The following is a 128212-nucleotide window of genomic DNA, read 5'->3' as shown; positions in this document are numbered from 1 at the left end:
AACGGTCACTCTCTAATTACACCAACAGTAACGTGTTTTCATGGCTGAAAAGGACAAGATCCAAGGGCAGCGCCGTTCCCCTGCAGCTGGTTACTGGGGGACGTGCTATCTCCAGCGAGCAGCTAGAAACTCGGGTTTTAAATGCGGGCCAGCACTCCCACGGCTGGGCTGTGCTGGGGAGAGGAGGATAGGCTTGTCCGGGGGAAAATATATGCATTAGTCTGGGCTGGCTGATAAAGCCTTACCCGGCTGATGCTCTTCCTGCTCCGTTTTGCTGGCTTTGGCACAGCCCCATGGACCTCATCCCCTCTGGGGTTTGGAGCTCCCCTGGCCGGAGGAGCAGCCCATCGGGACACGGTTCAGTGGTGGTTTTGGCAGTGTTAGGTTAATGGTTGGACTCGGTGATCTTAAAGGTCCCTTCCAACCTAGGCAATTCTATGATCGGCCGCGGCTTGTTGCCCGCTCAGAGCCCTCTCCTGCCTGGACTCCTCCTGGTGTCCCCAGAGCTCACTGAGGAAAAAAGAAAATAAAAATCCAAACAAGTAGGATTGAATAATGAGTTAAGTTTCTTTACCCAGCCACAAAACTGGTTGTATTTAGCCAGAGCAAAATTAAACAGGGGCCCTCCTGGTGCGTCAGAATAGTCTGTCCTACAAAGGAAACCACCAGCTCCGTTGTGGGAGGGATGTGAAGCTCTTGATGGAAAGAAGCACACCACGATCCCATGGCCTTCCACTCCACTGTGATTTCGGTTACTCCAGACTGAGATCAGCACAGCTGGACCAGTCCAGCTGGCCAGTGGCACCAGTACTGGCTGGTGAGCGCGGCTGGCCGATGTGCCTGGTGGCAGGCTTCATGGGGGGTCGGTGCCACCCCAGAAACGTCTTTTCACTCTTTTGTGATATCCATCCAGCTCGGTTGCATCCTGCAGGGTTATTGGTTATGAAATGGCTGGTTTTACTGTGACGTTTTTAAAATTCAGCTCTTCTTAATATGGAATTGGGTTTTACTAGTATGAATTTTGCAGCACTGTGCTCTGCACTGCTGCTCTAACACGCCAAAGCTCAGGACGTTTTGTTCCATTTTTCTCGTCTAAACCTGACCAATCCCATGACATCAAAATCTAACCTGAAATACTCAAATTTCTCAAACTGTGCCGCATATATGGGCAGTGAACCCATTTAGACGTGTTGCCAGGGCAGTTGCACTATGCGAGAAGGTTACGCGCTATGAGAGGGCGTGCAAGCCCAGCACGACTCCACCGGTGGGTGGTTTGGGCCTCGGCCAAGTCAAGGAGGTTGGAAGGAAGCGTGTGGCTTCGCTGGGGTGCTTTGTGGCTTGACCATCTGCAAGGAGAATGAATAGGCACCATCTCTCGCCTCCACCCCCTCCGCTTCAGCGGCGTGCCCGGAGCAAGGCAGTGGTAGGGGCTGTCTATGTTATAAATGGCATCTGCATGACAAACGGTGCATCTCCAGGGCTTTCCTTTGCAGAAAGTTGTGGCAGGAGTGATGGGAACAACAGAAGAGGTGACTGCCAGACCAGCGGGTTCAAAGAGCTTAGCTCGGCTGCCTGTTCCGGGGATGAGTTAATCAGCTATAATATGTGAGATCTGCATGCAAGGCACGGTGATGAACGGGAGCATACGGAGGGGGAAGGCCATATAGTGGAAAAAAAGCATTGGTGATAGCATGAAAGTCCTTCTGGCAATGTGATTTATTAGGCTGCGGTGGTGTCTTTCACATGAAGTGGCAGACGCCTCATCATCCGCAACATTTAATGTGGGACGAGAGCGGTTTCGCTGTAGGAAATCATCCTCTCTGCGTAAGGGAGGCACTGGGCAGGCTGGACCGAGCTGGTTCTGTGACCGCCGCGGCTCGCTTCACGCTCGCAGGCAGAAAGGGAATTTTTAAAATCAGGTTTTTATTAGGTGCCTAATTGACTCATCATCCCTGCCCCCCCCCTCCCCATGCACACACATTTGCTCTGCCCTGAAATGTGAGCTAAGCGGGGCTGGCGAGAAATGTTTTCTGAATATAGCTGGGGAGAGAGAGAGAGGACGGAGGAGCGTGAAGGAGGAGAGAATTCATGCCATTTTTTTAAAGCAGAAAATCATAAAAGACTGAAAAAAAACCAACCCCATACAAAAAATAACAACAACAAAAAGAAGTTGTGGTTACTTAAGCCAGTTTGCATTCCTGGAAGTTGATGACGCCCTGGATTACTGTTGTTTTTTTAGACCTCTTTCAATTTTTTTTAGGATAGTTTGTCTGTGGTGTGGGTATGTGTGGGCAGAGAACTGGGAAATATGGAGAGGGGAAAAAAAAAGCTAAATATGTGCAGGAACAGGCTGACTGCATATGCTTTTTTTTTCTTTTTTTCTTTAAATTAAAAAAAAATGCTCAAAGATGTTCAGGATTTGGGGAGTGGGGGTGGAGCACAGGCATGGCAAAGGAGGTTGATCCTGAAGACATCTAACACGGGATCTTTTGTGCTTCATTAAACATCGTGCCTTCATGGCTACGGGAGAGCTGTGTCTCAGTTCGCAAAATAATCACTTCAAACTTGTGATTTATGTCACTTGGAAGCTGCCTTCCTCTGCAGAGAGGAGAAGGGATGCAGCCAAGCCGTCCCGGGCTGATGTGCTGGGAGCGGGATGGTACCGTGGTCTTGCAGGTCTTGTGTCGGTGCCACCAGGAAATTTGTTTCCTGTTGCCGTCCAGTTTCGGTGTCACATCTCGTTTGGGCATTTTTTTTTTTTTTCGCTTAGAAAACAGTCGTCTTCTTCGGGAAGTATTTCTCTTTTCTCCGTGTTACTCATGCTTTACGCTGAGCTAAGCCCCACCGGGCTCCATGGGATGCTGCTGCTTTGAGGGTAGTCCAAAACCCGGAGAATTAGTTCAGCCGGTCCCCGAGGGGGACTGAGGGAAGGTGGGGGAGTCAGGGGGCCAAGGTCCCCTCCCATTTATGTGAGTGTGTAATAGCCAGAGCGTGTTCTCTCTATTCTGCTGCTTTCCTGATGGGTTGCTCTGGATATTTATTACTTGCACTAAAAGAAATGTCCGGTCTGTAGTTTCAACATCTAGAGGGAACTTGGGGGGGGGGGGGGGAAACCGCGGTTGCTGCATGAGGTGTGTGAAGGAGAAATACCTTTGCCCTCTCCGCCAGGACGTGCGGTGGTTTCCTGGGGAGAAGAGCCCTGCGCTGGCGGGGCTGTGGCTCCAGAGCCCTGCCCGGGGGAGGCAGCGACAAGAGGTGTGGGTGCTGTCGCTGCCAGGTGAAAAACACCCCTGCAATTTTCACTCCAAGCTCTTCTCCACCCAGAAGCTCTACAGACACGCCAAGTTCACAGTGCCTTTTTTTTTTTTTTTCTTTTTCCTGTTACCAAAGCAGAGACTGACGTTCCCAGTAATTTTATCCGAGTCTTTGCTCGTTGCTCCTTTCCAATACAATAAGGCCTTATTGGAAATTTTCAGACTGCCTTTTTTTCTCGGCTGGAAGCTTCCTTTTTAAACATTAATAACTGTATTATTTTTTTTTCCCCCAGCAGGTTAATTAATACTTGATTCATCACCTCGAAAGCTAATGGATATTTATCCAGATCATGAAGGAAATGAATGCCTTCTATAAATAACTGCGCAACTCTCACTGGTGCTCGCTGACAACCCATCTTTATTTATGCTCCTTCTTTTTCAGGAAACAGACTCTGCTCGGCTCTGGAGGAGTTAATCCTAACCTTTTCCCAGGGCTGGTTTTGCGCTGGCCCGGCTCGATGTTTTCCTGCTTGAGTTTTACTTTGTAAACATGGTGCCTTTTTCTGAGGGAAAAGGGCTGCGTTTGTGGAGAGAGACCCAGACAGCGCGGCGTAATCGCTCCAGCCTGGGCCAGCAAAGGCCATTTGAGACCTTGGGTGTTTTCATGGGCTGGGAGGTCTCTGGCACTCTCTGAAATGTTGTTTAGGTTTTGGTATTGAAAAAAATATTGGAGCGCCCTTTCCAAGTTCTCATCTGCTTCAAATAAATGGTGTTTATTGTCTTTGACTCCAGCTCTCCAGCTATTGTCATCGGCGACCTTAATTAGGAGCATATTAAAAATCATGTCTAGCTTGTCGCTCACGCATACAGAATTAAAAAGTGATTATTTACTTTTACTGTTAACTTGCATGTTCCTCCTGTGTTCTGCTCTGCATCCATGAGAGCGTCTGGCTGCTCTCTGGGGAGGAAAGTCCGTGTTGTCCATGTAGACTTGAAGGGCAGAAACAACTGGATGGGTGCTGGGAACCTGGACAAGGGGACCGAGGGGCACAGGGGTGGCGTGAGGGTTGCAGCGGATGCTGGAGGCCAACCAACGCATCACCTGTTGTACGTGGTGCCTTGGCTTTTCCCACAGCCCAGCCCATTGCTGCTGCCCGTGGCTGGGTCCACACCAGGTCCTGCATCTCCATTTTGGGTCTAATGCTGCTCTCGTGGCTCCAGAGGGGCTGGGGGCTGCCAAGAGCTTCACATGCTTCTCCAGACCAAGGCTGGAAAAATAGTGCTAACGTCATTTCCAGGCTCCTGACTGCAGTAAAACCCGGTGCAGAGCTTGCCCTGAGGTCTGCAGGGTGGGCTTTTGTCACTCCAGCAATGACACCTGTTTTGAGACAGGATAAGGGGAACCAAATGAGCTTGCTCCTCCTGTGTTACTCAGTCTCTTGGTTTTCATCAAAAGCGATGCAATTTGTGAGGCTGCCTCCAGGAAGCACCAGCCTCTGGAGTCGCACGATTGTGTAAAAATCTCAGCTTTTGTTCATTTTCCTATCCCTCATGAAAATGCGAGCTGAAAGCTTCAAGCACAAAGGAGCAGCTAGACATTATTTTATGACTGTTTTAAAAATCTGTGCTGCTAAAGTTGAACTTACCTTTGGGTTTGTTTTTTTTTTTTTTTTCCCCGGGGACATTGGCTCATGAATTTTTAATTCTTGAGCTTGGCAGCACTGGTTGAATTAGAAAGAGAACAACCGATTTTAATGAGCGTAAGATTAATGCGGATGAGCTTGGCTGAAACCGCGATCCGACTGAGGAGAGAGGGTTGTCTCACTTCACCTACCAGCTCCCTCCTCGGTAGGCTCTTATGTTGCAAGCGTTAGCGTAGCAGAGCATATTCTCATCACTGGTCATTACCTGGGGGAGAGCTGCTCGTTAAACAGCCTCCTTCATGCAGGATACTTTGCGCATCAACCCTTGGCAGCCGCCCTGGACCCTCAATGGTCCTGCAAGGTGGATTGTGGCTTTTCAGCACGCAAGTGGGGAAGAGGGAGGGTGGGGAGGGATGTGCACTGGTGGAGGAGAAACCTGCCTTGACTCTGGGTCGGTGTCTGCTGGATGGGAAGGAGAAGAAGCTGGGAGGGCTGGAGCCCCTCTGCTGTGGGGACAGGCTGAGAGAGCTGGGGGGGTTCAGCCTGGAGAAGAGAAGGCTCCGGGGAGACCTTCCAGCCCCTTCCAGTCCCTAAAGGGGCTCCAGGAAAGCTGGGGAGGGACTCTGGAGCAGGGAGGGGAGTGATAGGACAAAAAAAACCCCTGTATATTATAAAGCAAAACGCCTCACATTGTTAGCATCGCTTTCAACCAGCAGCCATCACTAGATCCTGAGTCCATTGCCAGCGGCAGTGCCAATAATTTACCTCATGCGCCGTAAGGCTGGAGGATGAACCAGTTTCCCCCTTCACTGACCTTCCCACATTGGCTCTTTGCTCACAAGGAAGCAAAATCCCTACAAAAAAATCAGGCTGCCACCACACCCGGAGACTGCCAACAGCCGCCTCCAGGTGCGGCTGTCTTGGAATGCCTTTAAAAACCTACCCTGAACCCATTTCTCCTCCTCTCTATTTTTCCCAGTATCTTTTTCCCCCCCAGCCTGAGCTCCTGGTGCCGGTTTGCAGGGACGACCACCCTTTGCTACTGTCAGACCATTCCCAGAGCACCCCCCGCCTCATCCCACCGACGGGCTTCGTTCGCCGAGCTCAGTTTTTCTCCCCTGCTGACCCCATCGTGCTGCTCCTATATTTAACACCAAGGGCTAAACCCTCCCCTCTGCTGCGTCTCGCACACGTTGGGAGCGGCGCGAGGTATTAAGTCGAGCACGTCTGTGTTTAGCACCTGCCAGGTGGGTCCCAGCCAGGAATTCATCGGCTCTTCCGTTGCCAGCCCCCACTTACAGCCTTCCTCCATGGGAGATGCCTTCCTCGGCTGAGATGACAGTGCCAAATTCTCCCTGCATGGCAGAAGGTTGGGTGGTTTGTGTTTTTTTCTGGCTTGTACTGAAAAGCAGCTCCTGAAGAGGAGTTAATTCATCCTGGTGCCAGAAAAGGGGAGAAGGAGCTGCAAATGCCCCGGTTGGGTGCAGGCAGCAGTGAGCCATGGCTCCGGGGGGGACCAACCACCCAAGGGTGCTCCCGGGAGAAGCGAGTGCCACTCGAATCTGCAGCACATTTTTCCCCTTTTTAGCACATCAATTCCCTTTATTTTTTTCCTGGGCTTAACTTAAAGTTTGTGCTCTGTGGGGTTTTTTTGTTTTTGTTTTTTTTTTAATTTTTGGAGGGCTTTTATTGCCGTGACAGGGATACCAGGGTGGAACATCTGATCAGTGGGATAAACATGTCCCAAAATAAAGTGTTTGCACATCCTCTTTTTAAAGCTGGTCTTGCAAAGTGTTCAAAAGCTTTTCTATTTAGCTAGCTTTCCAGCATCCGTAAATTGCTTAAACTTTTCCCAGCTACTGTTAGTGGTGGTATCTATAACTCAGTGGCTGCGATATTGTACATTCAAAATAAGGAAGAATAAATAAATAAATACATGAAATAAACACAATGGGTCAGGTACGTTCCTGGGAACAGCTACTGACCACAAGGCCCAGGAGCTCCTGTAGTTATTTCAGGGAGAACAGGTTACAAATAAGCCAGGAGAGCTTGTACGCTAGGACTTTATCCTCCTGGGATGTATCCTGAGACAGATGGGGCACTGGGATGTGAGACTGGGTGAGTTTTGTGCCTTCACAGCTTCAGCGACGTGCTCCGAAGGCCTGGGTCAGGACTCTGGTCCCCACTGAAGTCACTGGAAGAAGCCTGAGTGCTGCATTGGGTCCAGAGTCCCTGTGGGTCACCAGGTCAGGATGTTCACGGCCTGCTGCTGACAGCGGGATCGGAGCGGCTGTAACGGCGCCACCAGAATTGTTCCGTCTTTTGAGGTGCTCCACCTGGAGCCGTGCTGGAGAAGAGCAATTTATCCATGCTTCCTCCTGAGGTTTCTTAAACAACTAACACACGTGCATTTTAGAATGGTTTAATTAGACTCTTTGAGTCGATTTCCAGAGACCCAGCCTCAGGCATCTTGGGGCCAAGACCCAGTTTGTCCCCGGAGGGAGGCATCCTTGTGGCAACCAGCCTTGAGCCGGCGTGGGGTAAACTCTTAGCTCGGGGTCAGCGCACAAACCTCGATGGTCTCAATCCTGCGGCAATCAGCCTGTGCCGGGAGCTGTCAAGGACCGTGTGTGTTATCCCTCCCGCGTGCATGGCCGGTGGAGAGGAGGTTGGCTTCCAACTCAGTGTCCCGCACAGTGATGCTGGAGGCATCAGATTCTGTCCCCACCTGCCAGGAAAGGAGAACTTGCTGCGAAACGTTCTGCTTTGCAGTGTTTGCCTTTGGTTAATGACGAGTGGCTGGAGATGGGAGCAGACGTGACAGGAGCCAAACCATGACGTGAACTCAGGGACCTGCAAAGGTCGGGAGTTAAAAGGCACTTGGGACTTGTTTTCCGGGCGGGTTTATGGGACATTCCTTTAGCCTGTTTACTGCAGGGCACAAGCGGCCTCAAAATTGATCCGTTTGTTTCTTGTGGCTTCTGACATCAGTCTGGCCACAGAAAGGCTGGAACATTGGACCCATGGCTGTGTTTTTCCCAATGTTTGTAAGCGAGTGACTAATGTCATGGTAAACACGTGGGGTTGGGTGTGTCACACTGCTCAGCATCCCGCGGCTTGCAGCATCCGTGGTGGGACGGGCTGGTGGCGGCTGGTGGCCTGTTCTTGGTTTGGGAGCAGATTAAAATAATGACGTGAGGAGCAAGCAAGGCACCATTGGTGGGTCTCACTGCATTGCCATCTCCTTGTGCTGCAAAAATAATGGAATAGGGATGTGTCCCCAGCTCCTTCCTTAGCACCTCCTGAGGCCTGGGCCAGCCCCAGGACTGTCCCCTTCCCAGATCCCAGAGGATGCTGCAACCCCTGCGCTGCAAGGACTTGTTCTTTGCAAGGTGCCCCACAAAGAAGTTAAAATGTCTCATTACAGGGGAAAAGAGATGGTTCTGCTTTAGTCTGGCTGCATGTGGAAGAGCCCTCCCTGGCTCCTGCAGAAGGGCTCCTCTCTCCTGGAGTTAGTCATACAAAAGAGATTTCAGGAGGGTCTGCTGGAGTCTCTCCCACTGTGTGCAGTTGTACCGCAGCAATAGTCATTACTGGCTGCAACTGCAGATTTTTCCATTATTAGGGTGATACGTGCGCACGTTCAGCCCCCTCCTCCCGTGCGCAGACGCCAGCTGGCCCTGCCCTGGGGTGGGCGGACGGAGCAGTCTGTGCGCTGGGGCAGCCCAGGAGCAAGGGGAGTCCGTAAAAATCTGTCCCAGCTACATTGCCAGCTTTCTCTTGGGAGAAAACATATCTCTGGGGCCTGAAAAAGCCACCTTGGGACCTACAACTTCATCAGATTTCATCCAGGGGAAGTCTTCATGAAGGAAGAAATAAAGAAGGGCAGTGCAGTTCTACATGTAATTTTTTAGACCTGGTTTCTAAAAAATGCAATTTTTTAGACTTGATTTCTAAAAAAGCAGCGGGGTCTGAGGCAGACACTGTGCAGCATCAGAGGGAGCAGCCGGGATGTGGGTTTTGCTCATTCTTCACTAACGGGGGACAAAAAGCTTTAATGTCCTGGTGTATGCTGATGATGAGACTGAGAGGAGGCAGGGAGGCTGTTGCACGAGCACAAGGGGAAGACCCCCCTTCTCCGATGTTTGTCCTGGCTGCAGACATGGGAATTTCAGAGCAAGAACCTACAGGCAGGTCTCTAAGAAAGCATCCCAGACCTGCAGCCCCTGAGGAGGTGAGAAAGAGAAGCTGTGATTTGTTCCTGCCGCTCGTAGCTGGAGGCGGCTGCAGGGGTCAACCCCGTAGCTGTGGGAAAATTCGGGCTTGAGCTTTGTGGCTTCGTCAGACCTGGACTTTGAACGTTGACTCTAATATCTACGTGATGAGAGCAGCAAGAAGCTATCACGATAGCTTCAGGAAGGTAGCTGGACTCCCAGCACGAGCAGTCTAAATACGGCCCAATTTTCCCCCTGCAGTAGACAACCCGAGCTGGTTGTTACTGTTGTCCTACCCGAGGGCATGAGCCTAGGCAGGCAGACAGCCCCAACCGGCCAAGCCTCTGCCTGCAACTGCTTGCTTTGAGTCATTGCTTCTTTCTTTTTACACCCATCTTCCAGCGGAATTAAGGGCAGTAATGGGAAGAGCCCTGTAATGCTGCTTGCACAGCCTTAAAATGCTTTATGCTCATTGCAGTTCTCATCCTTACAACGCCTTTGGGAAGAGAGACAACATTCAAACTTCATTCCGCAGCACTGCAGAAAAAGAAATCCTTAGTACTACTGGCTCTGGAGAAAAAATACGAGTGTATGTGAGTTACACGTATCCAATCTCATTACAGTGCGCTCAAGAAGGTGCAATTATTCTTTGATTTATGCTCATATGTGATTTAGAGTGACTAATTGCTGAGAATTCCTCCCTCCTCCTAATAGTCTGCAAAAGGAGTGATTTTAAAGCAAAATAATTATGTCCACTGCCAAAAGGAATAGGAGATAAAAGCAACTCCCATTACCTGCAAATGGCCCCACATGTATTCCTTGTCCATAGCAACAGACACGCTTCGTGCTGGAATAATGCATCGAATGTATATTTAATCCTTCACCCAAGGATCTAAAATAGCTTTGCAAGGAACCGTTAGCTGAAGGATCCCCACGCAGCCATAGGCGAGAAGACATGGAAGTTGTGAAACAGCCCAGCTTTGTAGCACAGGGAGGGAAGAGAGCCCTGTGACTGCTCCGCAGGGAAACTACAGCTGGAGGAGCTGAGAAGGGACAAGTAGGTCAAGACGTCTGGTTTTAGGATGCTTTGGACGCGTTACAGTGATGCTACGGCCTCCTGCTCTGAGCTCGATGCTGTCAGTAGCCAAATGAGGTAGTTTAAAGGCTGCTGGGTGGCTTTTTGTGTGGCTCCGCAGAGAAAGGGTCTCCAAAGGGAGGGTTGCAATGCCACCCAGGGACCCAGCAGTTGTGCTGGCACTATCAGCCTAACAGGTAATCAATGGGTAACAAGACTTCTGCTAAGATCTGGGGTGGCCCAGGAAACGGGGCTGCAAGAGGAAACGTTGGGAAGCCGCCACTTTCAAGTCTGCAGGGACCACAGGCGTCCTATGCCCCTTACGCCTAAGTCATCCTACGTCTGCGCGAGGGCCACCTCCAGCTCTGCGGGAGCAGTGGCGTCATGATGGGGGGCACCCGTGGCAGAGTCCAGCCGTACCACCTGGGGCTTTTGGACACCTAATTCCCGATGCCTTGGGCTTCACCCATGTCTCCACCAAAAGCGCTCGGCGAGGGACGGCAGCGCTCGGCCAGGCTGTCACAGGGCACGATGCCCCTCCAGCGACTGGGAGATTCGGGGGTCTGCAGTCACCAAAGCACCTCACAGCCCAAAAACCACAGGCAAAACCTCGTCACACACATTGTCCACTGGTGTCCTCGGCTTCTCCTCAGCCTGGCCGGGGCGGGTGCCGCACTGCTGACCTGGCTGGGCAGAGATGTCAAGGGAAGTCAGGTTATTTTTTTGGCTTTTTCTCATTCTCAGCTTGTGACTCAGTTGTTATCAACCGTTGTTACCTTCACATCTCCGGCAGGTCAAGAGAGGACCACTGCATTAGTTCTGTGTCACCAAGGAGAGCTTAAATGTTGTGATTAAAAAATTCCAGTCTCGCATAGTCTACTCAGACATGCGGGAAGAAACCTTTGCAATTAGATTCCCTGTGCGCCAACAGGAGGGCAGAAGTTCCTCCTTTTTTTTTTCCTTTTTTTTCCCATGACTGTATTCTTCTGTGATTTTAGAGCAGCAGGGGAAAGAAAAAAAAAAAAAAGCCTGTTTGATTTTCTTCATTATGCTGAGCCTGGTTTTACTTTCTGATTGCCAAAGCATGATAAATGGAACAGAGATTACCTAGAGATTTTCAAAGATTTGCTTTCAAATTTTATTTTTCCTGACCCGCATTAAGCTTGCAGGTTTTATCTACGCTTTGTTCTCACAGCAGAGCAGCATTGCCGTATATTAATAGCTGTATTTTTTCATTTGAAATTAAAACCAGATAGCTGCTTCTCATGCTTTGCTTTCAAATCCTATTTTAAAAAATATTGACCGTGCGTGTGCTGTTTTTCTTTTCCTCTGACCCTGCTGGGTCTGTAAAGGACAGTCACTAACGAAATGCTTTCGGTCCTGGATCTCTCTGAATTACTGAGAGCAGTTTTGTAGATTTAGGGACAGATTTTAGAAGGCATAATGTATAGATAAAAGAAAAATGTGGTTTCCAACAGAGAGACAGGCAAGAAAAATAAGATTTAAAAGCAGGCCCTCTACAATTAGGAGCTACAGACAGCTTAGACATGATAAGACAGCCCACGATGTGCCTGGGTGCATCTTTCAGGAGCTAAATGCTATTGGAAGATCTTGTCCTCCACAGTTTAAGGAGAAATGGACAAAAATCATCTCATGGCTGAGAGCCCCCCAGCCCAGCCTGTCTGTGCTCTTGAGGAGAGGTTTGGAGGAGGGTGGCAGGGGCCGGGCATGAGGAAAACATGGGGGACACACACAAAAGCCACCCCAACATACCTGATGGTGTTTCTTCTGCCGGAGCCAAGAGAACTGACCCGCCTTCTGGGTTTTCCAGGTGTGCATCTTCCTCTTTCTGTGCTCATCCATGAGTCTAAGGAGGTCTCGGGGCAGCTTGGAGACGCGATGAAAAGGTCTCCTTGTGCCACCTGCCCGGCGTGGGGAACGGCTTCCGTATGTGCACCAGGACGGTGTGACAGTGCGGGAGCTGGCTGTGTCCTCCAAGTTCCTGGGGAAAGTGCTGGAGACAAAAGGCCCAAGGCAAGTTTCTCTGCTGATGCCCTGCTTTGTTATCACAGGGATGGGAAACACGGGTGCACACAGCGGAGTGAGGACAGAGCATCCCTCGGGTGCCAGGGCACCAACCCCAGCCACGCCGGGACCACCATCACCCAGCGCCAAGGTGAAGCCCTTCGTGCTCAGACCAGCCCAGACCTGTCTCCAAGGCTCAGGGTTGTCCTAGTGACATTCTCCTCCAGACCTGACCCCAGGAGCTTTGCTTGAACTGGAAAGCGGCTCATTTGGAAGGGTTTTCTACAGTTCCTCCAGACCCACTCAACGAGCCCTAATAATAACTCACCGCCTTTCTATTTATACATGGGAACAGCAGTGAGGAACGTGGCTCAGGCGGCTGCAGCCACACCACACCATGGCTCTCCCCCTCTGCCACCGAGCTGTTGGTCCCTGCTGTCCCCCCGGGCCCCGGCAGCCCTGCCATCGTGCATGGGAAAGGCCGTTTCCCAGGGCTCTCTCCTTTGGATACGCACACATTTATTTGGTTTTGCTCGTCGGCAAGGGGATATTCTCTTTTTAAAAACAGGGAATGTTTTTGTAGCAGCTCCTACCCCACTTTGTAAAACAAACATTTCCCAAGCGCTTGGTGTTTCAGATGATGTGACTGTTACTGGAACGTCAGCGCGAACATCAGAAAATGTATTTCTTGTGGAGCCTGGGGAGTTTGTGCTGCCCGGCTCCCAGCGGTCAGATGGGATGCTGAGGACCGACGGATGCTTTCGGCCGAGCCAGCTGGATGCGGCCCACATTAGGGCTGAGTTGGAAACGCGTTTGGGTTTAGATTTAGATGCTGGAGCCCATGGCAAGCTCTCGCCAGCCTGCGTGCGGGAGGGGAGCATCGCCTCCGCTTCGGCTGGGCCGGCTCGAGCTGAGGCGCGACTCAGGCTGAAGCTGCCTTTGCTGGTTCCAGTCTCACAGGGACTGGGCATTTGCAGCCAGTTCTGCTTCTGCCCACGGCGTTGCCTCTGCTCCCCATCCCGACAGCATCAAACCCTGTAACTGCACTTCTGGGAGAGGCTGGAGAGAGTTTTTCCTCTGATACATCCTCTCACTGTCTTCGCTGCACGCAGGATGCCAGATTTGTTGAAAATGCTCTGATCTGTTCTGACAAATCCTCTGCTCCTAAGTAGATAATAAGCAGAAAATCTTCCTAAATCAGTCCTGGTTTCGGATCTGTGCCCACAACTTGTTATTCCTTTCACACCAGTTAACTGCTTCTCCTTGCCCCGGATCAGGGACATCTTCAGCCCCTCGAAGGAGAAAGGGGGCACAGATTTATGGCTGCTGAAGTCAGCGTGGGACCGGGTGGAGTTTTATGACTGTAAAAAATGACAGTCTGATTTGTCAGCATTAATGCCCAAGTGACCAGAAACACTCTTCTCGGCTGAGCAGGGATTAAAGGTTGCAGATAGCTGTAATCCCAAACTGCAGCGGAAAGTGCTAGGATCCCTTTTCATCACATCACCAGTGCAACGAAGCTGGTACTTGGATCTGACCTGGAGGAGAGAAGAGGAATATGTCCGAATAATACCTGTTTACTTTTCCTTTTTCAGTACCAAGCTGATATACTCGATACCGAGACCCCTTTGGCAGAGGCGGGGTCTTGGGCTCCATCTCCCCCCAGACTCGGGCCGGCTCTGGTGCTGCCCGTGAGGTCTGTGCACGTATCGAACAAACCAAACTTCCTCAGGGAGGTTCACCGGGGACACGCTGAAGGAGCGCACATCCCCGCTGGTGGTGGCTGCTGCATTCCTGTGGCCACCAGCCACGTCCGCAGCATCTGTGGTCCAGCTTTTTGACCTCCTCCTTCCATCTGCAAATCCTCGGGCGGGCATCCAAAGCCCTTGGACGGCAGTGCAGGGCTGCAGAACAAGGCTCTCGCTCATAAGAGAGGCGGCGGTGCCACCTTCAGCATGGAGCAGAGGGGCCTGAGTGGGCTGAGCCCCTCTCCCAATGGTCGGGGGCTCTCCTGGCTGGGCAGGGTTCACTTGGGAACCGGAGCTTCCCTTCGGATGGATGCCTTGCACAGAAAATTGGGAAATTCTGATGAAAGATTCTGCTGCTGTTCTAAGTTTTCCCTAAGAAAAGAGAAACTCTTTTCTGAACAGCGTGTTCTTTTTTTTTTTTGAAGGGTTACAGCATTACCTGGTGAGTTGTCCTCAGGTTCGGCCCCAAATCCTCTTCTCTTCCCATGTTTCTGCCTCTGGAGTCTGTGCTCCCATGTGGTGAGCGCTCCTCCCTCGTTGATACTCACAACCCAGGGCCCCAGGATGAGGGTGTCACCACCTCCTGGCTGGGAAATGAGGGTATGAATCGGTCTTGCACCCGAGTCCTAAAGCTCTTCCAGGCTGTGCGTGATTCAGTCCTTTGTCGCCCTCATTTCTCGTTAACGCTGTCTCTCTAACACAGCAATACACGGTGGGAGCCACACTCCTTTGGGGTTGGGGAAGCGTTTGAGTGAAAAAGCGACCCTGGAACAGGCGGGCTGGGATGCTGTGGCTGCCCGACTGCCTGGAGCAACACGCGGCGCAGGAGCATCCCCTGACAGGTCACTGCAACAGTCTTGAACGTTATTATTTTTCACGCAACCCTTTCTCAGGCCCAGGTCCCAATGGTCCCAGCAGGTACTTTTGCTCATACCAGGACTATTTTGCACCAGGACTTCAGCTTACCCCTGCCCCATCCACCCCTGTACACCCCTCCCTTAGTGCACAGCAGCATGGGGGGGGGCTCAGTCCCAACGACCCCCTCCCGTCCGACCTACCTCAGCCTGCAAAGTGTCAACAAGGAGTGATCTCCATGCCAGAACTGGACGCGGACACGGAGGGCGAGGGATGCCATGGGGCAGCACGCACCCTGACGCAGAGGGACCGGGGGGGCACAGCTGGCACTAGCCGCCCTTGGCTGGTCCAGCACCTTAAGAGGCGGCAGCAGGATGACGGGGTGGCAAAAAAACAAACAGACAAAACCCCACCAACCAAAAAAAACCCCGCTGCTGGGGAAGGCGGGGGTGTCCCGGCGGCGTGCCGGGGTGTGCGGCGACAGTCCCAGCCGTGCACCGCCGCGGTGTCACCAGGAGGTGGCACAGCACGAATGGAGATGCTGCGGGGAGCGCCGCCGGGCTGGGACCCGAGAGGGGAGCGAAGGGATTCATTAGGGCAGTTCCAGGAAAAAAAGAAGAGGAGACTCGCATCTCCTTTCTCGGAAATCCATTGTGCAAAATCCTTTCACCAAAGAAAGAAAAAAAAAAAAAAAGCACAAAACCCACATTTTATTTGGAGAGAAGGAAAAAATGAGCACATTTCCCCCCCGCTTTGAAAACACGCAGCTGTCCGGACATCCACTGTCTTGTGTCCCCATGGCCTTTCCGCATGAGCAGAGCCTCTGCTGACTCCTGTTCCTCTGACGGGAGCCCTTGTTTGCTGCTCCGATATCCCATCTGCCAGTACATTCCTTAAGGAAACTTAATTCACAGCTTTTATCATGTTAACAGCAGCTTGCAGAGTTTTCTCCCGCAAAAGCAGACCCAGCAGCAGCACAAGGTCTGCAGGTCTCGGTGGCTGAGCGAGGACGGCTCGTGGCCCCTCAGCCTCCCACTTCCAGGTCTTGATCTGCTGATTGCCACACGGGATTAAGTGCATTTTCCCCATTTAGCCCGTCTTCCCTTGTGGGAGCACTCTTTAGGCACCTGCGTCTGAGGTGATACAGCTGAAAATGGCAAACTAGTGTTTTTCTCTAAGCTTTGGCAATTTTCCCTTTCTAGCAAAGGCAAAAGAGAGGCTGTAGAATCAAGAGATCAGGCGTTACAGACCAGAAGAAAGATTTGCTTTCGGTGAAACACTGACTCACAGCACTTCTGCAAGAAACATTGCACTTCAAGAAAATTATTCTGAATATTTCACTTGAACAGGTGATTTTGAAATATGTTGCTATTGTTCGTAAACCAGGTACCACGCCACTTAGCCCATGCCCAGTTTGTAACCAAAAAAAAAGCTGATTTCTTCCCAGAAAAGAGTTCCTTCTCTCCCAATTTTCTCTTCCTTGGCATGTCAAAAGTTAAACAAAACAGTGACTTAACGGGGTCCCAAGAGAACAGGGACCAAGCATCTTTTTGGCCCCTTGTTGGGACCCTTTGAGCAGAGGGGGACAAGGACAGGGCAAGGGGCTCCTGCCGCTTCCCCCCCTGCTCCCTGGCTCTGGGGTCCCCGAGCCTGAGGGGCTGTAGCAACTCTCTATGGGAGGCTTTTTTTTCTTGCAGGAATTTGTCCAGGTGCTTTTGAAACCCACCTCAACTTTCACAGCATCCTCAGGGATGCTGCCAACTTCACGTCTTGCCCTCCCATCTCAGGCTGGAAGAGTCACAGTGCAAGACACCCCCGTGGAGGGCACGGGGGGGACACACGGAGCTGCTGCTCTGTCCCTCCCGCTCAGAGGGTCCCCGTCTGTTTGCCCCTGTAACTGCTACAGCCAAGTCTTCCAGGAAAGTCTCAGGACAGTAGAAGGATGTTCTGCAAACGCAAGAAATGAGATGTAGAAGATGTTGTGCAATCATCTGCTCACCGGAGCCCAGTTCTCGCTTTTCAGTCCCCTGTGAGAGGCAATTGCAATTACAAATCCCCACGTGAAATGCGGTGTAGCCCTGCTACGTATTGTTGGCAGGAGTCTTCTCTCCTATCCTGAGAGGGGAAAAAACAGTGGTTTCAAGGCCAGCTATTTTTCAAATTAAAGCAAGGAAAAAAAAAAAAAAGAAAAATCATGCTTCTTTTTGTTGTTCTTTCTGAGTTCCTACTTAGCATCCTGAAAACCCTTTAGAGGATTTGCATTTAGCACATGAAATGAATTTCTGACGGTGAGGCCAAAGAAAACCGAGGTGCGTGGGTGGAGGAAGCCGTGGCCTGTGCCAGCAGCCAGCGCCAGCCAGTCGGTGTCCTCAGCTGCCAAAGGTGAGGCCGAGCACTGCCCCAAACCCTCCTTGCATCCTACGGCGCTCGCTTTAAAGTCCGGTAATAAAAGCTTGCTGGGACTGGGGACATAGGGAATATTTCCACTGCAGCCCAGTACAGACCTTGCCTCTCGGTCCATCTACAGACGCAGTACTTACACAGCTGGAGAAACTTAAAAAGACCATTTACAAGTCAATGCTGACAGCGTTACCTACCTTCACGGCAGGGAATTGCTGCTATCCGTTACCTCCTCGGAGAGCTGCGGAGCCTGATGTGTGGTTATTGGAGGCTGGAATCCCACCAGGGTCCAAGGAAGGTGATGGTGGGCAAAAATAGCTTCCTTCGATGGGAAGGAAGATGTCTTAGGACATCTTGGCAGGTTTTGCGGTTGGAGGAGCCGATGGCTGGGCTGGGTCTTGGCTCTCAAGGCAAGAAGACTTCTGCAAAGAAGGGAGACGCTCAAAGCAAGGCTCAGGCTGGTGTGGCCACCTGCAAGAGAGCTGATTATTTATAGGCGTTATGGGTTCCTACAGCTGCATCCATTTACCTGGGAGAGACAAAGTGGGTGACGGTAGTGACAATTCTTCCTGCAAACCTGTGGCATTTTAATGCCACAATGACACAGAAGAACCCGTTCCAGCATGGCCCAAATCCAGGGGAAGGATTTGCCTTTGGCATCTGGGCTCCCACTGGCATCCATCACCCATCTGCGACCCAACTCAAGACCTCTCCAGGGACATTAATTACTGGACTAGATGACTTCTGATATTTTCAAATAGGCAACATTCATTCTGAAAAGCATAAGACCCTGCAGGAGGGATGTGTTCAGTCCTCATGCCGGTGGCATCCACCGGGACCACGGACACACAGGTGCGTTTCCAGCTCAGCTGCTGCACAGCCCATGTCCCTCCTCACCTGTCCATAAAACACCATCCGATGCCTGTGCCAGGACGAAGATACACAGGGACAAACGGGATACCTCCATTTTGCCTAGAACACAAGTTCATGAACTTCTGTTATCATTCAGGCACAATCTAATTGAAACATCATGACTTACACAATCACCTCCCTCTCTGTCCCTCTTCCACTCTTTTAAAAAACTTTTCCTGCTTTATCCAGCTGGACAAGCTATCCTTCTGCCTGCTTTGAAGTAAATATTTTGTTGGGTTTGGCTGCTGCCACAGCCACACATTGTCTTCTGCCTGATATTTTATCCATCTGCTGCTAAAGGACTAGAGAATATTTTGAGCTGAGAGTCTACAAAGGGATTTGAGGTGCTGAGTAGAGTTAAGGACCACCAATGCAAGAGAAAAATCTTCTTCTCAGCTTTCACGTGAGTAGTAATTCAAGCTGAAATGCCTTAAAAATGACAAACTCTGAGAGATGCTTGTTACGACATCCCGGTACTCACGTGCTGCAAACTGGAGAGCGTACGCTGGTTCGCATTAGCTGAGGAACGGATACACCCTGTTCACCCCCTCCGCGGTTCACATGCCGAGATGTAATCCAGCACCGATTTCCTCTTCTGTCTCAAGCGAACGGAAAAAGAGAATTGGACTCCCTGCGCCATCGAGGTTGCCAACATCTGCCTTGCCTCATTTCTTCTGCTTGAAGAACATCTGGCTCTGCTCTGGGACAACCACGTGCAGCCAGTGGTGTTGCACAGGAATGGGTTGTGCTGCCTGCGATAAAGCCCCTGGTGGGTTTGCCATCCGGAGCCCGGCGTCTGCCCAGCTGGGGATGCTCGCTGCCCTCACAGCATGGGGGACCGCGTGTTCATGGTGCCTGCCCTTCCAGAGCAGACACAAACAACTTTCTGTTTGATGCTGGTCCTGTCTCCTGGGTTTTTCCTTTTTTTCCCCTGGGTTGCTCTGAAGAAAGGAGGCTGTTTGTTCAGTTGAGCTGTGAGACCTCGAGGTGCCTGCCCAGGAGGAAGCACACGTGGCCCTGTTGTGAAGGGGGGGTACAGGAGGGGCTGCACAGGGCTGGGTATGGTGCCTTTAACCCCCAGGACACAATCTTGTAGGCCGCCGCAGGCAGCCCTGCTATGGGCTTCCTGCAGGACACCAGTCCTTTGCTTAACATCACTCAGCTTTACCCTCCTCCTCCAACTCCACTGAAGTTTGTCTCATAGATATTTTGAAGCTTGCATCATTGCTTTTTGTGATGTTCCTTGAGATTCTGAGAAATACCACTTCTTTTTTTTGTGGTTGTTTCTTACTTGCACTTACGGGGAGTTGCTTAACTAGCATTTGAACTAGACAACGTTCGTATCTCTGTCATGGCTGCGAGAGGACGAGGAGACCTGGAAAGCTCCGTCATTCCCGTCCAGACATTTTTCAAATACCTCTTTGCTCCCCAAAACCTTGCAGGGTGAAACTGTGTCCCCAAGCTCCCAATCCTTGAGCACACGTGTGCCTTGCTCCCCCGGTCCCCAGCACTCAAAAACTACCGGGGGTCACCATTTTTCTCACCTAACCATGGGCCGCTCTTGGCTGTCGCTCCGGGATGCCCGTTTGGGCGCTGGGGGCAGCTGGTGGTGAATGGCCCTTTGTGCGCTTTGTCGCTTTGCTGCATAAAGAGGGCATTGTTAAATCTAATAAATAAGAACCTCCCTGTTAATAAGACTAAGTTATTGCATGAGTTACTGCGGGGAACGTGCAGCACCCGCAGCAGGGAGCTGGCACAATGGATGCACCCCGCAGCGCAGACAACACGCTCTGCTTCGGGTTTATCAGCAAAGACACTGGACGTGGAGGGCTTGTGCTGTGCTGGAAAACAAGGAGAATAACCAAAATGCTAGGCCGGTTCTGGAGTTGGTTTGTGTGCAGGGCGTTTCCCCCTGGGCTGGCGGGGCTCGAAGAGCAGGTAGAGCCAGTGCCGGGGGACGGATTCTGCCCGCAGCCCTTCAGCTCAGGGCAGAGGGAAGGAGAGAGGCGGAGGCGACCTCTGAAGGGAATATTTAAGAAGCTGGTTCATTTCCAGGAAATCTCTCTCTTGTTCTTTTGCTTTTCAATGGAAAAAGCTAAGTCCTCGTGAACTTTTCGAGAACTTTTGTTCGTTCCCTCTTGCCAGCTGAGCTCCGCTTTGTGCTGGGGACAGAATCCCTTTCTCCAAGTGCTGGCCACGGGCCAGGACCTGGAAATCTTGACTGTGTGCTGGCAATGCCACGAGCCCTGTCCCCCCTTCCCTCTGGGCAGATGCAAAGCCCCAGCTCCAACCATCTTGCCTTTGGGGGACTCCCCGTGGACCTTTTTCTTTCTCCTCCGTGTGCTGGAGACGATGGTGCCAGCTCTGCTTGCTTCGTCTCCCCCTGCAACGGAAAGCCCCAAATATCATGGAGAATAACAGCCAAGGCAGGACGTACTCTTCACCATGCAATTTCCACAAAAAAATTTTCACCCCCCGGCCCTGCTCTCTGCTTTCTTGTCTTCCCTGCAGCCCAGCACGCTCCTCTTCCCTGCTCCAGCTCCCTGAGATGCTCTCTCCGGGACAGGATTTGTTTGCCGGGGCTTTTATTACTGTTTGCATCTTTCCGTCATTCAAAGACCTTCAAACGGACCCGGTCCCCTGGTCCTGTGTCGTAGAAAAGAGATTTCCCAGTCAAAGCGAGGGTCTGTGTCAGAGCAGAGATGCGGAGGGCAGAGGGGAGGGAAGCCAGTGTATTTACGAGTCCACTCAAACCAGCAGATGCCACAGCAGAGGGGTCCCTCTCACCAGCAGCAAGTCCAGAGGCGCAAACCAGGAAATGCTGATGAAGAAAAGCCCAGCAGGAATGGGTTAATGATGTATAAACTGTCATTACATCAGGAGGCTCACGGCTTGAGTTCTCCACCGCCGCTGATATCCCCAGGGCACTAAATCAAACTCTTCCCTTTCCCCGAGTTCCCATTTCCCAGAGCGGAGCGTCTGAGCAGGTGCCCGAAATGTTGGGTGATTTCACTTACCCGTCTGCCAGGGGTGGGGAGTAGAAACGGAGCTGTTGTGCAACCAGGAGGGAAATAATCACAATCTCTCTAAATATGTGTCCTCCAACTGCCAAAATATGTTTTGAAGCTGGGTGATTGCAACACGGCCACTGCTGCAGATTATATAAAGAGAATGGGACTTAATATTTTCTGTGAGAGTTTTAAGCTTTACAAATGAGCTGGGCACAGACATAACGTGTGCCTGAGTTGTCAGGAGGAAAAACATAGACTGGTTTGGGTTGGAAGGGACCTTTAAAGGCCATCCAGCCCAGCCCCCTGCCATGAGCAGGGACATCTTCAACTCCATCAGGTTGCTCAGAGCTCCGTTCAGCCTGGCCTGGGATGTTTTCAGGGATGGGGCATCCACCACCTCCCTGGGCAACCTGGGCCAGTGTCTCACCACCCTCAGTGAAAAACATTTCTTCCTTAGATCTAGTCTGAATCTTCCCTCTTTTAGTTTAAAGCCATCACCCCTTGTCCTAATGCAACAGGCCCTGCTACAAAGTCCGTCCCCACCTTTCTTATAAGCCCCCTTTAGGTACTGAAAGGCCACGATAAGGTGTCCCTGGAGCCTTCCCTTCTCCAGGCTGGACACCCCAGGCTGGTTTCCAGAGGGAGGAGTGACAACTGCTCACCCCAGCGTGGAGGGAGGGCGGGGTGAGCACGCTCCCCGAGCCAGGCTGACGGAGATAGTAACCACGAGTGACTACAACCGCCTGGCCAGCAGCCCTGGGCCCTCCACAGCCACCTCCATCCCCAGGGGAAGGAGTTTGAGCTGCTCAGCTGTTCTGACGGCCCACAGCAATGATGACATATGAGGGTGTAACTGTGGTTTCTATAGAGACATTTATTAGAAGGGTATAAAAATAGAATGCAAATTTCAGTAAGATCTATTTAAACAAATCGTCGGCAAATAGTCCCACGCATTGGTGGCAGAGGAGCCCAGAAGGTTGGCAGTGTGTCCAGATTCCCTGATGCACCCAGATCCACCGAGCAAAGCAGAGCCTTGATCCCCAGAGACGGGTTACGACCCTTCTTTCTGCAAACCTCTCTGTCCCTCTGCTGCACGCTGCTCTGCTTGACACTGCAGGCACTATGTCATCAACCAGCCATTGGAAATGCAACCTGGGGTGCAGGACTTAGAGTAGACACCTGCAGGGTCCAGGTGAAATGTCTTCTGCACTGGAGAGAAGCCCTCAGCTGATGCTCACTGGAAAGGCAGAGCCTGTTCCTCCTCTTCGTGGTACACTGATAACGGTAGTAAATACGTGCAGTATCACATCAGTTAGCTTAATACTGAGTAATGAGTAAATGAGCATCTTTGGATTTTTAACAGTCCTCCAGCTGAAGCTGTTTCCATTCAAAAGTCCCATCCAAAGTCAGATCAAAATTGTCCTTTTCCTGTTCTCGGGAGAGTTCCAAAAACACCTGAAATGGGGAAGATAAAACTCTTATCAAAGATTATTTCTCTGACTTTCACTAGACACTGGGATGCTCCTTTACAGGAGGTACAGCTCTGCAACCCCTATGAGAGGTATGTATGTGAAGTAGCTTTATGTGGGGAGCACATACACAGGTGCTGGTACGACCTGAGAGGCACCGGCTGCCCATAGGTATATCATAGAGTAGGTTTTACCCACCAATGGATGGACATAGACATTCCTCGTCTTTGCCACCAGCCTTGTACAAGCAGCAATAATCTGCTGCTTCAGGAACAACCATGGAGGCTGGGCATGGGCATCTCCCAAGGGCATCCATCCCTTGGACTTTCTGTGTCCTGGGGCGGATGAGTGGAGTCAGGCAGCGACACTTTGCTTAGGCTTGTTCCCACCTTGCTAAATCCCAGCAGTGAAAAAAGAAACCCACCATATTCCACCACTTTCCCAGTAGAGGACCCCTTGCCCACCACCCCCAGCCAGTTTTTTGGTGGAGCAGCCTTCTGCCACCACACTGGTCCAAGTCTTGCTGCAGCTTTCGTTCCTTCTCATGCCTTTACAGCATGTCTAGCCTTGAAATCACCTGCCTGAGCCAAAGTATTCAGAGAGAAGCTGTACTCCTCAAAGCTGAAGTTTCGTTTGGCTGTGGAGAAATGGAAAGAGAGTAAAAAATTAGCAGTCTGTGTTCCACCTTTTCAAAAAGTCATCTTGTTTCACTCTTACCTTCCTCTAGCTTGGAGAAAGACTGAGACAGGGGCAGTGCATCTTCCATTGGGACCTTGTAGACTAGCAAAGAGGGGAACCTTGTAGAAAAAGAAGAAAAGGTGATTCTTGGTCTGTATTGATGTTCTGGGATCAAAACTTCATGTTATACTATGAGCTGGATGTATGGATATTCTGCTGCTGGGATCCCAGCAGGGCTGGATGTGGTGACATTATCAAAGCAGATCCTCGTACAGGAACTCTGAGCTGTTCATCCCTCTCCAGCTGAGATCCCGTGTCTGGTACATCACACTGGGCACATTTTTAGGGATGAGGTGGTGTTGAAAGCGCCGTTCATCCCATATTTTATAGTTACCTCTCCTGACGGGCTGCACTAGGGAAAATCCTCAAAATCTCAGCATGGAGATCATCAGTGCGCTCTGGATCCTTGACCTTAATTTCCAGTAGATAGCCTTTGCCAAACTTGTTCTTCAGGTACTGAATGGAGCCAAGGCACCTGCAGGGGAGGGAGGAAAGAAAAAGAGACGTCAGTGTGAAACCGTTGGTGCCCCACCATCTTCTCCTTCCCAAATTGTAGTGGTGGTGAAATCACGGGGAGCATTTCATAAAGCCCACAGAATCACAGACTGGCAGGGGTTGGAAGGGACCTCTGGAGATCATCTCATCCAACCCCCTGCCAGAGCAGGGTCACCCAGAGCAGGTGGCACAGGAACGCCTCCAGGCGGGTTTGGAATGTCTCCAGAGACGGAGACTCCACCACCACTCTGGGCAGCCTGTGCCAGAGCTCTGCCACCCTGATGGTAAAGAAGTTCCTTCTCATGTTTAAGTGGAACTTCCTATGCTCAAGTTTGTGCCCGTTACCTCTTGTCCTGTTGCCGAGCACCACTGAGGAGAGCCTGGCCCCATCCTCCTGACACCTACCCTTTCAGTATTTATAAGTGTTGATAAGGTCCCCCCTCAGTTGTCTTTTTTTGAGACTGAAGAGACCCAAACCCCTCCTACAGTTGAGGCTGTAGGAGAAGCCCCTGTCACTGCATGGACCGTTTTCCCAGCTCAGCCACATGCTGCTGCCCACCGTAGCTGCCCAGACACCATGATGGCCACACGGTCGCACACCGCCTCCGCCTCCTCCATGTAGTGCGTCGTCAGGATGGCTCCCGTCTCCTCTGTTTTCAGGGAGGCACGAATCATTTTCCTGATGATCAGAAGGAGGAAAAAGAAAGCTAACACTCCCTAGGAATATTAGACATTTTCTTATCTTTGTCCCTCTAAATGCCTCTCTTCTAAAACAAGAATAAAAACTTTACATACAGCAACTTTGGAGTGACGTGCGCATAGTAATACTTTGAAATAATGACAAAGAAATATTTTTGACTCAGGTCCCTTTATGAATTCTTCCAAATCCCATATAGACTGTCCTAAAGTTTGCAACAAGGATGAAGGCAGAATGGTTTTTCTCCCTTTGCTCATACTTTAGCTAGAGAGAACCAGGAAAACGGAGTTTCCAATAAAACCATTGGCACGTGATGAGCAGCACTAACCGCAGGTGGGGTAAAACATTCTTTACCTCACCTTAGGCATCTACTCTTGGCTTCCAACCCCTTTACCACGGTGGTGGCACAGTGCCTGAGGTCCTACTCACCACATCTGGCGCTGCCCGTTGGGGTCCATGCCAGTTGACGGCTCATCTAGGAGCAGGATGGCGGGGTTGCCCAGCATGCACACTGCGAAACACAGCTACCAGAGGGAAAGGGCTTTGAGTCACATCTTTTACAGTCTCTGGGCTTCGTTTATAGGAATCAGGGTTCTGATTTATGGGAAATGTAGTTTTGGAAAAGGCTAATATCCATCACCCCACCGTGGGAGACAACACGATGCCCTCCTGGGTAGCTCAGAGCACATGTAGGTCCCTCTGGTCATGGAGGGGATTTTTGATTTGTGCTATGAACGTTGCATTGCTCATTATCGGTAAAACAAAACACACCTTTCTGGTTATCCCCGCAGATAATTTTCTCGTCTTTTTTTTTAAATAGTCTTGAAGCTGCAGAGCATTCACTACTCTGTCGGGAAAGGAAACAAATGAAAAAAAAGAACATTTTTGTTATTCCAAACTCAATATTCTCCTTAAGAATACCCAAAACAATAAGAAAAAGGAACTTTCTTCCCCTTGCTCTTGACTCCTGCTTGTTTTCATTAAACATTCATTGTGTTATTAAAAAGTAAGTGAATATTTGAAGCAAAGTGTACTGAATAAGCCACAAGCTCTTTTCTAACCCCATCATTAGTGTCAAGAGCATTATAAATCCATTCCACCTTGCCAGTGTCAGCTGAGCAGGCAGTACTTAAGCACCCTTTCTTGTAGTGCCAAACTATAACATCAGAGATTTTAGAAATGCTTCCTAAAGATAACATACTTAAAAGGACATTAGTGGTAAATTCATCCCCACTAAATGCACTCAGGCAAATTGGAGATTGTCTTAACCCACTCACTTAATCATGGCATTTAGCACAAAATCACTTTTGCAGCTCCATTTCCTGAGTTTCTTTCAAGGTTGCCTCTGGCTCACAGTGAATTTTGACTTTCTGGTCCCCTCACCATACCCTAGGAATTGGTGGATAAAACGTTGACCAGCCCCTGGAAACACCCTCCATCCATCCGTACCGGTTGACAGCAGCAGCCGTATCCTCCTTGCACACCCCTTTCACGGCCGCGTAGACCCGCAGATGCTCCTGCACGGTGAGGTCCGGCCAGAGCGGGTTCTCCTGCGGGCAGTACCCCAGGAAGGCGGGCGCGTGGTCCTCGAGGTGGGAGGTTGCTCCGTCTCCCCTCTTCATCAGCACCTGCACAACCAGGCTGATGGTCTTGCTCTCACACAGCCTTGCCCGGAGACAAGGGTATGGTGCAGAGGAAGACTATGGGCTTCATTGGGATTTAGGGGAGGAAACCCAAAGAGCAAGGGATTGACTTTGCAACCCTCATTTACATGGTTTCTAAATATAAACATGGCCGATTAGGGTAGATACAGCTGCTTGTCAAAGTTAGAAGGAGCTCAAAATGTTTTTTATTAATACAGTATTTATTAGCATAATGCATTCAATTATAACCTTGATCCCTAACAACGCTTCGAAAAAAAAATTATAGCTCAGCCTAGGTGCAAGGTTTGCACTTGTGCTTTTATCACGGATCTATCCCTTTTCTCCAGATGCCTCCTACCTGCCCAGCAGTCAGTGTCGTCTCTCCAGTAATCATTTTGATAGCTGTGCTTTTACCAGCTCCGTTGGGCCCCAGAAGCCCTAATACTTCTCCTGGAATCAATACATACAATTTCTTAGTAATACTCCCCATTCAACAAATAGATCAGGCACAGTCCCATAAAAGAAAAAAAATATAAAAGAGAGCATGCTGATATCAAAGATCGTATAAAAGTGAACAGTATAAATATATGCTCTGAGAGCCCATAATGTTTCAACTCTAACTGATGCCGGGAGTCTGAGCGCTGCTCCCAGGTCTCTCGGAAGCCACTGCTGATGTGGATCCTGGAGAGAGGGGGCTACGTTGTTCTGGATAACGGAGAGTCGAAGGTCAATAATAGGATGCATCCACGTCATGATATTCAGTAACACATCAGCCACAGACCGCACATGCCGTAACCACAGAGCAAATAGATTTGACCTTTATGTCCTTGCTTGGATAACTGAGAACCTGCAGGGAATTAACTCTCTGGGTATGATCGGGGGCCCAAAACAGGTCCAGAAGAACAGTTCTAGTTCTCACCTTTTTTAACACAGAAGGAAACATTTTTGGTGGCCATTTTCTTCTTCTTCTTAAAAATGGAACCAGCTTGCTTTATTTTATATTCTTTGCACAGATTGCTGACAATAATGACTGATTTCTGAAAGCGAGGAGGAAGAAGAAAGATTAGTCTATTATATTGGATAACAATCCTTCAGTAATATTTTTCCATTAAAAAAAGGCAGAAAACCTTCTAAAGGTCTTTTGAATTTGTTCATTGAGAATGTGAGGCGCAACAAGACACTTTATTGTCCACGTTCCTCTTAACAGCTTTCTTCTCTGTCCTGATGGGACCCCCGCTGTACATTTGGGAGTTTGATTTTCCTGGTGAGGATGGCACAGCCAGAGCACTGACCTGCACTCATGGATACTTGCTGGTTGGTTTTTCTACTAGTGGGCTTCTTACTGGTATAAAGTAAAACGAAAAGGACAACACTTAGTCATACCTCCTTGTGAGCCGGAGCGGCTATGGCATTTCTCACTGCTGTTCTCTCAGCTTTAACATCTTCATCTTCCTCTTCGAGCTCTTCAGGGTGCTGGTGGCTGCTTTCTCTCCTTGGGCAAATCCTACAAACCCACCAGATTCCTCTTAGCATTTTGTTCTTTATCCTTGTTCTCCACCAATGCATTTTGGACAGACCAAGAGTGAATGTCCTTCTGGTTCAGTGTTTCTTGTGGGGTTTTATTATTTATTATTATTATTTTTTTTTACATTTGTTATCTTTCTATGTTGTTCAAAGAACCACGCTGGTGGTTCTCCACTGTGTGGAGGCACTAACAAGCTTGAGAGCTGTTTTATATTATCACCGCATTGGAGTATTTAAGGGGGTATTTTAGTTATAAAAAAATCATCGGTGTTAAAAAAATATTTAGAAAGCAATGATATCTGATCAAAATGTTGCCTTCAAGGAAAAGCAGTGTGGTAGGAGTTTTGATCTTGTATGTGGATGTGTGTTTATACGAACCTAAATATTGGGTCCTTTCTCAGAACTGCTCTTCCATATTTTATCTCCAAATATCGAAGAAGAAAAATGAAACCCACAGAATGGATATAGGGCTGAAAAAAAGAGGTCACTGCATTAACAGCCTTGCCTTCTGTCCTACTACGTCTGCAGCTGAGAAGATGGTGGCAGTGTTACAAAATACGTAGGCGAAAAACACAGTCTGTGAAAACAGAGTCCATTAACATCTAAACTCAGGGTAATCCTGAAGACTGTGAACTCTACTGTCATTTACCAGTACTGCAGAAAATACCAATGGTAGTAGAAAACCACAATTCATAAAATAACAGGGCAGCATTAAGTGATCTGTGCTTATTCCCTTTTCCCTTCCCCATTTCAAAGGAGCGAGGTTATTTTTGCACAGTGGGATAATCTGTCATCCAGATCCACCAACGACCTCCTTCTGCATGAAACGAGCTTAGGGTTCCTGCCCGCTTCCTCAGAACTGAGGAGGGGGTTTAGGAGGCACACGTTCCTAAATAAAAGTAATCTTAAATGCTTTCTTACTGCAAAGACAGCTATTAGTACATCATTCTTTGGAGTCACTTCAAATATCTCCATGTCTTCTATAAAAATCTGTAAGAATAAAAAAAAAATACACAACGAAGACCTGTAATTCTTTAGTATAATTCTGGATAATTTTGGAATTTGAAGCAAACAACAAATACTTTGAAAATGTACAAAAGCTTCTGATTTACCCAAAATATTCACCATAGAGATGAACCAATACAGATGTTTGACTTTGGGGATCCCAGTCCTGTACCAGAAAACGTCACGGCCCTCAGTACATGTATCAGACTCTTCTTTTGGGGATAATGGCCTACCACAGGAAAACATCTGGTCTCTTCTCCTTTGGGGTCCCAGGAGAGAAGAGGTGGAGGTGAGTGGGACAGGACAGAGAAGTCTCTTCTATTTGTACTTCACTCCTAAGTAATTTATGGCTCATAAGTGGTCTTGCATGTAGCTGGAGGGTTTTGTTAAATTCTTAGTTGACTTTCCAAGACCACCCTCAGCTGACATGGAGTAAAGTGCCGTGTGAGTATTCCTAATTCTCACTCTATTTCCCTGAAAAGTCAGATGTGTAAGTTCAAATCTTCTTGTATAATTCTTCAAGCCGAGTGGCTTGACTCTGCATGGAAAGAATTAAGAGGGTTTACCTAATCTACAGTCACGGCTCAACTGCACGAGAAGTAGCCTCTAACCATAATGAACAGCTGGAAAAATTAGATCTGATCTGAAACAGTCATCTAACGATGCAATCTGTCCACTTGTAAAATCCCACCCGTAAGAGGAAAGTAATGAACCTTCCCAGAACGCAGCACGCGATTACTACCAGACTTTGCTCACAAGGACACATAGTGGTGATTTATGGTGGGATGCCTCTTCTTGCCCAGCATCACCACTTACCTGCTGGCAGTGGATTACGACACCCATCAGTGGGTACACGGGAATCAAGAGAGACACAACGTAGAGGGTGATTCTAATATCAGTTAAGAAATCCATGACTCTGCTGATGATAAAAGAAACAAAGCACACCTAAAAATAAAACAAGAGGGTATCTTAGCTGATGGGAAGGGTTGTGCTCCTCACTGATCTTAAAAATTGTGTGGGTCTGCCTTTTCAGTTCCCTGTTGAATTTCTAAAAATTGACAAGAAGGATAAAGAAGAGAAATGGTGAGGGTTCAGGGGATCCTCTGCCATTTCTGCTTGATGGTAGGCTGCCGGTTTGGGTCACCCAGGGAAACTTTTTCCCAGACACAGGGCTGCTCTAGGCAGAAGAACGAAGCACGGGATCCCATCCCTGTTCTTTCCCATCCCAGTTCATTCCAAATAAGCCATCTCCTTCCAGGTCAGGCTCAGGCTATCTGTGTCTAACCTGATGCCTCGTGTCAACACCTTACATCTCTTGGATGTGAAGTGTTGAACAGAGTGATAAGTAACTTTTTTGCCCCCATTCATGCACCAGCTCAGGGTGGATCCAAGTATTTCCCTGTGCCGCAGCAGGATTGTGGGAACAGAACATGGTGACACGAATTTAATATAGAATTGACTGCTAAAAACCACATGCCTGTATTTATGTTCTACATCTATAATTGGTGTTTTGACCTCTAGTTCATCCTTAAGATCTCAAAATACATTTCTGTAAACCCTACAGCACATTATCTAGCCATATGCTTACCACTATCAGGATAAAAGACCAAAAATCACAGTTCCATCCTTTGCGAAAGATGAAGGAGATCAAGTAGATGAAGAGAACGATAGAAATTCCATAGCCAAAAGTACCCATGATCTACAGAAAAAAAGGGCTTTCATTAGAGAAAATGGAGTGATCTAAACAACCAAAAACCTATATATAGTAACATAGTTCAGTTTAAATGGTCATACATTAAGATCAGGGCATTCGGAAATTACCACAATTTTACTTCCAAGTGTAAAGCAGTATATTAAGGCAAGATTTATTGCTACCCCTACACGTGCTCAAAACATTACCCCAATCCCTCCCTAGTGAACCAGCAATCACCCGACCGGGACATACCAGCAAGAAGAGGCTGTCGATGCTCCTGGAAATCTTGTTGCTCATGGCAAATGGAAGCCCAAACATGGAGAAGAGAAGGAGCCAGCACAGCGGGATGTCCACCAGTGCCTGGCCACACCAGTACGCCGAGGGAAAGAGCCCCGAGATCCGCAGCTGGGCACGAGCTCTCACCTGGGAAGGCACAATGCGAAGGACAGTCTATTGTCGGTGCCTGGTTGGCCAACTGCACCCATGGGAATGGCTCCATGAAATAAAAAGCTAACAAAAAGCTGTTACCATTCCACCTCTTTTTGCCTTTTTAGTATTTTGCACTGGCTGCAAAGCTGCTCTTGGCAATACAGAGAAAAACCCCTCAAGCTGCCCATCATATTCAAACATCCTTGTGGCAACACAGTTGTAATCCCTTCTGCCCACCCCAAATCTGCTCCATTTCAAGGAATTTACCTTGTAATCCTGCATGTAGCCCATTGCAAAGTGAGGAGGAAAACCAGGGAATAACAACAGCATATAAATGAGGTAAAAAGAAACAAAATAATCCCAGAATCGTGGATTATCTATCTGAAAACAGAAGAACAAAGCATTTGTAGAAAACACCCGTGATGTAATGGCTAGATGCCACAAGTCATCTTACTGCATTTCTCATGAGTACAGGGCAGTATGAACACAAAGTGGGATTTGAAACCAAATATTGGCAGGAGGAAGGTTTTCCCCAAACCACAGCCCTGCAAAGTGCTTGCCATTGGTGAGGAGAAGAGGATGGTGCAGGTCCCACTCCTCCACCCCAGACTTGTGGTGAGCTACCTCTCCTGTCAATTGGTGGGCCACAGCTTGAATAACGTGATGTAGAGAATATGGAACCTCTCAAATAAACCCTCCCAGCCACACTCTCCTTTCAGCAGCCCTCAAGACCCAGAAGGGAAAAATTAGCTTCAGTTTTTCTGAAGTCGAACATGATGGTTCCAGAGCCATCATGGAGGAAGGTGGGTCTACAGGTACAGATAACCCCACATGGCTTCCCATTAGAATCTGATGACTTACTGAGACCTAAAGCAGATTTAAGAACTATTTTCTGACACCTGATTGCCAGGTTCTGACACTTACAGAGAAAAATGGGTGATTCCAGATCCGAATGTTCACAGTGGAATTGAGGGCTCTCAGCAGAGCGTTGCTGATGACGTTCACAAGCACTGGGAAGCAGTTGACGGCCTCCACGTGGCATAACACAGTAAACCTGTAGCTCTTCAAAGAGCAAAAAAACAAGATGAAAACTCTTGGGTTTTCTCATCTGCAGTGAAGTAGTAGAAAAAGAGCATGCCAGGAGAATCCAGCCCTGAAATAATTCATTTTGCGTATGCTTGGTTTGCTAAAAATTGAAATTACTAGGTACTGGAGGTCTGTATAGCTGTGCTACAAAAATGAAAAGTTTGAGGTGGAGGATGAGGGAGATAAGGTCTCCTCCAGCAAGTAGTTTATGGGTTAAAACTGTTCCAAATCTTTGTACCTGTGGGCCTTACTCAATAGGACCATCCCACGGGTAGAGCTGATGGAGGTATTTTGCTTAATTATTCAATTATTGGGAATAAATAGGAGGAAGAGAAAAAATATCCTCACCTGGCCTTTGCGAGACACTTTTATAGCCCCATTGTGTTTTAGCTCCTCTGTGATATTTTCCTTGCTTGTTATTTCCACTGTGAGATCTTGGCTCTCGAGCGTGTGGATAAAGTCTTCAATGCCTGCGCCTGGTGTGAAAGCCAAAAGCAGAGGAATCATAATAGTGAACAACAAGACAGTCTCTGATGGTTTGGTTTTTTTTAACAAAAAATCCATGACCACAAAACAAAAACAGAGAAAGTCTAATAACCGCGGACATCAGACAGCACATATGTGATGGATCATTGCACATTCATTTCTGTGAAGTTAATGGATTTCAGTCTCATTGACTGAATTTTGCATTGTCATTTTTTGTTCTGCCTTTGCTCAGTTGCTACGAAATGTATTTTACTTACTGACGGTCTGGTGAAGCCAACAGTATCGTACTCTGGCAAAATAACATAAAATAGCATCCACTCATAGGAACGTTGAAGATAAAACTGTGGAAGCAGACTGTCAGTTTGACTCAGCATTACTGAGCCCTTTCTGGAGTATGGTGCCTGGTTTGAGGATCCCACACTCTGAAAATGCAGAAATTGTTTGGATGGAGATCTGGATTTGGGGCAGGGAAAGAGCTGGATCCCTTTTAATCCCATCTGCTACGATATCCCTTTTCACACCATTGTGTCAGATCTCACCAGCTGCTGAAGCCAAAGTAGGCTTCCTTCATAACCTCTTAAAAATAACAATTTCCATGCTTTTCTGCCACTAAAACCTTCATCATCCCTTGGATCCCCTCCATCCTACAACCATCTGCTCTTTCCGCTTATTTTCCTTTGCAACAGCAAGAAGCCCCAGAACAGGAAAGGCTGAGGAAAGGCTCCTTCCCCTCACCCGTGGAGTTGTGGACCAGGAGGTTGGTTGTCTCCGAGTGAGCCCTCTTCCCCAGGGGCGAGAAGTAGCGCGCAGACGAGAGCTCCCAGAGACTCACACTCTGCCAGGCAGCAACCAGGGACAGTTGCAAAACCAGAGGAAGCAGAAAAACCACATAGAGCAGCAAACTACATTAAGAAAGAGACGGATAAACACTCTGAAAACATATATTCAGCAGAACGCATTTGCGTATTGGGAATGGAATACTATATTCAGGTTACCCAGTGCTTTTCCCATTAAAAATTTTTGGTGGTTTTATTTTCAGAAGTCTCAAACCTTGATCTTTCACAAAGCCCCTCAACATTTAGCAGGGAGAGGACCTCATATGTGGAGTGCTCAACTTTTGGGGCCCACAAAATGCCTTTCAGACTTCCTTAAGACATAAGTTTTTCATAAATCTGCATCTCCCTTCTGTTTCTTGGGCTTCACCAGGCAATGCCGGCATGCCAGATTGAAGGCCAAATGAGTTCGGACCCTGGCAACCTGAAAGAAGTTTACAAAAAAATAAAGAGGAAGTCTGAAAGTAGTATTTTTCCCTCCTCTCTCTGCACACGCTAGCTTGTTTTAAAACTTACTCCTCCATCTGAAATAAAAGTGTTTCTATATGATTCTTTTCTTCAGGAAGAAAATGGGTTGCCCTTGCAGAAATCACTCAGTATAGAAATGAAAACGCACAAAAGGGAGATTTTGCATCACTGGCACTGGAAAGGAAGAAGCTTTCCCCTCCTCTGAGTGCAGGTTGCCAAGACCTGATACCAATTAATCCAAACGCTCATCGAAACAGGGGTGTGAAATTGTCCCCCCACCCTGCTGTGACTGTGTCCCGTTCCAGATCTGCAAGAGAGAATTACTTACATTGACCGCAGGTTCTTCACCGAACTCTTAAGCTTTAAGAGGTGCACCCATGCCATGGCAGAGACCTGCTGCCTCCAGAGAGCCAAGCCACCAACTGCCGCCTTCCCGGTGTCAGAGAGCAGCAGGGAGCCCGGCTCTGTCTCGTCAGGGCACCGCGGTCTTGCTTCTGCCCACTCCTCCCCAAGGACATGCTCATCTGCAGAGGGTTTTCCACATGCACATTTAGGTCTGAGACTAGCTTGTACATTGTGACGTGTGAAAAATTAAGAGCCACCTCGTAACCAGCCGTTGGAGGCATGCCCAGAGGTTATTGCACAGTAGCCGTTCTCTTTGGCTACAGATTGTATATTTGCAGCCACGACTGTACCTTCTTGATCAACTGTGGCTTCTTCCTCCAGCCTCAGGAAGACATCCTCCAGGGTTGTCATGCTAACTCCATAATTGATAATTCCCTGGTCGGAGCAGCTGTCGAGGCCACTGAACAGATCTGCAGGGCAGAGAAAATACAAGTGCCTTCAAGCTTTCAAACATTAGCACCTATCTCCAGACCAGAGCGTGGTTCAGCTGAGTCAACCTGACTGGAACATCTCCAGTCACAGGGAAAATGCTAGAGCAGCCAGCTGCCGGGATGTAAAGGGCCTAGAGGAACACAAGACTGCCAGATCCGCAGCTCATTGGAGATGTTTTTCTATTTAGCACCCGCATTTCAGACTATGCATCCTCTGAGGGACCAGGGCTATGGGACGGTCAGACTGAATGTGGTGGCCACGGGTGCATGAAGCTCTGCCTGGTGCGTTGCAGGTGTGGAGCGGTACCGGTTCTACGGAGCTTTCTCTTGTCATTAAATTCTTTTTTAACAGAAAGAAAAATAAAACTGTTGGTAACACACATACCCCAGTTTAGCCTGCTAGGATTTTCATTACAAACAATATCAAAACATTTGTTGTACATTTTGATCTTAAACATATGGATGCTAAAATTTTTTTGGGGGAAAAATCAAAATACAACAATTCTGAAGTCCTGATAGGAGTCCGGTAGAAAATCTCCCTCTTCGTTTCTCTTTGCCCACATTTGTGATTTTTTTTTTCTCTATGGACAATTCTCAATTATTTTAACACACATTACCTGGGAATTTATTCACGTTTTCCAAAGGTAGTTTATATCTCAGCTCATATTGACTGTGTCCTGAGAATATGACATTGGGGATGTACTGTTTAACCAGAGCTGTCACGTTCTCTAAGTCACAAGACTCACTGACATGGATCCTGTTCAGTTGAAAAAAAACCACATGCTTAGTTTGGAAGGAAAAAAAAAAAAGGCAAAAAAACCCAAACAAATAACAACCACCATTGTATTTGCTAAGACGCATAAAAACTCCAGCATACTTCATTCATTCCTTACTCTGGAGTAAAGTGCCACTTCAGTTAATTTAACTGAATATCAATTCAGTTAATTGTCTTGTTTTGACGACATCTGCTCTACAGTTCTCCCCTTACAGTCATTCTGGTGGCTCCTTGTACATGCATGTTTCCCAGATACTCGTTTCTGGGACAGAAGTAGATACCTTAAATGATAGCCAATCCCCCATTTTTTCTTCAAGAAGAGAGAAGAACCGACACACTTCAGCCTCCCGTGCGACATAAAAGCCTTGCGGTCTGAAGAAAGAAAGAAAAAGCCGAGGGAATTTATACCGTAGAGCAGCAGCAGCAGTTCAAAGCCTCTTTTGCGAAGGAACCTCACATGGACGTTCTGCTCCGGGGCTGTTCCGCAGGGGCGCTGCAGGCTGACCCCGTGCTTACCTGCCAGGATGTCCGCCTCGTCCATTAGCTGCGTGCTGAAGAGGATCACCCGGCCAGCTCTGTGCTCCTTGAGGAGGCTCCACACCTGGTGCCTGGAAAGAGGATCCAGCCCAGCCGTTGGCTCATCCAGGAACAAAACCTGCAGAAAGGATGAAATCAGACATTATTTGTTGCTGGAGTAATTGCGCATCTTCTGGGATTTATGTTCTCCTGAAAGTCACAGGTCCTGAAGGCAAGAGAGCCAGGCCTCCTTTTGTGACGGACAACTCTTCTGGGAGCTGTGCAGAGGTCAGCGAACTCTCTATCTGCTTTAAAACAAGACTAGCATGATGAGTTATGAAATTGACAAAATGAGGTTGTTAAATTTATTACTTTTAATAATTATGAGCGCTTTAAAGAGGTCTGAAATCATGGGCCAACTTGTGGCCAAGTGCATGCGTAAGGTTTTATTTATGTTGGACCTGAATATTCCCTATATTGCAGAGCGCGGCCTGCTGCTTTACCTGGGGGTTTCCAAGCATGGCTATTCCAATGGATAACTTCCGTTTTTGCCCGCCACTCAGTTTCTCAGCTTGAGTGTCTTGAACGCCACTGAGATCCAGCAGTTCCAAAATGTTTTGCACCTAGAACAGCACAAGGATGTCTGTTCCCAGCACCAGTTGTTCTTCCATCCTTTGTTAGCCATGAAGGGGATCTGGCTGGGACTAAAGGCATAGTTTCTAAGAGCATGTCTAGCTCCTGCCCACACCAACCCACCACTGGCAGGAGCAGCCACTGCAGGGGCTGCTACATCCCCTCCTCTCCTTGGGTTGAGCAGAGGAATCGCTGTGGTTGCACCAAGCCCACAAGCTTGCCTACTAACCCGGTGGAAGCTAGACAACAGCTTCAGTTTTCAGAAGACACAGCCAGGTAGACCCTTGGAGCCTCCAAGTGCAAAAGGAGCCTTTACTGAAAGGTGGGGGTTGCCTACAGCCTCACGATGCTGCACGGTGACACGATACAGGGGAACACGCACTTACCTCTCTCTCTACCTCGTTGGACTTGATGCCCTTGATTTCTGCAAAAGTTTTCAAATTTTCTTTCACCGTTAAGACTTCAAACTGTATGTTGAACTGTGGGCAAATGCCAATCATCTCTCTAATCTTTTCCCTGTCCCCTACTTCAGAGAGCTTGTAGTTGTAGATGGTTGCAGAGCCTGTTTACAGGAATAAACGTGATGAAGCGGAAAGAACTGGTCTTTACAGCTTTTGAATCAAGCTCACCCCAACCTCCCATTTGCCATCCTACCTTCAGAAGGCAAAGTCAGTCCACCGAGCACGTTTAACAGCGTTGTCTTTCCAGCCCCACTGTGGCCGAGAAAAGCAGTGATCTGACCCTCATAAATATTTAAAGACAAACCTAGAATGAAAACAACATCAGGTTTGGGAAGAAACGAGGTTTGACTTGCCTCCACTCGTTGTCAAGGGTGAGACAAGTCAAGAAGTACAAGAACTAAGTAGCAATAATTAGTCAGAAGTGCATTAAGCAAATTGGGGTGACGTTCTGGCAACCTTGAAGTAAAGGCATAAGACGCTGCTCTGTATTTAGCAGAAAAGGCAGAAATACAATAATAGAAAAAAAATCTTTCTTCTCTTTAGCCTTACTAAAAATAGAAAATCAGTAAAAACTGAACAAAATATTGATCAGTTGCATCGACTAATATTTTACATAAGTTTTCAAGCAATACAAGTGTTGTTTTATTTCTTTGACTGACTGAAATGTTTGCATAACCGGAATGAACATCACAGCTTCCATACCTCTTAAAGCTTCTGTCTTCTTGTCTTTCTTTTTGTATGTCTTTTTAACATTGTTGAGTCTAAAAGGAAGGTAAGGAGGCTATTATTTCAAGATTCCTGTAAATACGTTTCCCTGATGTCCATTTTCAGTCTTATTGGTCTTAATTTAGGATGACAGGAGTGGCAAGAGAAGTTAGAGGTACAGGGAAGTGACCCTGAGACTCGGTAGGGTTTGTCACGCTCTGTACACAGGTGTGAACGTCACTACCTGGCACACAACACTGGCACCAAGCCTTGCAAAGACAAGGTCAGGGCCATTGCAACAGGCGTCTGGTTTACAACGGGCTGCCCTCCGCGTTCTCCTTGTTGTCCCTAATAGACACTTAACCAAGTCCACAGCAAAAAAATCCTGGTTTTATTTAAATCTGAATTTATCTGAATTTCACCATTAGTGACCAGCCTGAATTATCTATTTGTCTCATCTTTGTCTTATCTCTACTTTTTCTTTGGGAAACACAGTGTTTTGCAAAAGCCTCATGAACACAAAAACTGCCTGGTTAAGCCAAATCAAAGCTGATAGCAGAAGCGGTTGCCTGCGGGAGCATTAAACCCAAGCTACCCAACTCAAAAAGCATGATTAGCAATTCTTTCTCTCTTAACCTGATGACCTCCTTCCCCATGAATTCTTGGGGCACCAGCTCTACATCATCACCGAGGAGCTCCTCAGGGCTCACTGCAGTTCTGGACATCTCCCTGGTGGAGCCTCTCCTGCTCCGCACCCAGTACAAGGGCTTCAGGCAGAAAAAAGGGGGATCTGGGATGCCGTATTTGCCTGACAGGAAAGCAAAGAAGACGACCTGTCATCAACCAAAGCCACAACCAAGACATCATCCTAAAGTAAACATTTAAGAGGTTCTAATAAGTACTTGACTGCCCCAAAAGTGGTACTTTGTCCACAAAAGAGGTTTGGAGCTGGGGTGGATGAGACAAGAAGGTTGGCTTCAGGGCTATATCTAATGAATATATATTCATATTCATCAAAATATCTATATTTTACTTAAAGAATTAAAATATTGTTGCACACATTATTACATTATTTTCTCATAAACAGTCCAACAGTAGTATAATTAAAAAGAAAAAATACTAAATACTTTGTTGTCTTTGATTTGGGAATTTCCAGTGTGTGCCCAGAGTAGAAAAGTCACTCAGGGGTGTAATATATTTTTTTAGTCCAAAACCTATTTCGGTTAACTCAGAGAATGGAGCAGCCCATAATTTTCTTGAGGAGCTATTACACTCAGTCAGTATAAAGCGAAAGTATAAAAGAAGAAAGTATCATCATAAGCATAAATCATACCTACCTGGCAGAACTTTGTCGAAATACATAGCTAAGAGCATGTAGAAGACTGAGTCAAAGACCAGCATAATGTAAGTTGAAAATAAAAAGTATGATTCCTCCATAAGGTTAGAAAAAGAGAAACCCATTCCATATTTTTCTAAATGGAAAACCTGAAATAAAGGACAAAGAAGAAGAATTTTCAGGCTGGAAAACTAGACACATGCCATCACACCACGGATGCAATTGACTGTGTTAACCCAGAAGTCTTCTGCCGTACTGACCAATTATTTTTTCCTTTCTTTTGAGTTAGGAAGGGAAATAAATTTACTCCACACAGAGATCTTACGTTTTCATTCAGAATTTTCCAGAACAATCCAGAAGCAGAAAAGATCAGATTTTTATAGAAAATCATTCAAGAAATATGGTATTTGCACCCTTGACATGACAAAGTCATGACAAAGATGATATAGCGATTGATTTAACCGTATGGTAAATCAGCAGTAGATTCAAGTTTCTTTTTCTGCTTGTGCAGAAATCTCCTCTCCCAGGCAGATTTTTTATATGTCAGGAAATCAAATATTAAATAACTGGAGCTAGAAAGCATCGCTCAGAGCTATGGAGGTGTGATTGATGGGAAAGTGGGAAACTGCACGGAATTATCCAAAGCGGGGATGGAGGAGGGATGGCCACAGCAGAAAACTCGAATTGTATTTGCACAGTTTCTGTTGCCAGGAAGAGGTGCTGCAGCAAGAGAGGGATGACCTGATGTCCCTGAGTCAAATGCCATCTGCCTGGGGTCCAGCCCTGGCTTATGATGGTGCTGTTGTGTGCGGCGATGGGTTGCCTGGGGCTCCCTCCCTGAGACGGCTCAGGACAGCAAGCTACTGGGAAGGTTCAGCTGCAGACATGATGCCCCATACCTCTGCAATGCCAACATTAAATGCAAAAGGACAGAAGAGACCAAGAAACAACTTCAATGGTTCTGGAAGATTTTCTATCAGCACCGCGAGGCTCAGGCATCCAAAGAGAAATGTGATGAGGATCCCCATGGAGCCGGCAAGTTTGGAGGTCCTCAAGAGGGAGCAGAGCATGAAAACCAGGTGGATCTGCAAGAACAGAAATTTCCTTCAATCACTGAAGGAAATAAATATCCTTAACAGTAGCACTTCCATTTGCCAGGCAAACAGATATCTGGTGAGCTGGGTCTGTGTAGTAAAGTACACTAAAGTCCTTCTTAGTGGGTTGATCTGAGTTTCAAATCAGCTCTTTGATAGGCAATCTACTGCCCATCGTTTTTTCAGGCTGTAATTCAAATCCCTGCTGCTGAGTCAGAGAATCCACTCAGCTATTTCAATTAGTATGGCCGTGCAAAGGATAGAGTCCTGAGCGCTGTGAAAAAGGCTCTGGAGTAATGTTTAGGCTCATCAACATAATAATAAATCATGTGGTGAGAAAATTTGGCTTTAAAACCCGACTTACACATGCTAGGCCATACAGGAAAAAAAGCAGTAAGACCGCAGGGAAGCTGCTGAGGTAGAAAGCATCCTGCACCACGAGAGCCGTCAGCAGGCAGGAGAGGACCATCACGTAAACGGCATACAGCAGACTCCAGGAGAGCCTGAAGATGGAAGGGTGGCATTACACTTTTGTTCATTAAGAACTGTTGTTACAGCTTCATCTGCATGGCAGAAACATTTAAGATTAAAATATTATGCATGTATAACGTTGACTCATTCATACTCTATGAAGAACAGATAGCAAGACCCACCTCAGGAGTAAATACCCAAGGAAGAAGAATATGCTGCTGCCATGCTCAACCCTTCTGGTTTCTCCTTAGACTACTGGAGAAAACTTATGAACTCATTTAACTTATTAACTCATTGCGCATATACCAGAGAGTATACTGATTTTTGGCAAATGGATACTTTAGTTAAAGAAGAACTTACCAAAATGCAATATCCTGCAGCCCCATCGTCTTCATCAATACTTTGAGCTTCTTCTTTTCTCTCACAACATTCATCGATAAGGAATACATGAACGGAGAGAAACACATCACGATAGTAATCATGAAATAACTGTACTCTAGTGTAATCAAGGAGATGACACTCCGGGACTTCATACGAACACCAGCAATTGATTTCATTTCTTCCCAAACAGAATGATTTGTCACCACCTAAAGGAATTCAAGGTCAACATCTCAGTATTTAGATATTTTCTGCAGTGAGATGTATTTATATAAGGAACCTTCTGATTCACCATCCCTAGATTTACTTTTTAGTGCAGCTTTATAGAAGACATCATCAAGTAATGCGATAAAGCCCTATGGGAAGGGCTCATCTGACTCATTTGTGTGCCTGCATCTCAGCTAGGCTCCCCCCCTTGTCTATTGAGGGAGATAAATCCTTCAGCACACTCAGAGACAAGTATCCAGACACAAAAGTCATAGAATCATAGGGTTGGCAGGGCCCTCTGGAGATCATCTCATCCAACCCCCTGCCAGAGCAGGGTCACCCAAAGCAGGTGGCACAGGAACGCCTCCAGGCGGGTTTGGAATGTCTCCAGAGACTCCACCACCTCTCTGGGCAGCCTGTGCCAGGGCTCTGCCACCCTCACAGCAAACAAGTTCCTCCTCATGTTTAGGTGGAACTTCCCATGCTCAAGTTTGTGCCCATTACCCCTTGTCCTGTCGCTGGGCACCACTGAGAAGAGCCTGGCCCCATCCTCCTGACACCCACCCTTTCAGTATTTATAAGTGTTGATAAGGTCCCCCCTCAGCCGCCTTTTTTCCAGACTGAAGAGACCCAAATCCCTCAGCCTTTCTTCATCAGAGAGGTGTTCCAGTCCCCTCAGCATCTTTGTAGCCCTTTGCTGTCCCCTCTCCAGCAGTTCCTTGTCCCCAAGGGCCTGTTTCTCTCCCCAGGTATGAAAGCAGCCTGCCCAGCTGGAGGCGCACAGCCAGGTGGGATAACCCCTACCCTGCTATATTTTTGAGGAAGAATTTGGAAAGGAAGGCCAAGAAATGACAGACGCGCCTAACTCGAAAGCAAGTCATCCAGCAGATATTCAAACCGCCCCAGCCTCCTGCAAGAACGGCCTTTTCCTTGGAATCTGAGAAATACTCTAAATTAAACAGTGACATTACACTGTTCCTGCTCTTAAAGGTTCCCAGCCTTAATTTAAGAGAAATTGCCATTTGGTAGAGAAATAAAAGTAAGGACAGATCTTCAAAATGAAATTGAAAGCAGTCATTTTCTGCAGGAATTGCTGGTTGCATTCAAGTTCTCACTGTCCCTGCCAATAATACTCAGACAGCTGAGTATTTTAAGATATTTGGTTTTTTCTGCAGAATTTTCTGATTAATCTCTTGCTATTGTCACTGAACAGTTTTTCATTCCTGGACCAGGTTTAAAGTAAAAGGATACCCACACGAGTTCGTAAATTTGATTTACCTCTATAATAGCAGCATCGATGCTGGACTGCAGGGACAGGAAGCCTTTGTACCAATAGGTTGGGCTGTCGCAGTAATGGGATGAGAAATTGTAACAGTTATCTGCAAGGATGAAAGGTTGAGGGCACCCCAGGTAAGAACAGTGAAACATAATTGGGTTTTCACTACAAAAGCTGATGATAAGCACACATATATGCGCTATGGGAAACTCTTCGAATGGACAGGGGTCCACTGACAGAAAAACAAACAAACAAACAACAATTTATTAAATCATTTAACATATATATATTATTCCAGCAAAGCAATGCCCATCCATGCCAGGCAATCGCCCACTCATAAATCCTCATTTTCCATTACCTATGTATCCAAAGTTGTCGTTTGGAATAGCCACTTTCCCAGCAGCAAACCTGAGGTGATAGGAGAAGTTGTCCTTAAACACAACCCCTATAATTTCATTATTCGAAATCCAGGCTTTCTCCAGGGCTCTCTCATTGTCCACTGCCTCCAGTTTTACACCTGTAGTTTGTAAGAAAAACATTGCAATGAGTTTCTTTAGGTCTGGAAATGTGCGCACGGGTCTTGGGGTGTATATTCTGCTTTTTTAGCATTTTAACTCCTCCTTTCCAGTTCTCCTCACTAGGCAGGGTAGCACCTTTAAATACTTCATACTTTACTAGATGGGAATAAGTGAACCTCAAAAGAATGAGCCAGTGTGTCCTACTAGTATTACTCTACAAAGGCAGAGCTTTACAGCTCAGAAGCACACACTGACCCACTGGTCACTGAAATATCAGAGAAGAAATATTTGTGAGAATGGAGGATTTGGGGTGAATTTTTTCTACTGACCAAAGATACTGGAGAACAGCTATGTATAATAGTGGAGAACACAATGTGTAATAGATTAAGTAATGACAAAGCTAAATACTCTAAAGGCAAAACACACCTGTCATTAGAGAGTTCAAGGCCACTTTGTTCATTATTTGCTTTGTGGTCACGGTGACAGGTGTAAAAGCGACGGTGACCCCAGTGGCATTGTAGGCAGGATCATCGAGTTGCCCGAGGGAGCTGTAGGGCACTTCGGGGTAGCGGATGTTTACCATGAACACGCACACCATGAACACCAGTGGTAGAAAGAGCAGAGACAGCACCCACTCCTAGGTAAGGGGGAGAGCGGAGAAAAGAATTTAACAGTATAACAGTATACGAGCTTATTCTTGGCAGGATTAAAGTATCAACCAGAGGCACTCAGACACACCGGTTTCTTAGATGTCGACTAAGCCTGCCATAGGAAGAAAGGCTGAGAGAACTGGGCTTGTTCAGCCTTGAAAAAAGACGTCTCAGGGGAGACCTTATCACCACCTTCCAGTATTTTAAGGGTGGCTGCGAAGAACAAGGAGAGACTCCCTTTTTACAAGGAGTCACATGGAAGAGACACGAGGTAACGGGTACGAGTTCCTCCTGGGGAGATTCCGATTGGGCACAAGAGGAAAAACTTCCACAATGAGAACAATCAGCTACTGGAATAATCTCCCCAGGGAAGAGGTGGATTCCCCGTCATTGGGCACTTTTAGGATTCAGCGGGATGGTGCTGGGCCGTCTTGTCTAGACCGTGCTTGTGCCAAGAAAGGTTGGACCAGATGATCCATGAGGTCCCTTCCAACCTGGTATTCTATGATTTTATGAGATGTACTTTAACTTTTAACGTTACAAAATGAAACTGGGGTACCGGGGCAGGCAGGGATTGACTGGTCTCAATGGTTAGCTACTCACTTTTTTCTTTTTTTTTTGGAGCTTACCTGAAAGCTTTGCATCTTCATCCTCCACTTGATCAGTACATTTTTCCACAAGAGAATTTTTGTTTGCTGGAATACACTCATATTTCTCTGAAGTGTCTTCATCTTTGAACCTACAAACATTTTTCTTTTAAATTACTTTCAAAGACAGCAAAAAGTAGAACAGCAGTGACTGCTTTTATTTGCACTGTCCTTGCGCGTGTGCAGAGTAACACTTTATTTCCCTTTTTATGGCAAAAGGGAGAGCTGAAGGGACTCGGACCTCCTGCGCTGAGCACAAGCCAGCCCTGCAGCACCGCTTCTAGCAGCGAGGGACCAAGAGACCTCGTTGTCCTCAACATCCTCCCAATCTTTGCGGCTCGGCGGTACAACACTGATTATAACCAGAATTTCACGCTTCTGTGCTGTAGCATGTTAAGGCCGGGAGGAGTTACTTATGAAATAAAAAAGGGAAGAGCAGACTACGTGACCTGATTGGCTGGGGTGGCCTTAATATCCAAGAAATAACGACAACAACGTGGCCCATTAAAATCACCAAAATCTTTTTGCATGTAATTTTAATGCGCTATAGGCTTCACACCAAGACGTGTTGAGCAGCTCCTGGCTGGGGAGTGAGCTGAGCTCACACGGAAAGCAGTGTTGATGGAAGGCAACAGAGCTACGAGAGAACAAATTCTTGTAAGTGCCTTTGGAGAGCTGTCACTGTCGGGGATAGTCATGGGAAATGAGAGAGAAACAGCCAGGAGTGTGCGTTGGTGCGTTACTCCAAAAGACGTGGCAGCATCCTTAAAATGATGTGGTCGAAGCAAAACAAGGATTTGTTACCTGGAATAATGCTGGTGGTGGAAACTTAAAGAAGTGGGCATAAAGCGAACTGTCAGAGTAACTTTTGCAGATGAGGTATGGACATACTAACACCAGTAAAATAATAATTAACAACTCCAATGAGCAAAAGGACTAAGCATCCAAATGCAAACGAGCTGCACTCAGAGAGCCAAGCTGCTTTGCTGTCACATAAGGCAGCTAAAACATGTCTTCAGGCAAGATCTTGATCTTCCCTAAGTGAAGCCTCGGGTAGAAATATCAGAGTATTTATAGACCTAATGCTTTCAAACCTTCCTGTCATGCAGGAGGAGGATTTACATTGTCGTGTCCCCTTTGGGGAATGATGCCTCACGGTGCGGACAGGCAAGACAGAGTCTATCTTCTTCCAAATATTTATGTTCAGTCCACAGGAGAGGCACGTCTCTGCTGTAACGAGGCGGCAGGCACCGAAATGCTGGAAAAACAGCTCCAACAAACGGTCTTCCCCGGGAACACGCTGCAAACACGTGTGCTGGCACGGCACGGCGGGAGGATGGGGCCGGGACATTGGCTCAGTGGCAGAAATCTGCTATTTTTGCCAACGCTCTCCGAATAGATTTTTCTCTTACAGATGATCTCACTAAATCCCGGCGCACAGAAGTTTGAATTTAGCCCGTGCTAATGATCTCTAGAATTCCTTGAGGAGACTGTGAAGCTACGCTTGCGATTGCTTGGTCACTTTTTCACCTGGCAGACTCAAGGTGCAAGCCAGCGTGTGTCACCCGTGCGCGTTTCCACCACGGAAACGGGATTTGGGTCACAGCTAGAGCAGGTTTCAGGTTGGTCCTTCACTTTAATAGTCACACGGAGTGATCTCGACAAGCCGACGCACCGCTGGAGTTTCCCCTTCACACCCAGGGAATCCCGGGAGGGAGGAGAGCCGGCACACCCGGTACCATTGCGGGTGTCCCACCTGTCCCCTGTCCCCGTCACCCCTCAGCGCTGCCCGGCCCCCAGCCCCGCTGCTGCGGGGTTTGGGGGAAACTCGGCAGAACTGATCTTGTTGCTCCTTCGGTATTTCAAGGGGGGATTTTTAAGAGCGTTAAGATGGACAGAAGACTTTTTAAATTCCATCTTTAGCTTACTCTGCACGTGGGGAGAGAATTCTGCTGCTGGATTACTTAAAATACCAAGCTGAGCTGAACCTACCTCATCCTCTTAGCGCCGAGAAACACTGGAAATACACCTCTGCCGTAAACTGAGCTCCATTTGTGTGTTATTTCACATCAAAGTAAGGTTAAAAAGGCTCTATTGCCTTTAATTAGTCATTAAACTTAATCGCAAGCTTAACTCGGACTATTAGAAAGTGTCTCACCTATGCACATTCTCACCCAGTATTATTAACGGCGTTATCAATTACTGGATGTTTTCATACCTTTTAGATAATAATTTTCATTCGTTTTAAGAAGCAAGTTTAAGCCTTACCTTAACGGGAAGGTTTGAAAGGAATCCAGAGCTTGTCCTTTGCAGCCTGCCTGCGGAAGGGGAGATGCTGAGCCTCCCCGGGCTGGACTTGCCGGGGGTCCCAGCAGCTCTCAGTGCTCCTTTGTCCACGCGCCCGTTTTTTCCCTCAGGCACTTCTGCCAAAAGGCATTCCTCACGCCATCACTTCACTTTTTCCCTGGCTTCCTCCCCCTCCTTGGCGGATCTTCAGATTTATTTATGTTATAACAAGCAAACAGAGCATATTGTTGTTGAGTTGCTGGAGCAGATCCTCTGAAAAGTTACTGAGAAAATTCTTGAGTCTTGGCCAAGATAGGAAAAATGAGCCCAACAACAAACCGCACAAAAACCCTTTCTCTGGCAAACTCCGTTATGTTCCTCAGTGCAGCAAGAGAGGCTGAAGTCAACAGAAATATTACGGCACAGCGCTGAAGGCGGAGAGGAGCGAATGGCGACTCTCGCTTGTCTCTGGATGGCAAAGGTTGTGTTTGCAAACTGCTTCAGTGCCACCAGCCCCGGGGTGGGAAGAGCCGTGACGCGCTGCCTCCTGGATAGGAACAGCTCTTCTGATTAGAAAACGTATTGTACACACTAAAATAAACTTCTCTTGACTAAGTCTGTGCTTCTAAAGAGTTTGATTTCATCCCCAGGCTGAGCGTGGCTGTGGAGCACGTCTGCCCTCCGTCGCCCACCGCAGCATCCCTCGCCGCACCAAGGGCAAGGAATAGATGGTGGAAGGGAGAAGCAACCAACTGGGACAGAGGCTGGGCTTGGGAATGCGGAAGAGCTGGATCTGCTTCCCTTTGCTCTGCCTAGCGGAAAAAAAACCCACCCCTAACATTTAAATAACATTCAGACGTTTTAGAGCCAGGCAGACTCCAGAGGTGCAGTAAGCCAGGCACAGAATGAAGCCAAGACCTGTCCCCGGTACATCTCCTGGGTGCACAAACCATCTCCGCCCCTTTCAGTCCCTCCTCGCAAAGGGAAAAACAACACAAACCCAAAGTCAAGCAGAGAAGTGGATATGCCGGGTCAGAGCCAGTGAATCTCAAGCAAAGACACCTCCCTGCCTGCCTCCGTGACAGAGGCACTGGTGTTTGGAGGTCCATATGGCCGGCAGCTCTCCGCGTGTTTGGGGTGGCTGCTTGGGGGGCTTTTCCTGGCAGGAGCAGCCCATCACTGAGCCATGGCAGCCACCTGCTGGTACCTGCTTGCCCACATCCCTGCCTGCATTGCCTACACATGCATCTGCGCCTGCAAAATCCCCCTGCATCACCCCTGCCTGCACTGCCCATAGCTATGTCACCCCTGCCTGCACTGTCCATAGCTGCGTCACCCCTGCCTGCACCGCCAGCACCATCCACCTGAACCAGGGGGGACCGTGGCATGGGCGAGGGTCTTGCTGCTGTGCCTGTCCCATGGGGTGTACTCTGGTGGGTCCCCAGCCCAGCCTTTCCAGTGCGACGGGGCACCAGGAGAAACATCCATCTGCCTGCAGATAGGGAGTTTCTATTTTTTTTTTTTTTCTAATTTAGTATTTAAGTCGAGCCCTGGCAGGCTGAAGTCTAAGAAGAGCTGCTGATCTGCTCAGACAGGGTCAGGGTGCTGGTGCTTGCCCCCATCTCCCCACCAGTGTCCGCATCCCTCCCAAGCACCCACCCCACCACCCCATCTTCCCAACCACCAAAGCAATTCAGACACGTGCTGTGGCCAGAAGACCTGTTCAGCCTCCTGTCCTGCTCCAGCTTTACTTTGGGTCAAAGCACACCTTATTTTGACTCCAGATAATAATTGGGTTTTTTAAGATGGTGATCTAAGAGCTACCAGTTTTCATTGCGTTTTCCAGGGATTACTGAGTCCTTTCCTCTCTCTGTGTCCCCAGTGGTGGGGACTAGAGATGGGCCAAGGTGGCCTGAGCTGGAACACACAGCAACAGCAGCTTTTTGGGTCAAAACACAGCCCCACACCCCTCCACTAGAAAACACCAACGTCGTTGGCCATATTACACCAGGCAGAAGGATGCTTCTCAGGCCTGAGCAAGCCAAAGCCCTGGATGACTGAGGGTTTCGGAGCCTCCTCTGAGTTTGCACGTGATTCTCTCCAATGACCGAGTCCCCCCCCCGCCCCCGGCCACGGCGCCGCCCTGGCTGCCTTGGGACCAGGAATTCATCCCGGCAGGGTTATTCCTTAGCACAGCAAATCTTCGTGAGTCAGTCTGAGCAGGGGTAGAGGTGAATGGCAGGCATCAATTCGTCAAAGGATAAAGGCTTTATTTATTAAAATAATAATTCTTTTTTTCTTTGTGAGGCAGAAAACTTGCAGAGCGGTACGTGCTGTGACATGGGTAACCAAGTCCGAGGGCTGCATCCGACCACACATATCAGTAACACTGGTGAAATACGCTGAATATTTTCCTCTGTGGCTCCAAGGGCTCAGAGGTGAAGCGGTCTCCGCTCCACAGCCCCGTCGGATGCTGCGTCCGGGTTGTGCTCCTCCAGGTCCCGGGTGAGGTCTACAAACGCCTGCAACACACCGCAGTGGAAACAACCGCGTTATTGCCAAGGTCTGATGGTACCTACACCGGTCACAGGTTATTTCTTCTTCTTACACAGGCAGTTTCTCACCTGTAACTTCTACAGCAACATACCTGTTGCAAAGTGTGCAAGGACAAGCTGTACTCCTCAAGCCTGAAATTCTGTTTAGCTGTGGAGGGATGGAGAAGGCATCCTTAAAAAACAAATTCATATGAACAATTTTAAAGCAATCTTCGTACTTAATGGATTATTTCCTTTTACCTGCTTCTAGCTTGGAAAAAGACTGGGACAGAGGTAGCACATCTTCCATTGGTATCTTGTAGATGAGCAAAGAAGTCATCCTGAAAAAGTAGTTAAGAAAGGAATTCATCATTTCATGACTGGGCGCCAAGGTTTAGGGGTGCTTGTAGGGTTATTGTACTCCCAGCTAAATTATTGAACAAGGTCAGTAGGAGCAACAGGGCATCCCAGCACGAGCCGGGGCTGGGTGTGCAGCCCATGGGGTAGGGACCTTTCTTGCCGAGCCGCATGCGGGAAGAGGTGCAGAATTTCGGAGTGGAGGGCATCGCTTTGCTCCATGTCCATCATTTTGAGTTCTAGGTGGTAACTCGTGCCAAACTTTCTTTTCAGATCCTCAAGGGAACCGATGTACCTGCAGAGGAGGGAAAACAGTGCTCAAACCATCATAATCAGCAAATAAAGCGATCACTGGATACACTTGGGATAAAGCAAACCAACATTTTCTACTAGATTAAGAAGAAAAAACCAAAACCAACCACCCAACAGAAATCACCACCACCCCCACCCCACCCAGGCTAAAACTCGGTGAGCGATGTGACCCCGGTGCCCACCGTAGCTGCCCCGACACCAGGATGGCCACCCGGTCACACATCGCTGCCGCCTCCTCCAGGTAGTGGGTGCTGAGGACGGCTGCCCGCTCCTTGCCTTTCACCGCGGTCTGGATCACTTTCCTGGGAACAGAGGGATGGCAGTTACTCCCAGAAGAAAAATCTCCCTTTTGTGTCTCCCTCCCAAAAAGTCAACTGAAATGATAAAACTATAAAAAAAGGGGGATAAGCTATTTAAAAGGCTTGAGTTACTTTGCTTGAAGATAACATGCGGATGCCAATACTCCGTTGAGAATTTGTCATGTCAGCATCCCTCCAAATTTTATACTTTCAGTGTAAACTGTTGATGAAAAGCTAGAGCAAGCACTAGGGCGGAGTGATGAGAAGGAAGAACTATCTATAGGTTTTTTTCTCGTGCTCTGGAGAAACTGCAATTTGTGTCTTTTGTACCAAATGCAGGGGTTCAGCTGAAATCTATTCATATTTTTTTGTTGCACTCCCATTAAGATGGCATCTGACGGTTTGCAAGGGCTTACTGCCTGCTGCGCGAGGAGTTCAGCGAGTGGTACCCCATCCCCTGAGCTTCAGGAAAAAGGGAAAACGCAAAGTGCTCTGTCACTGAGGCAGAAAGTCTTTGCCCGCCCAAGGGGTGCTACAAGACGGCGGGTAAGACCCATCCTGTCAAATCTGTCCTATGCTTCTCAGTTCTGCTCCAGCGGGGCTGCTCACCACATGCGGCGCTGCCCTTTCAGGTCCACGCTCACCGACGGCTCATCCCAAAGCATCACCGTCGGGTCTCCCAGGACGCTCAGCGCAAAACTCAGCTGAAATGGGAAAGACACCGAGGTGAGGTCAGGTCTGCTGCTACTTGTCCTGCAAAAGCGGTGAGTTGCCAGGCTAGATCCTAACCACTGTGAATCTTTTAGAAGATGAAGTTTTTGATTCCAAAATGCAAGAGGAAACAGGGATCCAAAAAAACCCACCTCGGGTGTTTTTAGTTAAAATTTTAATCTCCCAAAATTAGCTTTCCCCAAAACTCCCAAGCCTGACAAAGATCTGAAAATGGTTTTCCATCCCCTTTACTGGCGGATGCATGTGGTGGGGCACGAAGAGGTGATTACCTTGTAAATCCAATTTGTGCTTAGCATTTATTAAGCATACAATGCGGGAGAATGGGGAAAGAGGAGAGGGGGGGGATCCTGCCAGGAAGGATTCAAAAGCTATGGATGAAAACACACTCTGCTGGATCCGCCTCTGTGTTAGGAGGAAGTAACTCCCTTTGGAACCCTGAGGTTCTTTCATAACGACATCCAATTTGCAGAATTATATTTTTATTCGACTTGAATTTCAGGCTTTGCTCCAAGAAGAAAATTTCTGCCTTGTGAAACAAAAAAAAATTAAAACTTTTACAACCCCAAGGACTATATTCTTCTCTCGCTGACACCAGGGCAAGGAACGCAACACATCCTCGAGCCTGAATGAAGGTCTTCTGTGCACCGCATTCAAGGAAAAGCGAGCAGGATTTGCTCAAGTACCAAACACAAATATGACACATACCTTTCTGGCTTCTCCAGCAGCTAACCTCCTAGCTGGGGTTTCTAAATGCTTCTGGAGATCCAAGGCCTTTGCTATGCTGTGGGGAATGGAAAGGAAAAATAAGCTGTGGTCAGGGGTACCGAGGAACCAGAGACTAACATACACGGTCTGGCATCACTTTGGGTTACTTGGTGATTTTACTCCTAGCTCAGGCAGTAAATTAAGGAACTTTTGCAGAAACTCAAGACTGTAAGCACAGCTAATGAGAGAAGCGAGTCACTCACATAGCTGGCCACAAACTGGAGCAAGTTTAATTTGTTTTCTTAAGTTTTCTAGGTAAACCAGGGTTAAAATCTCCATAGGCAAGGGATTGAGAACAGTACAAAGTAGCAGATCTCGTCAGAAGGAGATCCAGTTTCTCCAAGGTAAAGCTAAAGAAGAAGAAAAAAAAGCTAGAATCATTTGGCTTTGTACCGGCCGACGCGAACAGCTGTGTCTCCTTTCCACATCCCTCTCAGGGCGGCGTAGGCCTCCAGGTGCTGGCGCACGGTGAGGTCTGGCCAGAGCGGGTCCCGCTGCGGGCAGCAGCCCAGGCGCCCCGCGGCCGCCCCGCGGCCCTCCAGCAGCACCTGCACGGACACACACACACGGGGGATCCGGGGGTCAGTCAACGGAACCCTTGGAAACGCAATAGCGTTTGCTCCTGCGTTGTGAGGAACCTCGTTAGCACGTGGGGAGGGACGTCCAGCATCACTGGGGTGATCGTCTCCACCCACCGCAACATCACCCGAATCCAGGACAGCCTCTTCACAAAACCAAGCGCTATTTACTACCAATAAAACTTCATGCAATAGTACCAACGTGAGTCTGCCTTTTCCTAAAAATACTTTTCCGTTTCAAACATTCAGTCCCAAGTCTGTAACAGCAATGGCATTTCCCCTCCCCCTCACATGTCATTAATCATCCCACACATAATTAAGTGATGGATTGTTACTGGCCCAACTCTGTTCACATTCGTTTTCAATTTCCTGGTTTTGCAAGGCTGTTTATGAAGAGTGTTATATTTATTATTTTTTTTTTTTTAAGATGTCAACATTTCTTACAGGGCTGGTGAAATTTCACGAGGGGTTTCAAATGCACACCGAAGGTTTTGTGTAGCTCAAACCCTTAAATCTGTAACAGTGATTTTGATGAAAACTAGAATGTGCTTTGAGTAAATCAAGACTTACTTCTTACTTCCGTAAATACCCAGGGTTGCCTGTACGTAAATCCCCTGACTTAAGGGCCGTGTTACCAGCTTGCACTATCACACCCTTCCTTTATAAAGACACCGAGGCCAACCCGCAAACACTCCAAAGGGATCACCTACCTCCCCAGCAGTCACCGTTACGTCCCCAGAAATCACGTTTATAGTCGTGCTTTTTCCAGCTCCGTTGGGTCCTAACAGACCTAATACTTCTCCTAGAACAAATATGCAAGAACCGTTAGTAATAATTATTGCTAATAAGACTTTTTTCCCTGCGCGGTAGAAAATATCTAAAAGTACAGTACGAGAAAGGGCCGTTCATTAACTTATCCCCATTAATTAAAACCGTGCACGCAGGAGCGTTGGGTCTGGTTGCCCACAAGAAAGTTCTAACCAAAATATGGTCTCCAAAGGTGACCTTCCTGTTAGATTTTAGGGTCATTTATAGGGGGTGCAGCAAAATACTCGAACCTTTTTTAACACTGAAAGAGAGGTTTTTGACAGCAACTTTCTTCTTTTTCTTAAAGATGGAACTGGCTTTCTTGTCTTCGTATTCCTTGCGCAAACTGTTGACAATGATAACTGAGTCCTGTGAAGAGATGAAGCGGGAAATAAAAGCTCTCCTTCTACCCCGTGAGACAGCTCATCTGTTCTTCCCATTAAGTATGACTCTTTAAAGAGAAAATGTCTAAATTAAAAATCCAGGAAACAGCAACAGAAAAGGGGTGGGGGAAGCAGAAGGGGAATAAAAATATAGTGCCAGCTAAACTCCTTCTGGTGCCAGGGTGACCATGGGCTGGGTGGAGAGATGTGCACTCGATGTCAGATATCAGGAAATAAAGAAGTGGATGAGCTGAGAAAGCAGAGAGAGACCTGAAGGTGGAGAGTGAAAAAGAAAACGAGCCAGAAGGGCTGGTTTCACCTCCTCCTGCTGCGGGGAGACCACGGCGCTCCTCACCCTCTCCCTCTCCGCCCGCACTTCTGGGGGCTCCTCCCCGGGGGGGTCCCTGTTCTGGTGGGCGACCGCTCTCCTCCGCTGGATCCTGCGAGCGGAGGAGGAGAGGTGGTGTCACCGGGAATCGCTCCCAAACAGGCTCAGATTTACGAGTTTGTTCCCAGGGCAGCGCCAATGCAGCGCCCCGCACAATTTATTTGAATTCGGGGAGCTGTTCCACAGTGTTTGCTCAAATATTTATTCATGGAAAAAAAGGGGGAAAAAAATATCCCACTGACATGCATGAGAAAATAAAAGCCAGCTTTAGTTTTTCTTTCATCACTAGGCATTGACTGGTGCCCTCCTCGATACACGCCAACGATCTGTTCAAGGAGAATTAAAAGCCACAGGGCGGGTTTTTCAAAGCTATTTGGGCATCTAACTCCTGGCTGAGACACGTTTGCTAATGTTTGACAGTTTAAAACTTTTTACAAATCTTCTCCCACATGGCTCTGGTGGTCAGTCGCACGCTGTTGGTGACGGACAGGCGGAGAGCAGGTAGTGACGACCCCAGCCTGACGAGGCTTTAGGGGAAGTCTCCATCCTGCAGAGAGCAATACCGACACGTCTGAAAAGGAGTTAAAAGGTTGGATTTCAATTTGTAACTATTGATTTAGCCAGCTGTAGTGAAATGTCCCAAAAATCTCAGCTATAAAGCTTAGTAAAAAAAAAAAAAAAAAAAGCTTAAATCACATTTATTACTCTCTCTAGGATACTGTAGTTCAACTGACCTTCTATTGCAACACTCTGGGTGGGAATTTGCCTCCAGACACATTCAGGAAAACTCCAGTAAGTAAAGTCGGAAACTGTAATGACCCAGAGGAATAAAAAAATCCCTCCCTTTGTTCTCAGTTTCCTCCTCTCCAGATAAGCTGGTTAAAGCTAAAAATATGGGCTCTATCCACACTTTGCAAAATGTTTTTAAGTTCGGTCCTCTCCTCCTGCCGTCAGGGGTGAGCCAGGAGGGTCCAGCCTGGCTGTGCAGCACCAAGCCCACTGCGCAGAGCGGGATAACTGTGGCCACTAGGCATCCCGGCATCCCGACATCCCGGCCCCCGCCTGCCCGGGACACACCTGAAGATGGGATCAAGTCTCGTTACTGCTTCTCCATATCTCATCTCCAAACAGCGCAGCAGAAAAGCAAAAATCACACAATGGATGTAAGGCTAAAAAAGCAATAACAAGTTAGATTTGTATGGAGACAAGGTTAACGACACACTTGATTAATTTTAATTACAAGACGATGCAGGGACCTATCTCATTTACTTCAGCTATTGAAAAGCTAATCATATTGCTCCAAAAGGGGAAGAAGTTAAATTGATGCTTTGCACGCGTTTCCATCTCATATGCAGATCATTTGCAAATGCCTTGACGTCACGCTGCAGTTTTAGCTCAGGTAATCTGCACCCCAAAGGACATCCCACAGGATCAGATACGACATCGTTCTTTTGTAGAAGCAGCATTAGGCTGATTAATTGATTAATAATATCTCTGCCTTACACACGAGCTCTACTTAATCCCCCCACCATTTTCCTCACATACGGTACTGCATCCAAGGGCCACATGAGACACAAGTTCATGATCACTGGGGTTTACCTCCCCTGCCAGCACTGAATGGGAAACTTTGGCCACACAACCCATGCCTTATTTACGGGCAGAGTTATACAAGCCCAGCGCAAGGCCGTCTCATTCGAACAGCCATCCTTTCCAAAACAACCATCACCAAATTGCTCCTTACCGCAAAGACGGCTATGAAGACGTGATGCCATGACTCAAGAAATTCGGTATCATAAAACAACGAAAAACGCTACAAGAGAAAAATATCAGTTGGTTAGAAAAATTCCTTAGCACAGTGTGCCTCAGCGGAGGGTTGGAGCAAGTGTGGGATTGGGGGATGCTTAGCTTTTCTTCAGGATGGGATAAAGGAGCTTTGTTCTGTACTTGTTTTTTGGGGTTGATACTGCCTCAAAGAGCTGCAGCTTCCTTGGCTACAGCTAATTCAGAGGTGCCTCAAATCAGCCAGGTTAGAGCGACCTTTTCCGTCATGGCTTCTCTCTTCCCAGGCCTTTTGCCTCCTTCTGCCAAGCTCCCTTCATCCCTCCAGGTCTTCCCACTCCACCACCTTCCCCTCCCATGCTACCCTGGCTGCCAAAATACAGTCATCGTAACAGCTTTTTGTAACTAAATACACCAAAAATATCCCAATCAAACAATGGATTAACAAGTCAAATCTTGGTCCCTTCCTCACTCCACAGCCTGGACCTTTTCTTCTCCTGTTGCCCTTTCTCACTCTGCCTTTTTGACAGTTGGCACTCCGAGACAGGGAATTTGGAAAGTGCTTCTTCCTTTTCCAGTTTGCACCATTAGGATCATTATTGAATTTAGTAGGACGTGTTTGCTTACTGATGTAAAGCTCAAACAGCCCAGCGGTGGGAACACGGGAATCAAAGTAGAGAAGGTGAGGTAACGTGTCTCGTCTAGTTCGCTGAACACATAGAGAGTGAAATTCACCTGGAATATAGCAGAAAAAGCATTTCCAATATTAACGTATTGTTGATAAAAAATAGGCTATTTGTTACTGGTTTGGGTTATTCTGCTGAATATCCGTATATTTGAAGTGAAACCTCAAGTGGCAGGGTGTGTAAATCAAACACTCCAGAGTGAAGATTCACTTCACTTACCAGAATGAAGATGAAAGACCAAATGTAACGATTGCTTCGTCCCGTGCGAAATTTAAAGGCAATTAAATAGACGAGGAGGACAAGAGATACTCCATAACCAATGATGCAAACGATCTAGAGAGAGAGACTGATGTCAGTGACTAGGAGATGGATGTGGGTAGATGAAAGCCGGCCTAGAGCAATCCATTTTGATTAAAGTCTTTAATGCAAAATCTCACTGGGAGATGAGGGAGGGGGATTTGTGTGTGCCCGTTTTCCCGCACGCAGAGAGCTCACCAGGAGCAGGACGCTGCTGGCCTGCAAGGGGCAGATGCGGTTGAAGAGTAGCACGATCCCGAACATGAGGCACACCAGGGTCCAGAAAAGCGGAACGTCCACCAGCGCCTGCCCACACCAGTACGCCGAGGGGTAGACCCCCGCCAGCCGCAGCTGGGCACGAGCCTGGAGCTGGGAAAGTAAATGGGAGAAGGGAGGCGATTCAGCAGAGCCCAAAACATCATCTCTGCTCCTCCTCCTCCTCCATCACCCTCACTCCTCCCTTCCCTGGCTCAGCCTTCCCCTCCCTTCCAAGAACTTTCAATTCTTTCTTAGTTTTACTGTTGTTTAAAACACATCATTTTTAAAAAGCAAAAAAAAAAAAAGAAAAAAAAAATCATCCTGACACAAAAATCTTTATTAACACCCAAATTGTCCCGAGCCAAAGCTGATTCCCTGAGACGCAAGGTAATGTGCTTCGGTCCAACGTTGTATTCGTGGGGCTGTATTTCTTCCTGCATCCTACCTAGAAGTGGCGGCCAGCCCACCGGCACACGGACTGCAGCCCAGAGACGTCCCCTTTGCATTCACGTCTTCTCTAAGACTGCTTTCAGCGCACACTGTTTACCTTGTAATCCTCCATGCTGCTCACTGCAAAGTGAGGAGGCAAACCAGCAGCCAAAACCAACAAGTAGTTGAGACAGACGAAAAAAATATCACTCTTTAATTCTGGGGTGTGTGTCTGCGGAATAGAAATTTAAAAGTCGTCAGTAATCAACAGCTGCCCAGGGAGAACCTGGCTGGGTCAATGCTCGTAGGATGACTAAACATGCAAGTGAGCAATAATACTTATGGTACATAATTTGTGTTTAAGAACGCAAAATAAAGCAATAAAGAAAAGCATTTAGGCAAAAAAAATATTTGAATTGCTACAAATTGTTGAGGATAGAGACTGCCTTTTTGATGCTGATTGTCACCAAATGGATGCCAAAGCGAGGTAGGGCTTGCAAGTATTACTGCTATATTCTTCCATATTGCCACAGAGCACAAGATTAAATGTCTTTGACACCGAAACCCTATAGAGCTCTTAAACACTGCAGAAGAAATTCTCATTAAATAGCCCTGGTATTGACTCCCGAGAAATACCCCAGCGGTTGGAGCACTGACCCCAGCCCTCGGAGGTTACTCATCCAACCACATTTCCAACCCACCCACTCCTTATCGCTTCAGCACAGCTATTTCGATTAACTTTCACCGAGAAAGGCAGGACACTCACGCCATAAAAGGGCTGACTCCAGATGCGGATACGCTGGGTGGAATTGAAGAGCCTTAGGAAGGTGTTGCTGAGGATATTCACAAGCACGGGGAAACAGTTGATGTGTTCCACGCTACACATGACCGTGAATCGGTACCTCTGAAGACGTAAGAGCAAAAGGAGTTATCTCCACGCCCGTGAGAGGTGTGAGGAGGAGCCGGCCCCAGGGAAGGGTTTGGAGAAAAGCCATGAGAAATGCAATCAGATGTTTTTACTGAAGAACGGGAACGTGGAGACCTGGAAGCGCGCTAATGGGTAGCACAAGCAAAATGATTGATAAAGACAGTAATTTCTGGATAAAAGCACAAAAGACTTGCATTAATACTTTTCTGTAATGACCACTCTAGGAAAACATACAGTGGAAAAAAACAAACGTAATCCCAGTTTCCCACAAAAGGGGTTACTGATAATATTAAATTTGTCAAATAGTCTCCCTTTTGCTGGTGTGCGTGCATTTCGCTGTGCCTCATTTCAACCCATTTCAGAAAATCCTGCTGACACACAGAACGCAAGAAGAAAAAAAACTACCACTCACCTTGCCTTCCAGGGATATTTTTATAGCTCCATTATGTAGCGGAAGGCTTGTGATGTTTTTCTCAAGAGTTATTTCTGGGATTATGTTTTGAGTCTTCAAAGCAGCAATGAAATCCTCAATTTCTGATCCTGAAATCAAATCAAGAACTTTTTTTTTCTCTAAATATAAACAGTTTCTTATAGACAAGTTCCCACTTGCAAAGCAGAGGTATGTTAAAAAAAAAATCACTTAGAATCTAAGCAAACTTATATTGTCTCTATTTTTTTTCTATTTTAATTAAACTAGTTAAACAAAATGTATGTTTCCATAGTTGGTTTATTGCTTTTTTTTAAATTATTTTTTATTTTGCCTGGTTCATTACTCTTAAGTATCAGCTATTCAGTTATTGCCACTAAAATTGGATTTGCTTTTGCTCAAGAGAAGACACTTCACAAAGCCACAAATACATAAAGGAATGTAGAGAAAGAGTAAGGCAAGGTTGGTCTATCAACTCTAAGAGGACTCAGAGTGGTGCAGAAAGTGAATCAACATCACACGTTCTTCTTCACCTGTATCATTGAAGATGAGAAGGTTTGTCGACTTATTTTGAATTTTCTCTGCAGTGGGAAGAAAATACAAGCTAGACGTGATTTCCCAGTTGCCGGAGCTGTCCCACAGTTGAAATTCAATGAAAATCGTAAGCATTGGAAGGATAAATATTCCAAAGAACAGCAATCTAGGTGGAAAAACAGACCATGAGTGGGTCCAGGGAAACTCCGCCTTTAGCGAATTGTGTGATTTACGTTGAGAAAGGCAAGGGGAAATTTAAAACTTACGCAATTCAGAGCTCTACCAGTAAATTCTAACTGTCCTTGTAACTGCAGCTTTTAAACATTTCCCACCTAATTTTTAGCTTCCAGACTTCTCCACTAGTATTTAAGCCTTCTCTCAGTCACTCAAGGGAACGATCAAATCCATTGGAGAGCACCAAGCCAGCACAAGGGCTGCAGACTGGGCGAGAGCTCCCGTACTTACATGGACTTGAGAAACTTTCCTTCATGCTTTAGTTTTAAGAAGCGAACTCTCATCATGGCACACACTTGCTGCCTCCAGAGCGCCATCCCGGTCACTGCCACGCTCTCCTCTTCGGAAAACACCAGGAGGCTTTGGTCCTTCTCCTCGAGGTCTCCATCTTCTGCATGTTCACCACGAGAAACATCGTTATCCACAAAGAGCATTTAAAGGACACGTTTAAGTGTAAACAATCAACAACGATCTTCTGTTCCGAATAGAAGAACCCTTTAATTTTTAGCCAGAAAAGAAATAAGGGCAGAGAAAAAGGGCCATAATTTATCCAGAACATAATTTACATTGGTGAATTCAGACTGGCTGGACCTGGGCTCATATGGCAACACATCCAGTACCTTCCCTGGCTTTGTGAGATGCCTTCTGGCCAGTTTATCTCTTCCTACCTCCTGATCTACGCTTCAAAAGCAAATACCCTTCCAACACCAGTCTTCATTCATGTGCTTAAAAGCTTGTGGGAAGATGAGACTGAATCATCTAGACTTCTTCAAGAAGGTATCCTTCACTAAAGGAGAGCTGAATACAACTGCAACTCTTGACCTACCAAAACCTACCAAAACTCACATTTAATAGAAACTCAGTAGATATTGAATTAAAAGATATGTATATATGGAACCTTAATTGTGCCACGCTTGCAAATGGGAGTCAATGTTTTACCTCCTAGACCAGTGGCTTCCTCACCCTCCAGCTTCAGGAAAACATCTTCCAGGGTTGTCCTGCTAACCTCATAATTAACAACCCCCTGCAGAAGGCTGCTCTCGAGGTGGCTGAACAGATCTGCACGACAGAAACAGCCAGATTCAACCCAGCGACCAAGCCTACTGTTGAGCAGAAACTCAGACTGGCATGATCAACGTTCTTTCTATGTTCTGGTGTTCACGTCATTAATCTCCATAACTTAAAAGCCAAAATAGAGGTAGAGCAAAATAGTGCTCTTTAGAGGTAAGTAGAACATTTGGAGTTCTTGATTACCGTGGGCCTTCCTGGTGGAAGAAATCTCATCCTGAAACCAGAGGAGACTCAATGGATTTTATTTTGTAGATTAGTTGGTGAAATTTCTTTTGTTCATCTGCAGTATTGGTAGTAGCGTGTCCATTTTTCTTTAAGGCTGATGTTTATGCAGCTCTGGCCTTCCTAATCCCATGCAGCATGGACCAGCGAATGTAGTTATTCCCTTCACAGCAACTTTGCTTTCTGCTTTCCCCCCACCTTGGTTTCCCTTTACAACCCTGGCACAGCGACGGGCTTTTCTTACCTGGGAAGCTGTCAGTGTTTTCCAGAGGTAGCAGATATCCCAGCTCATCCCCCTTCCGTCCTGTGAGCACGGCACCGGGGACGTACTGCCTGACCAGGGATGACGTAAGCTCGGGGTCACACACGTCATTTACACGCATCCTGTTTGTGTTAAAAAGTATTTGCTATAATATTAAACGAGAAAAGAAAAAAGCATGCATCATCCATTTAAAATACAAAGCCAGTGGTCGTTCCTCAAGCCATAGGGAAACCTCCAAAACTGGGCAGCATTTCAGTGGGAATTTTTACAGGCATCTGCAGTGCCCCTGGTTTTGCCATGCATGCGAGAAATACTTGAGGTTAAGAATAATGCCCCTGGCCAACACCGCTAAACCAAGAACACAGAAATTAAACTCCAAAGAAAAACAGCTTTACATTAAAGCTGTTGTACGTCACTCTGGCACCACTGAGTATGTGGAAATTGCAACTCATCTTACTCTGGTCCCCTTTTGGCTGCGAAGGAGGTTGCAAAGTCATTTTAGCTACATGCTCAGAGCTTTCAAGATTGGGTTCCAAAGAAAAGCAACTTGCTATCCAAAGCAAGATATTTTTGGCAGCTTTAAAAGTCTTCTAAAAGGAACTGTCAAGATTTCTATTACTCTGTATAGAAACTCTACAGAGATGCAGATTCTACAAGAAAATACATCAAGCTTTTCCCAAAAAGACTGATGACCAAAAAGAAAAGGCTTTACCTTAAGTGATAGCCAGTTCCCCATTTTCTCTTCAAGTACAGAGATGAGCCAACACACTGTAATCTCCCATTTGAGAGGAAAGCTTTCCGGTCTAAGGAGGGATGAATACAAAGGATTTGGGGGGGATTTACAACAGTGAAGTAGACTGGCCTCACTCTGCTCCTTCTGAACTCAACAGACGTTTTTACAATGGAGCCGAGAGGAGTAAAAGCAGGCCAGTGCTGGCGGCTTTTTTCCTTTTTGAACTGCTGCCTTTCTCCTAAGCGCCAAGATTAATCTTTTGATTATGTGTTCTTATAGGCTTGTGGAAAATTTCCCATGCAGCCCAGGAGCAATAAGGAAATGGGGAAGATATTAATTCAAACAATATCACTAATTTGTGTGGGAGCTGCTGGTGGTACATCCAGATAATATGCAATTGCTTCATCCCGAAGCAGAGCACAAGCAAGGTCTTGGAAGGGCACGTCAGCCCAGTTTTAGTCTTTGTTCAGCCTGGGTTTGGTGGCTGCTGTCAGACAAAACGTGTCCAGCGAGCAGAGAGTGCATCATGGCAGGACCCACCCGTGGGCTCTGCAACAGGAAACCCTCATTTTCAAACTGTAGGCCAACTGGTGTGAAAATCTGGGCTCACCAGCATGAGCATCGGCCTCCGCCATGGACTGGGTTGTGAAGAGCGTCACGCGTCCAGCCTGGCGTTCCTTCAGAAGGCTCCACACGTGGTGCCTGGAGCAGGGATCCAACCCAGCTGTCGGCTCGTCTAAAAGCAACACCTGCGAAGGCGAACAAGATCAGACCTCCACCTGTCCAAGACACCATTTCCATGCTTGCATCATTTCATTTCATACTTTTTACAATCTCACTCTAAGAATAAAATACATCCTCAGATATCAGCCATTTTTATTACTTTTTCTCCTATTACAATATTATTACCCTTTTTATTTAAATATGGTTCTTGTTGACCTAGATTCCTTGATCCTTCCAGCAGCCAAGTGGATTAGTAGGTCAGCAGACTTGGAGTTCCAGGGGAAAAGTACAAGCATGCCAAGTCAGAATGCAAAACTATGTGCTAAAGCAGTATGCGGGGGGTGTGGGGTGTGTAAATATGACCAGCCCCTACCTGGGGATTCCCTAAAATTGCAATTCCTAGAGACAATTTCCGTTTTTGTCCCCCACTCAGAGTATTGGCGCGGACGTCCTGAAGGTCGGTGAGGTCCAACATCGTGAGAACTTTCTGCACCTTGGCGATATACAAAGACAAGAGACAGATTTCCAAACCATACGTAGCTACACACGGTACAGGAAAGTATAACCTCAAGACTCAAAACTTACCTATTTTAAATGGCTTCACTTATCTCTAAGCACTGCAAATCTGAATTCTATCTGAGCGTATCGTAAGGATAAGAAAGAACTGAAAAAACACTTCTCCCCTAAATTAGGGTTGTTCTCATCTCCACAGAACACGATGCTGGTGACAATCTTTTATAAAGAAAGCTCAAAGTGTCCAAGATGCCGTAAAACAGAGATCAGACAACCACATACCAACCTCTTGCTCTACTTCCTTAGGCTGAATCCCCTTGACGTGAGCAAAAGTTCTCAGGTTTTCCTTCACCGTTAAGGCTTCAAAATGCAAATTAAATTGCGGGCAAATCCCAACCATTGCCTGAATTCCTTCCATATCCTGTACTTCAGACACTTTGTAGTTGTATATCGTTGCAGAACCTGCACACAGGAATGAACGAAACAAATTTCATGCTGTACAGCATTTCCCAGATTTAAGGGGAAAGCAGCCTGCTGTGTGTTCATACCTTTGACATTAATCCCAGCACTGGGTCGTTTCTCAAGTGTTTAAAAGAAAAAGTCAAAATAACTTTGTGTTATCCAAAGTTTTAATACCATTCAAAAATATTTCAGAGCACCAAATCTCTCCCTTAAGAACTAAGACGCATTTCCTACAGGTGTGCAACTCATGGAAAACATCAAGCCATCCAGACGGAGAAATCGCCACCTGTGTACGCTTGCACACACCAGCGTATCCACAAGGGATGCACCAGCCCTGAAGCTCACGCTGAAGAAACAATCTGCCCTGACAAAGAGCCAGACTGAACAACTGAGGGAAAACTTGGGGTTTTTTTGTATCTTTATCCCCTTACACTTGAAAAAACAAACAGCTTCTCCTCTTCAGTGTTCAGGTCAATCATCGTACCTGCTGAAGGCTTGGAAAATCCACTGAGCACATTTAAGAGAGCGGTTTTTCCAGATCCACTGTGACCAAGTAATGCGGTGATCTGGCCTTCATAAATACTTAAGGACAAACCTAGGACAGAAATAGGATAACATTAGGATGGAAGTTTGTGAGAAATAGACTTGTACCTGGAGCTCGCTGCCAAGTACGGCAGAGGAATGACATTTCTTTTGGAGTCAAGAGGCAAAACCACAGATCTAAAATCTGTGATCATGACCATCTTCAGAAGTTCGGGCTAGACTTAGTAAGGAACTTGCAGTCATGTCTTGATTGAATTGAGGGAACAAGTGTATTAACTTCAGCATTTAAAGAATTTTGACTTCTGGTTTCTACGAGGTCCATAAGCTTTTATTTTAGCGTGGCCCGAGAGAGAGTCCACAGAAAGAGAAGCGCCAATAGCCTTTCCAACGCAGGAGATTTCAAGAGGTTTCAAAGCAGCCAGACTTTCCTACCCGCTTTCTTTTTTAAAAAAAAAAATACTTATTTTGCAGTTTTGTGGGTTGTTTGTGTTGGTTTGTTGGTTTTTTTTTTTTGTTTTTTTTTTTACTCAATATAAACCTTTGAGGCAATACTGAGTTCCTGTTAAACAAAGGCATTTAACAAATATCCCATGACTATGCGATGACTGTGCCAACTCCTTGCCTTCCTGTGGCTGGCAGATGTGGAAGTGCCTGGAGAGCACGGCTCAGCCAGCGGCAGCAGAGTCGGCTGTAGCCAGGGACCAAAAAACCAAGTTTTGTTTGCCCAAAAGAGTTTACATTTTGAGAGAGAGGTCGGAGAGGTGATTTTTATAGTGGTTCATGGCTGCAAAACTCCCTGCTTTTAAGGGGACTTCTGCTATTGCAAAAAATAATAAATAGTAATTTTCCCGGAGCGAACAGGAAGGTAACAGCCTGGTAGAAATTTGCCAGTAATTCACCCCAGCAGAAATAACCATTGCATGACGCATTTTAGTATTGTGGCAGGCAGAATTAAGTACATCCAGTATATTTAAAAACAGTTTGGGTTCATATCTAGTGAAAAATGAAATTAAAAGAATTCCAAAACCTCTCTTACCCATTAAAGCTTCGGTTCTCTTGTCCTTCTTCTTGTATAGTTTTTTAATGTTGTTTATTCTAAAGAAAAGGTAAGCAATCCATTACTACTGAATCTCGCAATTTTGACATGTTCCTCTTCCCTTGTATTAACCTTTGAAAACTATTGGAAGAATATTTCTCGGCCTCCTCCTCAAACTGGTCCTGCTCCTTACCATCAGGGGTTAGCGTAATTCCGTCTGAAGGAATTGCTTTACATAATTCATTTCTCGCACACTTGAAAGCAGAATTAACCAATGTACTTTTCTAAAAGATGCTGAAAAGGTTTTAAAGTCAAACTCAATGAACACTTTGTGAATGAAGCGGGAGGGCCAAGGGAATGAGAAAACACACGTTTATATAATTAGAAGCGATGAGCTAGCTATTATTTTAGCAGATTTATATTTGCTTTTTAGTAATAAGCAATGGCCAGCAGCAGCAATGGGCCAAACTAGCCCCATAAGGGTGTAAATAACATTATCTTATGCAGCAGACTCCAGCAGCAGCGTTCTTAAAGACGGTGGTGAAGGCGGACAGACTCCCTGCCACTGCCCTGCAAAGAGGCAATTCCTGGGCAGCAAGCCGGTCCCTGGCACAGAAGATACCCCATGTCCAATAAACGTTCAAATCCAGCTCTTGGAGCAGAATGAAACACTGAACAAACCCTCCCTTTCATGTATTTGCCGTTAACCTTATCTGTACGGGTTAGGTGTCTCAGTCTAACATCTATCAGTCCAATACGGCTACGCTCTCTAGAGTCAAATATAACGTGCAGTGTTATATTTTTCATGGCTACAAGAGCCTTTACCTGATCGCTTCCTTCCCATCGAAGCCCGGAGGCATGGGCTCAGTGTTATTGCTGAGGATGGGATCGTGGCCGCCCTCGCCGCCAGCTCTCACCCCCACGTACCCGCTCCTGGGCTGGAACCAGTACGACGGTCTCAGGAAGAACAGAGGCGGATACGGTACTCCGTACTTGCCTAATTCAGAAACAAAGAAGGTGGAATACCGACCAAAAATTGCTACGTGTCAACTCAACTTCGATAAATGCCATGTCTGGTTGTTTCTTCCTCAACAGCTGCAGAATACAGCCTTTTAGCAGCGTAAAAGGACTGGTACATCCTGAAAAGTGATCCACTCACCCATACCTGCAAACTCAGGTGGGCAACAATCACAGCAAAGACCTCATTGAGCACCTCTTTGGCCCAGAAGTTATAGGAAAATCAGGTCAAGTTCTACAACGCCCTTTTAAACCCAGGGTTGCTGGAGTAGGTGCAAAGGATCTCAGTGCCTCGCTGCAAGATTTAATGTTCCTTTTGGAGCCTGTTTTTGAGGCAGGGCCAAATGAGGCGGCTTCATGCACCCAGCTTCTGGGAAAATGGGGTTCTTCCTGATCATTTTTTCCTGAGCAACACGGCAAATGCCGTTTTCAGCCCCTCAACATAACATGGCACGGCTCATTGCTGTTAAGATGCCATCCCGCAACCCAACCAGCTCACTACCAGGACACCTTTTTTGTTGCTCCAGGTAGATTACAGCTTTCTCAGCTCTACCCCACCACTTCTTTGGCACCTTTCACCCTATGAAGGGAGAGGATTATAGAAGGAAAATGCAAAGAAGGTTGTACTCTTCCTCTCATATTTCTACTTACCAGGCAAAACCTTATCAAAGTAGATGGCCAACAGCAAATACAAGGCACTGTCAAGGGTCAGTACCATGTATAGCTTAAAGAAAGGGTACAATTCCGGTGTAAAGGCTAGGCCGTATTTTTCTAATTTTATCATCTAGGAGGAAAAAAAGCACAAGTCAGATGCAACACTTCCTTTAGTCAGAAATATTACGTGCAAGCCACTGCTGTGTCATCATGACCATTTTCACCAGAAAACTGTGCCTACTCGCGATCTTGATGCTTTTTGCAAGCAGGACAACAAGTTATTATGACCACAAGTATCAGAAGTGCTTCGGTGAGCTGAATTCAAAATTATGCAGAAGTTGTCTCTACACCAGAAGGGCGACACACACGGTATTTGCTGGGGCAGCACTTCAAGACCTCGCGGTTCTTGCAGATCTTGATACCCACCAGACACATCCCACTGCAAGAATTTTCCAGCGACTGAAATTTTTTGTATATACAGAGCTGGTAAAATTCGTGATGCAGTTGAGAGTCTAACTATATTTGTTATGAACTAACATTTACTATTCCGAGTCAAGTTTTCTTTTCACAAAGCGTCTAGGGCAGAGGGGCATGACTGGGTCGTTAAGGCAACGCAAATCATGTGTAGTAGCTACTGCTATCTAGCAGAAATCTGCAGCATATTTGCTGTGGGCTGAACTTTTATGGTGTGCTGGCTTTATTTTGAACGTACCTTTGAGAAGCCAGCTGTGAAGGCAAAAGGACTGAAGAGATTAAAAATCCATTCCAAAGACGGTGGTAGTTTTTCAAACAATGTCAGAAAGCCCAGCAATCCAAAGATGGTGTGAAGGACAAATCCCACGAAACTGGCAATATTTGGCTGCTTTAACAAGGAGCTGAGCATGAAAGAGAAGTGAATCTGCAGCAAGAGAGAACCAGTAGTTAGCGGGAGGCGTTCTGGCTGGCGATTAAAGAGACCAGCATGAAAAGCCAACAAGCAAAACTGGAGACCCAGTTGAGTTTCAGTTGTCCCCTGCAGATGCACGTGGCACATCACAAGGCTTGTGTCATTGAGCAGACATCTCTGATGTTTAGGGCAGGTCTATAGGGGCAGCCAGATCAGACCCCTCGGTCTCCCGAGGAGGAAGCCCCCTGGCCCCAGGGGCACTCACAGCATCAGCCTTCCCATTAATGCTGGCGTTGGCACCTCTCTTAACTCTTATTTCAAGTCAGAATCTCCCAAAATGTAATAACAGTGATTATAACAAATTATATGCGATTTTATATATGTATTATTATATATATAATACTATATTTTTATATATATAACAAATTATAACAATATATAACAATTATAACAATAAATCCCAGTAGCAGAGAAGTTTTTGTTACTTTCTCATATAATGCCCAGGCCTCTGCAGTCTTTGGGTTTTAGACATTTTGATTAGGAAACGGAAAAAATTGTGCATCATTTAAGAACACAAAAGCAGACTTACAGATGCTATGCCATAAAAGAAATAAAAAAAATATATTTCAAAAAAGTTGTGATCGGAGATGACTCCTCTAACCGTGATCAGTGTCAGCAGACTTGCCGTTATTGAAATGTAAACGGTGTACAGCACGCTCCAGGATAACCTACAAATGAAGGGACAGTTACTGTTGCCTCGGGACACGACAGCACTTGCCACGACACAGCGGATACAAGACACACTCTTTTTAATTCAAATACTTCGTAATTCCCAATACACTTCCATTGACAGTTCCCAGACTGGAAAGGTGCAAACATCCATATCTTGCACCCACCCAAATCTCGGCAGATGCCACGAAGCCAGCAAAGAGCCACAGGGCATCCAAGCACGGGCTCTGCAGCCAGGAGCACTTATTCTTATCCTTTTTGTAATGATGCAAAATACTTATGCTCAGAAGGCTTTGGAAGACCGTTTTGATAGACCCTACATCCCCCTGTGCTCCGTCGTTTGCAGTTTTCTCCAAACCGTGTTGTTTCTTCCCTTTTTGTGTTTTGTGTGTGTATCCTGGAGGCAAGCAACACCTCAAAAACCTTGCTCCGTACATCTCTGCTACGCAGAGAATGCTCTTTCTCTTTTTTTAGGGGAGGAGAGCAGGGCTAAGTATAACACGCAACAACAACAAAGAAATCCTGCATCAGAGCGACGTGCTTGGAAACGGAGGTCCTCCAGCAAGGGGTACGTCACAGATAAAAGCCACAACAGGTTTTGATTCAACAACATGCAAAAACTTGGCTTTGGAGAGCCCAAACGCATGGTCAGGCGATGGCAAATCGCTGCTGCTGGCTCTGGGGAATTGGTACCAGGCCCACATCCACCCTGCAAGCTAGTGTACGTCTTACATACACAATGTAACGTCATTCCTATAATTACACAGTTTATTTCTATGAGACTTACCAGAATGCGATATCTTGCAAACCCATTGCTCTCATTAAGACCTTGAGCTTCTTCTTCTCTCTTATAACTTTCACTGATAAAAAGTACATATACGGGGAGAAGCAAAATAGAATGTAAATAACGAACCAAATGTAATTTATTTTATACACAAGTTTGATCGAGGGGGATTTCAGACGAACGCCGCTAATTGACTTCATCTCTTCCCAAACAGAATGGTTTGTTTTCATCTAAAGGAAAGAAATTAGCTGTTAATTTGATTTTCTGTAATGAAACAGCCAACATCAGAACAAACAGGTTTTCATAAGCATTAAAATTATTAGTTTGTCAATAACAATGTTACACTGCAAAGTGGCAAATAGCGTCAATATTTACTGTCGTTTTGTATTGTCTCGTAATAAACACGAACACCGCCTTGAGCCATGAGAATGATCTGCCATTCTTTTAACTTTTGAATCACACTATGTATTTTAAAAGTTAATGATCAAAGAAAGTGAACCGGTTTGGGTTCTTTTATTTATTTTGGTTGTTTTTTTAAATTTACCAAACAACTCTGGAAGGACGAGAAAACACGTTTTCCATCAGGACCATACTTACTTCAATGACTGCCGCATCAATGCTGGACTGCACTGATAGGAAACCTGCGTACCAGTACGATGGGACTTTGCAGTAGCTGGATGAAAAATTGAAGCAGGTATCTGTTGGAAAGAAAAAAAATAAATAAATAGAAGAATTTGATCTATGGATTTCTATATACATGTGTATGTATACGCTTACGTGACGGATTGAAAACATATTAGACTCCAGAGAGGAAATCGAGATTTAGTTGTACTCAGCCTTTGGCCTGGAGCAGCCATTTCTCTCCAAGAGCGATGTGGTATCGGGAGGTGTTGGCTTTGGCTCCATGGGCTACCTGATGTGGCATCGACCCAGTGGCCGCGGCGCAGGCACGCGGGCCACGCTCAGCTCTCCTGGTTCGGCAGGAGCCCGGGCTCAAAGCCCAGCGACCGCAAACCTGCCCAGAGCCAGGGGCAGGAGAGAAGCACCTCCAGGAAACCCAGAGCTGGGGACGCCTCTGCGAGGAGCTACTGCCTGCTGCAGGCAGAATAAACAGTCTCTCCATCATTTCCATTCTCCAAGACCCATCCTTAGCAAAATACTTTTTCCTCTCCCACCCCCCCCCCCCCGCCCTTGACTGATGAACTCCTTTGACTTTTTAGAGGATTGTAAGTTTATTTTTTGTTTCGGTTAGATTACTACTTTTAGTCAGTAAATAGGGGTGTGTTTTGTCGAAGAAGTAGCATAGTGGACAAACGTGTGTGCAGGTTTTTGTTTTAACGTATTAAATATATGTCCCTGCACTATATGCTGGAAGTACATCAGGGCACACACAACGTTCATTTTCAGGGCATGATTTGATATGATAAGACATAGAAGGGAGAGGGACTACAAGGACTGTGGACAATGCGTATTTGTTCTTAAACATTTTCTCTCTGACATTTGTTTCCTTCTAAGTGAACAAAACCTCAAATTGTAATTAATACCTTTCTTGAACCATTTAACACATACAGCCTTGATCCCTTCTGAGTGGCATGGCAGCAGAGAGATCCATCTAAGCTTTTTTTAAAATGTAAAATCAAGTTCTCTGGTTTCATTTATTTTGTTACCAATGTGTTCAAAGGCATCGTTTGGAGGTACCACTCCGTAGCGTTGAAATCTGAGACGGTAGGAGAAGTCATCCTTAAAAACAACACCAATGTATTCCTCCGAAATTCCTCTTGCTTCCATTTTTTTCTCATTTTCTACCTCTTCTATTATTACACCTGTCATTAAAAAAAAAAAAAAAAGAAAAAAAAAAAGAATAAATCCATGACAGCTGAAACTTTGATTAGTCATGCGACGACATGAAAATGTGCACCAGCCACAACTTGCACTCTTAAAAATTGTATTGTCCAAATCCTTTTCTCCCCCCGCCACAATGAAGACCGCGGCGCCCGCAGTGTCGGGGTGGGTTCGGGCACTGCAGCTACAGGGGTTTGAGAGCAGCGTTACCCGTCATCGCAGAATCCGAAGCCACTTTGCTCATGATTCGCCTGGTGGTGTTTGTTACGGGGGTGTACGCGAGTGTAACTCCTGTAGCGTTAAAGGCAGGATCATCCAACCGTCCGAGGAAGTCATAAGGGATTTCTTGCCGCGGGTTGTGGAATACAATACTTGATGATATTTGTATTATTAAGAGAAAAACCGCCGATGTAATCCATTCCTAGATGAAAGGAAGGAAATGTAAAGGTGAGTGGCAGCACAGAGACCTGCAGGTTGGGTGGCACGAAAGCGTCTTCAAGGAGCTCCTCATCCAGCGCTGATCTGGCTGCACAGTCCGGCTCCTCCGGCCGTGAATGCTTTCCTTCTGTAAATTAAATGAGGAAGAGCTATTTCACGGGTGTAATCATTTGAAAACACGAGGAATGTTCCAAGTGAAAGAGATGTTCTCTTAGTACCACAGCCAACGAGGTCTGCCGATAATTTTACACCCGTAATCGTGAATTGGACGTTGTGTTCTTCTGCACAGTGCAGAAATGGGATCAACGACCACAAGCAACAAACCAGCTTTGTAACAAGCCCGAATGATGCTGTGATATTGTAGCGTCACGGGAAGAAGTGTAGCTGCTGATAGAGAACCACGTTACCAGTTGGGGCTTCTCATAGATCATCTAGTATAAAAACAATGCAATGTGAAAATACTTTGTGGTGGAAACCCTAACTGCCCTTTGGAAGAACCAATACTTGCCTGAAAACTTTCTGTCTTCATCCTCCACACCAGAAGAATATTTTTCCATAGGAGAGCACGGGTTTGCCGAAGTATTTTTGAGGCTTTCTGGAATATCCCCTGCATTTTCCCAGCTAGGATGAGAAAGATAACAACATCGTTTAGAATAAGACAGATCACTGGGGGTTAATATATTTCCTTGAGTAAACACCACTCCAGAGGAAGCCAATGACGTGCCAAAGGTTAAGAGCTTTTCCCAATTTTACAATTTGGACAACCAAGGAGAAGTTCAAAGGAAGCAGTCCAAGATCAGGGAAGAGAACAGAGAGATGGGTTGGACTCAGCTGCCTCTTCCATGTGCATGAATTCATCCTTCTTCATCCTAAAGAGGCTTTGTAGAAAGAGGCATTCAGCTGGCCATAGTTTGATTCTTCATCTACACAAAATTAACAACAGAAAAGCCAGTCTGTCCTGTACTAAAAATGCGAGAAGACTGAATGGCATATAGAACAAAGAAGATACAGATTTTAATTTTCTTTTTTATGCAGTTATTCAAAATACTTAAAACCTCCGTGACCTGCAGCAGCAGCCTCCAGCCCAGCTCCCGCGAGCAGTAGCCCTGGTCGATGCTGCGCACCTGAGCCGAGCCTCAGACCCTGCACTCCGTGCCGTGAATTTGTGTCTCGCCTTGGACGTGCGGATTGTTGTCAAACCACTGCTCGTCGGCTCCAGGTGTCGCGGCTAGACCCTAAAACATCCCCATTACATACAAACCTCCTCCCCACATCGCCCGCAGGGGGAAGGTGGCTGCCACCCAGGAGGCGGTGAGATGCTGGGAGCAGCCCGAAAACAGATGCTGCCAACGTCTCCCTTCATAGGCTGGTGAGAGACCGATTTTTCAAGTTTTCACCCAAATGCTAATAAAATGAATGATATCTCTAGCATAGCTAGAGCAGGGAAGCATTAAAACACCAATATGTTCCTTTATATCCTCCTAAGTATGATAAGGGGTATTTATTGGGGGATATTTTTATGGGGAATAATTTTTTCAGCTCCCATTTGGATCACGTGGCCAAACAGCAAATACCCTGTGCAAGAAAAACAGCAATGTTAGAGCGACTGGTTTCACAACCTTCCCAGAAGGAAAACAGAGGCGGGAACCTCAGAACATATTTTTGTATTTTAATCCTTTAAAACAGCTGAAACCAAAAATCAAAGCAACCTCAAACGCATTGTGCTCTTTTCCCCTTGGACATCGCTTCCTGATTTCGCGGATCGGGCAGCTGGAGTCCATAAACGGTTCTACTACTCTGTTCCCCTTCATTGTTTGTTTTTGGAAGAATTAAATGTTTGCGGACTCCAGGGGCGACGGATCCAGAATCCCTGTTCACCAGCCGCCTGTTCGCACGGGGCTTATCTCCCCGGCGCGCCGCTTTCCCTGCCTGCAGCTCTCTCCCGCGCTTCCCCACCTACAGCGGAGGTTAAAGGCAATTAGGAAGGGATTTCGAGGAATTAGGAAGGGATTTCGAGGAAGTGCTACTTTTTTATTTGCCCGGGTCTGGATTTCAGTCGTCGTGAACCACAAGCGGCAGCAGCCCAGCCCGGGCTGTCGGGGCAGCAGACAAAGGTTCACGCCGGAGCGTTTGGATAACATGGAAAACACGATGGTCTTGTAAAAACTGCACTGAATCTCTACAGGTGCTTCAATTTAACAAACGCTTCATTTATTAAAAAAAAAAAAATATGGAGCAAATCTAAGACTTTTTAAAACATTCCAATTAAATTTCTAGTGGTTTTAACCTTATTTTTGCCTTTGGAGCAAGAAGTAAATGCCCCTAGAAGCTGGAACGTGAAGTCCGAAAGCCAAATAAACGATGTTGCCTACAAACACTGCATGGAGTCCATCAGGAAGGATTCAATTTAAATTAAATAGCAAGAGAAGCAAAACATAAGCGGGGGAGACGCCTCTGCAAGACCTGAGATTCAAAACTGCGGATTCAGAAGACAAAAAGCAAACATCAGAAATGTATTTGGAGGCAACGGTGTTTGAGAAGCCTTAAACCAATAAGAGCATCGCTTGTGAAACCGGGCGTCTCGGGAAGAATCTCCCTCCCCAGGGCTCAGTTAACGCACTCAAACCTTTCGGGTTCCCAGCGATAACTTTTACTGGGGCCCCGCGCCCAGCTCTGCTGCACCAAAGGCTGTCCCGGGAAGGCACGTCCCGTACAACCACTTCATTTATTTATCTCGGGCTTTTCCTATTTGATGCCTCCTCGGGCTTCTTTCCCCCCCCCTAATAAAAACCGAACAGGGCGTATCGTGACTGACTCGAGGAGCAAGTCTCTCTTCAGGAGCACTGGCAGGAACCTCTCCCTGCTGGCTACGAGGAGAGCACCGGGCGCTGCAGCTCCCGCTTCCCAGAGGAGCCGCCGGCTTTCCCAGAGCCAATGATTAACCCCAGCACGCGGGGAGGGCAGAGGCGAACGTGCTCCCTCCATACCCTGCTGTTTGCCAGTTATTGCAAGTGCAAAAACACCCCGCATCTGGCCCCTGTGCAGCCCTGTCTTTAACTCCTGCTAAATACGAGCCAGATTTGTACCGACTCTACTCTTTAATGCACAGTTTTTGAAACAGGGCTGGGTGCTTGCTTGCTCTTTTTTTTTTCCTTACTCTCAACTTGAAAAAAAATAGCTCTAAGCCTGCCCCGTATCAGAGTTCAACACTAATTCATACATCCAGATTCGGGGGTCTGTGTTTTTGGAAGCTTTTCTTGGTGCTGGCGAGGCCGGAGGAGGGGGAGCGAAGGGAGGGATCGTTAGCGGGGAGGACCCAGCGCTCGACCTGTGGCTCTTCGCCCGGAGCCAAAGAACATCAGCGGCAAGAATCAAAATCCGCACGCACCCAGAAAAGCAGAATATTTTTGCTCCTTTGCCTCTTACACATTTTGAGGAGAAGCTCAATGTTTGTCAGAGCGCAGAGCCGGGAGGTACAGCTCTTACGCATTCAGCATAACCCTGTATTAAAATAATAAGGAAAAAATTAATCACCAAACACAACCCCTGCATGAAAGCGCCCTAGGTATAATTTTTCCCTTAACAAAAGAGAAATGTGAAACTCCTCACCTGATAGCGTGTGTTCCATTAGAAACGTGTCTCCTCCAGCCGTGAGATGCCTGGGCTCTTGGTCCGGTTGCATCCCCGGAGTGGGGTCGGGGCTGTCCCGCAGCCCCATGGCCATGCCCCTCTCCAGCCTGACGTCAGACCCGCTCCTGGCCGCGTGAACACTCCCGACCCTCCTGGAGCAACAGGAGAAACACCTACAACCGGCTGGCCAAGAGCTCGGGGGTATTAACGTGCCATTTCGCAGTATTTAATATGACACATGCGTTGCGTCTGGTCTAAAAAGCATGTTTCTGTTGGGTTTCCAAGTCCTGGAGAGCGATGCTGTGCCCTCAGCCAGGGCGAACGCAAGGTCCCGGTCAGTGGCAAGACAACCTCGTCCCTGCCCGAGCTTCTCCGGAGGGAAAACCTCACCGCCCTCTCCCCATCCTGCCCAGAGCCCGAGCCAGCCGGCACTCCTTCCTCTGCAGAGGACAACCCTGCCTCCGAGGGCCAACGGGATTTTTATTTCTCATTTCTCTCTTCCCCTTTGTTTTTTTTTTTTTCATAATTTTTCATTCGTTCCACTCCTTTTAATTGCTTTTCCAGCAGCTGTCACACAGCTGGAATCAAGACGGAGTTTGTTGCGCTGTTGGTTTTTTAGTTGGTTTTTTTGTTTTGTTTTGGTTTTTTTTGGTTTGTTTTTTTTTTTTTTTTTTTTTAAAAAAAGCATTCCAATGGATCTGCATTCAAAACAGGGAGGTGAGGAAATCAGATAAGCCAAGAAATCCAAATGAGTTGGAAGGGCACGCAGCCACACGACAACTCAAGGAGTTAAAGGAATTCGACTGTCCTGGAACTTCAACAGCTTGAGGACTCTGCATCTCATTTGCAGAGCTGACTAAAACCACAAAAGCTGCCTGGTTGTTGCTTAACAAAAGGCCGTAGCTCTTTGCAGCTGCCGATTTACTCATTTTCAAGGAATGAACTCACTTTGGAGGGGAGCAGAGCGTTTGCCTCCATCACTTCCCATTGGGCAACAAGGGAGAACTGGGGAAGGCTCCTCGTACCTGCAAACAGCACATCTGAGATGCGCTTCACTAAAAAAATACCACGTTTCTGACACATCCCCTGCACCACAGCGTGCTGGCACAGCGCGGGGCACTGGCACGCCTGCACGTTATCCGCAGAAAATGCATTTTAACGTAACAATGACACCTGCTCCTTGGGGTTTCCCATCCTCTCTACTGGGCGCTGCTCCTGGCTCTGCCGCTCAGGTGGGACCCTCGTCCGAGGCGACCCCTTGGGGCTTCACGGGAAAGCAGCTGGAGAGCACACACCATCCCAAAACGCCATTAATTAAATCCCCGAGGAGGTGCTCCACAGGGGCCTCGGGACCAGCCTGGGGTCCACCGGGAGGAGGAGAGGGGCTGGGGACGGGGCAGCATCCTCCGCGGGGGACACTGCAAGCAGTGCGTTTCAGCAAAAAGGCGAACTGAAAGCTCCAGGGAACTCCTGTTGAGAACTCCAGCATGCTAAATTAGGGATTTTCTGAAGATCTCTTAAAGGAAGGATTAAAAGGGAATGGATTAATTTTACAGCTTTAAAAAAAAAAAAAAAAAAAAAAAAAGGCACGCTGGCCTTAACACCCCATTAAAGAAAAACTAGTACAAAATCCTGGGAACTTTCACCAAGTTCAAATTAAATTTCGTTGGGGTTATTTTCCTCCCCACTGATGGGGCCAGGGAGCAAAACCCCCTGTTCCTTTTGCTGGGTCCTTTCGCTGACCCACAGGGCTGGAGACAGACCTTCTCCTCCTCCTCCTCGGCAGCAGGTCACCCGGCGCTGGCCGTCCCCCCCGCACCCCCGGCGCAGGCAGCGAAATTCATCCCTGCCCGAAATTCATCCCTGCCCACATCCCTGCCCCTGGCGCCGGAGCGAGCACCCATCCATCCAGCCAGTGAGTTCGGCTCGGGCAGGGAGCCAGCCAGAAAAATGAATGATTTTTTTTTTTTGTGGGGTTAATATTTTTTTTTTTTTCCCCAAGCGGCCGAACGTGATCCATCCCTGCAGCCACACGTGCCAGGAGCGTGCAGCTGCCGCCGGGTCACTTCCAGCAGCAGCCCCCGGAGTTGGGCTGAATTAATCCGGCTGCGAAACCTGACCCCAACCGCGGGCGGTCGCATCCCAAGTGTTGCAATACTGCAATTCCCCGAAGTCAATTAAAAACACGCAAATTCCTGCAGCCTGACACCCCCCAGCCGTGCCGAGAGCCGGGGTCCCCCGTGCTCTGCCCAAGCCCCCGCCGCGCTCCAGGGACCAGCACAGGCTTTTGAAAACAGCCCCCTTGTTTCTAGCAGGGCAAAACACACGTATGATAGAAACGCGAGCGTTTAACAATCCAATCCATCTTTATTTCAGTAGTACTTTCTGCTGGGAAAGGAAAAACCTCAACTTTACAAACACAGCAAAGTGGTAAAAGAAAGGCAGGTGTATAAAATAAACCGCAAACGATTCGAAGCGCCCGACGGCAGCGTCAGGAGGAGCGTTACAAACGTGTCACCTTTAGACTCGATACCTTCTGTTTCCTGCTACGGGATGTCGGCTACGCAACAGACTTCACTCGCTATACAGAGGTATTTTTTAAAATAAGGGCTTTTCTTGGTAATGTAAACAAAATCAGACACGTTAAATTCCTCCCTACAAAAATACAGCCTTGTAGTAACGCCACAACGTAAATGCATCTTCCAAGTTTCGGATGTATTCGCTAACTCTTTCTCACAACAACGCTGCAAGGGAACCCAAACCTGGGTCGGGTGGCACAAAGTGAACGGATTTGCCCCCAAGTCCCACGCTCAGCCCGACCCCAGCTGCCTCGGCCCCGGTTTATCTCCTAGAGCGTGAACTGGGGGGGGGGTGGCGGGGTGGGTATGGTATGGCTGGGATTCGGCCTGTCACTGATAACAACCCAACAAAAATTGCAGGAATAAAGCTCTGAAGTTTCCAGGGGACTCTCTAGTTTAATTTTACCCATGTTTTTCCCTATTCTGGCAATTAGAGACATCATATGACAGACTTCTGACACGATACACTGATTGCAGCGATGCCGTGGGGAGGCACCCTACGCCCCATCGACACGCGACGTCGCCGCGCCAAAAACATCCCACCCAAATACGCAGTTAATGTGACGAGCCGCATTCTTTGGACGCGTAGCTGCACAAACACGGTGCCACCATCAGCTGCGCGACTCCAGGACAAACACCAACAGTCCCAGGCTGAACAAATCTAGAGGCTGATGAAAGCTCTCATACCATCCACGCGAAACGATAGAACGTAAGAAACTGTTTGAAACAGGGTGATGTCAGCCAGACAGCACCAAACAGCTTTACAGACTATTAACTCTTAAGTTAAAGAATAAAATTAAGACACCAAGGCTAACAGGCCACAACTGGACTTTCCTAATTTCACCTGGCAGGGGCGTGCGGCCCATCGCTGGACAGACGGGCAGGTGACACTCAGCTGAAAAAAACATTTACAAAAAGAGATGGAAGTAAGAAGTGTGGGATCTGGAGAAGACGCCCTTAGCTTGTACGTACAGACACGGGAAGGCATCACGAGACGAAATTCTGGGTCCCACCTTTGCTCCAAACAAAGGAAAACGCTCAGAGATAGTGGCCAGCAGCAGGGATACGGCGCGGAGAAAGGGGCTGGGGGCTCCCAGGGGCTAAAGAAAAGGCTGCGTGAAGAAAAGAGCTTTTTCTCTTCTTACAGGGAGGCTTCAGCCCTAGGAAGGCTGTTACTGGAGCTGCAGTTTAGAGGCTGGAGGTGTAATCCTGCTTTCCACCTGTGTTTCGTTCCCAGCCCAGGAGAGTTGGGATACGCCGAGTACCACAGCTCAGGGCGCAGCATCACGGGCAGGTTCAGCCTGCGCTCCCGAGGGGAAGGGACCTTTCCCCAGGGAAGCAAACGGCACGTCCAGGTGTTTCTGCAGCTCTTGGGCTCAGGTTTTAACTACAAAATGAAATCCGTGCATTGATACGCAACCTACGGGTACGAAAGGGGAAGCAAAAGTTGTACGTAGAGTTCACATCTTAAGAGTAAGAAACTAAGGAAAACAGATTTTGGCTCAGCGGGCTGATAAACCATTATCAGACACATAACACATGTTACCGCCTGATAATTACAAACAGCCGGGACACAGCACTCCACCTTAAGCCACAGTTTTTTTGGGTTTTCGCAAGAAAAACAAAGGTCTTTTCTAACTTTAAAGTGAAGATATATAATTGATGTGACTTATGAAGCCAATGTTTTGCTATAAATGCATCTCTATATTTGTTCATTGCAGAACACAATGAACCATTAGCAATCTTTAATTTCACCTTATAAAACTAAAAAAGTGATGATAGCTTTGTGTAGAAAAAACGAAAAAATAATATACTTCCGACATACATCTCTCACATCTTAGGATAAAGGAGCACATATTCTGCTCTTCTTAGTGCTTCTATGCAAGCCAAAGGCACCATTCCTACCGATGCGGCTGCGAATTTGGACCTTGTTTTTTGGGGTTAACGAAGGTGAATGAAGAATTGCCAGGCCAGGACGAAGCAAAGGGCCCTGTGCTGAGCACACCGCTGCATCACGTACTGCTATCACAACAAAGACGGATTAGGAAGTGTCATTGCACGTACTTATGAATTCACTGTCAAGAAAAATGAAAACTTCTCCAAAGGACCGTCTCTAAAGCCAGCTGGCAGGAGACGCGTCGTTACACCCAACAAAAGAATTAGACCGTTTTTAATGAAGACGAGAAATACTCACATCTCTGCAAATCCCGTAACTACACAGTTATGTCTTTGTACTTTTTACCAAGCTGGGGGGGGGAGAGGGGGCCGGAACAAACAACCAGCATCCACTTCTGGGCACCCCTGTAACCCCACAGCGCATGCATTACAAACACCAACGCCCCCCCGGCCGGCAGCGGGAGTTACCCCCATCCGCCAACTTGCAGTCGAAGGGAATACGAGTGCCGACGCGTGCCGTATTATATCTGTAAAGGAACATTTTCACATTGGTTGGCTAACAAGCTAAGCTCGCAGTGAAATTCCGGACCCTCTTCGCAGTGAATACAATTCCTTCGGAGCGGGTTTTTTCCCCCACCGTCTCTTCGAAGCAGGTGCATCTTCTAAGCGTAAGCGGGGAGGGAGCAGGACCTCGCAGGGACACGCGTCCGCAGGGCACCTCATCAGGCAGTGCCCGGCGAGACCCTGCGAACCAGTCACGCTCCAGCAGCAACTGGTTTTGCTCCAGTGCACGACTTCCAGCGAGGAGAGCTGGATGGCGGGCAGCCGGCGCCGCCGGGGCAGCGGGGCCGAGCGGGGGCAGGCAGGCGGCTGCTCCTGCCCAAGCCACCGAGTCGCCACCAACACCAGGAGACGACCCATTTTCCGGGGCAGCGTCGTCTCGCTCAACGCAAACCAGGAAACAGCGAGGGGGAGGAGGAGTTTGAGACCAGCCAGAAGAACGGTGGGGATGCTCACCGCCCTTGGGGCGTTATTCCTAAGGCTGGGAGGGTGGAACGTGCTCAATGCTTCCAAATGCCATTTTCCGTGACCATCCCAGCTCAGATTTTTTTCCCCCACACACAGGCCCACCGTGTGTGCAGATGATCACCGGCGCAAAACTCGAGCTGACGAGCAGATCTGGACCGTACGGAGCTCAGAAGATGACTCTGTCTTCCTGTGTCCTCTCCCACCACAGCGTGCTGTTCAGCGTGCCGAAGCTGCTGTCCTCCTCCTCCTGCTCCTTCGCCAGCTCCACAAAAACCTGGAATGCAGAGAAAGGGTGGGAATACGCCATGCTCCTTGTAGGAACTTTCTTGGTCCATGCTAAAAACGAGCACAGAACGTATTGCTTCATCTCCGACTAGGAAGCTTTTAATATTTTGGGTTTTTTTCTCCTTGCTCGCCTCATTTCTTCAAGAGCGCAGTGAAAATGAAGTTGAACCAAATACACACTGAAGGACATTCATCATTGGCAATAACTAATCCAGAACAAGCAACAATAACCCTCAGCTTTACCCTCCTTTCAGAAATGCACAGCAACGCCCGTCTCTTGAATAAATCAGAGCGGTATTTCCACTAACGCCGCAAATGCATTATGCTCCAGTCACTGCAGTTGGCACCTTATTTTTTAAAGGAGAAAACAGGGATAAAGAGGAGCAGGGGAGGCGGCAGTCCCCAATTCACTTTGGAAAAGGGAACTTCAGCTCCCCAGAAATGCCAGAACCGGCACCAGCAGCGCGGCCCCGGCGGCCTGAAAGCCGGGCATCGAGGAGGAGAAGCTGCCGCCAGCGCGGGGCTCCCCGTCCCCGCCGTCCATCCCCCCATCCACCGCCACCTGCCCAGAGCGGACACACGGCTCCTGCAGGGCAGGGACAAGGCCAATCCAGCCCAGACGCCTGCGAAAAGCCCCTCAAAAAAACCCGCAACGCCTTCGCCTGGCAGGGTTTACTTCCAAAAAATAACACTTGCTGCAACATACCTGTTCCAGTGTGGCCTGAGAAAAGCTGTACTCCTCAATGTTAAACGCGTGTTTTACTGTTCAAAGAATTGAGAGAGCGTATTTAGGGATACTGCACTGCCTGACACAACTGGATTTAAAGCATTTTAAGCCGGTACAAGCGCTTGCTCTTAATTTCACAAGAAACAGAGTTGGGGACACCAATAATAACAGAAAAAATAAATTGAATTAATTTGGAACAGAAATGCAAAAGTGCCTGTGCGTGGAAAATGTGCCAGTTATGGGAGACAAAATGATTTGTGTGTGATGCATGGCAAGTGCTTAATTACCTTCTTCCAGCTTGGAAAAAGAATGTGAAAGCGACTGTACATCTTCTTTAGGAATTTTATACGCCAAAATAGAAGCGAAACTGGAACAAAGAAACAAAGCAAATTCAGCTGCAGGTAAAACTACTCAAAGCAAAAATATTAATATCCAAGTGAATGGATTTAAACTCATTTTCTGAAGGTTACTCCAGGCATTTTGACTAGTCATCATCACACAAGACAAGAGGAACGATGCAGCTCCAGGAGACCAGCTGGTTCATAACCCGCCTCAGAGGTCCAGGTCCAGGTGCATCAGCCCGGATCCCCCTGGGACCATTGTGATTTACATGCTCTTCAGCTCAGATTCAACCATTTGTATTCCGCCTATAAACTCAGGAAAGAAAAAATCACTGCCCAGAACTCCCAAAGTTCCGAAGTTTTGCCTTTCCAATGAACTCAGCCAGAGGTCTCGGCATCTTTTGGGACTTTGCATCATGCAGGGGCTCCCGCGACCCAGATGCCAGAACAGGGAGATGCTCTACCCCACACATCTGCTTCTGAAAAACGAGCTCCCCCCTAAATCCCCCGCGTCTGAGGAATGCTCCTTATGCGATGTCTTTTTTTCGAGAGTCTCATCAGCGAGCACCAAGCTGGACCCTCGAGTTCCTACAGCAGAAATTCGAAGCTGTTGGGGGGAAAACCAACACAACCCACCCCCAAACCCGCAGGAAATGTTCAAGCGTTTCTCGATACGGGCCAGCGATTACTCCGTGACTCAGATTTTACCCCACTTTCCCGGCGGCCCCGACCGAGGAGGAAGCCGTCAGGCACCAGCTATGCAGAAACCGAGTTTTGCTTCCTCCGTGCCAAACATCTGCACGCAGGGCTCACGCCAACGCCCTGGCAGCTCTTGCTGGCCTGCAAAACCCTTCCTCTTTTTTCTTTTTTTTTTTTTTCCCCCTCCCCTTTTAAGCTATGTGTAAACTTTTTTTGTAAATTTTGGCACCGAGTAGGTACTAAGCCACGGTACTAAGGAGCTGCTGAGAAATCCCGGGTTGGTATTAACACACGTTTGTTGAACTTCACCTTTCCTGACGATTGGCGTTCGGGAAGATGTGCAAAATCTGGCTCTGCAGATACTCCACCTGCTGCACATCTGCTGTTTCTTTTAATTTCATTTCCAGGAAGTATCCTCTGCCAAACTTACTCTTCAGGTGTTGGACGGTACCTATACATCTACCAACCGCGGGGAGAAACGAGAGTTGTACGCGTTACACTGCGCCCAAAGAGCAGCCCAACTTCTAACAGACCCTTTTTTTGCACTTTGAGTCCAATTTCACCCCAAGTTTAAGGTGCAAAAAAACTGTCTACTTGTATTTTCAAAGAAATCTATTCTATTTGACAGCTGTCCTACCCTCCCTGCCACAAGGCAGGGGAGGGCTGCAGCGGTACCTGAGCTGCCCGGACACCAGGATGGCCACACGGTCACAAACAGCATCCGCCTCTTCCATGTAGTGAGTGGTCAGGATAGCTGCTCTCTCTTTATTCTTAAACGCTGCCCGAATCGCCCGCCTACAGAACACAACCGAAAAAAAAATCCCTGAATAAAACATTTGGCACCTAACAGTAAACCCCGGGTTAGCAGGACCAGAGGACTGCGATGGTCCAACACAAACCCTTTGTTTTGTTTTGGACCAACACCACTTCCACCACAGCAATAATTAACACCTGATTTTTTTTTTTTTTTTTTTTTTTTTTTTTTTTTTTTTTTTTTTTTTACACAACGATGACTCCAATCATAGAATCACAGAACGGTTTGCGTTGGAGGGGACCTTAAAGATCATCTCTTTCCAACTCCCCTGCCCTGGGCAGGGACACCTCCCACCAGCCCAGGTTGCTCCAAGCCCCGTCCAACCTGGCCCTGAACCCCTCCAGGGATGGGGCAGCCACAGCTTCTCTGGGCAACCTGGCAATCTCATACTCCTCAGTATTTTAAGATTTCTTTCAACTTTCAAGCTTTTAACAGAATCATAGAATTGCCCAGGTTGGAAGGGACCTTTCTGATCATCTAGCCCAACCATCAACCTAACTCTGACAAAAACCATCGCTAATCTAAACTACATCTCTAAGCAATACCTCCAATACCTCTCTCTCCCAAACAATGCCTCCGAGTTATTCTGGGAGAGGACACAAAGCGCACCTGGCACTGCGGCAGTGTTGATTCCCTGTCTATGGCTCTCCCTAGCGTTAAAAGGGATAACGCACACGTAAAATCGGGCACATTCCCAAAGAGAAACCAGCCCGTGGCCAGCGTGGCCCTGCCGGCACTCACCACATGTGCTGCTTGGCTTTTGGATCCATCCCAGTTGAGGGTTCATCCAAGAGCGTGACCCGGGGGTTGCCCAGCATACTCAGGGCAAAGCACAGCTGGGAGGAAGGCAAAGGAGAGGGTAAGGACAGGGCGGCCGCGGCAGACCCCCAGCACGGCAGCTGGTGGAGCTCCCCCCACCCCGTACCTTGCGTTTCAGCCCGACGCCCAGCTTCTTCGTCGTCTTCTGCAGGTGGTCCTTCAAATCCAGGGCACTCGCGATGCTGCGGAAGAGCGGGGGACAGCACGTGAACAGCTGAGGGGTGATGGTTCGGCTTCCCCCTCGTCACACAGTACACGAACAGTCCCATGTGAAGAACTCAGTCACAAATATTTGCATATAAAGTACAAAAAAAGCAGAGCAATAAGCAGAATCAGAGGTGGGTACTGCCATACAAAACCTCCTGCCCTATGTCCCAGAGGAGGGGAGAACCCAGAAGCGGCTCCAAGCCCTGGACGCCCCATCCTTGCATCTCTGCAAGGTCACCTTAGCACCTCGTAACTTAAAAAAAAAAACAAAAAAACATAAAAACAAAAACAACAAAAAAAAACCCACACAAACAAACATACAAATACCAGTTGACTTTTGTGTGGCTGGGTCTGCATCTCCTAACGTACAAATTTACGTTTGCTGAATTCACTGAAAAGATCCAATCAAACTTAAATGAACAAAAATATTGCCTTAGGAGATGCAGGGGGAAAAAAAAGCCTTAAGAAAAAATACAGCTAAAACCTTAAACGTTTCTATAATAAACTACTTACCGTTTTATGACTTCCTTAACATCGGTCTGACTCATTCCTTTGATAGCGCCATAAATTTCAAAGTGTTCCTGCAGCGTAATATCTGGCCAAAGCGGATTCGTCTGCGGGCAGTACCCCACAAATTTCACTGAGTCATCCTCGCTGCTCACTCCAAAAGAATAATCTCCCATCAGAACCTTTGAGGAGAACAGACAGACTTTACTCAATAATATTACAAGTTTCAGGACTGTTTTTGTAAAGTTTTAGCAAAAAACCCTTGCGAATGCTGGCAATAATAATACGAAAAATTAAATACGCATCCACTTTCTATGTAGTTTGTAGCATGTAACATACCTGCCCACTGGTTGGCTCAATCTCTCCAACGAGCATATTAATTAACGTGCTTTTCCCAGCTCCGTTGGGTCCTAAGAGCCCCAGTATTTCTCCTAAAGGATGGAGGACACACAAAGCGTTGCCCATGAGGTCAGATAAACGGATTCAAGAGTTGCTTTTGCAAATAAAAGACCTCAACAGCAGGAAATTTAACTCCAACCTTTTTTTACGCAGAGAGACACGTGTTTCGTTGCCACTTTCTTTATTTTCCTCCCCAGAAGGAACTCCTTTCTCTCATCAAACTCTTTGTGCAAGCGGCTGACCAGGATTGCTGGCATCTGGCAGGGAAGAGAGAAGCGGCTGCAGATCCCAGTAGCTCTGGGAAACCTCCCAGTTGGGGGTCTGGGCGGCGGGCGCACGGCGTTACCTCCTCGCTTTTGGGGCTGCTCAGTATTTCTTGGACGCGCAGCCTCTCCGTCTTCACGTCTTCATCTTCGCTCTCATCCGGCGGGACATCGGGGAACTTCCAGGCTTTGGCTTTTGTAAAACATTTTCTACAGGGAAGAAAAGAACACGCCGCCTCCGCTCGGCGTTCAGGTGGAACAAAGCTCTGGGAGAAACCAGTCCAGATTTGCTCCCTGCTTTGAGGCAGAAAGGGATTTGTGTTTGCCCAACCCAGGAACGTTTATGCCATGCACCAGAGGAGCCCCCAAAGAGCAGAAAGAGCTGTCAACGATTGCAATTATCTCGTCTTTGTGCTGAGCTCTTCCTTGGGGTACGGCATCTCCAGCCATGCCATGGGAAAGGAACTTCCCTTATTTTTCTATATTACCAAATTCCTAATTTTGCACTGATATAACTTAAAAGGAAGTTAAAAAAGCCCTGTTTTTGCACTTTATTGACTGCATTTCAGAAGACAAAAGTGAGGAGAACAAATTCTTTAGACACTTGGGGTGGGATATAAGCACAGGTGTTTTATTTTCTGCAGTATCCCCCACAGCTATACGCTGCATAGTGCCATTCAATCACCAGCAGCATTTTTAAAACCAGCTTCTTTGGACTACTGCTTTTTAAGAGTCTGCTCAACAGAAACCCACCTGAAAAATGGATCCTCTCTGACTGTCCTCCCGCCATTCTTCAGCTCGAAACATCGCAGTAGGAAGAGCCACACGACACACTGCAAATAGGGCTAAAAACCAGATAAATACAGTTGTGGCTACTCGGAGCGCTGCCAGCCCTGCGAGGCTGGTGGTCCTAGAGGTGACCCTAGAGGTGACCCCACCAGGGGCATGGGTGACAAGAAGCCACAGCTCTTCCCCAAAATTAAAAGCACCATTAGATGCTGCTCAGTGGGTCAATGCTGAGAATGCACAACCAGAGTCTGCTTGGATTTAACGGCGATTATTTGGGGTTTTCAGAGAGAGGAGGGACTGTCCCCTGCTCTGGAGCTCTTACTCCACCAGCACAGGCTCCCCTAAGAATCAGGATTCACGTCGGCACCGTTAATCAGAGGACTGGAGCAGCGATGTTGAGCTGGCAGGCACAGCAGCTTTTACTGATACGGTTTGTGCTGCAACAGGTTGCAAAGCTGCAGGCTCCAGCGATGCTCGGCGTTAGATCAAATCTTTATTAATAAAGATGCCTGAGCAGAAGGGGCTCCCAGCAGGAGTCAGCAATTCTCCACAGCAAACACGGCAAATAATCAGATAATCATACTTACAGCTATAACCGCTACCAGGAGCCGGTCCCACGGGTCGTAGTACCCTCCGTTCTTTCGCTTGCCTTTCCATGAGACCTGACAATGCAAAAAAACCCCTACGTTCCGGTAAATAGTCACCTACCAGAGACTGTATATTCTACGCTGCACTTGAACCTCAAACCAGTCATTTAATTTATGTTGCCCGAGCACTTTCTGAGCTCTGCAGAGACCCTGCTTGCACGAGCCTGACGCCAATAAAACTCCATCGAAGTCCCTGGGGCTGCTCCCGGTTTAAAGACTCCGACTCCCAATTTAACCCATCTCCCTCCACCGTGTTCACCCAGTCCACAGGCTGAGAAACGCCTGCTTTTCCTTTCGATATGTAATGGAAGATTCGCTTCTTTCCTCATTTTAAAACTGCAACATTCTGCTTAGAGGAAAAAAGGTGACGTTTCACCCAGAGCTGCTATTCTTCACCTGTTAAATAGCTACGGATGCCACTACAGCGCCGGGCAGGTATCTGATATCTCGTTGCCATTAAAGACACCCAACCCAACCCCAGCCAGCAACAAGTGCTCTGGAGAGGATTTCTTGTGCCCCCTTACCTTTATAAAGCAAATGAGACAGCCAATAAGGGGATAAATAGGAATGAAGATGGAGAAGACATAATGCAGGACGGTGGTTACCAGGTAAAAGTCCAGAAAAAAGGCCACTTCGGTGACAACGGTACAGAGCAAGGCTGTCTGTACAAAAGAAAAAGGGAAAAAAAGTCCATTTTCATTCAGTTTGGACTCTGCAAGCATAAGGTATGTAATGTGAGGCACATTTTTTAACGTGTTTATCATTTCGGATAGGGCAGTGATAAAGACACTTTTCAAGTTTCTCATGCATCAAGGACACACAATTAAATAAAACAACTGGGAAGCCTGTTGTGGCGTTGGAGACAAGCGACCTTCCCAGCTCACCGGAACCAAGGTGAAGTTACTCACCACTGAAAATATGAATGACCAAAATTCTTTTGTATTCTGGACTTTCCTAAACGTGAAGGAGACGACGTACGTGAAGAGCACGACTGACGGGACGTAACCGATCAGGCAGAAAATCTGCAAAGACAGAAAAGGTGCCTCAGGGAACGTACAGCAGGAACCCGGGGCGGGGGGGATTTTTTGTGTGAGTAGCCACTGGAATCACCTTAGTGTGCTACAGAACTCTGGATTGTCTTTGTCACTTAATTTGATATATTTTGCCACCTTGGTACACACAGCATATACTACTAAAGACACAAGTAAGAGGGTATATAGACAGGCAGGAACCTCAGTCACTCCGTTTCCTTTACACTATTTCCCAATTTTTTTTTTTATAACACAGGCTCTCATAAATATTGACCTGAAGATTGTGGCAAATATTAGGAATTCCAGCCTTCAGCCTTAGCATTTTTGCAGAAATTAAAGCAAGCGTAGAGGCACTGGTAGAAAAATAGCCCAGCAGCGCAACGGTCACATCCCAAACCTGATTAACTCGGAGCTTCTGGGAAAGCAGCTGGGAAAATGTGATTGCTCTCAATTACAGCCAATGTCTCAGGGAAACCCACTCTGAATACAAAAGAGACGAAGACTCGTAGTCTCTTCAATTTAATCACATGCTGCAATTCACCGCGGAGCTGGTCTGTGTTCAAAGTCACTGTAACCTCACCATTAGCTGCACGCCGATGCAAATGCGGCAATTAGCGATCGGCGCGAAGAGGGCAAAGCAGACTGAGCAAAGCAGGGCAAAAAAAAGGATGGAGCATTTCCTTGGAAGATCCTGGTATTTTAAAGCTCCAGTTTATTCCAGTTCTGAATAAAACTCAAAAATATTAATATTTTTCCCCAGGAGAAGTAGCATTATTTTGCCTTTGGCGCAGCCTGACTGGTGCCTCTGCGCCAGCAGCATTCATTAGGCATTTTCCCTGTGTATCGGCTGGAAAAATGTCTGCTGAACCATCTAATCAAAATAAACACTTGCGGAAAATAACATAACGATGCTCTCGCATCCCCGCCGCACTCACCACAGCGAGGAACTTGCCCACGTAGAAATAAACGCCGTAGTGGAAGGCGAAGAGGCTGCCGATCATCAGGACGAGGATGGAGAAGAACAGCGGGAGGTCGACAACGGCTTGGCCGGTCCAGTACGCGGAGGGGTAAAGCCCCGCGATCTTCAGCTGCGTGTACGCCTTGATCTGCAACAGGAAAAGGAAATGCAATGTGAATTAAATGTGAATTAAAATTAACACTATGTTAATCCGCCTCCGTGTGTGAGCAGGGCCTTGTTTTTTCCCTCCCAAGACACTCCTTTTACGTTGATGTTGCATCAGTGCGTTACCCAGTTACTCCTGATTTCAGCTGCCAAAGCAGCAAAAAGCATTTTGACGGAAAGGAAAAAGGCTTTTCCCAAACCTGCTCTACCCCAGGCAGCAAAGGGCAGTCACATCCACGCTGCCTCTCACCGCAAAACGCACTATTTCAAACACCTCTTCAGATTTTCCCCAAACCCCGAGGTTTTTAGGTTCTCGTGCAGTCTCCCAGTGAACCTGGGACTTTACCTTATGGTTTTCTGCGTTGTCCATGGCAAAATAGGGCGGCATCCCAGTGATAATTATTCCCAGCAACACAGCTTCAAAATAGATCTCCAGTCTGAAAATTGTTTCTGGAAGATTCTGAAACATAAATCAGATTATTTTTAGTACCAGGATGTGTGTGACCAAAAAAATTCATTTAGAATTGGACTGACAATGCTAAAGCATCCGTTCTCTGTATCTCCAGATCATCTGAGCTGTAGCATGAAGGAAAACACCTACGGAAGATTTCGGAGTATTTTTAAGAGTGTGTAACAAACTCCCAGAGCACCGATGTCCTGCAGCAGGTCCTCCCCCTCTCCCACAGGCCCCCCCAGCTCTGCACAGGAGCTCCACCATCCCCACGTTCAGCCTCCCAGAATCGCGGGGAGCCTGTAACAAATTCCCAATGGGACATCCTCTTTCCGAGCCCCCTTTTTCCTCCACTTCCACGAGCTGCAGAACAAAACCCCGGCACGCTTTTCAAATCCTCTTTAATTCTGCAAAAATCCATTACTTTGGGTTCTGGGGCTCCGCACTTTGGGCGCGGAGCCCTCGGTGCTGCCGACATCCCCGGGGGATGCTCTGTCACCTGTCCCCCGCCCCGTGTTTGGGGGGTGGGGGTGGGTTTTTGCCACGCCGCTCACCTGAACAAAGGGGTTGCTCCAGATCTGGATGCTCTCCGTCACGTTTAAATTGCGCAGGAGCAGATTGCTGACAATATTCATCAACACCGGCAGGGAATGCACCATGGTGCTGTTGAACACGACCGTGAAAATGTAGTTCTGGAAAAGGAAACCGTTTGCTGTATTAATTCTTCTGCACAAAGGGTAATACCCCGAGAGGGGTCTCCTGTGGGCTTAATTAAACCTGAACATTGGGAAAAATCTTTGCATAATGTATAGCATGCTTTGCAGGAAGCTCTGGGCTGCTCGGGGTGGTTTTAACACATCACCTAATTCAGGAAAACAGCCATGCTCACAGAGAACAAATTATTTGGAATCAATTCCCAGAACGTTTCGTGCAACCGCGACGCTGTGACAAACGATGCTCCAGACAATTACAGTCTGAAAAACAAAACACCCAACAGCCCACACTCCTACGTTCTCGTTAATGCATTTGAAAACCAGACAGGCAAAAATTTACATCAGCTAAGGGCTGCTCCGTCACGCTAATATTAACAGTTTGCCATGAATAAGAACGGGAGGAAGAGCCGGCGCTGGCACATCGCAAAGCAGTTCCTTTGTTGGAGATTAAATACGACCCCAACGTTCAAATCTTTCTGACGCTCCTTCAGTGACCCACCGAAACAAACACTTACAATCCAAGAAACTCATTTTTCTTTACACATGAGAGCACCGTGGAATTATACTTCTGTCAAATTGTATAATTCAGCCAGTAAGTAAAAAATAAAAATAATAAGAGATTCCTACACCAGGTCTCTTGTGAAGTAAAATATTTCTTTTGGCTTTTTGTATCCTTGTAGGGCAGAAAGGAGGGCGGAAGTTTTACTAGCCTACCATCATTATCGTTATGGAAGAACATTTATTTTGAACATTTTATTTATTAATATTTCCATTCTGTCAATAAAAGTCTTCTTTGCAGGTCTCTTGTATAAGCAAGATTACATGCAATTATTTGATTACACGACTCTATCCGTGCCTTTCAGGCACGAGTCCAACAAAGCCAGCCCCTGACCTGCTGCTTGTCTGCCCTGTGGGACACGGCCGAGCCGGTCCGTCCGTCCTACCTGGCTGGATTCAAGGTCAAACACGTTCAAAGCCGCGCTGTGAGGGGCAGCCGAGACGTAATCGCTGTCGTTGAACATCTCCCAGAGCACATTCATGCTCCCAAGAGAGTGGACAATGTCATCGATAGCCGATTCTGGTGTCAGACAGAGAAAACACCACCATTACTCATCACCAGCCAGGAGTACGTTACACAGAATTATCGATGCATTTTCCCACCGATAGAACCCTATGATGAAGGATCACCGTTTCCTTACGCATGGCCACCAAAAAGAGTCCTCTGCTGTTTTGAACAACAGGAACGTTTTCAGTTCAGCTTCCCACTCAACAGCCTCCAAAGCATTCAAGAGAATGTTTTGGTTGTATTCTCCAATTAATCTGTGCAAGTTCAATGCAGCGGCGAGGAAGCGGAGCTGCCAAGGAGCACCGGCAGGATACTCCGAGTTTCAGTTGAGCAGAGAATTCGCTGAGAGAGCGGGACACCAGCAGCGCTTTGATACCACCTCTGGAGAAACGAAGCTGTATTGAGCACAAATTCCCAACAGCTCAAACAGATGCTCGTTTCTATTGCCTGTATCGCTGCTACGCGCTTTTAAAACATCCTAAGCTGAAACAACAAGGCATTTTCCAAAATGCTTTCCAAAATATGTTCATAGAATGTTGTTGGGTTGGAAGGGACCTCTCAAGGCCAACTAGTCCAACCCCCTGCAGTCAGCAGGGACATCTTCAACTCGATCAGGTTGCTCAGAGCCTCATCAAGCCTGGCCTTGAACGTCTCCAGGGATGGGGCCTCCACCCCCTCTCTGGGCAACCTGGGCCAGTGTCTCACCACCCTCCGTGTAAAAGGACTGGAAGGGGCTGGAAGGTCTCCCCAGAGCCTTCTCTTCTCCAGGCTGAAGCCTCCCAGCTCTCTCAGCCTGTCCCCACAGCAGAGGGGCTCCAGCCCTTGGATCATCTTCGTGGCCTCCTCTGGCCCCGCTCCAACAGGTCCATGTCCTTCTTGTGCTGAGGGCTCCAGAGCTGGACACAAGCTGAAGTATCTAAACATCTCGCTATCCAGTTCCTTCATCTCTCTCTCGAGACAGAGCAAGCACGAGGCTACCAGACACAGGAGGAGGAGGAAAAATCTCCGAACCAATCCTACGGCACAAAGGATACCCACTCCCTACCATCTCTGGGAACTTGGAAACTCTTCGTTTGGCTTAATTTCAAGGAAAAAGTTTGTCCCCAACCCCAAAAGTTCCTTCCCCACCACAGGAAATGCTACATTACAGAGAGCAGTGGAGACGGGAGCCGCCCCCACGGAGCATCTCTGCTCTCCTACCTGTGGAGTTCTGCAGCAGGAGACGACTCCTGTACTTGTGATAGTCCTCGCCGGGCTTCAGCAAGTACAGATCTGGGGAAAGTTTGATAGCAGCTACAGAATTTTTGATGATGTGGTGTATGAAAAACAATAAAATCTGAACTACAAGAAAAATCAGAAAAAGCAACAACCTGAAAGAAATAAAAGTTTCGGTTTTACTAAAATTCAGAGAAAGCCAACCCAGTTTCTGTGCATGCTATTAAAACAACGTCTCCCTCGCCCTCAAACCAGCATGTATTCAACAGTAATGCATAGCTTCATACTTACTATTTTTCAAATGTAACTATGGGAAATAATTTAATCGCATCCTGCTGTTTCTCTAGGGCCATTCAAAGCAGTTTTCAGAGTTTTGTATACAAATGAGAAAGCCCCAATACTCACATCACTCTCACGCATTTGTTTTCCCGCTTGAGACTAAGGAAATGAACTTTGGCTATGGTGGAAACCTGCTTCTTCCAGAGGGCTGTATTGCTCATCGCTGGCGCCTTCGTCTCCGAGAGCACGAGGAGGCTCTGCTCCATATCGTCAAGGGACTTCGTGTCCACTTCGTCCTGCACTTGCTGGGAATTGAACACGCTATAATCTGGAAAAGAAGAGAGTAGAACTTTCTGAATCTGATGCTCTGTCAAAGCTACGTGGTTTGAAACGACGGGGCTGGAGAAAGCTGGGTGGCCACCAAGTCCTCGGCCTTGCTGTTGCAGAAGCCATCTCATCCCGCCCCCATCTTTCCGCTTCACCCCAAGCGCAATGACACCCATCTACCCCAAAGCCGTAAATCACCCGCTCAGCAGATGCTTAAGGCAGAGATACACATAGATACACATTTCTGCCACTCACAAGGTGCAACTTGCCCCAATGCCATACCATCAGCCCACGCGTGCACCTGTATTATTCAGCACCAGCTGTTAAACCCTCTTACAGCCACACAAAAGCTTTGCAGAGCTGGATAGTTTACTAGTCTGTATTGCAAAGAAAGCTCTAGAAAGATTAAGATAGTTTAAACCATTCGAAGTTAACGTCGAAAGAAGAACTGATTCATTCCGGAGTAATATTAAGCGGTCCCAACTCTTCATTTGAATTGGAAGTTAATTTAAAGGAGGGGAAGAAAGGCAAGTTCAGCTATTTCAGCCTTAAGCGCAGGCTAATGCTGCTGTTCTCGCAGAAGATTGGAAATTGAATTTATACTGTGCATTTACAGTTTCTTGAAAGTAAGCTCCATTAGGAAAATAACGCCCATTTTAAAAAGCCAGCCACAAAAAGTGCAATTGCAAAGCAAAGAAATTAGATGTAAGTACACTGGATGAAAAATTAATTACTGCAGGGACAGACAGTAAAAAGCTTTCCCCCTGGACCCTCCCAGAATCATTCCCCGCCCAACTCGCTGCTTTTGCGTGTTTTTCGTGTTAAATATTTCAGAAGCCTGGAATGCGGAGCGACCGAAGGAGCCCCATGCTGCTGGATGTAGCACTCAGAGAGGATTTTTCTACTCTTACCCCCATAGCAAAACTCCTTCTGGCGGTGACGTGGCAGGGACAATCTTACACTAATTAAGACTAAGTCAAATATGAGGGAAGAGAGGAAAACAGCCGCGGTCCATCCCACCTGCTTGATCGATCTCTGCCTCAACTTCCAGCTTCAGATAGACATCCTCCAGCGTCGTCATGGACACGCCGTACGTGATGACGCCCAAATGGGAATGAGTGTCCAGGTCGGAAAACAAGCCTGGGGACAGAAGAGAAATGTACTGGTTGCTCTGGAACAGGGTCACATCGTCTTCCTGAGAGACCTCCAAGCACGTCGGAGGCATCCCTGAAGCCTTCTGCATGGTAGAAAAAAAGCAGGTAACGTGCAAACATGGTTGCTTAATTATGAAGACACAGGTCACTTGAGAACCAAGGTCGGGATAAGCTCCTTTTAGCACAAAACCTTTTCAACCTCTGTGGTCAGGTGTGGGAAATGCGGCACGTTTTCCCCAAGCTGTAGTGGTTACGAAAACCATCTCGGCATCCTAAAGCTCCTGGGCTCAGAGCTGCCTCCTGACTGGCTGTGAGAAACATCACACACAGGGACTGCAGGAGAGCTCATCCTGCCCAGGCATAAAGAGATTTTTGCAAATAAAACCACTGAGGGTTTGGTTTTTTTTTTCCCCGGGGTATATATATACACACAACCAGATCTATATCTATATATATATATAAAATATACAGCCAGCTCTGTAAAGCCAGCTTAACTGGGCAGGAGATCCTGGATGGCACGCATAGCTTGAAGATCAAAATGATGTCCCGAGTGAGCACGCTTATTAGCGCCCTGGGATAAAAAAAAAAAAAATGCTATTGGGCTCTTGCCAGCCCCATGAACTGAAGGACTTGAGAAAACGAGAAGCATCAGAGCCAAGGTCACACTGAAGGGAAACGCAAATGCGTCAAATGGGACGAGCAGTTGGGTACCCGACGATGCTCATCAGATCTCCGCGATTTCTTCTGCCCCAGTAGCCGAGGCATATTCCTAACCTCAGCTTCTCCTGAAAATAATTTGGGGGAATGGATCTAATCTTGCATAGAGGTGCCTGTTTCTCAAAAGTACACGCAGTGGCTGCTAAAGGTAAAGCTAATAAATTATTAACTGGTCAAATGCAAGGGGGGAAAAAAGCATTTATGAAACATGAGCCGCTATTCACAGCTGTATTGATTCTCCCTTAGCTTTCCACGCAGCGCAAAGGACATTCTGTTTCTTCCATTTTCTCCTGGGAGATGAACGAGGCGCCCCATGTAGGGCTGATCAGATAATTGCTGCCATCTAGTGAAAACAACACGTCTGCTCCGCGCTCCCTCTCGCCGCTGAACTTTAAGGCAGTGACACAGTGCTTTTGTGGCTCTCAACAAGGGGGATTGATTATTGTAGGACTTGGGGCTTCCTGGCTTCCCGCTGGAGGCCAGCCCTGCCCATTAAAACGCTCTGCAATGAGATGATGGGTCTGCAGGACAAGGGGATTCTCGGACAAAAGGGTCTCTTCACCCTCCTGCCAAAGGGTGCTTCTCCCCAGAACTCGGCACCAGGTACCCACGTCCATCCAAACACATCACAGCCCCCTCGGAGGAGGCGCCGAGGTCCTCGCTCGCCTGAGAAAGACCTTGCAGACTGATCATCAGCCACATCACAGCAAAACAACGGATAAGGATAAAAAACACATAAATGCAGAAGCGACAATTAAACAAGAATTGCAGGCTGTGGAAGCGGATTTCTCTTCCGCGGCCACTCAACCCCGTGGCACAACAAAGCCATCCATACCTGCAAACTTGTCCATGTCCTTGAGCGGCAGGGTGTAGACGAGCTGCTCGTCGTTCTGCTGGATGAGGCTGGCGGCGGGGATGTGCTGCCTGATCAGCGAGGTGGTCGCTTCCGTGTTGCAGTAGGCATCGATGTGCATGCTACGAAAACGCACAAGAAATTGGGTTTTAAAAGCTTGCTTTTTCCCCTTACGCAGAGCCCCAAACACGCAGTACGAAGATGATGAAAGGATCGTTTTGGGGGCCAGGGGGTGCTAACCTTACAGATTTCAACAGAAAACAATAAGAAGAGATAGATGTCACATAACTGGTATCACACAAAAAGCTTACCTCAAGCGGTAGCCAATTCCCCACTTGCTTTTGAGAAAGAGAGACGATCCAAGGCATTTCAACATCCCTTGAGAAATCACAGCTTTACGATCTAGAAACAGCAGCACAAAAAAAAAATCAGAGGACTGCCAATTTACTCCCCAAAACCAACTATATACTTCAAATAAAGGCCTATACCGCAGCTAGAGAAGCATGACTTTTTGCTCCGTAGGGTGACTGTCACTCGGGGCCTGGGTACGCGGGGCGGTGGCAGGACTCACCGGCCAGGATGTCCGCCTCGTCCATGAAGTGGGTACTGAAAACGGTCACGCGATTCGCTTTTCTGTTTTTCAGGAGGTTCCAGACGATGTGCCGCGAACACGGATCCATACCCGCCGTCGGCTCATCCAGCAGCAACACCTTTGAGCAAAACCAAGAAGCGTTTGCAAAGCCAGATCCAGCGCAAGGTATCGGCCTCAGGAAATCCCAGCGAAGCAACAGAGACTGCGCTTTTTGTTTAAGCCGGCTGGTTAGTCCTCTAAACTTGAGGAAACAGCCTCAAGTTGCACGAGGGGAGGTTTAGGATGGATATTAGGAAAAATTTCTACACTGAAAGGGTTGTCAAGCATTGGAACAGGCTGCCCAGGGAAGGGGTTGAGGCACCATCCCTGGAGGGATTTAAAAGACCTGTAGACACAGTGCTCAGAGACACGGGTTAGTGATGGTTTTGCCAGAGTCAGGTTGATGGTTGGACTCAATGATCTGAACGATCCCTTCCAACCTAGGCCATTCCATGATCCTACGATTCTATGATTCTAAAACAGAAAGGAAACACCCTAGAGCAAGAAGGCAGCTGTCTTCGCTACGCTTTGAATAAATTACCTCCTGTTGTGACAAATGGAAAAATCATACAGTAAGTTAATGCCATAGTCTGTTTTATTCTAATACAATTACGTTTAGCTATGTATTCACTCCTCCTAGTCAGGGATGGTTAGACGTGCACGCTTTTAAAATCCCAGCGAACTGTCACACACATCACTGTCAAATACAGATCTAGAAGCACTTCCCATTCTTACAGGCCAGAAATAACACATCTGTAAGACAAAAGAGCCCCCTGGCCCCGTCCCGGCTCCAAGCGCCCGGCTGGCTTCGCAAGGAAAGTCTCTGACGGTTTCGCTGTCGGGAGCTAAACGTTACCTGCCAGAGACAACGCAAAACTCATCACGCTATTTATGTCACAGAGAGATCAAATCCAGAGCTCCTGCCATTACCTAAGCCATTAGCATCCTCAGGCATCAAGCTATTGAAGGGATTTTGTTTAAACTATAAATGGAGAAACAGGGAGCAACAGATGCTCACAGGGACAATTTCTGCACCTTACACGTTATTTATATGCGTTAGTCGGTTGGGACAAGAGACATCAAGCCCAAGGCGCGTTAATGACGGCATTTGGGAACGCCTCCGTCGCACTCACCTTGGGGTTCCCGAGAACAGCAACTCCCACCGACAGCCGCCTTTTCTGCCCCCCACTTAATTTTTTAGCTTGGTTGTCCCTGATCGGCTGCATATCCAAATCCAGCAACACCTTCTGCACCTTCACAACATAAGAAACGCATTTATTGTTAAAAAAAGGCTATAAGGTTGTGGGGTTGTTTTAACCAGATTATTAACAATTACCATTCAAATTAACTCCTCCTCATTCACAGTGTATTCCGTATCTGAGCTGCGCACCCTGTACAAACCTGGACAGCCAGAGTCTTAAACCCCAGCAAACCCAAAGAATTAAAAGGGGTCTATGCTTGAACACAAATGCTAGGATTTAAAGTTTTAAAAGTTCAGGAGCATTTTAGTTTACTGGGAAAAATTAGCACTTTATCTGTGTAAAACCATCTGTCTGTTCTCTGCCTCCTCGTCTGTTATGCTGTAAAGCAACATTCCCCTGCAAATCTGTTTTAAGGAAATACCTGTGCCGTGTAAGGGTATTTTGCCCTACAGGCTAAAATTGAAATGTCAGACAATATTTGTGCCCAGCCGACTCACCTCCTGTATCAAATCGTTCTGAGGGATTCCTTTAATTGCAGCAAATATGGAGAGATTCTCCTCCACGGTTAATATATCAAAGTGGATGTCGGACTGGGGGCACACCCCCGTTATCTGTCGCACTTCGAGCATTTCATCGATTTCAGAGACTTTGTGCCCATAGACAGAGACGAACCCTAAAAAATTAAAAAAAAAAAAAGCCAGGGGCAATCAACGGAGAGGTTCTGTTACAGCCAGAGCGCAGAACAGTGTGAGCATGGAGCTAAAGTGGATTCTTCCAGACGTTATCCAGAGAAAAATTTGGTGCATCCCGAAATAACCATAAGGTTATTTTGGTTTTCGGAAGCAGGGTACCCCAAATCTCCTAACTCACCATCGGTGGGCGGACACAGCCCGCAGAGGATGTTCATCAGCGTGGTTTTCCCCGTCCCGCTGTGCCCGAGCAGAGCCGTGATCTGACCTTCGTAGATGTCGAAGGATAAATCTGGTCCCCGAGGCAGGCGCAAGAGAAAGAGGAGACGTTACCAACGTGCTCCCGGCACCCGGAGCCGGCTCCTAGCGCAGAGGTAAATTCAAATACCGACATATGGGGTATGCATTCACGCTCTGCTCCGAGGGACACCTTACCTCCAACGCCCCGGCACGGGACCACCGGGGCTGGGACGGTCCCTGCACCACCCGAGGGGTGGCCACATTTAAAAGCCACACGGGGAAACGAGATGAAAAGATCAGGGAAACGGGGCAGGGAAGAGCATATCACTAACGAGACGGGCAGAGGAGGAGTAACGGGGATGACTCTTTAGTGATGGAAGGGCTCCTCTTTTTTGGGGCGCCGTTTTAAACGCTGCCAAAGCCATGAGAGAAGACACACACAAGCACATCTTGCATTCATGCTCCAAGGTCCCACCCCACTAAAAGAAACCAAAAAGCCCAAACTGAAACACAAAAGATCACTCGGCAATTCAGCTATCGCTCCTCTGTGCCTGATAAGCGGCTAAAAAGCTAAAATGTTCTTACTTCGGAGAGCCTCCACAGTTTCCCCCTTTTTCCTGAATGTTTTCTGAACACAGCTGATTCTGAAAGAAGACACGTCATTTTACAAACTATTTTAGGATCTTTATATGTCACTTTGAATGATCAACAGTCACAACAAGACGACCACGCTAAAGTGGCACCAGACACATTAATGACTCGTAGAGGCAAGTCAAGAGACAGGGCGTCTGGTCGCAGACCTTAGTCCGTCTCCACTCTGGTATCAGAAAGCTTTTTCTGGTCACCTTTCTAAGGCATTTCCTACGGTGACAGACTGAATTATTTCAAATCTGTGTTTCTTTCACACAGTGGAACAATTCACCAGAGGTTTCCCAAGCTAGAAAAGGGCACAGCTACTCCGCAATAATTCCACAGTGTAACAGAAGACTCAACAGACACGATGGGGGAAACAGATATTAGTACACCAGACTCCAAAGACATGATTATTGACTGTTCTTGATCAAAGTTAGGCAAAAGAAAGCAGGTATCTTTCTCTCCAAGAAAGGTAAAAACTTTCCTTCCAGCTCCACCGTTTTCAAAATGAAAACGCCCAACTATTTTATCTGAAGGCACCCTGCGAAGGATGGGGTTTGGAAGCCTGGCCACCCTGACAATGAGGATGGGGAGTGGATTACAGGTGTGAATAGTGGGGAGGAGAACTGGGTATGAAAGAAAACAAAACCTGTACACGTGAAGATGACAAGATAGTGAGAAAATGATGGAGAGCTGCTGGAACGATGCCATGGAAAGAGTCCAGGGTGGATGACCAATGCAAAAATGGCCACAATGTTCTCATGAGGATATCAGGATTAAAACTGGACCCTCCAGCCTATGGCAGATGCCCAAAGACACATGGATAGTGCGGACAACACAAGACTCGTTCTGCTCACTAAGCTCAAATAATTATTTGAGACCAGCGCAGCCAACCCCAAGGAGTGGGGATGTGGAGTTCCCCAACTCCCACCAGGCTACGCCATTGGAAAATGATAGAAACAAGGGCTAAAAGGAAGATACTGAAAATAATATCCAAGACACGCTAAAAATACATGACAGTCCACAGACAAGACAACAGGTGACAAAAACGCAATGCAAAAGATGAGCCTGGCCATCTATTTCGCAGTCTTGTTTTACCCTCTTAGATACGGCGGCTGGGTAAAACCACCACGAAGTTCTCCTCTCGTCTATGGAGAACACACCAGTCTTCTCACAAACCTACAATTCAGCTTTTTCCTCCTCAAATGCGTGTTACCAGAAAACCAAACCCTCCCAGAAGAGTAGGCGTTTCAACATCTGCAACCGCTTACGCCTCTCGTGGCCTCAGCGAAACTGAGGGAATGGAAAACTGGCCGGTTTTGAGATGACTCCAACTGGAGGAACGCAATCCACAAACAAACCCTTTCTTTAAGCCCAGCGATTTGCCCTTGGAGAGCATCCATGGCCTTGATGATGGGGCTTGACTGAAAATGGGAGCCGGCCGTGCCGGGCGCGCGGAGGACGCTCCGCAATGCATACCATATGCTATTTGAATCCGACGATGGGAGAAACAAGAGCAGCTTTTCAAATCACAGGCTAAAACGTCAGGGCCCCAGGTGACACGTGGGGCAGGGCGGGAATCCTACCTGATGGCCTCTTTGCCCTGAAACTCAGAAGGCATCGGTTCCACGATCTCACTGAAGCTTATGCTGCCGTTGACGCTGCTCTCGTACAACTCCTTGTAATTTTTTCTGTGCTTTGACCAAAACGAGGGCTTCATGAAGAAAAACGGCGTGCGGCGCAGTCCAAACTCCCCTGGGTGATAAAGAGAAAAAAGACCACTTCTTTCATTGTTGTAACCGCAACATTACAAAGCATTGTGAAAGTACAAAAAGTACTGGTGTAAGAGTAGATATTCCTCAGCTTTGGGGTTTTAGCTATGAAAGCCACGAGCTATCCCGCTAAAGGTTTAGGAGCCAGCCCACGCCCCTGTTCCCGAGGGATTTCATCTGCCAAGTTTACATTAGCCACGGTTCCCACCAGCAGGTTCCAGTTTTGCGAAGTATTTAAATATATGTACAAAGCTCTTCCCGTGGAAGAGAAATCCCCGGCGCTGAAAGAGCAGGGACTTAAACACGCGCAACCTAAAGCCAGAGAGCTCAGAGGCGAAGGGAGCTGAAGGGCTCAACCAGGCATTAGTCACAAGATTAACAACTTTATTCTACGTGTCATGCGAAACTCCTGCCGTCACAAGGAAAGGGCTGGAACAGGCAGGGCCTTCTTTAATTTCCAAGGCTAAAAGAGCAAAGTGCCGAGGCACGACCCCAGTAAGGGAGCTTTTCCTTCAGAAAGAGGAAAACAAAGTCTCGCTGGCGTACCTAAAGGCCACCAATTCTAAACGTGCTACCACCCCTCTTCCCGTCTCACAGCTTTAACACAATGTGAATTATTTCAGCTTAAAGCATCCCGAGTCACAGTGTAAAATATATTTGTAAAGAGCGGCATCTCCCTTCTCCACAGCCAGAATTAAGTTAGAAATTCCACCAGGCTCCGGACTTCAGGAATTGGCGACGCTGGCGCGGTTCAGTTCCGTTTTTCTCATGAACAAACCTGGGATAACCTGATCAAGGTAGACGGCGACAAGCAGGTAAAATATGCTATCCAGCACCAACAAGATGAGAGAGATGAAGAGGGGGTAAGGGCCGTGATTTAGATTTGAAAATGTGGCGCCATCTTCATAATCCTCCAGATGCATGACCTGCCAACAAACACGGAGAGAGGGGATGTTACACGGCACCAGCCTGGAAAGACACGACAGCAAAGTGCAAAACTCGGCAACAGGAAAAAAAAAATAATTAAAGAGCAACTAAGATCACAGCAACAAAACAGAAAGAATAACAGTTGCCTGACGGTGTGCTGTATTTTACTTGATATTAAATTGCCGCGGGAAGCTATTAAAACAGGCATTTTCCCCCACCAGTGTCAGTTTGTTAAAAAAAAATAAATATATTTAAGAATATCTATGTCACTATTTATTTTAAAGCGATGCAAGGCAAATGAGCGTGACGGGAGGGGCGAAAGGGTATTTACCTGGGCGACACCGATCAAGAAGCTGCACTGACACAAGGGGCTGAAAACCCAGACGAAAGACTTGGGGAAATCTTCCAGCAGGACAATATTGAGGCCCACGAACCCAAACGCCAGCGTGGCCAGGAACTCCACGATACCCACGTGCTTCGACTTCTTAAACAGAGGCGTCAGCATAAGTGCAAAGAAAACCTAAGGACAGATCAAAAAAAAATATAAGAAGGTACTATATTAAAAAATAATAATAATACAGGGTACAGAAAAACTAAAAAGACTATAGCCTCAATTTCGCTTCTGATAATCGTCTGATTTTCCTGGTATAGCATTCACCCACGTCCCGCCCTTACAAACAGACCTTCGGGAGGGAGAGTTTCCCAAAGATGCCAAGCGATAGAGCACAGAAAAAAAAACCGTAAAAGAAAAATAAGGAGCCATATGGCTGAGCGTGCACGTACGCCCTGGTCCGTGCCTTCTGCCTATGACAGTAAATAAATGATGATTTCTGCACCGGTTGCTTATGGACTCAGACAAGCAGTTTGCTGTATAAATTAATTCTATTACTTACATTCTATTCTATAATGTATACAGTATTCTATACAGATATAATTCTATAGCCATTCTATAATTTATACAGTAATTCTACCATTGCACCATATGGTAACAGCAAATGTTCAGAAGAGGGCACGGGTTTGGACATCGACACGGTGCTGTACGGAGTGTTTTCGGTTCAAGGACACGCAATTATAAACTCAAGATAAGTCGGTGAGGGGAGATATTTCTTGCAGTGATGGTCCAGACCTGTACAACACCCCACCCAGGACGGGATGGGGACGGGGAGAGGGCAGACACCCAGCACCCTCCGTCCTACAGAACCTACCCTTGTTCAAACGCTCCGGCAGAGAGAACGGGACCAGATGGGAAGGGAAAAAACCAACACAGGGATGGGACGGCCAAATGCTGCAAGACTAGGAATACTTACCGAGGAGATTCCATACAGGAAAAAGAGGAGAAATATCACGAAGGCGCTGCTCTGGGGGAAGAGGGAGGAGGCCGTGGCAATCACCGCCATGAGAATGGACATGACAAAAATCAGGCTCATGTAGAGCAGCACCCAGGAAAGCCTAGGAGCAAAAAGGGGAAGAAAAAAAAAAAAAAAGAACAGAAACCGGTCAATGAATCCCCAGCCTGAATTATTCACAGGCAAAACCAGCTAAAGCCACCATTCTTTAATATTCCAGACAGCTGCACCAAAGGACAGGCCTGCGACAAAACAAGAGCCCCCAAATAAAACGAGCTCTTGTAAACATCCCTGTAATTGTTCGAGGCATTAGAGCACACGCATCGATACCCACGGCACCAAAAACAAACACAATTAGATGATTCATGATTTTTTTTTTTTTTTTTAACCTGCATAATTAATTCCCTGGTACAACCAAAAGAGAGTAACTGAGTAGTAGGTTTTAATAATTAAAGAAATTCTATTTAAAATTTAATACGCTAGTCATCCCAGTAGCTGGGCAGGGTAATAAAATCCTTTTCTTTCTGAAAGACAGAGCTGCCAGTCTGGGAGCAATTCTGACCTCGGGAAACAAAGGCGGTTTGTGTACAGGTAGTAAAAAACGACGCATTTTCCTCAGAAGCAAGTTTCTGAGTTATGCTCGGTGGCCGAGCAAAGCCGCCTTACCAGCACGCCTTTGCGGATCGTTCCCATTTCACACTGGGAAGAGTAAAAATGATTTTCTGCAGAGCGGAGACGCTCGGTGCTGACGCGCGAGCGGTGCAGGACTCCGCCAAATACGATTTGCCACCAAGGACCTACCGCAAACAAACACAACGCACTGCCAGAAAGAGCTGGGGTGCGGAAATCAAAGCAACCAGGAAAAAAAAAAAAAAAAAAAAGTAAAAATAAGCCAGCCAACCCCCGCCGGCTGACAGGGTGCAGCAGAGAAAGATGCTGAAACGCCGCGGCAAAGGTAAAATACCCCATTTTTCTCTCTGCAGCTCTCAGTGGTTTCAAATTAGTACATCCTCTCGTTTGGGGAAAAAAAACCCCACCATTATATTGCACAGGACAATTTCCATCACGGTAAAGAAATAAAATAAAACCTGTTGCTTAGAGTGCTCTGTCATGTTAAAATTATAAAGGGAGGTTCATGTAATTACATGGGGGGGGAAAAGTGCTGCTAAGCACTGAAGAGACTGCAGGTGACCTGCCGAGACGGAGAAAAGGAGGTACCAAGCCAAAAATATTGAAAAACAATAAAAATAAACTATATAAATATCTCACGCATCATCATGTTTAATCCCTCCAAGCCTGGCGTAACTTCACCAGCACAAGCACAACAGTATTACTCTGGTATTTTACTTATGAAAATATTCCTATCTTCAGGGTACCGCAAGTATCTCCACGTTAGATTTTATAGAGTATCTCACTTTTAGGCTGCTTTCAGTTAATCACACTGAAAACAATTAAAAAAATGGAGGATGGGATAAAGGAGTTTTCCTAGAAACCGTTATGGTTTTTTTTAATACTTCTTTTAGCAACCGTTAAGTATTAAAAAAAATAATAACGGGTGCTAAAAGAAGTATTAAAAAAAAAATCTTTTAGAAACCGTTATTTTTTTTTAATACTTCTTTTAGAAACCGTTATTTTTTTTAATACTTCTTTTAGAAACCGTTATTTTTTTTTAATACTTCTTTTAGAAACCGTTATTTTTTTTTAATACTTCTTTTAGAAACCGTTATTTTTTTTAGTATTTCTTTATATATTTCATACTTCTTTTATACAGAACGGGTTATACCAAACCCTCATGTACCAAAAGGCAGTGTCGTGAAGTCCCAATATTTTTAAGAATTCCTTCAGTTTCCTCTCCTTTTCTGCCACAATATGAATGGCCAGATAATACCCAAACGGCGAGAAAGCGATGACGAGGTAAATCAGAATGATCGCGCGGGGGAAATTATCGATTTCCACCACCGCGGCCTCTCCCATGACCATGGCCCTCGTCAACTGGAGTTGTTCCCACACCGAGTGGTTCGTCTTCAGCTACAAGGAAAAGAAAGAAGACTATTTTTGCATCGCTCCTGATTTTCAGCCCCAGCTCCATCCCCCCCTGACGGGGAGAGACCTGGAGCCCCTGCAACCCCACTGTCCCCAAATCCCCGTCCAAAACCTGGGGGACTGGGGAACATCTGGAGAGAAAATGAACAATTTTGCAATTCCTATCACCTAAAAAAGATGAGACGAGCCGCATGACAGCGAAGAGGGACAAAGGCATTGCTGACAACCATGACACCTCTGCTGTGGGGACAGGCTGAGAGAGCTGGGGGGGTTCAGCCTGGAGAAGAGAAGGCTCCAGGGAGACCTTCCAGCCCCTTCCAGTCCCTAAAGGGACTCCAGGAAAGCTGGGGAGGGACTCGGGATCGGGGGGGGAGACACAGGATGAGGGGGAAGGGTTTTAAACTGAAAAAGGGGAGATTGAGATGAGACACTTATGAAGTTCTTTGCTGTGAGGGTGGTGAGCCCCTGGCCCAGGCTGCCCAGAGAAGCTGTGGCTGCCCCATCCCTGGAGGTCACAGAATCATAGAACGTGTTGGGCTGGAAGGGACCTCTCAAGGCCAACTAGTCCAACCCCCTGCAGTCAGCAGGGACATCTGCAACTCGATCAGGTTGCTCAGAGCCTCATCCAGCCTTGAATGTCTCCAGGGATGGGGCCTCCACCCCCTCTCTGGGCAACTTGGGCCAGTGTCTCACCACCCTCAGTGGAAAGAGCTTCCTCCTAATGTCTGATCTAAACCTGCCCTGCTCCAGTTTAAACCATTGTCCCTCGTCCTATGGCTCCATGCCCTTGCAAACAGCCCCTCCCCAGCTTTCCTGGAGCCCCTTCAGGGACTGGAAGGGGCTGGAAGGTCTCCCCGGAGCCTTCTCTTCTCCAGGCTGAAGCCCCCCAGCTCTCTCAGCCTGTCCCCACAGCAGAGGGGCTCCAGCCCTTGGATCATCTTCAAGGTGTTCAAGGCCAGGTTGGACGGGGCTTGGAGCAACCTGGGCTGGTGGGAGGTGTCCCTGCCCAGGGCAGGGGGTGGCACTGGGTGGCTTTAAGGTCCCTTCCAACCCAAACGATTCAATGATTCTATAAATACAGACAATAAAATTGTACAGCAAGTTCTGCAGCCCCTTTTGGTGCAGCATCTTAAACAACATTTTGGGGACAGCACCGTCAAGCCTTCGTGTTTTTACAACTGCTGTGATACATGGTTTGGGCTCATTTGGGCACAAATGAAGACAAATATCCAGATTATTCAACAGGACAAGAACGCTTCTATGCAAAAACATGGCAAAACACACATGAAATATTCTGCCTTCCCACTGAAGGCAAGCTAATTTTTGATAAGGCATTTTTCACTATCAATAGGCAACATCCCAAAACCACTCGGAGCCAAGGCAGTCCGCGGATTCGAACCTCCTTGGTTTTATTCTGTTATTTTTTTCCGGTTTACCTGTATAATCACAGCATCAATGCAGGCTTGCAGAGCTGTAAATCCCGAGGTCCAGTAGGTCACCGACTCACAGCCTTTCCGCAAGTTGGAGCAGCTGGCTGCAGAATAAAGCAAGGCATTTGAAAACACAAAAAGACGGAGTTCCGGCCGTCTTATCCCTAACGTAAACGCGGGGCAGCTTGAGGTCCCTTGGAAACGGTGGGGAAAACTTCCAAAATAACACTGTATGCAACATCAGGTCAAAAACCAACAAGAGGGTCTGATTTCTCAGTTTATCCCTTTAGGGATATATGGAAGAGCGGGCACGTTTACCTCTCGATTCCATATAAATGGAAGACATGGCAACCGAATCAGGAAACCTCAGCTGGTAGGACATGGCGTCGGTGAACACCACCCCCACGAAGTTGGAGGGTTTAAAAGCACTGGCCGCTTGCAGCTCCTCTTCGCTTAAATACTCCTCTGTGATGATGCCTGCGGGACGGAAGGAATCATTGTGGGGACTTGGGCAGCAACGCAAATACACAGAAAAACATACAAAAAATATACAAATACAGATATATATAACGTATATATATTTATATATAATATATATAAAAATATATCTGTATTTGTATTTATATATGTTATATATAAATATATATACATTATATATAAAATATATAAATTAAATATATATAAATATATATAAATATATAATATATATATAAATATATATATAAAAATATATATAATATATATAAATATAAAATATAATATATAATATATATAAATATATATAAAAATATATATTTAGATATATTTTTGGATTTGTGGGTTTGGGCAGCAGCACAGCAGGAAGAACAATTGTGCAACGGTTTTAAAGAAGCACCATGTTAAGCATTAGTAATATATTTGGTTTCAGAGATATATACATAAAAAAAATATATATCTCTTTATATAAAAATATATATACATTATATAGAAGAATATATATTTATATATAGAAATACATATATACATCATTATAAGATATACATTTATTTATAAATATATGTTATGAAATATATATTTTATACACACATATATTTGTGTATAAATATATAGATTATATATAAAAAATATATATGTGTGTATAAATAGATCCATCATTATACAAATATATATTTATATATAAAAATATATTTATATATAAATGTTATTATTAAAAAGATATTTATATATTTTTTATATATTTAAATTATATGTAAAGAGATATTTATATAAATATACTTATACATTATAGATACACCCACACACATATATACAGGATTATATTTTTGTCCCAATGAAGGCAATACTCTCCTGAGCAGAACCCTGCAGGAATGTCGCTCACTAGCAGGGTGGGAAATTCAAATTTACCCCCAAGTCTTCCCCTTTTTCCCCATTTTTTGCTGCTCCAGCAGGTTCTGTGCCCCAACCCTCTGCCGGTTGTCTGAGAGCCCACCCTCCAGCACCAGCGCTTTTCGAGAAGGGCCGGTTAACTGGCTAAATCTGTGAAAACGTGGTTATTTTGCCACGGACTTCAGCAGCGGACGGGAGGGAGATGGGCTGCGAAGCAGAAAACGGAGCCGTTTGCTCAAAGCAGCCGAGAGCACCCGTAAGGGACACGCGGATCCCGTGCAAATGCTGCGTCTCCGCGGTACCACACGGAAGAGAATCAAAGATCCCAAACTAAAAATGCATCAGAGTGGTTTTGGAGAGAGAAGTTCCCGTTGGACGTGTCAGCTGTGCAGGCAAAGCACTTTAAAAGAAAAAAAAAAAAAAAAAAAAGAAAAATCACTTTCGCGAAAGAAGAGGTGACACAGCGTTAATGGGAATCAGCATTAAAAAAAATAATTAAAAAAAAAAATGTTGTTTTGCTAGGAACAACAGGAAAGAAAATGCGACCTAATGTATCTGCAGGACAGCAGCGTCTCCTGAATTCGCCCCAGGATGGCGCAGGACAAATATTAATTAACCCTAGAGCCATTCGGGGGTTTTTCTACTTTGCATTTGGGTCCCCTGAAAACTTTTCCTGCAGCCCCATCCCACGTGTTGGCTGCAACGGGAGCACGGGAACCACGTGGAGATGGCAGTGCCAGAACATTTGCCAACAGAGCAAAAAAAAAAAAAAAAAACCCAAACAAAAAACAATGCCTTGGCAGTCTGTTCTCTATCTGCGATGGAAAAAAATGGGGGGTTTTGTGGTTTGTTTTTTTTTTTTTTTTTTTTTTCCCCTTTCTCCTCAGCGGCAGCAACAGCGATCTCCCTCTTCAAACACAAGCCACAGCGCGAGATGTACTCGGGAAAACAAAACACTCAGGTTCTGAATACCGTCTTCGAAGTTATCAAAAGCCACTTTCTTCATGATTTCTCGTGCCATGGGGGTTGGCGGCGTGTAGCCGATGACAAAATTCACCAGGATGGAGGCGTCCAGGGTGCCCAGGTTGGTGTTGGCGACGGCGTCGTATTTCCTGTGCGGATGCATCATGCTCATCAGAATCAGCCAAAACAAGAAAAAGAGCGGGAAAAGGACCTCCTGCACAAAGAAAGACGAAAACGTCACCCGGCAGCCCCAGAAACAAAGATTTCCCAAAGCTGACCTTAGTTACGCGAAGCTCAAAGGGGGGACTGTGAGTTTAATTAACGACTGTGAAGTTCCCTTCACGTTTTCAAGGCAACAGTAGCTTTAATGCCAAATCCTCCTCTGGCACTGAAGCAGGATTTTAGTCACGTGCGTCGGTAACCTAAGAAGCCGTTTTAAGGTACAAAGAGGTAATTTACATGCTTTAAATATCGGCAAACGTATGCTATTTGGAAAGCAGCAAACCATGAACCATCAAAACCCAGTCCAGCCATCCCTTCTTCACCTCAAAATTCATCTTCAAGTATCACACCCATCACCTGTGTGCAGGGCTAAACCGTCAGAAACGATAAAAATCTTCTGGAGAGGTTTAATGCCGCTACACCGCTCAGTTATGGGTGCAAGTGGTTTTAAAAGTGCACTACGACTACAATATTAATTCAAGGATATTTTCTGGATCAAGGACACATTAAGATACAGTTTTCAAGCAAAGCATGACAAGATACCTTCTGAAAAAGCCTATTTCCACCCAAAATTCAGAACAGACCTTGACGCTTCAGAACCATTATAATAAAAGCCGGCATTGGCTCCGAGTCAGGACCCGCCGGAGCACCGAGTGACCGCAGGCAGCGGGAAACGAGGACCCCACGCACCTGAACGCTGCTTTTTTTAGTCCTGCACTTAATGAGACAGTTCTTGAATAAGAGAGCCCGGGTCTGTCTCCACACTCCCGCTTCTCTTGCCGTCGCTGGTGCCATTTTTCCAGACTAGTTTGTTTACGGAAAAAAAAAAACAAACAAAACAAAACCAAAACAACACCACAAAACAAACAACAAAAACAAACCCGTGTGAAATTACAAAATAATTTAAAGAGCAGAAGCCAGGCACTTACAGCATTCAGTATCTCATGTTTTCACATTTTCATATAGATTTTTTCATACTCAATTTTGCCGACTTTTACTGCCCTCCGGTACATACGCCAGATGCCGGTTACATGAAGAACCTGGCAGCGCTCATTTCCAAGGAGAGCGGGGGCCGGTGGCCGGGCGATCCCCGGGATGTCACCTGAGCAACCCCCCACCCAAAGGCAGGACCAGCCCCACGCGAGCTCACACGACTCGGGCTAACCTGGGCTTATTCTCATACAAATGACGTATAAATCGCAAACCAAAGCATTTATGCCCCAGCAGAATCCCCGAGCCCACTGCAGGAGCCCAGGGCAGCCAGCCGGAGCCACGCATCCCAAACCAAGAGCCATCTCACCCCCGGCAAACTGCTCAATTTACCTTAAGTAACCCCTTTCCACTCTGGAGCGGGTCCAATACTACTAATTTTCCCAATTTACCTTTTCACCACAGTGGTGCTGAGCATTTTTTTTGGAAAAAAATTTAAAAAGCTCTTCCGGGAGGCAGCATCCCGTTCCCCCAGGACGTACCTGCTGAGGGACGGCAGGCTGGCGAACCACCAGGGTTTTATTCCCACTTTTGCCACCGCCTTGCTGCCTGAGGTCCGGAGTCACAGCTCGATCTCCATCTCTCTCCCTCTCCTCACCTGTGAAGTTGAAATATCATCGTTATAATCGGGAGCTGCTCGGCAGAGACGGCACCAGACCCAGCACGGGTCTACGTGCCACCACCCCTTCCAGCTCCGGCCACCTCCAGCGATGCCCACGTGCCACAGATGAACAACTGAGTCACTTCTCAGCATTCCAGCCAAAACAGAGGGCAGATTTTGAGAACGTATGCATACTCCAGGTTTTACAGCTCCCAACACTTATTCAAGACACGGACCGATGTCTTTGGTGGCTGCGTATTCGGAGCAGCTCTGCGGCAGGACCCGGTTTCTCCGTTATCTCTTAGACAGCACGTGGCACCAGCTTCCTTCCCCAGCCACATTTTAATATGGAAATCTATTTTTGGAGTACAGACATCACTTAACTAAAGAAACCCACGAGGTTGCTCAGATGTCAGCACCGCCGAGCTCGAAGAACTTCAAACATACAAAGTGCTCGTAGAGAGCCAGCTCCATCAGAGCCCGCGTTTCTCGGGGCGTAGGAGGGACAGGAGGAGGGAAAAAGCACCCATGAGCAGCCGAACCTCCTGCTCATACCCTCTTTCGCTGGGTGTCGGGGTCCCCCCGGGGCAGGGACCCCCCCACAGGCAGCACGTGGGGGGACACAGCCGCACATCACCGCAGGGGACGCCTTGGGAGAAGATGCCGCCCACAGCCTGGAGGGCTTCCCATAAAAGCCCGTTGAAGCTACTCCAAAAATAAACAAATTTTTTTTTTTTTTTGCCCTTGATTAAAAATCAAAAGCAAACCCACAAAATGCTTAATAACTAATTCTCATGGCAGGGGGAAAAAAACGCATATAACTCCTCTCGATATCTTCAAGCAAGAACCGCTTCAAAAACGACAGCGGAGTGTTTTAAAAAGAACCAAGAGCAGCAGCAGCGATTGCTTACAGGCCGGGGGGAAACCCCAGGCTTCTCCCCCGCGCTCACAGCGCGTGAAGCGCTCGGACTCCGCCGTTTGCTGTCAGGAGCACATTTCAAGAGCCCTTTACAAGAGGAGACGCTCCACCGAGGTCCCTGCGGAATTCCGCATGACCGCACTCAAACAGCAACCCCTTCCCTCCGTCACATTGCTCTAATGGAAACCCAGAAGATTGGCAAAGCTGATTTAATCAGACTCAATCACTAATGCCAGTTACTTTTTCTTTAATTATTTTCTACCCGGTTATCAAAAAGCCCCAACACTAATACTTCCACGTCTTTGCTGGAACACTTCCATGCTTCAATTTGCATCACCAAGGTTGGAGGAAGGGTCATTTTGGGAATGTTAATTCATTTCTTGATATCACACCTGCCATCACTACACAAGCTGATGAAGCTACACAACACGCAATTAAGAACACTGAAGAAGCATCACTTGAATGGTGAAAACAAAGAAAACCAGATCTGGGCAAAAAAGCCCAACCCAAACCTTCCTATAAACTCTAGATAAGGAAAATGAACTCGTAGGCTGAACAGAAAAAGAAGCTGCCAAGACATTTATTTGAATATACTGGACAAAATGAGAATACTCTTAATCTGTGAAAGCCCCCCACAATTCGGCCCCTTCTTTATGATCTTGCACCGACAGGAGAAGCAGCTGAAACCCTTGTGGGCATCTCCATCAAAGCAATCTCAAGGAAGTTGCTGGGTTTGTATTTAATTCCACGCTGGAGATGCCAGTGCTGCTTACAGGGGGGAAATAAAAATCAGGTGATACTGAGGGAGGCCCCAGACCACAACCCGACACTGGTCTTGAAGGGTCACTTCATGTGACTTAGCGCAGCACGTCACGTCTCCCTTGGGTTTTAAGCTAAAAAAAAAAGCCCTAAAGAAAAGCGGGGGGGGCGAGCCTCAGCCAAACCAGCTGCGGCTTGAGGGAGAAAAACCCCAACACCTGCAGAGAGATAAGAAAATGCGATTATTGATCCTGCTGCAAGACGCCGATAGCCTAAACGACACTTACGAAAAACTCTGATGTGCTTTTTACTGGTCTTAAACTACTTAAGCCAAATGCTTTATTTATGCATTTTTGAAAACGGGCTGATTTCTCCTCCTTATCTGACCCCGGGGGACGCTGCCAGCACCGACTGCAGACCGCTTCCCTCCTCGCCCGTCCTTATTTCACCGCAGGATAAGGAAGGATCGCCCAGCCGGGCCGGGCCGGGCTTTCCCGCACAGCCCCCGCATCCCGCGCCATCGCCCGCATCCCGCTTCCCCCCCGCTTCCCCCCCGCATCCCGCATTCCCGCTCTCCCCCCACCGCCCGGCATCCCGAAACCCTCCGCATCCCCGCACTCCTCCGGCATCCCTGCTCCCCCCGCATCGGCATCCCCCCGCATCCCTCCCCATCGCTCCCCGGGGACCCTTAAATGCAGGCGCGGGGGGGCGCGGAGAGGACGGGGGGGGGGCAATGGACACCCCTGACACCCCTTCGGTTTTCCATTCCTCCCTTTTCTCCCCCCTCCCCCGCCAAACCCCTCAAATATCGGCTTCTCACCATTTTTCCGCCCGGCCGCGAAACCCCAATAAATCCGCACAGAAATAACTCCAGAGTCATGACGCGCACCGCCAGGTACAGCAAAACTCCTCCTCTTCCTCTCCCTTTTTTCTTCCCCTTCCCGTTTTACACACCTCGGGCGGGGGGGGGCGGACACACAAGGCACATTCCCCCCGCTACAGCAGCCCAGCCCGGCCCCGCCTCCCCCGGGCCCCCCCGGCCCCGCACTCACCGGCCCCGCACTCACCGGCCCCGCTGGGCTCGGCGCGGACGCGGCGCCGGGGGACGCTGGACGGGGGACGCGGGGCCGGGCTGCGCTGCCGCTGCCCCCCCCCAGGGCAGGGCGGAGCGGGGCTGCCCCCCCCCCCCCCCGCGCTCATCACCGCCGTGACTGGGCGGGGCCGCAGCGCCGGGGACCACCCACTCACGGGGACCCCCCGCTCCCGAGGACCCCCCCCATTCCTAAAGACCCCCTATTCCCGAGGGCCTCCCATGCCCGAGAACCCCCCCATTCCCAGGGCCCCCCCACTCCCGTGGATTCCCTCCACTCCCGGGGACCCCCCATTCCCGAGGGCCTCCCATTCCCAAGAACCCCCCCATTCCCAGGGACACCCCACTCCCGTGGAGCCCCTCTGCTCCCGAGGAACCCCCATTCTCAGGGACCCATCATTCTCAGGGACCCCTCAACCCAAGGACAACCCCCCACTCCTAGGACCCCCCAGTCCCGGGGACCCACCATTCCCAGGGACTCAGCATCCCAAGCCGCCCCCCCCCGCAACCTCCCGAGGACACCCCCCATTCCCAGGGACCCCCCATTTCTAGAGACCCCACACTCCTGGGGACACCCCCCAACTCCCATGGGACACTCCCCAACTCCCATGGACCCCCCATTCCCAGGGACCCCCCAGTCCCGAGACCCTCCCCACTGCCGGGGACCCCCCCACTCCCTAGGATCCTCCCCACTCCTGGGTACCCCTTGTTCCCGGTGCCCCCTCCGACTCCCCAGGACACCCCCCCTTCCCACCCCCCTCCCATCACGGCCTCTCTGGGGAGCAGAGGAAAAGGGTTGGAAGCGGGAGCCGCCTGGATACACACAGAGCCGCTGGTTCCCGCCTGCACCCAGAAGGTCGCCACTGTTTTATTGCATTACCCAAAATATAATTAAAGTGTTGAAAATGCTGCCTTGAATACAAACGCTGGTTTCCCGTCATTTACGTGTCTTGGGTCCCTTCCTCGGTGGTTCGACGCTGCCTGATGTTTCCCACCAAGTTATTCCCCCTCTGGCGAGTGTTCCCGTCCCCTCCGGACGGGCCCTTCGCCTTAGTCTGGTGCCCAGCCTTTTCCTGACAAGTGGGATGTGATCGAAATCACCGAGATCTTAATTGCCCCCAGCGCAATCTGACGTGCTCGTGTTTCTCGACGTCCCCCCGCTCCCGCCAGCTGCTGGGAAAGAGCTGGGCTGAGGATGAAACCCAGGGGTGCCGCCGAGCATCCCGAGTCCTGCTGCGGAGACACGGGAAGGAACCGCACGGCTCCTGGAAGCCCTGGGCTAACCGTGGGGAGCGGGGTGGGCTGGGGGGAGCAGTGTGTGACGTTCCCCACCCCAGTCAGGTTCGTGCAGGAGCTGATGCGCGGCCCTGTAACCGCTGTACGGACTCAACGCTTTCACCTGGAAAACTGAGGTCAGGAGACTGCGTCAGCAGCCGGAAAAAGGGGCTCGGAGCACAACATTACGTGGAAAGCGGGGGTTGCACGCGCAGTTCTCACGGCCACGCAGAAGCCTCTGCGTTCACCCCTTCACCTGCGGCGACGATGGGAAATACCCCGGGGCCGAGCCCCGGCCCCAGCGCCAGGGCTCTCGTTAGGCGCAGCGCACCCGTCGCTGCAGAACCCCCCCTGGGCCAGCACAGCGAGGCTGCGGGGGCAGGTTTTGGGGAGGGGGTTGTTTCCACCAGGTGCCCCCCGAGAGCGGTGCAGCCAGCAGCGGTGGGCCCAGGCTCCTTCAGATGCCTCACATCCAGCAAACGATCGAATCCCACCCAAGCTTTACGCTAGCATTTCCTTCAGAGGAAAAAAAAAAAGAAAAAAAAGGCTTGCTTTAACTGGAAACTTTATTTTTTTCATTAGTTTCCACCTTAACAAAGATAAAAGTACTCTAATTAAATAATGCCCCTTAGTTTTGCCTAATGAACACTGAGTAAACACAATGGCATAACTTGAGCTTCAATAAAAAAAACCCAAAACTTCTTATCTTCATCCATCTAGCATTAAATAGAATAGAAGCCCGTCTGGGGCTGAATTCTTCTGGTCACTTTGATGTTTGTTGTGGTCTCTGTTTATACTTTCAAAAGTTTTAACCACTCCTGTTCATGTGCTACCTGCCAAGTTTTGAACTCCTTGGAGTTCAGGGTTCTATTTTAAACAACCTCCAGGGTATTTCACCCTCCGTAAGCGGGTTCTCGCCTCGAGCCTGGTCCTTCCAGGGCAGCTCAGAGGTCGGGGGCTGCAGCGAGAACCCCCCTTGGGGCAGCTCACGGCGAGGAAAAGCGAATGGTTTGCGCAAAGGATGGACGCGGTGTCTCACCTGGGTGCTCCAGACCCCTGAGGTATGTCATACGGGGAGATGCCATCACCCAGGACAGGGCGTGCGGTCAGGTGGGTGAGACACCCGCCGAACTGGGGGCTGCTGCGGCCACGGAGGCACCGGCCACACGCGGCAGCATCAGCCCCAGAGTCAAACCCACCCCCAGAACGGGGAGAGAGCCTCCGGAGGGTAATCATCACCCGAAGGACTGCAATGCTTTCCATCTTCAAAGCACACTAAAACCATTACCTAATTAATTTTTACAGCAGCCCTGTACACTCGAGTGCCCTAAACACACTCTCCATGCAGAGATAGAGAAAGCCAAGGGTGATTTCATTTGTTCGAGGCCAGAAGGAGCCTGCATCTGAGGTGGGGATGGGCACTGCCTACCGCCAGCAGCGGGCACCCGAAACCTCTCCAACTTCCGCTTCTGAGCAAAAATCTTGAAAGAGAAAGAAAGCAACTTCATCTGTTTAACTGGAATAAAGGTCTAAGCGACGGCACCCAGGCAGTGGCACAGCACCTCTCTGGGCAACCTGGGCCAGTGTCTCACCACCCTCAGTGGAAAGAGCTTCCTCCTAATGTCTGATCTAAACCTGCCCTGCTCCAGTTTAAACCGTTGTCCCTCGTCCTACGGCTCCATGCCCTTGCAAACAGCCCCTCCCCAGCTTTCCTGGAGCCCCTTCAGGGACTGGAAGGGGCTGGAAGGTCTCCCCGGAGCCTTCTCTTCTCCAGGCTGAACCCCCCCAGCTCTCTCAGCCTGTCCCCACAGCAGAGGGGCTCCAGCCCTCCCAGCATCTCCGTGGCTTCCTCTGGCCCCGCTCCAACAGCTCCGTGTCCCTCTTGTGCTGAGGGCTCCAGGGCTGGATGCGGTACTGCAGGGGGGGGGGTCTCCCCAGAGCGGAGCAGAGGGGGAGAATGCCCTCTCCGGATCTGCTGGCCACACTTCTTTGGATGCAGCCCAGGATGCCATTGGCCTTCTGGGCTGCGAGCGCACACTGTTGGCTCATGCCCGGTTTTTCATCCACCAGCGCCCCCAGGCCCTTTTCCGCAGGGCTGCTCTGAGAAAAGGCACAAGCCCGTTTACTGGGCTTTTGTTCTCCCTGCCCGCGCTCCGCTGAAGCGCTGGGAGCTCGGGAAACGCTGCCTCCAAAGAGAAGCGGGACACAATGAGGAACTGGGATTTTCCTCTGTAATTTGGCTCTGCCCGGCACGGTCTCTGATAACAATCCCTCGGGGAAAGACAGGAGTGGTCCTTGAATGCAGACCCTTGGCAGGGAGAACACAGGCTGCGGGCAGGGGGCGGAAAACCTGGCGCTGGCGCTCGGCTTGGAGACAATCGTGACCTCCGAGGAGCTGAGCCACCCATTTGGATGCAGGAGGAGTAGGGTGAGAACACCTCTGCCCGAGAACATCTATGATTTACACTATAAATGCCATTTCTTTTTTTTTTTTATTTCCGCTTTCTGGAAAGCAAAGGTGCTCTTAGATGTGGAAGGATGAGTGTGCCGAGGACTCTCGGCGTAAGGAGCCCGGAGGTTGTGGCCGCACGACGTCCCCTGCGGCAGCGACGTGCGCGGGGCTGGGAGAGCGTCTGAGCCGAGGAGGCACTGCCAGCGCCCGGGCCAGCCGTGTGCCGGAGGAAAATGCATCTAAACGCTCACACGAAACGGGACAGGAGGGGGACTCCGGTCAGTTAATAACGCAGATGGGAAATCCAAAGGAAAACGTAAAATGACTTGGTTTTATCCGCGTTTGAATCTGAGCAGTTTATGCGGCAGTCTTCCAGTTCTCAAAGGACTCTGCAAAGCTTTGATGAAAAGCGCAGCAGTGAAAGAGCAGCTGCTTGTCTCACCTGAAGCTTCTGCATCGCTGGACAAAGTCATTCCGGCGTTCCCGGGCTCTTTGCAAACCCTCTGCTGCCCCTGAGGAGCAACCGGAGCAGGTGCGCTCTGTGCCGCAGCGTGAACGCCACAGGGGAGAGAAGGGCCCTGAAATTCAAGACTGAAATTCAAGGACAATGTGGCAGCTCTGGCCATTTATTTGTTATCTCGATGCTGAACTTGCTCTGCCCTGTCAGCCCAGCATGAGGAAGGATGGGCACAACCTCCCGTATTGGGTTGCAAGAAATAGAGCCTGCCCTGCCGGGGGCATCTCCCCCTCGCTCCCTTCCACACCGAGGCGCGGCGGGGTTTGCAGGATGAGCAGGGATGCTATCCAACGATTTGGAAATGGTCCTTTGCAATTTTAATGCCCACGTTTCTTTTTTTTTTTTTTCTTTTTACATGAAAGGCTGAGTCACTGCCTACTTGAAGAAAGGAAATTCAGTTAATCCCATTTCCTTTCTGAAACACGATGGGTTAGTGCGTTACCACTGCCGTGCATGGAACTGCTGTTTCCATAATATCCTGTTCACTGCATTCCTTAGGTGAGCGCCTGCGCACAACTTTCCTTTTCAAAGAAATCCTTCTGCAAGGACATCCTTCCAAAAGAAAGTGGAAGACACGGCCATCCGCAGTCTGGCAGGGAAGAAGCGCCATTCTGCATGTGCCACTGTGGCTGCAGAGCTCCAGTGGGATGCGGAGAGTCCCTCAGCCCAAAGCTGCATCCAAAGAAGTGTGGCCAGCAGATCCGGAGAGGGCATTCTCCCCCTCTGCTCTGCTCGGGGGAGACCCCCCCTGCAGTACCGCATCCAGCTCTGGAGCCCTCAGCACAAGAAGGACACGGACCTGCTGGAGCGGGGCCAGAGGAGGCCACGGAGATGATCCAAGGGCTGGAGCCACTCTGCTGTGGGGACAGGCTGAGAGAGCTGGGGGGGTTCAGCCTGGAGAAGAGAAGGCTCTGGGGAGACCTTCCAGCCCCTTCCAGTCCCTGAAGGGGCTCCAGGAAAGCTGGGGAGGGGCTGTTTGCAAGGACATGGAGCCATAGGACGAGGGCCAATGGTTTAAACTGGAGCAGGGCAGGTTTAGATCAGACATTAGGAGGAAGCTCTTTCCACTGAGGGTGGCGAGACACTGGCCCAGGTTGCCCAGAGAGGGGGTGGAGGCCCCATCCCTGGAGACATTCAAGGCTGGATGAGGCTCTGAGCAACCTGATCGAGTTGCAGATGTCCCTGCTGACTGCAGGGGGTCGGACTAGATGGGCTTCAGAGGTCCCTTCCAGCCCAAGCCATTCTATGATTCTGTCCATCCCGGTGAGTCCCGTCCGGCTGCGCGGCAGGACCGGCACCGTCCCTCGTGAGCAGCATCGGGGGCGCCTGGCACCGCACGGACCAAGCGGAAACCATCCCTGCTCCCCAGCTCACCTCACCTCCGCTGGCTTCACACAGACCAAAAATAACTAAAGCTTTTTTTTTTTTAAAAAAAAAACAGGTTGCCTGGAATTTTTTTAGGTTTAATTAATCAGACAAGTTGCCACCAACAGTTAAAGTCGTTCTCAGAAATCAGGTAGCTCTGTCTGTAAGCAATTACTCCGCCCTCTGGAGCTTGTAATAAGACAGAACAGGCTTTAAAGAGGAGATATACTCCACATTTATCGGAAATTATATGTTTGCATCAATAAACCTGTATATAGATGACGCATTTGCATCATCTAACACTAGAGCCCAGATTCTCTGCCAGGGCAGCCCTTTGAAAGTAATTCAGAGCACCTGATTCAGAGGCCCGTCTCCTTCTGGGAGCTGGAAGGAGACTAAAATAAACCGTGCGAAACCCAACAACTTCCCTCAGCATTAACTGCTCAAAGTCTGCAGCTGCACCCGGCGGCGAAGGCTGCTCTGCCACCGCCAAAGCCTTTGCCACCCAAAACTCCCCCGACGGGCAGAGGCAGGGCACGATAACCAAGCACGGACACACACCAAGCGCATTTTATACCGGCGTGGAAAGAAAAGGGGTTAAACCCGCTGTCGGGAACGGCAGCATTTCGCCCCTTCATAAATGGTTATGCAGAACGCAAGTTCTTTAGGAGCCGGATTTGCCTATGGCGAGACACAAATTTTACCCCGTGCCTTTATCCACGACATTCAAACTGCCTCAAAATAAAATTTCATGAAAAGAAATTTCAATCTTGGCCCAAGACTTGGCACGGAGAGTTTCAGCCCAGAATAGACTTCTACGGGAAGTTAGAAACCTCCGCAAAACCCAACTTTCCTAACTGAAGCATCAAGAGACACTTAACAGCTGCAGTGCCAAGGGTACGAGGATAATATATACATTGCACGCGATACGTATAGAATACTGTAATTACAGCCACGTCAGTACAAACACGTATTCATTCTGGCCATGAATGACACCTAGTCCTCATGGAAAAAAAAAAAACCCCAAACCGCTTATTTTAAATCAGCAGAGTTCAGAGGGGGCAAACGTGCCATCGCTGGTGGGGACATGGCAGACAACAGGTATTGTCCGTCGACACCACCCCGGCAGCATCCCCCGGTCCAGCAGCCACCAAACACTTGCCCACCACCAGCCGCGTTCCCTTCCCAGTGAATTTTGCTGTACGGATTATGAAATATAATTTCCCATTCTAAAAAAGCGCCGTGCCGGCCGCCTTTGTATTACAGCGCACTCTAGATACACGTGTCATCTAAAGAAAATTACGCTTCCTGCTGCCGGCCCAATAAAAATATCCCTTCAGAGGCCGCTGCCCGTCCTTATTTAGCACTGCTTTTCTCAGAATCTCACTTTTGGAGCGGCTCAACCTCATTCAACCATGTTTGAGAACATTTCTGCAGTGGATTCCTCCTCCTCCTCCTCCTCCTTCTCCCTGGCTGCTGTAAGGCATCAGCTTCTGGGCTTCTCCTCCCCTTGCTCCCCCCGGAGCAGGAGTTTCCAGGCGGTGTCCCACCACATCCCAGGCGGGTCAGGACGCCGTGTAGAATTGCATCCATACCCACAAAATCATTGTGTGCCCACATCCGAGGCAGGGCTTCTGCCGACGGAGCCGCCGCGCAGGGGGGAAGCCCCCCAAAGCAACACGGGGCTCATGGCCTCGCCTCCAGTGCCCGAGTCCCCCCCCGCCCCCAGACACCGATGTTTACCCTGAGCCATCCAAATTTGTATCATGTCAAACAGGAGGGCAAAAGACTACCGCAGGCTCTTCAGATGCATTCACAAAGAAAACCAGTAATTAACTCCGGATCACATTGCCCTGGGAGCTACATAAATATAATAAAAAGGTTTAATAAAGCACCTCGACAAAAACACTGACGTGGTGCTGGTTGTACACCCCCAGCGACAGAGACCATCCCCACCCCGCAGAGCTCGGAGGCAGCTCCAGTCTGGCAGCAAAGGGAAGCCCTCGGACCCCCCCAGGATGCTCAGCCCCCTGTGGGACAGGGACACCGCTGCGGCCCCGCTCCTGCGGAACATCCCGGTGCAGGAACACCTGCAGGCACAGCTCTGCATCCAGGGGGGGTCCAGAGCAATGAGACATTTACGGTTGAACCCTTAACAATGTCCTTGAATGAGCCTGCGACGCATTTTGCTGATAAAAAAAAATCAGTGGAATGAAGAAGTCAGGGAAAACCAGCGAGAAACAAAGTCCAAAGTACAGAGAAGTGCCACAAGGTGAAAAAAAACCCACCCTAAATGCCTACGTAAGCCAGGCAGCGAGGGACGCGGGGCAGGTGACTCGCGGGGACTGCCACCCGCCGGACCAAAGGTTGTGCCTACACCTCCAGCCAGCCAACAGCAACCCGGCGGCTGCCACCGAGCCGTGCCACCGGGCTGGTGGCTCCTGGCACATCGGGGTCCTGTCCCCAGTCCCGCCTGGGCAGCGGGGAGAATCCCCCCCAAGCGGAGCCTGGCTGGCGGGTGTCTATTTAACGCAGCTTAAAGGCGCCCTGATTTAGAGGAACCTTGAAGGGGTCATTCGATGACCTTAACGGTCTTTTCCAACCCAAATGGTTCCACGAGTTCAAACGCTCCCTCAGCTCCCGGTGCGGTGCTTTACTCAGCCTTAGGAAAGGGCTCGGGAATTGGTGGATGGGCAGAATTTCAAGGAGTCTGAATTTACTTTGTTGCTCCCACCTTTGGGATGAAGCCAACCCACGCCGCCGGGCATGCAAATGACGCCTGGCGAGTGACCCGCAAATCTGACCCCCACGGAGACCGAAGGTGATGGATATGACCCCAAAAGATGTTTAACCCCCCAGCTCCCCGCCCAGCGGAGCGGAGCAGTGGCAGGGCTGTGAGCACGGAGCCCGTGGCACAGCGTCGGGCTGGGGACGGACACGGGAGGGAAGGGCCCGGAGCCCTGCAAACCCTGCACTGCACAAAAGCGCTGGGACTGAAGATGGAACTGAGCGCTCACAAGATGCCTGAAGGATGCATTTTGGTCCATTACTTCACCGAAGCAAGCAGAGAACCTATTATATACATGCATATACACACACAGAGTGCAGACAGGAGGAAATTCAAACAGGGAAAAAGGAAAAAAAAATATTTGTAGTATCAAAACCAGCCACCACAACACTCAGCTCTGCCTCCCCCACGCCAACCCCAACGCGTGACCGAGGAGCGGGACCTCTGACGGGGGCTTTCGGCAGGCAGGGCATGTCTCCAGCATGGACATCTCCGCACAGCAACACGGCAAAAAAAGTGACCGTGGAAAAATGTATCTGGTAAAATTTCAGGCTTTTTTACAAAAGACAAAAGCCCCAAGAGTGCGCCTGCCATCCTCTGCTGGCTGCAAGTCTCAGGAGGAGGGACAGGCAATGTAAGATACACTGTATAAAAACACCTTTTCCCCAAGAAAATGATTTCCAGAGGTACGAGGCTGCTTTAGTTCATCTGTGCATTAACCTCATATTAAAAAAAAATTATAAATAATCCTATCCGGCTCTTGCCTGCCATGGCTCTCACCCTCCACCTCTCTCTCTTTAGGTTAGCAGACACACGCATCGCCCTCGCCCCTCCTGGAAGAGCACGCTCAACCCGTTATTATTATCTGGCCGGGTTTACGGCTCTAAGACCTTATTATTACTTAGGTTACGAAGTTGAAAGCAGTTTTTATTTATTGGCCTCTGCCACTTTTATGAGCTGCGTGTACTTCTTGGGTCGTTTTCTCCTCTCCGCATTCCCCAGCTATCTGGCAAAAGCCACAAAGAGAGACTTTACCAAGGGCACCGGGGCAGCGCAGTTTGTTTAACTTCTGCCGACAGCAACGTCCTCCTGGGCTTTTCATCCATCCACCTACTCAAGATCCGAGGTGGAAAAACGTGCTGCGAGCTAATGGCTGCAAGAGAAAACGCTCGAGGAGAAGGAGACGGAGGAAATTCAGACAAAAGGTAAGCCCTGGCTGAGCTCGCAGGAACTGCGCTTGGCTTTAAATGCTGGCAGCCTGCAATTCCCTCTAAAGCGGGGAACAAAGGAATGCAGGATATCGCTCAGCACCATTCAGGCCGGCGAGGAGCAGATGGTCTCTGCTCCCAGAAGTGGCTCGTGCTCAGGACGGCTCATTGTTTCTCACCTCCTCTCTCGTCAAGCCGCGTTCTCCTCCCCAGCATCTGCACCCAGCCTTTGCCTTGGCTTTTCTTCAAGCTCCTTCCCCAGACGTCCCCTCGGGAGCATCCCTTTTTCCAGCTGGTCCCTCTTGTCTTGGAGAACTTCCTACAGTTTCTTCTTCATCTTCTGCAGCAGACAGCCCTGCCTCGGCCGCCAGCCCCGCAGCAGGCAGAGCCTTTAGCGGGCTTATTCCTACTGTTTTTCATTTCCAGCTTGGTAGTGGGAGGCCACCGTACCTCGGGAGCGTTAGGGAAATGACTGGAATTCGCCTGTCCACATGCAGCCTCCTCTGCTCTATGGGGGCTGCCCTCAGCTAAAAAAGGATGGGAAATTTCATGTCCGAGGGATACGATCACCCTTGAAAATATCATCATCTTGCCTGTTGTCTCTAAAAGCCATCGTTACGCTCTCTCACAGGACAGACCAAGCCAAACCCTCGCGACACTTGCCCTACAACATCCTTCCTTCTCCACAGCTCCCATTCCTGTGGAGGGAGGCGATGGCTGGAAGCAGCATAATCCAACAAAAACACGAACTGGAAGCAGAGGAAACCGAAATAGCCACTGGGTGCTTCTGCAGAGGTCCTGCTGGAGCCCGTCCCATCTCCTGCCCCGTGGAAGTCGGCTCCCCCAGCTCCTCTCGAGCCCTTTGTTGGCGAAGCGTATTGTTTTTGGAAGATCCCGCTTCCCAGGCACCGTGACTTCTGTCCGTCCCTGCGCAGGGTTGTCATCCAAAATACACAACAGCTTCAGAGCAATTGCTACGGCACCTTCCCACCGCGTGACACGCTGGGAAAACTGTGATTCGAGCCCAAAAACCTGGTCTCAGTGTTCAGGGGTGTACAAGGAGGGACCAGAGGTGCTTTGGACACCAGTTTTGCTTGTTTCACACCATCTGTGCTCAGAACTGTTGCAAACCACACAGGACCAGCATCTGCATTTTCTAAAGAATTCTTAGTGAAGGGATAAGAACCGGGGGAAAACCCAGCCCTCGCCACCGAGGCGTAAGAAATTGAACTGTATAAAGAAACGCTGCCAGCGCCCACGCAACAGCGAGGCGGGAGGGGGCTCTGCGAAGCTGCGCCCCTCCAGCTCGCGGGTGTTTGTGGCCAGGGCGCCGGGATTCATTTTTGGCCTCTAGATGATCCACCGGCGATCGTTCGCACAAACACTGAAACCGAAGCCTCCGATTGTATTTTTGCTGGACAAACCCAGCACAAGGCAGGGCTCGCCTTCCAAGCGGCCCCGATCAAAGCGAACGCTGGAAACGAAGTCGCGTCTAGAAGAAATACATATTTCGGCGCAAACCTCTTGTTTACAAACGCGGGGAGGAGATTTTTTTTCAGGAGCGCCCTGAAACCACGGGGGTTTGTCCAATTTCTCTGCAGCAATTTCGTTTCTTAGCAATGAAGGAGCATAAGCTGGAAGGAGGAAAAAACAAACCGTAACACGTATAAAATTCAAACGACTGTACGGAGTCAGTACTAGAGAAAAAGTTATGGCCAGACCCAGATGTAGGAATCAGACCTCTGGGTTCAGCCCCACGGGTTCCCCCCCAGCAGGAACCCCCTTCCCTCCCAGCTGCTCTCTCCCCAGGCACTTTGCAATTGCCGCTGTATTTCACGGCCACCCATAATTTGGGAATTCAGTCCTTAAAAAGCCATTGCGCAGGGATGCACACGACACGGCACCGCTTTTTGACACAAAATGATTAAAGTGCTGTTCCCAGAGAATTTAATTCTATGCATTGGGAGACCCAGGCCCGCACAAGACCCCCCGCCGGTCCCTGCGGGCACCGCAGCCTTTAGGTACGGAACCATTCAAGACCCGATTTTTCTGTTCTGCTTCAGCATCTGCTCTCCTGGACTAATCGCCGCACGGCAAATCGCAAGTGTTTTACTGTAAACAAAACCAGCAACTCTCACCATGTTAAAAAAAAATGACTTAATAAGTCCTCAGAAGATAAAACGTCCTTTTTCTGCTGCTGACAGCAGGAGGAGAGGGTCTGGACAGCAGAGATGGGACTGGAGCCTCTCACCGGAGTGGAGCGGGGCGATTCCTACCTTGGGCAAAGGAGAGCTGGTCACCTTCCCTGCAGAATTTAGACTTTAAAAGTAAAAAGATCTGCCCAGGGAAAACTAAATACTGAGCTTGAAGGCCAGGCAGTGTGCTGGAGCAATGGTGAACAATAAAGATAATAAAGTCTTGGTACCACTTGGCTCAATGCCGATGGTAACCGCGATGCACCGTCCGTGGAAGCCCACTCGTACTGATGCCGTGTCACTCACCGACGGCTCAGGGCATCCCACGGGCACCGGGGAAGGCTGCATCCCTCATTCCCCCGCCACCAGAGCATCCCTGGGGACACAGCGCTGGCTCTCGCTCCCCCCAGCCCGGTCCCACGGCAGCCTGCCGAGACTCACCCGCGCGGCCGAACCTCACACCCCCTCCATCCCCGCACAGGCGAGCCGCCGCGCAGCGCACGGCACCGGACAAGCCTCGGCAGATCCCTGACTCGGCCTCGGCTCCTTCGAGCCAGGTGAAAATTCCCCTCGGCATCAGCAGGGCGCTGAACCAGGGTGCCCCAATTCTGAGGAAAGCAGCGGGATCCCAGATCCCCGCACACCTTTAGGGAGGGTGGGGAATAGGGAAAGCACCAAAAAATGATTAAAATTTACTTTTGTTGGGCAGGTGTTCCAGCCCATGCATGCGATGGGGACATCCTGGAGCACCTGGGATGCGGCCAGCGCTCTGGGAAACTGCAGAAAACAAGGACTCCATCCTCTGTAGGAAAAAAACTGCCTTAAAACGACCAAGCTCCTGTTCTCACCTGATGGATGTTCTTCCAACTGTCGTCCAAAAAACTTCATGAAAAACCAAAGCGGCATCCCGCATTTTGCACCTGCGCGCAAGTTCGACCCAGAAAAGTCTTCACGGAGACAAGGCCGGCTCGCTCCGGCAATCCTCGAAGGCTGCCCGTGCTGCCGCTAATTTAGCTTATAGCTACTGAATTGTACCGCTGCCATTTGTAATGCGTTAGTTAAGGGCTTGTCAGCATTTCCATCGTAAACCTTTCATTTTGGGGATTTATTGCTGTAAGGCTTTGCTCTAGCTGCAAGTTTGGCAGGGAGGACCACGCAGAGCAGCGCGTTTCCCTCACCCCAAACAATCGCTCCCAACAGCAGAAAGTTTTCCAAAGAGATCCCTAATCGAGGGTTACAGCTTCCTTCAGACTTTAGCCCTAAAAATGGCAAAATCAGGGCGAGCCGAGCTACACGGGGCCGGCTGGGAAACGCAGCGGTGCGAGGGCACAGCGTAAAAATCAGCCACAATAGAGGTTTTTCAGCCCAAAGAAAAAGGACGTGAGGAGCGGAGGCGCTCCCTGCAACCCCAGCTGCGCTCTCCACTGGATTTTATACCTTTGGATAAAATTGGGTATTTTGCTGGGGTGTAAACAGACATCCTTGGCACTAATTTAACTGTAAATGTTTTAAAATCACGTCTTTCTCAGGGCTTAGTTATTTACTTTTTTTTAGTCTTCCAGTGTTCCTATAGTGAAACACGTATTTAATGTAGAGCGCTGCTTTAGGAAGGCCTACCTTTCCTTGTCCTTAGGGGCTTTTCCCGACATGGGGGTTCCTACGGACAGAAGAGGGTCCCCATGGACAGAAGGGGGTCCCCACCTAGCACAGCCCAGCGCACAGCCGGGTTACTGACCCGGACAGTGTCCCCATCTCAGGGGGACGTCACCGCATCGGCTCCACCGGCTCTTCCCATGGGAAACCTGCGTCAACCCACAGGGGCTGATCTGACCCCCTCTGAAAACACTCCGCTTCTGACTCAGGATAAATTCGCTTCATCTGCTTTGCCTGCAAGGGGAAAAGAAAAAAAAAAAACAAGATTAAGAAATTATTAACGTTACGTAAGGTGGCCGAGAGCCGTGGTTAAGCCGGGCACCACCGCGCTGTGCAGAATGGATAACGCCCCCGGCATCCTACGGGCACAAAAGCAAGAGGTTCCTCTCTGATGGATCCTTAGAATCTAAACCCAATGGAAACCAGACGGAGCGCGTCTTTTGTTCTCTTTCCGCTGTTATTTCGCCTCCCCGATCTCTCTCGTTTTCACCGTGGTGCACCAGAACACAGTGACAGGTCTCCCCACACCAGGCGCGGGGTGACGGGTGGCAGAGGCTCTTCTGGGCAGCACCAGCTGCACCCCGGCGCATGGAGGGGACGATGGGGTGACCACACGCAGACCCCCATGGGCAACGCTCCCACGCTCCCTTGGATGTGTCCATCCCGCCATCCCATCACGTTCCCCTCCTGGACACCTCCGAGCCCCAGAGCTGTTCCCTGCTCCCCAGGGAGCCTCAGGTGCCAGCTCTGGGTGGCTGCCACCTTCCCCCCGCACCCAGTAACAGGAGGAGGAGGAGGATGACATCCAGCAGCCACCGCACCCGCCTCCCGCACCGCAAAACCGCACAGCGCGCAGGCAGGGATGCAGGCAGGGATGAGGAAGGCAGGGATGAGGAAGGCAGGGATGAGGAAGGCAGGGGCATTTCTCCCTCGCAGCCCCAGCAGTTTGGGGGAAACCCCCCCAGGCCAGCAGTGCGGAACACCCGGAACCGCAGGCGCGCGATGCCGGGGAAAGGCACATCCGCGGCGCTCTGGCTGTTTGCGCGCTATTTGCGCGCCTCCCCGGGCGCTCTCTTCCTTCCCGCGCATCTCCGCGGACTCTTCTCCTCTCCCTTCCCGCGCAGCCTCCGCGGGCGCTGCTCCATCCTTCCCGCGCAGCCTCCGCGGGTGTTCCCCCCCTCCTTTCCGCGCAGCTTCCGCAGACACTCCTTCCCCCCGCGCAGCCTCCGCAGGCGTTCCCCCA

General features: G+C 48.2%; 3 protein-coding genes across 8 annotated transcripts; all 3 read right to left on the bottom strand.

The window, feature by feature from the left end:
* Positions 1 to 21992: 21992 nt before the first annotated feature.
* Positions 21993 to 47205, bottom strand: LOC141751007 (ATP-binding cassette sub-family A member 10-like). Of its 2 annotated transcripts, XM_074607138.1 has the most exons (39): positions 46475 to 47205; positions 44189 to 44298; positions 43336 to 43546; positions 42750 to 42908; positions 42394 to 42494; positions 40891 to 41117; positions 40424 to 40562; positions 39865 to 40050; positions 38967 to 39114; positions 38266 to 38437; positions 37627 to 37685; positions 37118 to 37228; positions 36850 to 37025; positions 36334 to 36453; positions 35831 to 35969; positions 35596 to 35686; positions 35157 to 35296; positions 34399 to 34518; positions 34032 to 34227; positions 33138 to 33304; positions 32265 to 32392; positions 31755 to 31892; positions 31098 to 31211; positions 30654 to 30824; positions 30297 to 30407; positions 29525 to 29653; positions 28625 to 28693; positions 28082 to 28173; positions 27563 to 27683; positions 27099 to 27216; positions 26538 to 26629; positions 25986 to 26164; positions 25308 to 25383; positions 24966 to 25060; positions 24399 to 24518; positions 23679 to 23819; positions 23324 to 23403; positions 23188 to 23243; positions 21993 to 22592 (listed from the first exon to the last, which is right to left on the bottom strand). In XM_074607138.1, the coding sequence occupies exons 2-39, from the start codon at positions 44288 to 44290 to the stop codon at positions 22494 to 22496; spliced, it is 4893 nt and encodes a 1630-aa protein (XP_074463239.1). In that variant the 5' UTR covers positions 44291 to 44298; positions 46475 to 47205; the 3' UTR covers positions 21993 to 22493. The 2 variants fall into 2 exon arrangements, with proteins under 2 accessions (XP_074463239.1, XP_074463238.1); XM_074607137.1 differs by lacking the exon at positions 46475 to 47205 and having other exon boundaries at positions 44189 to 44431.
* Positions 47206 to 48741: 1536 nt separating this feature from the next.
* LOC141751006 (ATP-binding cassette sub-family A member 9-like) lies at positions 48742 to 75208 on the bottom strand. Its single transcript, XM_074607136.1, has 39 exons — positions 74744 to 75208; positions 71643 to 71755; positions 70907 to 71117; positions 70522 to 70677; positions 69452 to 69552; positions 68858 to 69084; positions 67931 to 68069; positions 67168 to 67353; positions 66453 to 66585; positions 65610 to 65781; positions 64785 to 64843; positions 63690 to 63800; positions 63030 to 63205; positions 62604 to 62723; positions 62118 to 62256; positions 61487 to 61577; positions 60757 to 60896; positions 60159 to 60278; positions 59451 to 59610; positions 58985 to 59151; positions 58437 to 58564; positions 57863 to 58000; positions 57215 to 57328; positions 56608 to 56778; positions 56332 to 56445; positions 56054 to 56161; positions 55389 to 55457; positions 54725 to 54816; positions 53579 to 53699; positions 53128 to 53245; positions 52780 to 52871; positions 51885 to 52039; positions 51432 to 51507; positions 50604 to 50698; positions 49878 to 49997; positions 49538 to 49678; positions 49288 to 49367; positions 49140 to 49195; positions 48742 to 49014 (listed from the first exon to the last, which is right to left on the bottom strand). Exons 1-39 carry the CDS (start codon positions 74856 to 74858, stop codon positions 48925 to 48927), a joined length of 4914 nt encoding a protein of 1637 aa, XP_074463237.1. The 5' UTR covers positions 74859 to 75208; the 3' UTR covers positions 48742 to 48924.
* Positions 75209 to 77111: 1903 nt separating this feature from the next.
* Positions 77112 to 127070, bottom strand: ABCA5 (ATP binding cassette subfamily A member 5). Of its 5 annotated transcripts, none has more exons than XM_074607878.1 (40): positions 127052 to 127070; positions 110630 to 110745; positions 109848 to 109961; positions 108945 to 109149; positions 106926 to 107084; positions 106614 to 106711; positions 104933 to 105162; positions 103096 to 103237; positions 102120 to 102308; positions 101640 to 101787; positions 100676 to 100844; positions 99042 to 99100; positions 98398 to 98508; positions 98025 to 98200; positions 97459 to 97578; positions 96266 to 96404; positions 96006 to 96096; positions 95677 to 95816; positions 93991 to 94110; positions 92770 to 92971; positions 92350 to 92519; positions 91028 to 91161; positions 89925 to 90062; positions 89266 to 89379; positions 88732 to 88902; positions 87674 to 87787; positions 87290 to 87427; positions 86706 to 86780; positions 86083 to 86174; positions 85413 to 85539; positions 85206 to 85323; positions 85007 to 85098; positions 84674 to 84849; positions 84060 to 84135; positions 83876 to 83970; positions 82996 to 83115; positions 82630 to 82779; positions 81568 to 81647; positions 81260 to 81315; positions 77112 to 80542 (listed from the first exon to the last, which is right to left on the bottom strand). In XM_074607878.1, exons 3-40 carry the CDS (start codon positions 109950 to 109952, stop codon positions 80435 to 80437), a joined length of 4947 nt encoding a protein of 1648 aa, XP_074463979.1. In that variant the 5' UTR covers positions 109953 to 109961; positions 110630 to 110745; positions 127052 to 127070; the 3' UTR covers positions 77112 to 80434. The 5 variants fall into 5 exon arrangements, with proteins under 5 accessions (XP_074463979.1, XP_074463978.1, XP_074463977.1 ...); XM_074607877.1 differs by lacking the exon at positions 127052 to 127070 and adding an exon at positions 113479 to 113580; XM_074607876.1 differs by lacking the exon at positions 127052 to 127070 and adding an exon at positions 113494 to 113580.
* Positions 127071 to 128212: the final 1142 nt, after the last annotated feature.

Source organism: Larus michahellis, chromosome 14 (assembly GCF_964199755.1).
Source record: "Larus michahellis chromosome 14, bLarMic1.1, whole genome shotgun sequence".
NCBI lineage: Eukaryota > Metazoa > Chordata > Aves > Charadriiformes > Laridae > Larus > Larus michahellis.
The sequence above is the reverse complement of the archived record's forward strand: the minus strand, read 5'-3'. Positions and strand labels throughout refer to the sequence as shown.

Coding starts and splice junctions, on each gene's coding strand:
- LOC141751007 (XM_074607137.1), bottom strand. CDS start 44,308: ATGTTTGTAGGTTCAAAGATGAAGACACTTCAGAGAAATATGAGTGTA. Junction 34,228..34,398: donor AGCCACAGTTGATCAAGAAG/GTACAGTCGTGG, acceptor AACCCTCTGCAG/ATGAGCATGTCCTTGGGGAG. Junction 28,174..28,624: donor TACTAATAGCTGTCTTTGCA/GTAAGAAAGCAT, acceptor TCTTTTTTTCAG/CCCTATATCCATTCTGTGGG.
- LOC141751006 (XM_074607136.1), bottom strand. CDS start 74,858: ATGGCCATGGGGCTGCGGGACAGCCCCGACCCCACTCCGGGGATGCAA. Junction 59,152..59,450: donor GGAAAGTTTCTCAAGTCCAT/GTAAGTACGGGA, acceptor TTTTCCACCTAG/ATTGCTGTTCTTTGGAATAT. Junction 49,368..49,537: donor CATGCGGCTCGGCAAGAAAG/GTCCCTACCCCA, acceptor CTACTTTTTCAG/GATGACTTCTTTGCTCATCT.
- ABCA5 (XM_074607879.1), bottom strand. CDS start 126,222: ATGCCGCTTTGGTTTTTCATGAAGTTTTTTGGACGACAGTTGGAAGAA. Junction 107,085..108,944: donor TTTTGATAACTTCGAAGACG/GTATTCAGAACC, acceptor TCCGTCCCGCAG/GCATCATCACAGAGGAGTAT. Junction 97,579..98,024: donor AGAACGATTTGATACAGGAG/GTGAGTCGGCTG, acceptor TATGTTGTGAAG/GTGCAGAAGGTGTTGCTGGA.